Source organism: Capricornis sumatraensis, chromosome 23, assembly GCF_032405125.1.
Source record: "Capricornis sumatraensis isolate serow.1 chromosome 23, serow.2, whole genome shotgun sequence".
NCBI classification, from domain to species: domain Eukaryota; kingdom Metazoa; phylum Chordata; class Mammalia; order Artiodactyla; family Bovidae; genus Capricornis; species Capricornis sumatraensis.
Window position 1 is genome coordinate 13,819,987 of NC_091091.1, and position 144,179 is coordinate 13,964,165.

The 144,179-nt window shown below is 40.9% G+C and overlaps 1 protein-coding gene and 1 pseudogene across 1 annotated transcript; both read left to right on the forward strand.

Annotated features, from left to right (window-relative positions):
• The first annotated feature begins 34,990 nt into the window (after nucleotides 1-34,990).
• LOC138070358 (cytochrome c pseudogene) lies at nucleotides 34,991-35,819 on the forward strand (annotated as a pseudogene).
• Nucleotides 35,820-43,209: 7,390 nt separating this feature from the next.
• On the forward strand, nucleotides 43,210-114,008 carry HECTD2 (HECT domain E3 ubiquitin protein ligase 2). Its single transcript, XM_068961505.1, has 21 exons — nucleotides 43,210-43,347; nucleotides 61,775-61,904; nucleotides 83,285-83,423; nucleotides 85,665-85,767; nucleotides 86,321-86,410; nucleotides 87,070-87,134; nucleotides 89,106-89,151; nucleotides 90,861-90,970; nucleotides 92,409-92,557; nucleotides 93,098-93,221; nucleotides 95,897-95,993; nucleotides 99,034-99,141; nucleotides 99,967-100,099; nucleotides 100,967-101,055; nucleotides 105,175-105,333; nucleotides 108,537-108,611; nucleotides 109,502-109,589; nucleotides 109,677-109,783; nucleotides 111,535-111,650; nucleotides 112,224-112,367; nucleotides 113,888-114,008. Exons 1-21 carry the CDS (start codon nucleotides 43,210-43,212, stop codon nucleotides 114,006-114,008), a joined length of 2,331 nt encoding a protein of 776 aa, XP_068817606.1.
• Nucleotides 114,009-144,179: the final 30,171 nt, after the last annotated feature.

The window sequence follows — 144,179 nt, forward strand, 5'->3', positions numbered from 1 at the left end:
AAAAATTCCCGAAGTGTCAGCTTTAGGCATGGGACATGTTTTCATCTGTAGGTTTATGCATACTCATGCATGCATTAAGGAAGGAAGTCAGCTTATGGAGATGAAGAGCACAGACCAGTGGTCAGCAGAACTGGGTTCTAGGCTTCATTCTGCCATTCTCTCCCTGCCTGATTCTGGGCAAGTAAATTCACCTTGCCAAGTGTTAGTTGTCTCATCATATTTTAAAGGCTTTATTTCTACACTGATTTTTTACATTTCTCCTTGTATTACTTCAATTTTTTTTTTATTATAAATCTTCACTGAATGAAGATTTGGTTCATAAGGACCCATGACTCTCTTCACTGAGGAAACTATACCTTATCACAATAAAAGTATTTTTGTCATGTATTGCATTTTCTCTTGAATTCTACATGAATTTTATAATGACTCTCTACCCATTTTGACTGAGGTATGTTGACTCATTAGGAGTATCAACATGGAAGAACTTTATTATACAAATAACTGATATGAGCTAAACTGAACAGACTCTTTCCAATATTTCAGTATGGTCTTATAACTTAAAACTTAAAACTGATATTTAAAGCTTAAACTTTAAATGTGTAACTTGTAACTTAAAACAAGACCGGAAGCTGACTGTAGCTCAGATCTGCTGCTGCTGCTGCTAAGTCACTTCAGTCGTATTCGACTCAGTGTGACCCCATAGACAGCAGCCCACCAGGCTTCCCCGTCCCTGGGATTCTCCAGGCAAGAACACTGGAGTGGGTTGCCATTTCCTTCTCCAATGCATGAAAGTGAAAAGTGAACGTGAAGTCACTCAGTCGTGTCCGACTCTAGCGACCCCATGGACTGCAGCCGACCAGGCTCCTCCATCCATGGGATTTTCCAGGCGAAAGTACTGGAGTCGGGTGTCATTGCCTTCTCCGATAGCTCAGATCATGAACTCCTTATTGCCAAATTCAGACATAATTGAAGAAAGTGGGGAAAACCACTAGACCATTCAGGTACGACCTAAATCAAATCCCTTATGACTATACAGTGGAAGTGAAAAACAGATTTAAGGGACTAGACCTGATGGACAGAGTGCCTGATGAACTATGGACAGAGGTTTGTGACATTGTACCGGAGACAGGAATCAAGACCATCCCCAAGAAAAAGAAATACAAAATAGCAAAATGACTGTCTGAGGAGGTCTTACAAATAGCTGTGAAAAGCAAAAAGAAAAGGAGAAAAGGAAAGATATACCCATCTGAATGCAGAGTTCCAAAGAAGAGCAAGGAGAGATAAGAAAGCCTTCCTCAGTGATCAATGCAAAGAAATAGAGGAAAACAACTGAATGGGAAAGACTAGAGATCTCTTCAAGAAAATGAGAGATACCAAGGGAACATTTCATGAAAAATGGGCTCAATAAAGGACAGAAATGGTAGGGACCTAACAGAAGCAGAGGATATTAAGAAGAGGTGGCAAGAATACACAGAAGAACTCTACAAAAAAGATATTCATGACCCAGATAATCACGATGGTGTGATCACTCACCTAGAGCCAGACAGTCAGGAATGTGAAGTCAAGTGGGCCTTAGGAAGCATTACTATGAACTAAGCTAGTGGAGGTGATGGAATTTCAGAGGAGCTATTTCAAATCCTGAGAGATGATGCTGTGAAAGTGCTGCACTCAATATGCCAACAAATTTGGAAAACTCAACAGTGGCCACAGGACTGGAAAAGGTCAGTTTTCATTCCAATCCCAAAGAAAGGCAATGCCAAAGAATGCTCACACAATTGCACTCATCTCACATGCTAGTAAAGTAATACTCAAAATTCTCCAAGCCAGGCTTCAGCAATACATGAACCGTGAAATTCCAGATGTTCAAGCTGGTTTTAGAAAAGGCAGAGGAAGCAGAGATCAAATTGCCAACATCCGCTGGATCATGGAAAAAGCAAGAGAGTTCCAGAAAAACATCTATTTCTGCTTTATTGACAGTTAAAGCCTTTAACTGTGAATCGCAATCAACTGTGGAAAATTCTGAAAGAGGTGGGAATACTAGACCACCTGACCTGCCTCTTGAGAAATCTGTATGCAGGTCAGGAAGCAACAGTTAGAACTGGACATGGAACAACAGACTGGTTTCAAATAGGAAAAGGAGTATGTCAAGGCTGTATATTGTCACCCAGCGTATTTAACTTCTATGCAGAGTACATCATGAGAAATGCTAGACTGGAAGAAACACAAGCTGGAATCAAGATTGCCGGGAGAAATATCAATAACCTCAGATACGTAGATGACACCACTCTTATGGCAGAAAGTGAAGAAGAGCTAAAGAGCCTCTTGATGAAAGTGAAAGAGGAGAGTGAAAAAGCTGGCTTAAAGCTCAACATTCAGAAAACTAAGATCATGGCATCTGGTCCCATCACTTCATGGCAAATAGATGGGGAAAGGGTGGAAACAGTGTCAGACTTTATTTTTCTGGGCTCCAAAATCACTGCAGATGGTGATTGCAGCCATGAAATTAAACACACTTACTCCTTGGAAAGCAAGTTATGACCAACCTAGACAGCATATTAAAAAGCAGAGACATTACTTTGCCAACAAAGGTCCGTCTAGTCAAGGCTATGATTTTTCCAATGGTCATGTATGGATGTGAGAATTGGACTAGAAAGAAAGCTGAGTGCCAAAGAATTGATGCTTTTGAACTGTGGTGTTGGAGAAGACTCTTGAGAGTCCCTTGGACTGCAAGGAGATCCAATCAGTCCATCCTAAAGGAGATCAGTCCTGGGTGTTCACTGGAAGGACTTATGTTGAAACTGAAACTCCAATACTTTGGCCATCTGATGTGAAGAGCTGACTTATTTGAAAAGACCCTGATGCTGGGAAAGATTGAGGGCAGAAGGAGAAGGGGAGGACAGAGGATGAGATGACTGGATGGCATCACCGACTCAATGGACATGGGTTTGCATGGACTCCAGGAGTTGGTGATGGACAGGGAGGCCTGGCGTGCTGCGGTTCATGGGGTTGCAAAGAGTCAGACATGACTTAGTGACTGAACTGAACTTATAACTTTCAATCTGTATTTCTATTTAAGTTTACTCAAAGAGAAAGTTGTATTGAGTCCCAGCATCTGTCTATAAACAGAGTGTATAATTTCTCTGTGTTCCCTTTTATTATTTCTCTAGCTACCATCAAAATTCTTGTCTTCACTCACAAGCTAAAAAGCTACCTCTTAGATAGTTTTTTTGGAGAAGGCAATGGCACCCCACTCCAGTAGTCTCTCCTGGAAAATCCCATGGATAGAGGAGCCTGGTAGGCTGCAGGCTATGGATTGCTAACAGTCAGACATGACTGAGTGACATAACTTTCACTTTTCACTTTCATGCATTGGAGAAGAAAATGACAACCCACTCCAGTGTTCTTGCCTTGAGAATCCCAGGGACAAGGAGCCTGGTGGGCTGCCGTCTATGGGGTTGCACAGAGTCGGACACTGCTGAAGCGATTTAGCAGCAGCAGCAGCAGATAATTCTCTGGGTGCTGTGACTTTTTCTGGTATAAACTGCAGTCCTTAGGGTATGTCTTTTGATCTTTTCACTTGATTATCTCTCCAGGAAGAATGGAGTTTATTCCAGAATTCTCTGAAACCTTTGTATTCAGAAACAGTTTCAGACTCAGCTGTCCCTTGCTGCAACCAAATTCACATCTCCAAATTAGTGTCCCAGCCATCTTACAGTATCAGAAACAGTAGCTCTGAGGTAGGCAGAAGGGCGAGTGGCCATGAGTCTGGCAATGCTAGGAAGGAGCTCTTGGGGTCTCTCTCTCTCTCATGAGGTAGATGGAGGAGCCCAGTGCTACTGACTCCGAGCTTCATTGTGAATGTTAATCGATAAATTAATGGTGCTATTAATTTATTTTAATCACTTTTTTGTAATTTTCAAAACAGCAATGAATAATCCAGAAACTCCCATTCAGCTTTTCAAGCAGGGGAGCAACATGACCAGATTTATATTTTCTCAGAATTCAAAAGGCTACTCATACAGGAGTGTCAGAAAAGAATTTGAAATGAGTTGAGAGTGAGAAAGCAGGAAGTCAAATTAGAAGGATATAGTAAGAGTCCAAGAGCGCCTTGGCAAGCCCTGGACCAGGAAAGCAGTGAAGATGGTTGAGGAAGCTAGAGATTCATGAGAGGTTTATGAGGTAGCATTGACCTGAGTGAGTCCCTCTGTGGTAAGCAGGTTAGTTCAAGGTAAACAACTTTAATTGTGCAAAATGGAGAAAGTGGAAGCTTCTATGTGGCTTCCAAGAAGTGCACTGTAATGCTGAGCTGTTTAATTTACTGGGGGAGGAATGCTAATGTGGCAAACTTTCCTACATGTATTTACATTTTTTTCCTCTTAGTTATCAGTATCCCTGAATATCATGTTTACTTAACTCTCAGTCACAGCCAGGTAACTTTTAAGGAAGTATCTTTATTCTCTGATAACAAAGAGTGACGAGCATTAACTTGCCTTAAATGGGTAATCAAAACTGGAGAAATCATAGGACCAGGTGATGCTGCTATCTGGGTTGCCAGCCCGTGAATACAATTCTGCATCACAGACAAGCAGCCTGAGAATGCTGTAACTGAGAGTGGTCCTAGCCTTGAAATTCCTGTGTTGTTACCCTCACATTCCAGTAAAAACTGTGGATGTCCATCAGATAAAATCTAATTACTAGGAGTGCGAGTGTAGCAATTAACTTTATCTCAATAGGTCTCAGTTTCCAAATCTATAAAACATAAGCCTTGTGTTAGTTTATTTTTAAGGCACTAAAAATGCATAATACTTCAATGACTTGCTATTGTTGCTATTTTATTTGTTTAGAAACAGGCCAAAACAACTATCCAGAATGAGAAACATACTTTTTTATTTTTTTAGCCACCAAAATCACATATTGTAAAACTAGCTTAAGGTCCTATGACCTCAAATTTTGAGAGTTTACCTTCAGCAGTTTAATCTCATTCCAGGTTCCCCATGAATTCAAGTAATTGACCATATTATTAACTCTAGTGATTTTTCTAAAAGTCAAATCAGATAATAATATTATATCACTATTCAAAACACTCCAGTTCATCTTTATAAATCACAGCAGTCATCTCCAAGGTGTTATTCACTCTTATTTGAAAAAAAAAGAACATGCAACTTCTATAAATAATATATATTAGTAATATTTTTGGCTGATAAACACTACAGATGAACACTGCATTAATTTATGATAAATAAAATATAAAAACAAATGTTTAAAGAGTGAAATAAAATCATGTTATTTACGGATTTCAGGAAAAAAAAATCTCTCTCTTACTAAAACGATATCCAGGCCCTTTTAAAAGAAGTTTCAAAATAAGAAGGGAAAAAAGTCTTTATATTAGCCCATATATTTATCATTTCAGGTGCTTTCATTTTTGCACATAGATTCAGATTTCTATCTTTTTTTTTTCCTTTGTCCTTAAATATGTCCTTTGACGTTTCTTATAGTTCTGGCCTGCTGATGTTGAATTTTTAACTTTCATATGCCTTTAAAAAAATCTTTACATTGCTTTCATTTTTGGAAGATGTTTGCTGGGTATAGAAATCTAAGTTAACCAATTCTTTTTTCTTTTGGTACTACAAAGATGCAGCTCTGCTGTCTCTTTTTTACTTGCATTGTTTCCAACAATAAGTCATTCTTATCTCTGTTCTATATTTGTGTTTTTATTCTCTTTTTAAAGATTTTTTATCACTTATTTTAATCAATTTGATTAGGATATGCCTTGGTGTTTCTTCATCTTTCATCGGCTTGTCTTTGCGATTCTCGAATCTGTAGATATATGGTTTTCATCAAATGTGGAATAGTTACAGCCATTATTTCTTGAAGAAATTTTGTTTCCAGTCTTTCCGCTCCTTTTGAAACTCCACCTATATTAAGCCACTTGAAGCTGTTTCAAGGTTCTCATGCTCTTTAGTGTTGTAATGGAATAATTTCCACACTGTTTTCACTATTTTTTTCTTCTCAAATATCTAATCTACTGTTTATCCCAGTCGCTGTTTTTCATTTCAGGCATTGTCTTTTCATCTTGAAATTTCAATAAGGGTCTTTTTTCTATCACCTACATCTCTCCTAAAAGTGCTCATGTTTCTCTGTAGATACTTAACATATGGAACATACTTAACATATTTCATATATGGAATATATTCATTGTAACTATTTTAACATCCTTCTGTCTTAATCCATCATCTGTATTATTTCTGAATCTGTTATTGATTGATTTTCCTCCTTATACTGGATTATGTTTCCTGTTTCTTTGTATGTCTGAAATTTTTTGGTTGGATACTAGATATAGTGAATTTTGTATTTTGGCATGCTGGGTTGTTTATGTTCTTTTCAATACTCCTAAACTTTGCTCTGGAATGCAGTGGAGTGCCTTAGAAATGGTTTACCCCTTTTGCAGCTTGGTTTTAAGAGCCACTAACAGACTTTAGTCTCAGCAACTAATCTCTGCCAGGGATAATTTTGACCCTATGAGAAGGGAACATTTGGTTATGTATGGAAACACTTTCAGTTATCACAACTACAGGAGTGGGAGTACTCCTGGCATCTAACAAGTAGAAACTAGGAATCCTGCTAGACATTCTATAATGCATAGGACAACCCCCCACAAAGGATTATTTCACTCCACATGTCAATAGTGCCAGTGCCAAGATTGAGAAACTGTAGTCTAGGGCTACCGTGGTTCCATTACTGAAACACCCTTCTGAGCGTTCTACCTGGCACTCAGATGTCCCTGTATATTAAGAGATTTCTCTGCTCTGGCCATGGGGAAGGCGAACTATTTCAAATCCTGGGGATATCCAAGAATTCTTTTCTTTACTCCTTACTGGTGGCCTCAAGGAGTTTCTTTACACACGTGTGCCAATCAGTTTACAGCTGAAATGCAAATGGACCCTTCTGTCAGTCTCCAGAACTCTGTCTCTGTGATGCTCCTGCTTGTCAGCACTTTGCCCTGTGCATTCCAACTATTTGGCTTCTCTGGGTTCTCAACTCCATTTTCTGAACACAGGATGTCTGTCAGGCTCTGTTTGGGATCTCCTTCCCTATGCTCTGGCCTGGAAACTCTCTCTGAGCAGTAAGCTGGGGTACCTGTAGGGCTCACTTTATATCCGCTTCCCTTCTTTTAGGGATCACTGTTCTGCACTGCTTATTGTCCAATGGCTGAAAACCACTCTTTCATATATTTTGTCTTTTTTTTCAGTCAAGTGATTTTTAAACTAGGCAAAATATAGGAAACAGAGGTTTCGATCTTTGAGCAGTGGCTAATGTCTTAAGATACAATGTGCAATTAAATCAGGGTTCATCATTAAACATATTTCAAATAGTTTTGGGAACTTGAAAGATCTTCCCCAACTTTGTGTTAGCGCTAATTAGACTATCATTGTTTTTATTTCACTGGATAGCTGACCAGAGGCTCACAGGAGGAGGAATGTGTCAACTCTGCCATTTTCTTGTGGTTGGTATTTGCCTTATTAGTATTATTTTCAATTTGTCTTATTTGTAAAAAACTATTTTGTTTTTATTATAGAAAAGTGCAATCACAAACAAAGGGAGGATAGCAGAATGAACCTTGACCTGCCCTTCACTCAACTTCAGCAGTCAACTCAAAGCCATCTCATCTCTGTTCCCACACACTTCTCCAAGTACCCTTCCAGGCCCTGGGTTCTGAAATGAATCCCAAGTATCATATCATTTCATCTATAATTATTTCAGTTGTGTATCACTAAAAAGAGAGGACAAACCTAGACAGTGTGTTGGAAAGGACAGACGTCACTCTGCAGACAAAGGTCCATATAGTCAAGGCTATGGTCTTCCCAGTGATCACAGGGTTTGAGAGCTGGACAGTAAAGCCAGAGCACCAAAGAACTGATGCCCTTGAACTGTGGTGCTGGAGAAGACTCCTGAGAGTCCCTTGGACTGCAAGGAGATCCAACCACTCCATCTTAAAGGAAATCAACCCTGAATACTCATTGGAAGGACTGATGTTGAAACTGAAGCTCCAGTATTTTGGTCACCTGATGTGAATAGCTGATTCACTGGAATAAAGTTCCTGATGCTGGGAAAGATTGAGGACAGAAGGAGAAGAGGGCATCAGAGGATGAGATGGCTGGATGTCATCACTGATGCAATGGACATGAATTTGGAAAACTTTGGGAGGTGGTGAGGGACAGAGAGGCCTGGCGTGCTGCAGTCCATGGGATCACAAAGAGTCGGACACAACTGGGTGACTGAATGACAACATCTCTGAAAACAGAACTCCACAGTTCCATTACGTCACCTAAAAAAGTAACAGTAACGTCATAATATATACATCTAGCTTAAAACTTTCCTGATTATTTCAAACTTTTTTTATGTGCAATTATTTATTTGAGTCAGCATCCAGATACTGTTCATATATTGTAAATGGCTATATGTCTTTTAAGTCTCTTAATTTACAGGTTTCCTGCTCCATCTTTTTTTCCTCCTCTTACTCTCTCTGCAACTTACATGTTAAAGAAACATATGTTTGTCTTGTAGTGTTTGCCACACCTGGATTTTCCTTGTGCTTAGTCGCTCAGTCATGTCCAGCTGTTTGTGACCCCATGGACTTTAGTCTGCCAGGCTCCTCTGTCCATGGGGATTCTCCAGGCAAGAATATTGCCTGGGTTGCCATGCCCTCCTCAAAGGGATCTTCCCAATCCAGGGATCACACCCAGGTCTCCTGCATTGCAGGTGGATTCTTTACCATCTGAGACACCAGGGAAGCCCCTAGATTTTGCTTAGCAGTCAGGTATTATTTAATACATTCCTCAGTTCCCTACATTTCCCATAAATTGGGAATTATATGTAGAGATCTGAACAAATTCAAGTTCAATAGTCTTGCAGAAACTGATCATGGGTAGTGTCTAATTCTAACGGGAGGCACATTTTGCGATGCTAATAGCCCTGGATAATCATTGCATGAATGATTTCATTAATTCGTTAGGGATATGGTATTAGTCTAATTCTATCATTCTTTCATTTATTAATATTAGCTAGAATACATGTATAAGGGCAATCTTTTCTTCATGGTTATATTCTAATTCTCTCATGTCTTCTCTATGTAGTAAACTGGGTATTTCTATAAAGTTAATACTTTAACTTCAACTCTTTTTCCCCACGGGGTAGAAATTGTGTAGGAAAAAAGGAGATAAATGTTTAATATATGCTAAGTAGCTTCAGTTGTATCCAACTCTTTACAACCCTATGGACCATAGCCTGCCAGCCTCTTCTGTCCGTGGGATTCTCCAGGCGTGAATACTGGAATGGGTTGCCATGCCCTCCTCCAGGGAATTGTCCCAAATGTTTAATGCTTTCCCTTTATTTATCAGTTCTCAAAATAATGATTTCTCCCTACCATTCTCCAAAAGTAACTCCCAATTTTTTGTATCATTATTATCTCATGTATTTAAACATATTTGATGTTTCAATTAAATTGCACTTATTCTTGTTAATGCTCAATTTGTCCCCCATCTCCGAACAGTGGGAGGCAATTCAAGTTGATTCTTATAACCGTCTGGTACCTCTCCAGCAGTCCTTGATAGCTTCCATGTTATTTGGTTTGACAAGAGATTTCAGGCTTATGTGATTTTGCTAAATAGAACCAAACCCTCTTCATAGCGATGGTACCATTTTGCATCACCCTACACCACTCCCTAACAGTATATGAGTGCTGGTTTCTCCACAGTCTCACCAAGAAGAGTATTGAGTCAAACTTGAATTTTTGCAAATCTGATAGGTGGGAAGTGGTATCTTGAAAGAATGTTAGTTTTAATTTGCGTTTATCACTGTGAGTAAGACTGATCATCTTTTCATATGGTTAGAAGCCATTTGCTGTGAGCTGTCTGTATCCTGGTCTGTTTTGCGAAAAGCTCCCGGTAATCTGTGGTTTCTTTGCAAGCCACGTGTTCACTTAGTAAAGTCAGGTGGATTTCAACTTAGAGAAGCCCAGAGCAGCAGCATTTCAATGTGATTCCAGAGGGAAACTCTTCTGTCAGCAAGTCATCCCCTTGGAACGTCCACCAGGTAGAGTGGACATTGTTTCAGCACGCTTCAGCCTCTTGTCTCTGGACTCACCCAATTGTATCTGACCTCACCCCTGCTCTCCATGCAGAAAGCCCTCCTTGTCAGGGTTCTCCAGCCTCAGGCCTGGAAATGCCCCCAAATCTAAGTTCTAATAGGCAGCCGGGAGGCCTCAGACTATACGTCAATCTAAGCCTGACTAGAGAATGCTAACTAAATAAAACCAACATTTAGATGGCCATTTGACTTCTTATATTGGCATGGATTGCACTTCTTATATTTCACTGGAGCGGAACCCAGAAGGGAAGATGAGCTATTGGCTTCCTAGATGTCACAGATAGTAAGTTGAGTTGGGCAAATCAAATGTACTTAACTAGAAGAAAGACTGAAAAGAAAGTGAATGGTCAGCCTAAAACCACATGTAGACTTTGTAAATCCTGTGGAGAAATTGTTGAGGTTATAGGACTTTTAGATTTTGACTGTGGAAAATCTGGGCATTTGAATACTTGTTTCCCAGTGAATTTAGATGCAGGTATTTTGAGACCAGACTTTTGAAACTGTGACCTAGAAGATAAAAAGGGGAGATTTAAAGCACCTAAAGTTGCTGGGGTCATCGAAGCACTGCCAGGTGTACAGTCATTCTGTGTTGGCTGCATCCCTGCTGAGAATGATGTAGCAACACACCCTTGTTCTGACTGTGGGCTCATCTACAACCTTCAGCCCACATTTCTACTCCCCTTGTCACTTGCCTGCAGGGAGCCAACCTACAGATCTGACGTGAGGACTCTGCTCTATCACAGCTGTCTTTCTCATCATAAACCAATATATTGGCATTCTCTTTTATTTTTGTGTGTATGATTTTGCTCACTATGGGTCACTCCTGAAAGCAGAGCTTCTCCACTTGTGGCTCTGATGAAAACTGTTCTTGGCGTTACAGAAACAGAGGCTTACTGTCAGCTGATCACTCTCCTCGCGCACCAACAGGTCCAGAAGAATGTTCAGAACAGCAACTTCCTGCTCCAACCATCTGCTCTAATCCCAACAGCGTCTACCCTGCTCAGAGCTCCGCCCCCACCCGGCCTTTGTTCTCGTCTCCCAGGGCCACCCACGACTTCACTCTCTCCCAGGGCCCTGGGGAGTCCCTCCCTTTACAGTGTTTTGACTCCCCACCACCTCTTGTCTTTCAAATCCCTCTCCTCCTCCTCTCTGATCTCCCTTCCCCTCCTGGCTTTGGGTCTCCATTGTCAATCATTCAAATCTATCTGCTTTTCTGTTTTTTTCCCACCTGGCAGGATGGAGCTACTGAGTTTCCAGTGTCTGCTGGTGGCAGAATCTGGTTGACAAAAGACCCCTTTCTGTCATCCTGCTTAGCGCATGCCTGACCCAGAGGAGCTGGCTGCATGCCAGACCACAGGGGGAAGGGGAGGGGGGAAAACAGCTGCCCACAAGGTTAAAGCCAGACGCTCCGTTCACTCCAGGGAGTGTCACCCTGTGCTGTGTCTTGGCAGCCAGCTGGCTTTCCTGGGTGATGTAGCATTGTGAATCCTCTGAACCACATGCATTAGCATTCACACCGCATCGCCAGTCAAGGCAAAGAGCAGAAGGCAGGCTAAACTAGATTAGACCAATCTGCCTTCACTGGCAGTCCTGGGCTCTTAATAGCGCCAGTGACTGACAGGTTGCCCTTTGAGCTATTTACCTCAATAGATTGGGGCAGGCCCTGAGCAGCTTCTTTTCTTTACTAACCTGTTATTTAAGCCTCTCCTTTATTCCCTCTATCAAACTGGTCATCATGTCCTGCCAATTTCGGTTGCTACCGTGACTGTTCTAATTGTTCTCATCCTCATTATCTCATATCCTGGCCCCTGAGAGGGTCTGATTTCTGTGTTGTCTTCCCTCAGCCCCACTAGAGTGCTTCTTCCTGGCTTTCTTCACCTCACTTGCTGGCTCAGAACCTATGAGGACAATTAGATCCAGGCATCCCTCCGCAGGTCTCAACAACCTAGCTCCACCAGAGACCCTCCCTTCCCAGCATACCCTCCTCTCGGCATGCTGGCCCCAGCTTGGTCCAGTGTCCCAAGACTTCACCCTCATACCTGCCTGCCATGCCCTCACTTGTACTCTTTGCAAATTCTACCTCTTTTTAAAATGCAAACCTCAACCCTCGCTGTTTCAAGCGGGCAGCTGGGATGCAGTGAGAAAGCACTGGGCATGGTGTCACAGGTCCCAGCTTTCCAGCTTTGAGACCACTTCCTGGCCATGTGACCTTAGGCAGGGAACTGATATTTTCTGAACTGCAGTGTTAATAGATAATAATCATACTTTACAGGGTTTTTGTGCTTTCAAGCAGTTTGTTAACCTGAATTTGATGAGGAACAAACAGGAAATGGTTTTATTTTCTCCAGCTCTTACCCTCCACCATGTTATATCACCTCTCCATTCCTGGCTGTTAAACAACAGGTTCAAATTAACTTACAAGGACAAGTCTCACTTTCACATTTTAAAAAATCCCATCCAATTCAAATACACTTCCCTGGTGGTACAGTGGTAAAGAATCTGCCTGCAGTGCAGGAGACGCAGGTTCGACCCCTGGGTCAGAAAGATCCCCTGGAAAAGGAAATGGCAACCCACTCCAGTAGTCTTGCCTGGGAAATCCCACGGAGAGAGGAACCTGGCAGGCTACAGTCTAAGGAGTTGCAGAGTTGGAGACGAGTGAGTGGCTAAACAACAACAATCCAAATACGGATCTAAAAGCTTCTCCCCCACCCACCTCTTCCCACCAGCTCAGCTTGACTCATGGCTCAGGAACCTTTTCACTCCCTATTTCTCTTCCTCTCCTCTTTTGCCTGCTTCTAGGTCTTCTCAAGTCAGGACAGGAGGAAAGAGAAACAGAAGGAAAGTGGCAAAGTCTTTCACTTACCTGGCTCTCTCTTAAGATATCCGTGCCCTCTGTCATGACAGAAGACTAAAGCCTGGCTCTTGTGTGGGGTGCCAATGTGTGGATTCTTTGAAGATTCCTCAAGGGCCCCTGAAATTCACAGGCCTCTATGGCAGGGGATACATTACCTGCCACTGGCTTCAGCATCACATACCCCCTCATCTTTTTATGTGGATGTGTTTTCATTTCAAGGGTTCCATTAGGATGGAAGGAGCCCACTTTTCTTCCCCAGGATCTAGTTGGCCCTGAAAAACCTTGTGTTTCTCTGCCCTACCTGTACCAAGCACACACACTGGCACCTCCTTGTCTTCTCCTGTACCCCTGCCCTTGTGGGTGACCGCAACCTGGCCCCCACCTTCAGACTCTCCAAGCAAAATGCAGCTCAGTCAGAGCCAGCTGGGACAGGAGACCCCGTCTCCTCTTGTTGCAGCACCCCAATCATTCTTGGCTCACATCTCATGGAGCTTAGGAGGGGGTGGAGCACAGAACTTAGCTCTAGGTCAGCAAGGCAATAACTCTTCTTCTGTTATGATACTTTCAGCCCTCTCTCTCTTCCAGCCTTCTCTTTACAAAGACCATGGATGGGTAATGGCTGTGAGGGATGAAAGACCAGTTTGGCAGCCTCTCAGCTGGTCTTGCAGGGATGTGTCTAACAACTCCAGTTTAAAATGTGGGACTAATAATAAAGAATGAAACACTGCCATTTGCAGCAACGTAAATGGACCCAGAGAATATAGTACTTTTAGTGGAAGAAGTCAGAGAAAGACAAAACACTATATGATACACGTGGGGGAATCTAAAAAATGACATGAATGTATATTCAAAACAGAAACCTATTCAAAAATAAATTTGTGGTTAACAAAGGGGAGAGGGTGGGTGGGGGGACAAATTAGGGAGACAGGATTAACAGATACAGACTGCTATATATAAAATAGATAAGCATCAAGGATTTACTTTATAGCATATGGAAGTATACTCATTATCTTATACACAATATACACTGCGTTGGCCAGAAAATTCATTTGGGTTTTCTGTAACGTCTTATGAGGAAACTCAAACCAATTTTTTGACCAACCCTGTATACCTTGCATGATGGAGTATAATCTGCAAAAGTGCTGAACCGCTATGCTGTATACCTGAAACTAAGACGATAATGTAAACCAACTTACACAATTTTTTTAAATGTAAGTTATCATCCATTGTACCGAGATTTGCAGGCCTCAGGAGAAGCCCCTTTGAATATCCATCTTATGCAGAACAAAGCAAGTAATGTCAAAATCTCTATACAGACCCTGGCATGATACACACCCCAGTGGTCATCGTGACGTGCGTGTGCTCTAAGAATGGTAGAGACGGTATATACGAACGAAGTGTGCGGATGCTGGTGCTGTCAGCTCGGGGCAGGGTTTGTTACCTATGCACTGCAAAACGAGATCTATTGTATGCCATCTTTTTCAACTATATATATGCATGGGGCTTCCCAGGTGGCTCAGTGGTAAAAAAGAATTTACCAGCCAATGCAGGAGACATGGGTTCGATCTCTGGGTCGGACAGATCCCCTGGAGGGGGAAATGGCAACCCACTTCAGTATTCTTGCCTGGAGAATCCCATGGACAGAGAAGCTTGGTGGGCTACAGTCCATGGCATTCCAAAGAGCTGGACACAACTGAGTGCACACACATAGATATATATGCACTGAATTTTTAATTAGAAGGTAAACTTCTTGAGAGCAAGTAGTTTTTTTCTCTATTCCCCATAACATCAGAAATGGGGTGGGGCATATCATGATGGTTTAATATTGTTGATTCATTTATTCTCACTTTTTCTTGTTTGATCTTCTATTGATTCGATTGAGAATTATATTTTCCTTCTGTGATTTTCCTATTGTTTTGTGGGCACAGTTTGCTATAGCAAGGAAGTTATAAACTTGCTGAGTGTAAGTGTCAAAGAATTTGCTTCTTTGCCATCTCCTGCTCAGACTAATTAAAGAGCAAAGGTGAATAAAAAGGAATGGACACCGGTTGCAGGAAAAAGGTGAGTTCTCATGAGTATATTGGATTGAATATAGAGTTAGGTCATTAGTAATATTCTGAAGAATAGTTTAAGTCTTGGAGAGTCTTATCCAGGATATCAGACTAGTTGAAGATAGGAATTGTAAGCCAAGAGCAGCAAGTCTAGATCAGACTTAAAGGGAGAGAAAAGAAGAGTGCTTTCTGAAAAAATTGGGTCAAGGAAGGAGAGCGGCTTCAAGCAAGTTTCTAGATCAAAAAGAGACATGATGTGGTCTGTCTTGGAGGTGACAGGGGACCAGCATTGAGGGCCTAAGCGTTAGACTGGTATAGAACAGATTCTCATCTGGGGCTGATTCTGCCCCTCAGGGGACATTTGACACCGACTGGAGACTTTCTTGATTGTTGTGACAGGGGAACTTTTGGTATCTAGTGAGTAGTGTTCAAGCACACTGCTAAGCATCCTGCAATGCACAGGACAGCCAACCCACTTTCCCTCAAATGGGAAAGAATTCTCTCACCCTAAGTGTCCATAGCACCAAGGATGAGAGAGCAAAAGTCTCTCAGTCGTGTCCCACTCTGCGACCCCATGGACTACACAGTCCATGGAATTCTCCAGGCCAGCCTTTCCCTTCTCCAGGGGATCTTCCCAACCCAGGGATAGAACCCAGGTCTCCCTCATTGCGGGTGGATTCTTTACCAACTGAGCCACCAGGCTGGAATACTGGAGTGGATAGCCTACCCCTTCTCCAGTGGATGTTCCTGACCCAGGAATTGAACTGGGGTCTCCTGCATTGCAGGCGGATTCTTTACCAACTGAGCTATGAGGGAAGCTCCTCAAGGATGAGAAACCTGAGCCTAGAAAGAGGCCAAATGTTGGTATCAAACAGACACCCATTAAAACCAACACAGGTCAGAACTCGGGGGTTATTGATGGGATTCAAGGAAATTTCCCAGAACTTGAGTTTGGAGGTACAGCCTCATAGGAACTGGAAAGTGATTTGGAAGACTTTCCCTGCCTCTTGCTTACTTTGGGGTGTCAGCTCTCTGCTCACTGCCTGACCCCCTCCTTCCACTTTCTGCTTCCCCAGCATGCAGTTTGTGATTCAAGTCTGTATACAGATATGAGCTGAAATCTTTGTGCCTTTTAATTTTTCAAAGGGAGACCTAGAATGGCCAGTCCTGGCCAATGAAAGGTCTAGCTTTGAGTCAGACTACAATCAGCTATGGCCAGAGGGAAAGATCCTATCCACCATCCACTCAGCAGAACCATGGCAGGCAATACAAGAAGAGGAAAAATAAAAACAAAATTCAGGCAGAGGGAGGAAAAATGTAAGGAGTTCTAAGCACATGACCTGAAATCTTGATAAACAGATGGGCAGGTCACCTGCCATGAGTGGGCACTCTGAGAAGAGCTTGCAAAAATGCTTCCCTTTGCTTGGGGGCAGGTGTCAGTTATCAATTTGGTGGTGGTGATTTAGTCACTAAGTCTTGTCCAACTTCTGCAGACCCGTGTTCTGTAGCCTGCCAGGCTCCTCTGTCCATGGAATTTTCCAGGCAAGAATACTGGAGTGGGTTGTCATTTCCTTCTCCAGGAGATCTTCTCAACCCAGGGACTGACCCTGGGTCTCCTGCAGTGCAGGTGGGTTCTTTACCGAGTGAGCCAACAGGGAGCCCATTATCAATTCACTGCCTCTCAATTACAAAGACACTCTTTGTTACCTGCTTTCTGATAATGCAGATGGACCCTTTGCCCAAAGGACAGCGTTAAGCTTTGTCAGCATGGTACACTGGGGAGACTTGGAGGAAGAGGCTTTCCTTTCGAGTGCGCGCATGCGTGTATGTGTCTGTCTGTCTGTGTGTGTGTGTGTGTGTGTGTGTCTGTCTGTCTGTGTCTCTGTGTCAGTGTTTATACTATAGCCATAATACAAAGCCGTAGAGGCTCTGAGGCGCTGAACATTAGTGGTGCTCCACGTCAGCTAAGTGCCCAGAAATGTAGTCCCTTGCAAACTTGCAGCCCTGGCCTGGTGACCACCTCACTATGGCCCTCCTGATATAACTCAGCATGTAATTTACACAGACACAACCACCCACCCACCCACATACATTGTGTTAGACATAAGTAAATGACATCCATGTGATATGAGTATGTTAGCAATGTTCATCTCTACTTGGGATTATGGGTAATTCTTATTATTACATCTATGTCAGGAATCGAGGCCACAGAAGAGAGTTATGAATTCTCAAATTTTCAAAGATAATCTGCCTTGTCTTTTAGAAATAGAAAATTCCCCAGGTAAAACTTGTATATGCCAGTAGGTTAATTTCCCTCGGCACAGAAATGCCAAGTTGAGCTCTTATGTTGTTTTGGACTCCATGAAATACACAGAAGTGGAGCAGTCACTTCATGTTTGCTATTTACCTGCTACCAAGGACAATGACCACCCACCTGGGAGGATATTGTACATAGAAAAATATAACTTTTATTTCTTTCTCAAAACTTGGGAGGTAGGAGGAGAAATTAAAAGGAATGTGGAATGCAAGCAAATAGGAGTAATTATATGTGCAAACATGTAGTTACTCATTCTTTGAGGGTATTTCATTTTTACCTTTGCAAATTATGTTCTGGAATCACACAGGATGATTGGCATACATCCTAGATCTATACCTTAACTGACTCATTGATTTTGGTGTTCCTCAAAGAAAAGACCCAGGCGAGAGAGGGGAGTGGTATATTGGGAATGAGGGTTGCCTTTGTCAACAGCAATTCTCCAAAAATTCTTGTTAAGCGCAAACTCTCTGCCCTCTTTTCTGTGGGTTAGAAATGTTTGTCTTTAATGCCAAAATAAATTTATTCTTTGGCATTTAAGAGAAATACCCAAGTAACTTAATCTCAATGTGTTAAATCAATTTCAATTTCTGGGAAGTGAAGGAGTATGTATGTGTGTGTGAGTGTGTATAAACCCCTTTCCAAGTCTCTTGGATTGTATTGACACCATTGTTATTTCTTGAGAATAGATTTTTCCTAAGTCGCCCACTCACATTTTGAAACTTGCCAGGATTTGAAATAATTTGGTGCTAAAATTATCCTTGGAGAAAAAGTTCTACACACCAAACGTTCACCCCAAAAAAGGACTCTAAAATGCAAATGTTTGGTTGTTCCTGCCAGGAATCAAGGTTAGAGAAGAGACTGCATCCTTCCTTGCCCAAGTTAGGGAGGCAAAAAAATCTGCTGTTATCTCACAGCACTCCATCACCACTGTGGCTTGGACGCGTGTTCATCACGCTGCTGTGGTGCTCACTTACCTCACTTCTGGCATTCTGATTTTTGCAAGGGCAGTCATGTCTGACTCTTTTGAAACCCCATGGACTGTAGCCCACCAGGCTCGGGATGTTCCAGGCAAGAATATTGGAGTGGGTTGCCATTTCCATCTCTGGGGGATCTTCCCAACCCAGGGATTGACCCATGTCTCCTGCCTTGGCAGGCTGATTCTTTACCACTGAGCCACCTGGGAAGCCCAAGCTCCCTTTGAGAATAAGCAAAGGCAGAAGTGAATCTATGATGTCCACATCCACTGAAGGGCTGGGTTGCACGGATAGGATGGGCAAATGCAGAGTGAATAAATGAGCCCTATTGTTAGCGAAGCATCTTTTGCTACTTTTTAAGGTAGTTTTTGTCATCTAGAAAATGCACACGTTTAAGGAAAAATGTTGATACATCACAGGACTGTCTATGTATATAAAACAGTGCTGGCACCATAACTCCATGGACGATTATCATTACTCTGATTAGGGTTAGAGAAATTGGTGACTTAATTTTCTTTCATTTTTAACTGGAAGATGGCTAAGTTATTTTGGAAAGCGGTAATGGTTTGTCTAAGAAACTTCAGTTACCTGGGCTACAAAGCCTGTTCATCTCACAGCACCGCATCGACCACACACATAAATCTGAACACATTTGACAGCCTAGAAGATTTCATTGCAAATGTGGGCCTCATCATCTGACCTCAATAATTTGTGTTCCCTCTTTCTGGAAAAGCCCGGCTCCAGCACCCTTCTCTACCACTCTCGTTCTTTCTCAGCCCCTCATCCCCCATGCATATTTCCTCTCATTATTCACAAGAGAAACTCTGTATTCTTTCCAATTGGCTTTACCTGTCCCTCTTACTGGAGAAGGCAGTGGCACCCCACTCCAGTACTCTTGCCTGGAAAATCCCATGGACGGGGGAGCCTGGTGGGCTGCCATCTATGGGGTCCACACAGAGTCGGACACAACTGAGAGCCTTCACTTTCACTTTTCACTTTCATGCATTGGACAAGGAAATGGCAACCCACTCCAGTGTTCTTGCCTGGAGAATCCCAGGGACAGGGGAGCCTGGTAGGCTGCCGTCTATGGGGTTGCACAGAGTCAACAAACCTTTTAAACTGGTTTTCGTATCAGCCTCACCCTACCTGGCTGAAGCGGCTTCTGGAGGGCAGGGATTAAGTGCTTTACTTCCAGCATTTCATTTGGCACAGGGCAGATTCTCAGTCAACTGTGGGTGAGAGATGTTAAGATGAACTTCCTCACAGGGTTGGGCAAGGATTCAATGAGATGAGACTTATGAGATTGAGTGTCAAATGGCAAGGTGCTTTCTGGATGTTAGGTAGTTCCAGCAAAATGGAATAATGTAAGTTATTGCGCTGTGCTCAGGTTTAAGTAGAAGTTTGGGGCAGCATATGTTTGTTACAATGAATGAAGAGTGTTGGGAAAGGACCGAATCTTTACTGGTCACTTTCTGTTAGCCAAGTAAACTTTTCATGTATTCTTATTAATTCCTCCAGCAATCCTGTAGGTAGATGTTAATACCTCCATTTTACAGATGAGGAAACTGAAGCTCAGGAAGACCAAGATATTTGACAATTCACACAGCTAGTACGCGGTAGAGCCAAGATTTTGTCCCAGTCTGTCTGTCTTCAGAACCCAAGTTTGCCCCCTACAGGATGCTGCTTTTGCAGAGGAAAGAATCTTGGGTCATAGATTACAATCACACCTCCATCCCTCCACAGACCTGGGAATGGGTTGTGGAATGGGCATCAGGAGAATTGCCTAAGGCATGCATCTCAGCAGTGGCAGAGCTGGGGATGGTCCAGGACCCTGCACAATTGTTGACTAGAAGTCCAGAAGCCAGACAGGTGCTACATCTTCTGCACAGCAAAAGGAAAAGATATTCCCACAACATCAGTCAGTAAATGCACTGGAATTGGAGTCTGGCAGTTAATTGTATCTTTCAAACTCTTAATTTTTTTTTTCCAGCAAATTAAGGAACATAGGAATTTTTAAAGGGATGGTTAAAGAAAGTCAGTATTATATATCCAGGAAGGGGAAGATGGGAACTAGAGTGTATGTCAAAACAGTGATCTGTATTATCACTGTGTATTTAGAAAATACTTCACAAACTAGAAAATTAGAAATTTATATCTATTATAAAACTGTATTTTGTATCGTATGTAATTTATTGTTCGAATCATGCTAGAGCTAAGTCTTGACTCTAATATACATACCTATTTGATTAGTTTGTCCCAATCTTTCTAATATACAACCTGCGGTAAATCTGTGCAGTGTTTTGCGGGGATTCAGGATTATAACAGGACGAAGCAAGTTTGAATCTCACATGAAAGGCACCTGGCTGTCACCTGAACACATTATGCATTTTAATAGTTAATAAAGGACTAACTTCCTTTACTCAGGTTGCTCCATCAGTCATGAAGCAACACACACACACACACACACACACCCCTGGGAAACTCCTATGAATTTTTTAAGGTGTTGCTTAACTGTCAATTTGTTTGAAAAGCCCTTCCAGACACCCATAACGGGGAATTACTTGCTTTCTCGTCTGTGTACTCATAGATCTTGGCACGGCCTTCTCTGGTGGTTCCTTTTCACACTATGCTATGGTTAAATGCCTCTACTGACAGGCCAAGAAATAAGCAAGAGGAGAAACTGTGTCTTAAATGTCTCAGTCTTCTCAGAACCTACCTCAATGCTAAGCGGACAACAGATGCTCCGTAAACATTGACTAAGACCAAACAGAAATGTTTATTGCACGTACACCCTCATGATACCACTAGAGGGCAATGTAACCAAAACTATGCACCACGAACGCAGTGCCACGATGGATAAGAAAAGCAGCTTTTTAAAAAACGTATATTATTTCCCAGATGTTCTTCGTATTTTTTGCCATGTCTTTTAGTCAATCCTGTATTTAGGTTGGAGGAAACATTCCACAAATTTAGAAAGAACGCTGGAAACAGAGGCTAAGTGCCAGAGTGCAGAGACTGGGGATTATAGCTCCCTGACCTGGGAGAGAAGATGCTACCAACTACCAGTGTGACTGGAGATGCTCTTCCTTCCTCTCAGATATGAAGCCGTTATTTAATATTAGAGCTGGATCTCTTCGCATTTTAAAATGCTTGATCCTCCACATTAACCTCAGTGTAAAGTTCAGCATCATTGCATTCAAGAGGAAACTGGGGGACAAATGGAGGGCAAGCTTCAGTCTAATAAATACTTCCTGCCTGTTTATTTCTGAGGCACAGCAGCTCTATAGCTGGTTTTGCTTCTGTTTAGATAGCAAACCATAGATGGGGCAAGTTTCTCGTGAAACACCTCTTCTGTGGAATGCGAATAAACTTCAGAGCAAAGTCCACTCGGTGGTTGCTGCTACAAGGCCAGATGATGCTTCCTGCAGGAAGCACTGCTGCCCCTCCCGGCTTCAGGTAAGCTCTCCACCTATTTCCCTCCGTGGCTCCCTGCGCTCCCCTGATACCTCCCCTCACATCTACCTGGTGCTGTATTTAGGTGAGTACAAGCCTTTGCTCCCCTCCTACACCAGAATTCCTCCAGGATCATAGTAGGTTTGTTCATCCTCATAAGCCAAAGAGTATCTATTAATATTGTACATATAGTTGCATTAAAAAAAATAAAATAAAAAATAAAAAATATTGTACATATAGTTGGTGTTCGGTAAAGTTTAATTAAACTGAATGGAATTGAATTCGTGTTCCAATAACTGTGAATCTGAAGCCTGTTTTTTCAGGCTGTTCCCACTTTCTCTTCACACAGCTGATTTAGCAGTAGCACTTATCAGTTTTAAATTTGGAAAGATTTTTGGTTGATTAAAAAACTTCTTAGCATAAACATTTAGAGCCAATACCACAGTTTAGCTAACAGATACAGACTTATTTAATCCAACTAATTACCCTCATCTATATGTTTAGAGGTGGGGTGTGAACAAACATGTTTTCTTGAAAACAGATTAATAACTAATGTCCTTTTTATTGCTTTTCCCTGTCCGTGAAGCCTAGGATTTGAATGATCTCACTATCTAACTTCATCTACATACAAGTTTCTCATTATTATCTCTCTAATGAGTTCAAAACACAAGTAATTGGCAACAGTTGAATAATTGATGTTATAATACCGACTTGATAGAATCCTGGCCCAAGTCATTTGTTTGTTTTTATGAAAAACACTTATTAAGTGCCCATTGGGTATCAGCTTCTCTTCTTGGGGATAATTGTGAAAAAGAGAGAAAACACCCCTGCCCACGTGGTGCTTATATTCTAGCGGGGCTAGAAACAGAAAGTTGATGATTATCAAGTAAATCTGGGCAGCAGTATTTGATAATAAATGTATGATGATGTCGACTTTTAAAAATTTAAAATAGCTTGTGGTTTCACTGTTTCCTGTGTCTAGAGACCTTCTTTGCCCAGGGAACTGGTGCACCAAATACACTGAATTTCCTTCTACCTTAAGCAGTCTGGTCACATTTTCCTGACTCTATCAGTTTTCTATCGCAATGTAAAAAAATATCACAAACTTAGAGGTGTAAGACAACACCCACCTACAAACTCACAGTTCTGGAGGGCAGAGGTCCAGGCTGGCTTGGCTGCATTTCCTGGTTGGCTGGGCTGTCTTCTTAGGGTCTGGCAAGGCTGAGGTCAGGTGTCAGCCTTGTGTGGAGGCTCTGGGGAGATCCCACTTTTAAACTAATGCAAGCTATTGGCAGAATTCAGTTCTTCGCAGTTGTAGGTCTGAGGTCACTGTTTCCTGGCTGGCAGTCACTGTGACCTCTCTCATAGCTCCTTAAGGACGCTTACATTCCTCCTCACGGTCTCCTTAGTCACAGCCAGCAAAGGCGCGCCGCATCCTGCTCACGCTTTGAATCTCTCCAACTTCTGCTGCTGCTCAGAGAAAGCCCTCGGCTTTTTGGGGCCAGTGTGATTAGATGGGGTCCACCTGGAGAACCACTGTCTTAAGATCAGCTGTGCTACATTAACACAGTCTTAGGAGAGAGACAGCCTCATATTCACAGGGGCTGGGATTAGGGTGGGACATTTAGGGGGAGCATTTCAGAAAGCCTACCTATTCTACTGACCAGCGGGAATTTCTGCTTCAAGTAATCAGTCTTTCAGAGACCTTTGTTGCCAGACAGGAAGATTTCAGACCTGTGCCACAGATAAGGTTTTTAGAATCATATAGGATTATTTTATTTAATCAAAGGAAAGTCTTTTAGAAGTGCATGTTGAAATTTTATAGAAACCCTTTAAAGATTTTTTTGGTCCCTTTTTCTTCATGTCCTTTCCTTAGAAAATATCTATTTAGGAAACTGACAGGTTAATCACAGATTCAATGAGTACCTTCAAGTCAAACATATATTAATGAGTTGTCATTTATAGAAATCTTTTTATGCCTAGTCCTCCAAAGTATATTAATAAATAATACAATTTTCTTTTGTCCATTTTGGATCTACCATTCATTACATTTTAGTATGTTAGTATTTCATCAACAGAATAGAAATATGGTGAGCTGGTGTTGTAATAGGGAAAAAAACTTTGTATTCTAATAGAAATTAGTCACTAAAGGGATGTTGCCTTTGAGCTTATATTATACATAATGGCCTGTCTCTGGGAACCCTGCTTCCCAGGTAATGAACATTAAGTTAAAATACTCCTGTTTAGCTCACAAGAAATCTCCTGACCAGGCTCACCTGTGAATGACTGCAGGGCGGAAGAAATGAACACTTCTCCGCCTGAAGCTGATGGGACCCAGGAAATGTTTGAGTTTATGCTCTCCTCTTTTAGTAATAAAGGAGCCTGAGTTCTAACTCAGGCAAGATGGTTCTTTGGGACACGAGTCCACTATCTTCCCAGTCTGCTGGCTTTCCAAATAAAGTCACTGTTCCTTGACCCAACATCTCATCTTTTAATTTACTGGCCTGTCATTTGATGAGCAGTATGAACTTGGACTCAGTAACAATATCTGAAAGGGCAAGATGATGATAATAGTTCATATAAATTTTATGCAGCATTTCTTACTTCAATGGAGTTGAAGTGTAAAGGAACTTTTAGCTTTGTTTAAATGTTCTGATCTGTTGACTATTTATGGTGACAGTTCAATTTTCACTAAGTAATGATCACTTAAAACTCTTTTTCTCCACTTCACCACATAAGAGGAATAACAATGGTTGTTGTGGTTGCAGTGAAATCATTTCTTATGCTAGCAGAGCAGGAAAATGTATGATTTTAGGTTTCAGAAACATTTATCCTTGACAGATGCATTATGGACAAATGAGTCAAACCTTCAAAATACAACTCATTAGATGTAATTTAGTTAAACATTTTTGTATTAACCTACATATTGTGGCTCAGCTGGTAAAGAATCCGCCTGCAATGCAGGAGACCTGGGTTTGATCCCTGGTTTAGGAAGATCCCCTGGAGAAGGGAAAGGCTACCCACTCCAGTACTTTGGCCTGGAGAATTCCATGGACTGTATAGTCCATGGAGTTGCAAAGAGACACAGCTGAGCAACTTTCATTACATTACATTACTTATTTTCCTTAGGGGTTTTCAAAACTAAGCTAATAATGCAAACACCTCTACTCTGAAAATGATACCTATCCAAATGTATTATACTAGGTCTATCACCACCTACTTTAAAATCACTTGGAGTAACTTGTTTAAAATGAGGATTCCTGCGGCCATCTCACAGTTACAATAGCTAGGACTTATATCACTGCAAGTAACGACAGCAACTTAACAGACAAACAAAAGCACCACACACACACAGCTGTTTCTTAAGAGAAACAAAAGTTAATGAGCCAAAGGAATTAAGTGGCTCATCAATGTCATTAAACATTTGGTTCCACTTTCTCCTTCCTCTCCGCCCTCCATGGTGTCAGCTTCATTCTGCAGAGTGGTATCCCTAACTTCCTGGGAACTTGCTTCCTATACCACATCTCGGAAGAGAGGAGGTTGTTCCTGCAAGTTGTCTATGTAAGGACATGTCCTCCCCTAAAAGTTCTCAGAACACACTTCTTCACCTCTCGTTAAGTCATGGGCCCATTCCCAAGCCAAATACCGTGATGGAGAAGCGGAGCTGTGATGATGAGCTCTGAGCAATGCGTCCACCCGCACGACCAGACATTGAGACACGGTCTCCTCAAGCACGCTGGGTGGGGATGGGAAGTGTGCATTTACCAAAAGATGGGAAAATAGATATTGGGGAGACTCCACAACACCTACCCTACTTCCAAGATTGAACAGGCACACAGGTGGTACACTTACAAAAATTCTAGAGATTTTAGAGTACAGTTACAAAAATTCAGAATTTTTTACAGAAATTGACTACCTGTTGACTACAGCATGAAGGCCTACATTTCCCTTGTTCCCACCTGAGGATTTTGCAATTTGACAGTCTTAATCTTTGGGTGAAGTCTGAAAGCCTGCATTTTAAAAACCTACCAAGAGAGTTGGCTGCACACAAAAGTTTGAGGACCATGGCACTACATGGTAAACTTCCGGGAATAGTTTCATACTTTTGTATCCTAAGCACCCAAGTCCGATATGTTACCTGCTGAATAGTAAGTGATCAGTAACACTGGCTAATTGGTGACTGAATTATCAATTTTATCAACCAGATAAAGATAGTTGAGTAACTAAGCAGGACCTGATGAGGCCTTCCCAGAATAAGCCCCCGCCAAGTCCTTGGGCTACCTTTGTCTGCAGAAAAATCTTAGTCAAAGAATACATTGAGTCAGAGAAGTGAGAAGATGCAGAAAGAAAGGAAAACAATCAAGCAAGAAAAAATAATAATTCTTTAGCCATTAAACAAAGCCAAGGACCTTTAGTTCTTTGTGAAGGACCACAGATAATACTCTGAGCCATATCCTTTGAGCTGTTTTGCAGATACTAAAACCCCCACCAGGTGGAAGAAGTTCACTGTACGCTACCATAAGCACGTAGACCCCAGACCAGTTGAAACCAGAAGGTTGATAATGCTGACTCCCAATTACATCACCATCCACCAATCAGACAAATGTCCATGAACTGATCACACACCCAAAACCCCTCTCCCTCACCCTGTCTTTATGACCTTTTCCTGAAAGCTTTCAGGGAGTATGGGCCTTTTAAGCACTAGCTGCCTGGATTCCTTGCTTGGTGCACAGCAAGAAAGCTATTCTTCTCTACTTCACCCAAAATTCTCTGAGATTTAATCCAGCACTGGTATACAGAGGCTGAGTTCCAGCAACAGTCAGGAAGGCCGTCTAAAATTAAACCTTTCCATGGCACAGTTTCTACAGTGGGAGATAGCTGAGGGCATTGACATTCATCCTGCCTTTTCTGGGCTTATAGCCTGGTGTCCCATCTGCAGTGACAGACAAGAGAATACAACCTTCTAATAGAACCACCGCAAAACATCCAAAATCATCCTTAAAAATGGGTTTCCAAAAGAGGTTTGTAATCAGCATAAACATAAAAGCATATGAGTATTAATGTAGTCAAGGAACCTCTTTCATCTTGAATTTTTTACCAACATGTTGCTTCTTTTTTCCCCAAGTAGAGGCTTTAGTGCCATTTATTTAGCATTCTGTCACAAAGCAAAGCTCTTGCATGGTGAAAAGAAGGGTCAGATCTAAGAAACAATGGTTCATGATCATCAGAATAGATTAGCACAGACCCTCAAGCCAGGAGCTCCTTGACATTCTGGAAGGTGTCCTCATGCTAGCAATCCCATCATGGGCCCCACTATCCCGTTGCCACTAAAGTGACTCGACTTCAGCTTTCTGTGAAGAAAACATGACAGAAATAGGGTCATTCCCAGGAAGGTTTAATGCCTCGCCTTTGATTTTGGAGGAAATTTACCATGTGAATGCATCCCCCGAAAGCTAACACCTTCACCAAACTGACAGTGGCTTAGCATTCATGTCAGCAGTAGTGGCTCAGTTGTGTCTGACTCTTTGTGACCCCATGGACTGTAGCCTACTAGGTTCCTCTGTCTATGGAATTTCCTAGGCAAGAATACTGGAATGAGTTGCTATTTCCTTCTCCAGGGGATCTTCCCAAACCAGGGATCAAACCCAGGTCTCTTGCATTGCAGGTAGATTCTTTACCACCTGAGCCACTGGAATCCCAATTACATATTCACTTGCCCTTCAGAAATAAACTGTAATACCTGATGTATTTAAATAATGTAAGATTTGCTCAAATCTTTCGAGAATATCCTCTGTTTCTCTCCTGATCAAAACATAACTGTAACATAATAACATTTGCAGAGCCTCAAAAAGCAGGGTCTCAGTGAAACATTAAACATTCATCCATTAAAAATTGTTTGTTGAACCTGTGGGCCAGCAGTTTTCAAAAGGCTGGGATCCTCTGTAACTGTCCTCAAAAACAACTAGAGGCAAGAGAAATTGTTAGCCAACGATGCTGAACCTGGATTGCCATCTTAATAAAGGATGATTAACTCAGTATCTGCAGTAGGAAATGGCCTGTTAGGATGTCAAGCAAGAGGGAGGTGGTAGGTAAGCCCTCGGTAGCCATCCTTTATCATGGCTAAACCTATGCATTTACAAAATCCTAGTGTGTGTGTGCAGAGAAGGCAATGGCACCCCACTCCAGTACTCTTGCCTAGAAAATCCCATGGACGGAGGAGCCTGGAAGGCTGCAGTCCACGGGGTCGCTGAGGGTTGGACACAACTGAGCGACTTCACTTTCACTTTTCACTTTCATGCATTGGAGAAGGAAATGGCAACCCACTCCAGTGTTCTTGCCTGGAAAATCCCAGGGACGGGGGAGCCTGGTGGGCTGCTGTCTATGGGTCGCACAGAGTCGGACAGGACTGAAGCGACTTAGCAGCTGCAGCAGTGTGTGTGTGTGTGTGTGTGTGTGTGTGTGTGTGTGTGTGTGTGTTAGTTGCTGAATCGTGTCTGACTTCTTTGCAACCCCATGGACTGTAGCCTGCCAGGCTCCTCTGTCCGTAAGTGGTACATAGTAACAGGACATCAAAGGGAATAAAATGCACCTCTGTCCCTGCCAGAAATATTTTCTGAGCAACTATTCTTTGTGCTTTGTGGGGAATAAACAGATGAATCTGCACAGTTTACTGGGTGACTCCTTCATTTCCCCAGGTATAAAATGGGGACAAGCTGCTATTCTGTGGCAATATTAAAAGTGGGTTCCTAAGAAGAATATATGAACCAGTCCTTGGAAAGTGTTTAGCAGATTCTTTGGTATCCAGTGAGAGCTCATTAATTGGATTTGTTAAAATGCTTCATAATTCAAAAGGCACTTTTGTACGTTTTCTCATTTTGCTTCACAACACCAAGGCAAGGACCAGGAAACAAATTAAAGGACAGAGAGATTTTGCCATGACCACAGAATAGGTAAAAATAGGAAAAACCAGAACTAAGAGCCAACTTTCACAAGTCCTAACTCTTTCCAGTATTTTGAGTTGAAATATAGAGGCATCTTTTTTAATTCCAAACAATAAAGTCCGTGCATTTGTAAAGGTTACTACAATTTCCAAAAATCTTAGAATTAAGACAAGATATTTTACTTGATTAGGATTGTGTCTTCATAACTGAAACAGCATGTTTAACCAGTAGGGATTCAACCAATTAACTAGTTTGAGGATCAACTAAGAAAAAAATTGTGGGTTCCTATGTGTGCAAGCTGAATATACAAGAAATGTGTTTAGCTAAAATGAGAGAAAAACCACATACAGATAATTCAAGCTGGTGTATCAGCTCCTCAGTTTCAGAAACATTCCAAATTCCTTCTGTCTGTCCATTACACTCCCCAGAGGCCTTTAACATTCATCCTCATGATTGCAGACTCATGGTCCTAAGATTATAGCACCACATCCACACATCGTACCCTCATTTCAAGCGGGACAAAGGTAGCAAAAACTTCCCCTAAACCATCCAGCTGACACCTCATTGGTCAGAATTATGTCAGTTGCCCACCTTTAGCTGCAAGGAAGTCCAAAAAAGAAACCCCTCTTAACTGTGCAGATTCCCAACCACGTTAAAACCAGGTTCTGCTAGCAAGATAAAAGGGAAGAATGAACAGCAGTGTCTGCCATTCTGACTTGTTTTCATGCCTTCAACAACCAAAGGACATACAGAGTTTCTGTTAACTTAGATCCATGAAAATTTCAAATAGGTGAATCACCCATGGAATGCTTTTACTGTGCCATTTATTGTTTATTGGGATTTGTGTTTTGTCTGCTGTGGGTGGAAAACAAATATAAAATTGGGATTAAGATTTAAAAGGGGTATAAATACAGGTACCTAGGTGTCGTTATGTCTTTGGAAACATCTAAGGAGGGCATCCAAAACCAATTTGAAAACATACACGGATTTCAACTTTTACTCCATTAACGTTTTTTCCTCCACAGCAACAGACTAAGGCCATTTCCACACAGCACTGGGCTAAAACGAGATGCAGTCAAATGTAGTTTGTCTCATCTACTTCTGTGAAAATGCAAATTTCTGTGAAAATAGTAAAGAAAAGAACCCAACAACCACCTCCAAAAGAAACTATTTAGTCTTTGAGGTTTAGCCTTTCAGAGCTCATTTAAATCTGCCCATTAGTTTGGAGATGTTTGCTTGCATATATTCTGAAGAAGGAAATGAATGGTGGTGGGGGTTTAGTCGTTAATTCATGTCTGACACGTGCAACCCCATGGACTGTAGCCCGCCAGGCTCCTCTGTCCATGGGATTTCCCAGGCAAAAATACTGGAGTGGGTTGCCATTTCCTCCTTCAGGGGATCTTCCTAACCCAGGGATGGAACCCAGGTCTTATGCATTGCAGATTCTTCACCCCTGAGCCACCAGGGAAACCCTAAGATATAATAAAGTTAATTAATAAAGGTGCCACGAATTTGGGAGCTGGCTATTCTTTTAAAGTTCATATGTGACCCTAGAGCTGTGCTGTCCAATATGGTGGCCACTAGTCCCATTTGGTTACTCAAATATAAGTTAACTAAATGACCACAATTTAAAATTCAGTTCCTCGGTCACAATAATCCCATTTCAAGTACTCAGTAGCCACATGTGGCCAATGGCTACATACAGAACAGTACAGATAGAGAACATTTCCACCACAGCAGGAAGTTCTTTGGACTGTGCTAGAAAATCTAGACGTTTAAGAAGCAATACCAGACAAAACAATCTAAATGAGTTCAGCTCAATAAAGAAGATGTGAATGTTCTTTTCAGTTCAGTTCCGTTCAGTCGCTCAGTCGTGTCTGATTCTTTGTGACCCCATGAACTGCAGCACGCCAGGCCTCCCTGTCCATCACCAACTCCTGGAGTCCACCCAAACCCATGTCCATCGAGTCGAAGACGCCATCCAGCCATCTCATCCTCTGTCATCCCCTTCTCCTCCTGCCCTCAATCTTTCCCAGCATCAGGGTCTTTTCCAAGAATGGAATTTTACTCAACCATAAAAAAAGAATGAAATAAACCTGGAGAAGGAAACGGCAACCCACTCCAGTATTCTTGCCTGGAAAAGTCCATGGACAGAGTAGCGTGGCAGACAGTAGTCCATGGGGTTACATGACTGATCACATGTGCATGAGGGCAGAGGGAGATGGGCTGGTAGCAATAAACTGGTAGAACTGAAAAAAAAAAGAAAAAAAGAAATAAGGCCATCTGCAGCAACAGTGATCAACCTAGAGATTATCATATTAAGTGAAGTAAGTCAGAAAGACAAATATATGATACCACTTATATGTGGAATATTAAAAAGTTATTCAAATGAACTTATTTACAAAACAAAAATAGACCCATAGACATAGGAAACAAACTTTGTTGTTCATTCCCTCAGTTATGTCCAACTCTTTGCGACACCATGGACTGCAGCACACCAGGCCTCCGGGTCCATCACCAACTCCCGGAGCTTGCTCAAACTCGTGTCCATGAAGTAGGTGATGCCATCCAACCATCTCATCCTCTGCTGTCCCCTTCTCCTCCCGCCTTCAATCTTTCCCAGCATCAGGGTCTTTTCTAATGAGTCATCTCTTCGCATCAGGTGGCCAAAGTATTGCAGCTTCAGCTTCAGCATCATCAGTCTTTCTAAAGAATATTCAGGACTGATTTCCTTTGGGATTGGCTGGTTTGATCTCTCTGGAGATCAAGGGACTCTCAAGAGACTTCTCCATTACAGCTCAAAAGCATCAATTGTTCAGTGCTAGCCTTCTTTATGGTCCAACTCTTACATCCATACATGATTACTGGAAAAAACATAGCTTTGACTGGACAGACCTTTGTTGGCAAAGTAATGATTCTGCTTTTTAATATGCTCTCTAGGATTGTCATAGCTTTTCTTCCAAGGAGCAAGTGTCTTTTAATTTCATGGCTGCAGTCACCATCTGCAGTGATTTGGGAGTCCAAGAAAATAAAGTCTGCCACTGTTTGCATTATTTCCCCATCTATTTGCCATGAAGTGATGGGACTGGATGCCATGGTTTTCGTTTTTTGAATGTTGAGCTTTAAACCAGCCTTTTCACTCTCCTCTTTCACTATCATCAAGAGGCTCTTTAGTTTCTTTTTTTTTTTTTTTCTGCCATAAGGGTGGTGTCATCTGCATTATCTGAGGTTGTTGATATTTCTCCTTGCAATCTTGATTCCAGCTTGTGTTTCATCCAGCCCAGCATTTCTCATGATGTACTCGGAATATAAGTTAAATAAGCAGATGGACAATATACAGCCTTGATGTACTCCTTTCTCAATTTGGAACCATCTGTTATTCCATGTCTGGTTCTAACTGCTGCTTCTTGACCTGCATACAGATTCTTCAGGAGGAAGGTAAGGTGGTCTGGTATTCCCATCTCTTAAAAAAATTCTCCACAGTTTGTTGTGATCCACACAGTCAAAGTCTTTGATGTAGTCAATAAAGCAGATGTTTTTCTGAAATTCTCTTCCTTTTTCTATGATCCAAGGGATGTTGGCAATTCAATCTTTGGTTCCTCTGCCTTTTCTAAATCCACCTTGAACATCTAGGAAGTTCTCAATTCACATACTGTTGAAGCCTCACTTGGAGAATTTTGAGCATTACTTTGCTAGCATGTGAAATAAGTGCAACTGTGAAGTAGTTTGAGCATTCTTTGGCATTGCCTTCCTTTGGGATTGGAATGAAAACTGACCTTTTCCAGTCCTGTGGCCACTGCTGAGTTTTCCATATTTGCTGGCATAGTGAGTGCAGCACTTTCACAGCATCATCTTTTAGGATTTGAAATAGCTCAGCTGGAATTCCATCAGCTCTGCTAGCTTTGTTCGCAGTGATGCTTCCTAAGGTCCACTTGATTTTGCACTCCAAGATGTCTGGCTATAGGTGAGGGATCACACCATCGTGGTTATCTGGGTCATCACGTTCTTTTTTTGTGTAGTTCTTCTGTGGATTCTTGCCACCTCTTCTTAATATTTTCTGTTTCTGTTAGGTCCATACTGTTTCTGTCCTTTATTGTGCCCATCTTTGCATGAAATATTCCCTTCGTATCTCTAATTTTCTTGAAGAGGTCTCTGGTCTTTCCCATTCTATTGTTTTCTCTATTTCTTTGCACTGTTCACTTAGGAAGGCTTTCTTGTCTCTCCCTATTTATCTTTGGAACTCTGCGTTCCAATAGGTACATCTTTCCTTTTCTCATTTGCTTTTCACTTCTCTTCTTTTCTCAGCTATTTGTAAGGCCTCCTCAGACAACCATTTTACCTTTTTGCATTTCTTTTTTTTTCCGGAATGGTTTTGATCATAGCCTCCTGTACAGTGTCATGAACCTCTGTTGATAATTCTTCAGGAACTCTATTAGATCTAATTCCTTGAATCTATTTGTCACTTCCACTGTATAATTGTAGGGGATTTGATTTAGATCATACTTCAGTGGACTAGTGGTTTCCCCTACTTTCTTCAATTTAAGTCTGAATTTGGCAATAAGAAGTTCATGATCTGAGCTACAGTCAGCTCCTGGTCTTGTTTTTGCTGACTCTATAGAGATTCTCCATCTTCGACTGCAAAGAATATAATCAATCTGATTTCAGTATTGAGCATCTGATGACGTTCATGTGTAGTCTCTTGTGTTGTTGGAAGACGGTGTTTGCTATGAACAGTGCGTTCTCTTAGCAAAACTCTATTAGCCTTTGCCCTGCTTCATTTTGTACTTCAAGGCCAAACCTCCCTGTTACTCCAGGTATCTCTTGACCTCCTACTTTTGCATTCCAGTCCCCATGATGAAAATGACATCTTTTTTTGGTGTTAGTTCCAAAAGGTCTTGTAGGTCTTCCTAGAACCATTCAACTTCAGCTTCTTCGGCATTAGTAGTTTGGGCATAGACTTGGATTACCTTGATACTGAATGGTTTGCCTTCAAAATGAACAGAGATCATTCTCTCCTTTTTGAGACTGCACCCAAGCACTGCATTTCAGGCCCTTTTGTTGACTACGAGGGCTACTCTATTTCTTTTAAGGGATTCTTGCCCACAGAACTAGATGTAATGGTCATCTGAATTAAATTCACCAAAAGGGAAAGGGGATGGGAAGGATAAATTAGGGATTCGTGTATAGGGATATGTATAAAATATATAGTCAAGTGCTACTGTATAGTACAAAGAACTATATTCACTATTTTGTAATAAAATAGAAAATAATCTGAAAACTTATCATTTTGCTGTACACCTGAAATATTGTAAATCAACTATCAGCTCAGTACAGTCACTCAGTCATGTCCAACTCTTTGTGACACCATGAACTGCAGCACGCCAGGCCACTCTGTCCATCACGAACTCCCGGAGTTCACCCAAACTCATGTGCATCAAGTTGGTGATGCCATCCAGCCATCTCATCCTCTCTCATCCCCGTCACCTCCTGCCCCCAATCCCTCCCAGCATCAGAGTCTTTTCCAATGAGTCAACTCTTCGCATGAGATGGCCAAAGTATTGGAGTTTCAGCTTTAGCATCAGTCCTTCCAATGAACACCGAGGACTGGTCTCCTTTAGGATGGACTGGTTGGATCTCCTTGCAGTCCAAGGGACTCTCAAGAGTCTTCTCCAACACCACAGTTCAAAAGCATCAATTCTTCAGTGCTCAGCTTTCTTCATAGTCCAACGCTCACATCCATACATGACCACTGGAAAAACCACAGCCTTGACTATATGGATCTTTGTTGGCAAAGTAACGTCTCTGCTTTTCAATATGCTATCTAGCTTGGTCATAACTTTCCTCCCAAGGAGTAAGCGTCTTTTAATATCATGGCTGCAATCACCATCTGCAGTGATTTTGGAGCCCCGAAAAATAAAGTCTGACGCTGTTTCTCCATCTATTTGCCATGAAGTAATGGGACCGGATGCCATGATCTTAGTTTTCCGAATGTTGAGCTTTAAGCCAACTTTTTCACTCTACACTTTCACTTTCATCAAGAGGCTTTTGAGTTCCTCTTCACTTTCTGCCATAAGGGTGGTGTCATCTGCATATCTGAGGTTATTGATATTTCTCCCGGCAATCTTGATTCCAGCTTGTGCTTCCTCCAGCCCAGCGTTTCTCGTGATGTACTCTGCATAGAAGTTAAATAAGCGGGACATTTGGCTTGTGAGCAGGAACTTCTCGGTCGCGCACAGAAAAAGAACGATTTTAAAATGGGTGATGTTGAAAAGGGCAAGAAGATTTTTGTTCAAAAGTGTCCCCAGTGCCATACTGTGGAAAAGGGAGGGAAGCACAAGACTGGGCCAAACCTCCATGGTCTGTTTGGACGAAAGACAGGTCAGGCTGCTGGATTCTCTTACACAGATGCCAACAAAAACAAAGGTATCACCTGGGGAGAGGAGACGCTGATGGAGTACTTGGAGAATCCCAAGAAGTACATCCCTGGAACCAAGATGATCTTTGCTGGCATTAAGAAGAAGGGAGAGAGGGAGGACTTGATAGCTTATCTCAAAAAAGCTACCAATGAGTAATAGTTGGCCACTGCCTTATTTATTATGAAACAGAAGTGTCTCATGACTTTTTATGTGTACCATATTTAAATTGATCTCATACACTAGAATTCAGATCATGAATGGCTGATGGAATAATTCTGTTGGACAGTCCTGATTTAAATAAGATTGGTCTGTGGCTAAACAAATATGGTCAGCTTTTTTAATTTTGATAGTAATTCTGGTTCAACAAGTACTGTCACTTTTCCCATTCTAAAGAGATGATTGGACTTGAATAAGGAATATGAAACTTTTTAAGGAGATGGTGCATTCCTTCTCAAAACCTATAAGAGATTGGTTTTATATTTAGATTTCTATAACTGGTTATATTAATATATTTAAATACTGAAAAGGTCCCTTCACTGTCTCATAAAACAGAGGAGGATTCACACGTGTTTCAAGTTGTGTTCATTAGCCTGTTAAGGCAAGGATTGAAAATACACTGACAAAGTCCACTTTATCTGTTTGGTTTTATAAACTATGCCAATTTAATTAAAATTCTCTATCTAAAATTTAGCCTTTTACTTAAAAAAAAAAAAGAAGTTAAATAAGCAGGGTGACAATATACAGCCTTGACATACTCCTTTTCCTATTTGGAACCAGTCTGTTGTTCCATGTCCAGTTCTAACTGTTGCTTCATGACCCACATATAGGTTTCTCAAGAGGCAGGTCAGGTGGTCTGGTATGCCCATCTCTTTCAGAATTTTCCACAGTTTATTGTGATCCACACAGTCAAAGGCTTTGACATAGTCAATAAAGCAGAAATAGATGTTTTTCTGGAACTCTCTTGCTTTTTCAATGATCCAGTGGATGTTGGCAATTTGATCTCTGGTTTTTCTGCCTTTTCTAAAACCAGCTTGAACATCTGGAAGTTCACAGTTCACGTACTTCTGAAGCCTGGCTTGGAGAATTTTGAGCATTACTTTACTAGTGTGTGAGATGAGCGCAACTGTGCAGTAGTTTGAGCATTCTTTTGCATTGCCTTTCTTTGGAATTGGAATGAAAACTGACCTTTTCCAGTCCTGTGGCCACTGCGGAGTTTTCCAAATTTGCTGGCATATTGAGTGCAGCACTTTCACCATCATCTCTCAGGATTTGAAATAGCTCAACTGGAATGCCATCACCTCCACTAGCTTTGTTTGTAGTGATGCTTTCTAAGGCCCACTTGACTTCACATTCCAGGATGCCTGGCTCTAGGTGAGTACCATTGTGATTATCTGGGTCGTGTAGCTCTTTTTTGTGTAGTTTTGTGTATTCTTGCCACCTCTTCTTAATATCGTCTGCTTCTGTTAGGTCCATACCATTTCTGTCCTTTATCGAGCCCATCTTTGCATGAAATTTTCCCTTGGATTCTCTAATTTTCTTGAAGAGATCTCTAGTCTTTCCCAGCTGTTGTTTTCCTCTATTTCTTTGCATTGATCACTGAAGAAGGCTTTCTTATGTCTCCTTGCTATCCTTTGGAACTCTGCATTCAGATGGGAATATCTGTCCTTTTCTGCTTTGCTTTTCGCCTCTCTTCTTTTCACAGCTATCTGTAAGGCCTCCCCAGACAGCCATTTTGCTTTGTTGCATTTCTTTTCCATGGGGATGGTCTTGATCCCTGTCTCCTGTACAATGTCATGAACCTCTGTTCATCAGGCACTCTGTCTATCAGATCTAGTCCCTTAAATCTATTTCTCACTTCCACTGTATAATCATAAGGGATTTGATTTAGGTCATACCTGAATGGTCTAGTGGTTTTCCCTACTTTCTTCAATTTAAGTCTGAATTTGGCAATAAGGAGTTCATGATCTGAGCCACAGTCAGCTCCAGGTCTTGTTTTTGCCGACTGTATGGAGCTTCTCTGTCTTTGGCTCCAAAAAATATAATCAATCTGATTTTGTTGTTGACCATCTGGTGATGTCCATATGTAGAGTCTTCTCTTGTGTTGTTGGTAGAGGGTGTTTGCTATGACCAGTACATTCTCTTGGCAAAACTCTATTAGCCTTTGCCCTGCTTCATTCCATTCTCCAAGGCCAAATTTGCCTGTAACTTCAGGTATTTCTTGATTTCCTACTTTTGCATTCCAGTCCCCTATAATGAGAAGGACATCTTTTTTGAGTGTTAGTTCTAAAAGGTCTTGTAGGTCTTCATAGAACTATTCAGTTTTGGCTTCTTCAGTGTTACTGGTTGGGGCATATGCTTGGATCACTGTGATATTGAATGGTTTGCCTTGGAAATGAAGAGAGACCATTCTGTCGTTTTTGAGATTGCATCCAAGTACTGCATTTCGAACTCTTTCATTGACCATGATGGCTACTCCATTTCTTCTGAGGGATTCCTGCCCACAGTAGTAGATATAATGGTCATCTGAGTTAAATTCACCCATTCCAGTCCATTTTAGTTCGCTGATTCCTAGAATGTAGACATTCACTCTTGCCATCTCTTGTTTGACCACTTCCAACTTGCCTTGATTCATGGACCTAACCTTCCAGGTTCCTATGCAATATTGCTCTTTACAGCATCGGACCTTGCTTCTATCACCAGTCACATCCACAGCTGGGTATTGTTTTTGCTTTGGCTCCATCCCTTCATTCTTTCTGGAGTTATTTCTCCACTGATCTCCAGTAGCATATTGGGCCCCTACTGACCTGGGGAGTTCCTCTTTCAGTATCCTGTCATTTTTCCTTTTCATACTGTTCATGGGGTTCTCAAGGCAAGAATACTGAAGTGGTTTGCCATTCCCTTCTCCAGTGGCCCACATTCTGTCAGACCTCTCCACTATGACCCGCCCTTGGGTGGCCCCACGGGCATGGCTTAGTTTCATTGAGTTAGACAAGGCAGTGGTCTGTCTGATCAGACTGGCTAGTTTTCTGTGATTATGGTTTCAGTGTGTCTGCGCTCTGATGCCCTCTCGCAACACATACCATCTTACTTGGGTTTCTTTTACCTTGGACGTGGGGTCCAAGTCAACTCTACCTCAATTTAAAAAAGAAAGAGAAAAAATGAGTGTGTCTCTTCACTTGAAGCATTTTTATTATTCCCCTTTGGAAACTGTTTTTATAACACCTTACAAGCCACATTAAGAAAAGCATCTTATTTCCCTCTATTCTGAGTTTATTGAGTGCCTTAACAGCACATGCCACATAGTGTGCTACATGTGGAGACTCAAGTTGCAATTAAACATGACCCTTCTCCTCTCTGGACTGGAACAACAGACTGGTTCCAAATAGGAAAAGGAGTACATCAAGGCTGTATATTATCACTGTGTTTATTTAACTTATTTGCAGAGTACATCATGAGAAACACTGGGCTGGATGAAGCACAAGCTGGAATCAAGATTGCTGGGAGAAATATCAATAACCACAGATATGCAGATGACACCACCCTTATGGCAGAAAGTGAAGAAGAACTAAAGAGCCTCTTGATGATAGTTAAAGAGGACAGTGAAAAAGCTGGCTTAAAGCTCAACATTCAGAAAACTAAGATCATGGCATCCACTCCCTTCACTTCATGGCAAATAGATGGAGAAACAGTGGGAACAGTGGCAGACTTTATTTTGGGGGGCTCCAAAATTACTGCAGATGGTGATTGCAGCCATGAAATTAAAAGATGCTTACTCCTTGGATGGAAAGTTATGACTGACCTAGACAGCATATTAAAAAGCAGAGACATTACTTTGTCAACAAAGGTCCATCTAGTCAAGGTTGTGGTTTTTCCAGTGGTCATGTATGGATGTGAGAGTTGGACTATAAAGAAAGCTGAGTGCCGAAGAATTGATGCTTTTGAACTGTGGTGTTGGAGAAGACTCTTGAGAGTCCCTTGGGCTGCAAAGAGATCAAACCAGTCAATCCTAAAGGTAATCAACCCTGAATATTCATTGAAAGGACTGATGTTGAAGCTGAAACTCCAATATTTTGGCCACCTGATGCAAATAACTGACTCATTGGAAAAAACCCTGATTCTAGGAAAGACTGAATGCAGGAGGAGTGGGCGATAGACAATGAGATGGTTGGATTGCATCACTAAATCAGTGGACATGAGTTTGAGCAAGCTCCGGGAGTGAGTGATGAACAGGGAACCCTGGCGTGCTGCAGTCCATGGGGTCGCAAAGAGTCGGACACGACTGTGTGACTGAACTGGACCAAACTTTCAGAACTTACTTTGCTACTGTTCACTAGATTAGTACCACTGTATACAATTACAGTAGAATGTTACCTATAATTTAGATCTTTTAATTACCTTGTAGTTTTGTCTTTGCTTTCACGGAAATAACCCGTTCTTTAAGTTCCCCACCCCACCACCAAACTCTTATACCCCACAGGTATGATGAATCAGCTCACGTTTCCCATCTGGACTTAGGAAGGTGAAATGTTTCTCCTGCTTCACTCCCAAGTTTTCCCGGGCTAACGAGTTTGAACTTGGATGGCATCACTGTTGCACTTTTTGTTAACACTTGGCAGAGCTGAAAAGCATGTTTTCCACACTTCTGTACAGAGCAACCGGAACGTTGTGTCCTGCACCACAACCTCTCAGCCCTACCCGGGCCTTCAGAAGTGTCTTGGTGGCGGTTAGGACTCTGTTTCCTCAGCCCACTGGAGTCATCACTCTGCAGCATTCCAGAAGCCCCTCTCCCAGTCTCCATTCTCGAGCACATGCAGATGATGAAAGGATGGGGTGGTGTATTGAGAGCAATGTATTTAACAGGAAGTAAAAAAAAAAATCAATGAATTATCTCTTTTTTTTGCAGGGGCTGGGGGGCCGGGGAGAATGTAACTTCCAGGTGAATTAATCAGCATACTTGTTTAGAAGTGGATAATCTATTCTGGCACAGTAGCAGAAATTAAAATTTCTGATTTGCCTTGTTTTGCCAATATTGAAGCATTTGTTCTATTGAATGTGAGTACATGTACAGACAAACTTCTATTTAGTCTCACACATGAAAAGAGAAAGCATAAGGCCTGTAATTCAACTGGTTTCTCTTCCAAGCATTTTAATCACAAATTACTAAATCTAGTTTTAAAGGATAGCAAAAGATACAGTTGTTCATTCTATCCAAGAGGGATTGTTTCCAGGTCCCCATGGATACCAAAGTCCAAGGATCCTCAAGTCCCTTGTAAAATGGCATAGTATTTGCATTTAACCTACACATATGGTCCCATGTACTTTAAATTGTCTCTAGATTACTTATAATACCTAATACAATGTAAATGCTATATAAACATTTGGTGGCAAATTCAAGTTTTGCTTTATGGAACTTCCTAAAAAAATTTCTTTTGAGTATTTTCGATACACAGAGGCTGAGCTTGTGGATATGGAGGGAAGATTTTGTTATTTTCCCCTAGTATTTTTTCTATTAGCAGCTATGAAATTAAAAGACGCTTGCTCCTTGGAAGGAAAGCTATGACAAACCTACAGTGTACTTAAAAGCAGAAACATCACTTTGCCAACTAAGGCCCATATAGTTAAAGCTATGGTTTTTCCAGTAGTCGTGTATGGATGTGAGAGTTGGATCATAAAGAAAGCTGAGTGCCCAAGAAGAACTGATGCTTTTGAATTGTGCTGGAGAAGACTCTTGAGAGTCCCTTGGACTGCAAGGAGATCAAACCAGTCGTGTCCTAAAGGAAATCAATCCCGAATATTCACTGGAAGGACTGACGCTGAAGCTGAAACTCCAATACTTTGGCCACCAGATGCGAAGAGCGGACTCACTGGCTAACCATCAAAAGATCCTGATGCTGGGAAAGATTGAGGGCAGAAGGGGACAACAGAGGATGAGATGGTTAGGTAGCATCACTGACTCAATGTACATGAATTAGAGCAAACTCTGGGAGATAGTGAAGGACAAGAGTCTGGCCTGCCTCAGTCCATGAGGTTGCAGAGTCAGACTTAGCAACTGAACAGCAATAATTTGTTCTATCGATATAGCTTGGCAGCATAGACTATCTTGAACTGCAGTTAAAGCCTTCCATTTATAATATTTCAGTTGCTGCTGTATCAAAAGATCAGAACAATGACCTGCTAAAAGTAGGAAATAATTATATATTCCTCCTATAGGGTGAATATTTCATAGGTTTGAGAAGAAATGAAAATCCTAAAAAAAGAATTCAAGAAAAATAGGAGAATGTGGCAAAGTAACGTGTGTCCCAGTCGTTTTCCCTCCGAGACTAATTAGCACTGAAATACTTTTTGCCAACTATAGGGCACTCCAAACCTTTTTGCTAATTAACATTTACATAGGTGATGACAGCAACTATATTAAAACTAGAAAGCCCTTCTATAAATGAAAGTCGGAATTTATAATATAGAAGGCAATCCTGAATACTAATTATTATAGTCATTACATGATTTACTTCAGATCTGTTTGTTACAAATTCTGGGTTTGAAGAAAAAAACATGCAACCTCGTTTCATGGTGCACTATAACTAGTACTCAGTTATGCTAATAATTCTGAATTATGTAAAATAACAGATAACCCAAACATCCTCCCAAACAAGTTTCAGAGATATTTTTAGTTATTTGGATCTGGGTACCCATGATTTGAAAATTCACTCATCCTCAAGTAAAATAACAAAGCCGCTACCGAGAGCTGTGTATATGACCGTCAATAATTCCCTGTTTTTAATAGACGATGCAGCACATTCTTACTCTCTCCTTTCCCTTAGATCAGCAGGTGTCTCCGCAGCTCCAGTAGACTGAGAGAAGGAAAAGGAGGGGGCGGAAAGGAAAGGAAATGTCTGTGTGGCTTGGTCGTGGGGGTGGGGATGGGGGATGTTTTAATATCATGATTAAAAGCTTTCCTCCTCACTTTTAAAGTTCGCACCCATATTAACGATCTGACATTAAGGATTATGCGGCGGAGTTTGGGTCTGTCCATCTGCAACTTATAAAAGGAAACGAACAAGGAAGGGATAGGAGGCAGCAAAGAGATGCGGGGAGAGAGCGAGATGTAGGCGCGTGGGGACGGGAAGGGAGAGGCGGATTTGGCAGTCCAAGTAGGGACGGGAAGAACAGGAATGGAAAGTGTGGCCTGGCCGTCCCGCCCTGCGGTGGGGAAGGTGGAGCCCACGGCGTCTCATTTCCCCTCTCCCCACCTCGGCCTTTTCTTTTGTAGATGGGGGCTCTTGGGGCATCTACAAAGGGTCGGTCGACTGTAAAAGCAAGGTTGCCTGCTGAGGACGCCCAGGCTCGAGACCTCGCTCTTGGGGCAAGCGGGCGGGCGGGCAGGGGTGGCAGGGACGAGCAGCGGCCCGAAGGCGACGGTTTTGCAGGCGCTGGAGAGGAAAAATCCCCCGCGGGTCTAGGCGCCCCAAGTCCGGGCCGTCCGTGCAGAGGAGGCTGCCGCGCGCGCCCCGCCCCACGGAAGCCATTCGGGAACGCTCTATCCCCGCGCGACCTCTGCTGGCTTCGCCGTGTCCCCCAGAGTACTGACTCGCTAGTCCCGACCCCCTCCTCGCCGGTTCGGGCGACGGTCGGCAAACAACATGGCGGCCCGGCTGCGGCGCCTCCTCTCCAGGCCCCCGGGGCAGCGAGGGTGGCAGCGGCCAGCGTCCGGGACCCGCTCCCCGCGAGCCCAGCCGGGGGCGAGGAGGGGGCGACAGAGGCGAGGAGCGGGCGGGAGCCGCGGGCTGGCTGGCCCCGCGAGCGGGGGCGGGGGCGGGGGCGGGGCGGGCATCCGGGCGCGCGCGCGGCGCGAGCGCGGGGCCGCGGCGCGGGCGCGGGCGCGGGCGCGGGCGCGGGCGCGGGCGCGGGCGCGGGCGGGGGCGGAGCGGCGGCGGAGGCTGGACGCGGTGGCCCAGAGCCCTCTCGCGGCCGCGGCGGCAGCAGCGCCAACCCCAGCCGCAGCCTGGCCGCCGCCGCCGCCGCCGCTGCCGCCGCCTCGCGCTCCAGCCGCCCGGCCCGACATGAGTGAAGCGGATCGGGTGCCCTCGCCCGCCGCGCCGCCGGCGGTGGCTGCGACTGCGCCCGAGGAGAAGAAAGGGAAGGAACCCGAGCGTGAGAAGCTGCCGCCCATCGTGTCGGCGGGCGCCAGTGCCCCTGCGGTAGGTGCCGGGCGGGGGCCGCGGGGCGCCCCGACGGCCGGTCGCGAGGGGGGCGAGGGGCGCCCGGGGCCCCGCTTCTCCTCCAGGGAGCCCCGGACCCCCCCCGGGGAGAAGCGCTCAGGCTGCCCTTCCTCGGGCTGAAATCGAGGAGTTGTGTCTCGGGGACAGCCGTGATCATTTCTCGAGCTGCACCTTCCACCCTCGGGGAATGCCGGGGTGGCCGAGTCAGCTGGCTGTTTTCGGTCATTTTCTGGTTTGGGGGCTTCCCTCTTTCTCTAAGGAAATGACCAGCTTTTTGGAGTCCATCGGCTCTTGGATGAGGATAAGGTGACAGGCAGGCGGGAGTGGGTTTTCCGCTGAGCCGCCTGCCGTGGGAGAGCGAAGATTTCTCCCCTTTTCTTCGCTTTTTCTTTCCGTTCCTCCTTCAGATTGAACAGGCTCTGAGGCGAGTTTCCACTTAATTGTGACCTTTCGTTTGCTGTCAGGATAGTGGGAGGTAGATGTCTCGGTGATGGGTTTTCTTTTTCATATGGTACAGACATGTGACGTAAGGTGGGGAAGCTTTTTTAACCTTATATTTAAACTCAAGGGATGTAAGCTTCTCGGGGATGATTTCCCAGCTGGATTTTCTTAAGGATTATTTGGAGAGCGCTTTCAGGCTTCAAACTACAGATTGCCAGATGATGTAATGGGACAGCCCCTCTTCCCTACTTTTACTGGTGGTTATGACTGTTTACTTTGGAGCGCACACACACACACAATTAACCTCTAATTTTTTAGATTTTTTCATTTGATCCCATATTTATATACTTCTTGAAACTTCAGTACATTTAAAGAGCATGACTTATTCAGCCTGTGTAACAAAATAGTAAAAGTTTAGAAAACATGATACATTTTCCTTATTCCTGGTTGCAATTCATTTCCTAAAACCTCCCTCTTAAATGACTAAGAACTTACTAAAATAGCTAACTCTAATTTAAAATGTTATAGAAATAACGTTTGATTCAGTAGGTTTTTTGGAAAATGTCTAAGGATTGTGATAACTGAAAATTGTTAGAACGCGGACCATACCTTAAATCACAGCAAAGTGTAGACAGACACTTAAAAAAAATTATTACAGTTGATTGGTAAATTGGAGTTGCAGGTAGAAATTACTTTGGGAAATGCTTTGAAGAAATTTGTCACTCAGCTGCTTATAGACCCAGTTCTTGCTGTTGATTTCCTGGGCTTTTGGAGCTTATCTGGGATGTTCTTAACTGGCAAATAGTATTTCAGCAGTTTATTTCTAAGTCAGTTTAAAACAATGAATGCATGCACGCTTATACGAACAGTTGTGTTAATCAGTTTAGGTCCTCAAGTAAGGACGCTCCCCAAAACTTACTTATTTCTGTGTAATTGAAAAATCGAAGGCTTGGAATAAAAACTTGGAGAAATTGATACAGTGTGGACATAGGTCTACAGACTGTTATCTTCAGGGGCTTTGAAATTGAGAGTTCTTTGGATTTTAGAAAGTTAATTTATATACATCATGTATACTATCCACAGTGGGGTCCTGGCCAGTTCCTCATAATTAAGCATACTAATAACTCTGCAGTGAAAAGTGTGGGTTGTTCACACTAAGTGAGATAAGGTCTATTAGTAGCTTCCTATCAGTTCAGTTCAGGTTGGATTGTCAAAAAGTTCAGTTCAGGTACATGTTTAGTTACCAAATAAGCTCTTTCAGTATTAAGAGCTTAGAGGATTTCATAAGTGTGAACAAAAGAATATGGGCTTGTACTGCTGGACAGACAGAAGAACAGAGTTCAGAAAGTTTTTTAAGGTCTTGAATAAAACCTTGAAAAAACAGGTTAAATTAGAAGAGGATAAGAATGAAGACTTGAGATTTTTGAAGGCAATTTCTGGCGCCTTACAAGCAGAGTGGGTAACATTGTTTTTTGTGTGTGTTTTAATGACAGGTTTTTGTTTTTTTAATGACATTCAGAATTTCAGACTCTTTGAAATGATAGAGTTTATCATTAGCACTGAGGTTTTGAGTCACGTCAGGCAAGAAAAGGAGTTCTCAGGTTTTGCAGCGAGTTAGGAGAGCAAGGGGGAGGATGAGAAACTTAGCCAGTAACGAAGTGTGTATTTGTTAAAGAGAGATTTCTAGAGCTGGCATTCTGAGTGATAGCAGTGAAAAGCCTTAGTCAAGAAAATGTGCACTTGAGCCTCCTGAGGGCGAGAAAGCCAGGCAGCCTGGATGACGTCCAAGCTCACCAGTATAGATGGGAAAGCCTTGGTGTGGGGGACAGGGAAAGACAGCTTGTGGCCTGCTTGGTTCTTTTTCAGCCTCCATGTGGATCAAATAGAGCTTCTGGAGGTTTGCTTAGGAAGCTGAGTACTATCAATAGCTTATCTTTTTGAGCTATTTTAGTGATGCTTACTTTTTGCCCCAGGTTAACAGCTCTGTCTCTGTTACTTGAGTTTATGACTCAATTACTGTAACCTTACAGTACTGACATTTTCCAGAAATCACCGTATTACATTTTTATGAGAGTTTGGAAATAATTTGGAGTGACAGCTCCCTAAAATAAGTAGAAGGCCAGGTTATGATGACCCTGATTACACTTGAAGAGTTGGGACTGTATCCCAGAAATTTTTTTTAAAAGGTGCAGGAGTGGGATTGAGGGTGCTGGAAAAACAACCCTAACGTGATTGATCCTACAACTTCCTAAGCACGCAGGAAGTCCATTCCAGCCAGGAGGTGCCTAACACACAAACCCGACTGACCACCAGGATCCCTTGGTAGCTTGGTGAAGTCCAGGTTCCTAGATCTCACTTTTGCTCACCAGTTCTCAACTTCTGCTGCATGGGGGAATGGGAACTTTTGAAGCCATCATTGCTCAGGCTCAGATGCAGGCCAATTAGATCAATTCTGGGAGTGGGGCTCAGGCACCTATTTTTTTTTTTTTTTTAATTCTCAGGGGTAGCTAAGATTGAAAATTGATGTTCTGTGTACTGAATAAAAAGTTCGTTGGAGTCTGTGTTTTAACTACACTGCCCCAAGTCTGCTTAGTTTATGGAGCAGCATTTGAAATGGCGTAGTCAAAGGTACAGGTTAAGTGAATGAGGCCCAACAGAAATCAGGTGTAGTGGGGAACTGAGAGAAATGGCAGTTAAGGTGGTTCCTCGTTAGAGTGGCTCAAGGGCCCAAGATAGAGCCCTCAGAAGCCTGTCAGTGTCTGGGGTTTGGCCTTGCTGCTGTGGAGAAGTGATGCAGGCCCAGAGAGCTAGCGGGAGCAGAAAATATGAAGGACTGATGCTGTGAGTATTTACTGAAGTTGACAGATTGGACTGGAGAAGAGTATTATAAATTAGTTGCTGATGTAATATGGAAGTTAGAAAAAATTGGTGAATAGGGAAGGAGAAAAGGGTCAAAAGAGGAGCAGATAATAGTGATAAGTGAAGATGAGTCTGTCTACTTCATCATTTAAATCACGTGAGAAGAGAAGGGGAGATTCTTCATGGCATAGGTTTATGGAAAATGAAGTGGGTTCAAGAAAGAGCTGCTGCTGCTGCTGCTGCTGCTGCTGCTGCTAAGTCACTTCGGTCATATCTGACTCTGTGCAACCCCATAGACAGCGGCCCACCAGGCTCCCCCGTCCCTGGGATTCTCCAGGCAAGAACACTGGAGTGGGGTGCCATTTCCTTCTCCAATGCGTGAAAGTGAAAGGGAAGTCGCTCAGTCATGTCTGACTCTTAGCGACCCCATGGACTGCAGCCTACCAGGCTCCTCCGCCCATGGGATTTTCCAGGCAAGAGTACTGGAGTGGGGTGCCATTGCCTTCTCTGAAAGAAAGAACTAGACTTTACTTAGGTCAGAGCAGTGAAGGGAAATGGATGAAATCAGTTTAGGATGGAAACGGAAAGTTTGCCCACAGTGAAGGTCAGATTTGTCAAGTAGGGGGAAGGTGAGAGCAAGTCTTGAGGTATGTGGAGAGGATTTGGTAGGAAGTCCAGTAATAAAAATGAGAAGTTTGTACAGGTTCTGTCAGGGGTGTGTCACCCGGCTTGGTGGATCCGCTGGGCCACAATGTAACTACCAGTTATTGAACCTCTATTATGTTTAGCTTTGGGCTAGATGCTGCAGAAAACGCAAAGTTTAAAAAAGAAAAATAGATTCCTGCCCCAGGGTAGGCAGAGCTAACACAGGAAAACCCAACAAAGCAAAGCAATGTGTAAAAGCCACCATGTGCCATAAAAACAATTTGCGCTCTAGGAGGTCAGAGAAAGGAAATCAGTGCGTGCAGAACTGTGAAGAAAGGCCTTCAAGCAGCGGTAATTATTTAAGCTGGCTGGCCATTGAAGGGTGATAGGATTTGGATGGGCAAAAGCAAGTGGGAAAAGAACGTGAACAAGGCTTAAAGGGAAGAATTAGGGAGTAATAAAGTCAGCCCAGTGGAAGCATGCTGGCAACTTGTGGGAGGTAAATGAGATTGCATGGGGGCTGGGCCAGATCAGCAGGCAGGGACGTTGGGACTTTTTTTTTTTTTTTTTCTGTGCTTCACAGGAAACCATTGGAGTTTCTTAAATAAAGGAACAACAGAATGAAATTAGTGGAAGTGATTAGAGGTAGTTAGACTGGAGGAGGGAGGAGAAAGAGGGCAAAGAAGGAGCTTTGCAGTTCATACAAGAGATGATGGAGCATCCACTAGGGTCATGGCCATGTGATAAGGTGTAAGGGATGGAAGAATCCCTACAAAGTGGAATCTAGTGGAATGAAAGAGAAGACTAATAAAGGAAAAGAATTCTAAAGTTTGCAGATGAATTCTCTCAGAGGAAAAGGCATAAAAAGGCAGCCCAGCCAACAGCATTCCAAATAAACATATGTATGTGTGAACTTTGATAAAACTTGCCCATCTAGGTGTTTGGAAGAGTCTTATTTTTGGAAAATCTTGTACCTTTCGCAAGAGTTGAGATAGGGAAGAGTAGAGGTTGTTGTAGTGAAGATGTCTTAAGCCATTTAATAAACCACAGGTATATCATGTATCCATATGTGAAATACATATAAATAATACAAACGATTGCTGCTGCTGCTGCTGCGTCGCTTCAGTCGTGTCCTGCTCTGTGCGACCCCATAGACAGCAGCCCACCAGGCTCCCCCGTCCCTGGGATTCTCCAGGCAAGAACACTGGAGTGAGTTGCCATTTCCTTCTCCAATGCATGAAAGTGAAAAGTGAAAGGGAAGACGCTCAGTCATGTCCGCCTCTTAGCGACCCGATGGACTGCATGCAGCCTACCAGGCTCCTCCGTCCATGGGATTTTCCAGGCAAGAGTACTGGGGAGGGTCGCCATTGCCTTCTCCAATTGCTACTATTTATTTAGTACCTTCTCTGTGCTAAGCATTGTCCACACGTCTCTCATCTAGTCAGTTAGTTCAACCAAAATTCATCACCAACCACCTGATCATTCTAATCATGAGGAAGATTCTGTTCCCAGTTCACACGGACAGGAATCTCAGAGTCAGGCTACATATAGTGTACCTTGCCAGAGGGTGAAATGGCTGGTAAGGGGGCAGAACTCGGTCTCAGCTGAGACTTTTCTGACTCAAAACAAACAAACAAAAACACCCATGCTCTTTCCCTTACTCCGTGTACTGTCTGTGGTCAGGGTCCGTGTGGTTCATAGAACCCCCACCTATAGCAGTATTTTTTAGATTAGAAAAGAGGATGTGGTCCAGTGACAAATTTGTTCAAAGCTTTGTTGCTAGAGATAGAACTATTTGGGAGAGAAATATGTATCTGATAGTATCAGTTTTCATTATGGTATTAATGTATCATTAAATGCCTTGTAAAATAAAGCAGTCTCATTAAAGAAGTGATCAGAGAGTCTTAAGACACAGAAAGGGAGGGCTGTAGCTATATAAATACTTAGCCGGAGTGTGTTTAATTTTAAGTGACTTTTAAAAAAAGTGGTTTGTCCACTTTTTTTTTTTTTTTAAACTTTGAAGCCATATTATAGTTGCCTGCTTATCCCTTGCATAATTAGTTCAGGGTGTTAGGACACAAATAATTTGACTGTATTTAACAACTGAAGAAAAATGGTCATTGTAAGTTATGAACCAGAGAACTTCCCAAAGTGTCCAGTATGTTGTTATTTAGTTAGGGTGTGTCCAGCACTTCTGCAAGGCTATGGACTGTAGCCCTCCAGGCTCCCCTGTCCATGGGATTTCCCAGGTGAGAATACTGGAGTGGGTTGCCATTGCCTTCTCCAGGGGATCTTCCTGACCCAGGGATTGAACCTGAGTCTTTTGCATGGGCAGGCAGATTCTTTACCACTGAGCCCCAAGGGAAGCCGGTCCAATATGATACTGCCTTGCTATTTGTAGCTCCCTTTCTAATCTATCCGGTGGCTATGGTACTTCCGTTTACAGCCTCTTCTGTAGATATCACCTGTATTATTACTCTGTAGATATTACTGATGCACCTCCCTCCTCTTCCTGCACGCCACACACATGCTCACAGACATGCCCTCTGAATGAAAAGGTATCCTGCACTCTCTGAAGTCTTCAGGGCTGGGGAATTCCTGGGTTCAGAAGAATTTTTTTGAAAGGGAAAAGTAATGGCTTTAAGGGTACTGCGATGTCCCAGGGTAGCAGCTTATTTTGGCATATTGTTTGGAAATTAATTTGCTTATATTTACTTGAATTGAGGAAGAGAGGGTAGAAAAAGATCAACAGAATATGAATAAGGAAGTGGGTGGAGCTGAGAAACCTCGGGAAATTTTGTGTTTTTCTACATTTATTATGAGGATACCTTCTTGCACTTTAAAAATGTTAGACTGCTGAACCTTATATGAATAACTAGTTGTTGCTAAGTTGATATTTATAACTTGCTAACAGTTTAGTAAGCAGTCAAGAAACGTTTTGAGGGGAATAATTATAATAGATGAATGTGCCTTTTAAAAATAGAAATTATTGAAATTTTACTAATTCAGCTTAATTGAAAAATCAGTCTGAAGTTTGAACCTAGTCATTAAAGAAAACTTTGTTTCAAATTAACTTGGTTTCCATCTTTTCTTTTTTTAAAAGAACAGTAAATTGAGAATTGTGAGTTCATCAAATCACACAGTTTAAAAGTAGCATTTTGCTGTATAAGGGTAATCTGTTGGTATTGCTTTTTTCCCCTGTGTTGTAAAATAATAAAATCTCCCAAGACACATTGCCATCCTGATAAGCAAACACTGAAATTTCTGAGCTTCAGGACTAACATTTCTTTATATCAAGTAGGGTTAATTTTCAGTTATCTATAAGATCAAATGCATTGTAATTTTTTTGGTGTTAAACTTTTGTTTCAGAAACCCCGTCCTTCTTAGTCTCCCTTGAAAGTTGTGGTTTATATCACTTAAAGAAAACAGTTCAACTTGGGTTGGTGCCTTTTAGTTGGGGGGAGGAAGGTTCACACCTTGAAAGGAGCCAACTTTTCACTTCTTAATAGAAGGAGGTAGAGCACTGATTTTCTAACCCAGCATCCTAATAGGGAACTGTGAAAAAACGCACAAAAAAGAAAAGCAACATCTTTTTACCTGGGAACAGGGCCTGAAATAGTCTCCTTTGTTAGACCCTAAATACAGCTGAGGCCTCTCATCTGGTGTGGCCCGAACAGGTAGTTTAGGTCAGTTTATTTAAAAGTTAGTAAAGCAAAGCATAGTCAATCTAAGGGCTTCCCTGCTGACGCTGTTTTAACTTAAAACATATAAATGTACTTTGTTCACCAGTCTTCTGATGCAGAAACCTTTGCTCAGTATCTCAGGAAGCCGTTCAGTCTTTTGTAGGTTTTTTCTGTGTATCATAGGTATTCCGTGTACTCACAAGACTGAAGGATCCCTGCTTTATATTAGGAGCACTGAATGTATTGCCAGGCTTCCCAGGTGGCGCTAATGGTAAAGAAGCCCCCTGCCAATGCAGGAGACATAAGAGATGAGGGTTCAACCCCTGGGTCAGAAAGATCCCCTGGAGGAGGGCATGGCAACCCACTCGAGTATTCTTGGCTAGAGAATCCCATGGAAAGAGGAGCTGGGCAGGCTATGGGCCATAGGGTCTCAAAGAGTCACACACTACTGAACCGACTTGGCACACACAATATGTTGCCAAACTATTTACTTTGGGGTTTGAAAAATAAATTTCATTGAGGTGTGGCCGAAAGTGTAGAAATTGCCATTGTCTCTGTATACATATCTGAAATGACCAAAGCAAGAAACTCAGATTTTATTCCTTCAGATATCTTTGATTCTTCTTCTACATATTATACCATGTTTACATTTGCTGCATCAGCTCTTTTTCTCCAGAATGATGCAGAGAAATGACGGATCAAAATAATAATTCTGTCCTGTTTCCTGAGATTGCATGTTGGATTGGATCTAGTTTAGGAAAATATGTTCTCATTTATATCAGCTCTGTCCAGTAGAAATAAAATGTGAACCACATATGTGATTTTAATTTTTCTAATAGCTAATTAAAGATAATAAAAAGAGGTAAAATAAAATTTAATAGCATATTTTTTAATCCAGTATATCCAGAAACTTAACCATTTCAACATTTAATCAGTATGGACACTTAATGAGATATTTTACCTCTCTTTCATACTAAGTCTTTGAAAACTGTGTATTTTACACTTACTGGCACATTTCAAGTTCTCAACAGCCACATGGGGCAAATGCTTGTATTAGAGCAGATGTAAATGTTGCCTTCTTGTTCTCCCAAGATTTCTTAGATTCATTCTGCGTGCTGATTACTGTTCACTTCTACCATAGCAGTCCTCAACATGTGGTCCTCAGTGTCCTTTAAGATGTCCATGAGGTCAGCACTGCCTTTGTAATGATGGTAGAATGTTATTTGTGTTGTCTTGTTCTCACTCCTTCTCTCTAGTGTACAGTGTAGTTTTCTGTGTGACAGATGATACTGCAACAAATTGAATGCAGAAACAAATAGAAAAATCGTTTTGCAAAAGGTAAACCATGTCACTCTTCTCACTGATTTTTGTTTGTTGGGAAAATAGTTGTTGTCCGTAAGTGGATTTATTGGTGTTTAAACAGGAATGAGTACATACATATAATAATTTTTAAGAATGGAAAGAGGTCCTGAAACCAGAAAGTTTGAAAACCACTATGCTAATGTATCTAGAATTTCCTTTGTGTTACTACCATTCATGCTTTTTGTTCTGTATTACCGATGACAGGTATTCCACATAAGTGAATTTCCCAGCTAGCCAGGTGTTCTTGGACATTTTAGAATACCCGTTTATTTACTGCATGAAGCATTTTCTGAAATATGTACATCCCTTCTCAAATAAAAGCTCCTGAACATGATTTACCATATGCTGGTGACTGGATCCTGCATGACAGCTTTGTATCACCAGCCAAACGAGACGGCTCTATGTAGAATCCATCTACCTGTGCATTTGTGTGTTATCTCTATAGTAAATAAAACTTCTGCCAATCTGACCTATATAATAGCTAGAATGCAGCATTAATGTTCACTTGATATGGTATAAAATGCTAACATTTCCAGCTGTTTGCGAAGCTGGTAGTTTAAAATATGTTTGCCTTTCAGTCGCTAAGTCATGTCCAACTCTTTGTGACCACATAGACTGCGGCATGCCAGGCTCCTCTGTGCTCCACCGTCTCCAAGAGTTTGCTCAAGTTCGTGTCCATTGAGTTGGTGATACTGTCTAACCATCTCATCTCCTGTCCCCCTCTTCTCCTCCTGCCGTCAATCTTTCCCAGCTTTGGGGTCTTTTCCAGTGAGTCAGCTCTTCACCTCAGGTGGCTGAAGAATTGGAGCTTTAGCATCAGCCCTTCCAATGAATATTCAGGGTTGATTTCCTTTAGGATTGACTGGTTTGATCTCCTTTCTGTCCAAGTGACTCTCAAGAGTTTCCTCCAGCAGCACAATTCAAAAGGATCACTTCTTTAGCCCTCAGCCTTCTTTATGGTCCAGCTCTCACATCCTTATATGACTACTGGAAAAACCTTAGCTTTGACTATATGGACCTTTGTCAGTAAAGGGATGTCCCTTTGAATATGCTGTCTAGGTTTGTCATAGCTTTTCTTCCAAGGAGCAAGCATCTTTTAATTTCATAGCTGCAATCACTGTCTGCAGTGATTTTGGAACCTGAGAAAATAAAATCTGTCGCTACTTCCGCTTTTTCTCCATCTATTTGCTGTGAAGTGATGGCACTGGATGCCATGATCTTAGCTTTTTAATGTTGAGTTTCAAGCCAGGTTTTTCACTGTCCTCTTTCACCCTCATCAAGAGGCTCTTTAGTTCCTCTTCACTTTCTGCCATTAGAGTGGTATCATCTGCATATGTGATGTTGCTGATATTTCTCCCGGCAGTCTTGATTCCAGTTTGTGATTCATCCAACCCCACATTTCACATGATGTACTCTGCATTGAAGTTAAATAAGCAGGGAGACAATATGCAGCCTTGGCGTACTCCTTTCCCAGTTTTCAGCCAGTTAGTTGTTCCATATCTGGTTCTAACTGTTGCATCTTGACCTGTATATATGTTTCTCAGGAGAAAGGTACGGTGGTCTCGTATTCCCATCTCTAAGAATTTTCCACCGTTGTGATCCACACAGTCAAAGGCTTTAGCATAAATGGTCAATGGATGTTAGGAATAATGAATTTTGTAAACAGTACAAAATAATGAATTGTGTATACAATTTAAAATATTTCACCTCAAAGATATATAGTGAGAGATATATATAGTGAGAAATATAGTGAGATATTTTGGTTTTAAAAAGTGTTTCATGATGGAACAGCTGCTGCTGCTGCTAAGTCGCTTCAGTCGTGTCCGACTCCGTGCGACCCCATAGACGGCAGCCCACCAGGCTCCGCCGTTCCTGGGATTCTCCAGGCAAGAACACTGGAGTGGGGCAGTGTTATTCTTTTAACTGCTGTTATTCCAGCAGTTATTCTTTTAGCAAAGATTGGTTTAGGAAATGCCCCGTGGTTAGGGCTCAGCCACTTCCACTACGGGAGGCACAGGTCCAATCCATCGTCAGGAAACTGTGACCCCACACGCTGTGCAGTGTGACCAAAGAAAAAAGATTGGTTTAGAACGTGAATGAAAATGTTTTATATTCTAAGGCAGCTTTTGGTGGAATAGTAGATGACCAAAGTAAATTTTATCAGAATTTTGAATATAAAAAGAACTTGATATTCAATGTAAAATATAAAAGCTATGGTGGAAAACCATGAGTATCCTTCTTATTGACCTCTAATAGAAAAATATGATAAATCAGAAATTTAACTCAAATTAAATTAGTCTGCTGCTGCTAAGTCGCGTCAGTCGTGTCCGACTCTGTGCGACCCCATAGACGGCAGCCCACCAGGCTCCCTCATCCCTGGGATTCTCCAGGCAAGAACACTGGAGTGGGTTGCCATTTCCTTCTCCAATGCACGAAAGTGAAAAGTGAAAGTGAAGTCGCTCAGTTGTGTCCGACTCTTCGCGACCCCATGGACTGCAGCCTACCAGGCTCCTCCGTCCACGGGATTCTCCAGGCAAGAAGAGTACTGGAGCGGGGTGCCATTGCCTTCTCCGAGCAGATGTAGTCTGTTCCTCAGTAAGTGTTGAAAGTAGGAGCTCATGTATTAAAATTTAAAATAAGGTCAACAGGATTTAATTATAGATTAACAGGGAGAAACAGGTATTCCATTTAATTTAATTCTATTTAATTTTTTGAAATTATATTTAATTTCTTGAAACTATTATAATCTTACATATAATCTGTGTGATTATATAGTCAAAAAGACCATTGAGGTCTATGTTAGCTGCTTGAAAGAAGTATGTTCTTTGATTAGTTTTGCAATTACCACATAAAATTTTTCAGCTGTTTGTTAAACTCATGGTCAGCCTCTACCTAGAGAGTCAAGTCTTATCTATTACACTAGGTGTATTTTGAGTGTTTCTCCTCAATGGATTCTCAGCGTCGCTTTCCCCCTGTGTTCCCTGTTTGTACTTCTTCTTCCTCTGTAACAGCTGGTTGGGTATCCTGCTGCTATCTATCCTTCAACACATGCAGCCCACTGTTTGTAGGCTGGCCACATTCCAGGATGTCATCTCTAGTGTGGGACTTACTTAGGACTCATAGACAACAGTTGCTCATAGACAAAACTCCTCGGGGAACCAGATGTAATAACGGTGGTAGATCCAGTTCTTAGAAGACTTGTAATGTTCCCTAACCTTAAATTTACTCATGTCCTATTAGCACTCAGTAGCATCCTGATTCTCTAGTTTTTAATCAGTTTACCATCAAACAACATGCGACCCTGCGTTCTCATGGAAGTATTAGGCTATGGGAAGGTTTCTCTTGTGCAAGCTAGTGTGGGAGCAACTGCTATTTTGATAATTTGTTCTTATTTATCTGTAGTACACTGTCAACCTGTGAAATTGTCCATGATTTATTTCTTGTCATCTCAAGTGTGAAGTATCAAGGGCACAGTCATCTTATAAGCAAAAGACTTACTAGACCAGGGATTTTTTTTTTCTCATGTTAAGCTTTTTTGATCACAAGGAACAGAAAATCAGGCCATATATGCCTCCTTTTGGAAAGGGGGGATTTATGGAAATAACATACATAGATAGAACCAGAAAGCAGGCAGGAACAGAGACCAGCTGCTCTCTGTGTGCCTGCTATTCTCTCATTCTTGGCTGCTTGCTCTTTTCCGTATTCCTCCATCTGAAATCTGGAAAGACCTTCTCTGATTGACATATTAGGAAGCATCAGTGTCCTGTATGCCAGGCCACCTAATGTGTGGCCACCCGATCGACAGATGGCTGCCTTTTGGTTGAGTGCCTGTCTCTGCTCCAATCTGAGGCCTTTGCTGCACAAAGAATAGCAGTAATGCCCTGGGGTCGATAGACACGACCCCTGGATTTGGCAGCCATGATAACATGCTCAGTGTATCTTCCCTCACATCTTTGTACCCTTCCATAAAGCTTCTGGACAGAGCAAATCCTACTCAGTGCTTTCACCTCCTGACTTCCCATGCGTTTGCCAAACTATTTCACACAGTTTCTGCCACGAGCAGTGGCAGTTTCTCCCCAGAATCTGTTGTCTCCATTGTCCCCAAGATTTCACAGCTGCACATGCTCGTAGGCACACTTTAGACCTAGCCACTGTTCGTTATTCAGCATTGCTGACCACTTTTTTTCTTGATGATCCTTCCTTCATTTTTAACACACGATCTTCGCTTAGATTTCTTATCTTTTTTGGTCATTCATTCTTCATGTTCTTTGCAAGCTCATGTCATATTTGCCGGTGTTTCCATGGTTTTGCCCTTATTCTAGTTTTGCAGAGCAGTTGCTACATGACAGTAGCATGATGATAACCCTGACAGCTAGAAAAATTACATTATTTTGGCACGAGACACATATTTTTGCCTAGCGACCGTTGGTTCCCTTTCTAGTCATTCCACAAATACATTTATATAACCCAGTCTAGAATTTCCTTCAGTTCTTCAGTTCAGTTCAGTTGCTCAGTCGTGTCTGACTCTGCAACCCCATGGACTGCAGCACGCCAGGCCTCCCTGTCCATCAGCAACTCCCAGAGTTTACTCAAACTCATGTCCATTGAGTTGGTGATGCCATCCAACCATCTCATCCTCTGTCATCCTCTTCTCCTCCTGCTTTCAATCTTTCCCAGCATCAGGGTCTTTGCCAGTGAGTCAGTTCTTCCCATCAGGTGGCCTAAGTACTGAAGTTTCAGCTTTAGCATCAGTCCTTCCAATGAATATTCAGGACTGATCTCCTTTAGGATGGACTTGTTGGATCTTCTTGCAGTCCAAGGGACTCTCAAGAGTCTTCTCCAACACCACAGTTCAAAAGCATCAATTCTTTGGTGCTCAGCTTTCTCTCTGGTCCAACTCTCACATGCATACATGACTACTGGAAAAACCATAGCTTTTACTAGATGGACCTTTGTTGGTGAAGTAATGTCTCTGCTTTTTAATATGCTGTCTAGGTTGGTCATAACGTTTCTTCCAAGGAGTAAGTATCTTTTAATTTCCTGGCTGCAGTCACCATCTGCAGTGATTTTGGAGCCCCCAAAATAAAGTCTGCCACTGTTTCCATTGTTTCCACATCTACTTGCCGTGAAGTGATGGGACCAGATGCCATGATCTTAGTTTTCTGAATGTTGAGTTTTAAGCCAAATTTTTCACTCTCCTCTTTAACTATAATCAAGTGGCTCTTTAGTTCTTCACTTTCTGCCATAGGTGTGGTGTCGTCTGCATAACTGTAGTTATTGATATTTCTCCCAGCAATCTTGATTCCAGCGTATGCTTCATCCAGCCTAGCATTTCTCATGATGTACTCTGCATATAAGTTAAATAAGCAGGGTGACAATATATGGCCTTGACATACTCCGTTCCTGATTTGGAGCCAGTCTGTTGTTCCATGTCCAGTTCTAACAGTTGCTTCTTGACCTGCATACAGATTTCTCAGGAGGCAGGTAAGGTGGTCTGATATTCCCATCTCTTCAAGAATTTTCCACAGTTGTTGTGATCCACACAGTCAAAGGCTTTGGCATAGTCAATAGTCTTTAATCATATGCCCTTGTCTTTATGGTGAGGTGGCGAAGTATTTTTCCTGAAATTTGAAATAAAGCAGTTTACATTGTTCATTTCATTTATTTTATGATTTATTGAAGGGTTCTCTGATTCTCATTATGACCTGAAATAACTCTTGCTATTTTGCCATACCTTTGGCTGTCATTCTTCATTTCCCTTAACTCCTTTCTCAGTTTAGACTTATTTCTCCCAGTAAGTAGACGTGATGTATCTTTCTGGTATTGCTCCCCTACAGTCTATTCCCTACACCTACTGACAGTGATTTTCCTAAGATACAGATATAATTATGTCACGCCCTTTTTACAAGTCCTCCACGACTGTTCCCTATCCCCTTCCAGGATTGGAAGGATTCATAGTATTGTCCCTGCCTGTCTTTCCAATCTCACCTCACTGGACCATTCTCCCTTTCTGATTCTGTACTGCAACTACACTGCTCTTTAAATCCTCTAAGTTGCTCAATCTTAGATAACATCAGTGACAGTTATCAATGAAAAAACCTTTGGTATATTAATTTATTGTAAACATTTACAGCTAAGTTAACAAAGTTCTGGGCTTCCCTCGTAGGTCAGTGGTAAAGAACCCACCCGCCAATTCAGGAGATATAAGTTCGATCCCTGAGTCGGGAAGATCCTCTGGAGAAGAAAATGGCAACACGCTCAGTATTCTTGCCTGAAAAATCCCATGGACAGAGGAGCCTGGTGGGCTGCAGTCCATGGGGTTGTGAAGAGTTGGACATGACTTAGTGACTAAACAACAACAACATGGCAAAGTTCCAAGGGGCCATCATTGACCTCATTTTATAGGCTGGCTACTTTTATCAACTCTCATGCATAAATGAAATATATGTATATCAAATTTGACATTCATTCCCATTATTATTTAAGATGTTTGATAGGACAAAATATACAAATAAACAAACTTGGCCCCAGAAGTTAATACAGGTCTTACATAAGTATCATAATATTTATAGCAAGGAATGATAATACTTTTTCAAATGTATGGGTTATTTTATTTTTCTAATCAGTTCTGTGAACTTGAGCATAATGTTTTAATTTATCAAAGTTATGCAAAGTATGTAATTTACTAAGACTTTTATAGAAAATGATTGCATATGACTCTTTTCTTAATCTTTTTCTCCAATTTTGTCTCTCCTCCTTGGGAATCTATATTATAAATCTGTTAGAGATTAGAACTGATAGTTGTTAAATGCTTTTGTTGATTCAGTCAGTTACTTGTGGGTTTTTAAATTATTATTTGAAGATTCCACAAGTGAGTCAAGCAGTGTTCTCTGGAATCTCTTATTATTAAGAAGGGGTAGAGGAAAGAGGAGGAAAATGAAATAAAATATTGAGCCTTTCCCAGATTGCTAGGATATCAGAGGGTTCCTTAAAGTACAGTTAGCTTTTCCACTTACGTTGATTTCCTCTGGTTAGGTGAGTTGCTCCCAAAGCTGTTAAATTTCATTCGGCATATATCTATAAAAGTAGAGAAGAGAATATCAGCTGCAAGGGTTGTGAAAACAGGCTGATATATGGAACACACTTACTGTCTCATGCTCAGCTCTTAATAAGTGATAGCTACTGTAGTAAGCAAGGTCATTCGGACTAGTTTGAATTCCCACTTTCCAGCTCTGTGAACTTTGGTGTGGTACTTCAGTTTCCTCATTTGTAAAATGGGGTGTCAATATATAACTCCTAGAAATGTTGTATTAAAGCACCTATTATAATTAGTAGTATGCATCTGCTGCTGCTGCTAAGTCGCATCTGACTCTGCGCGACCCCACAGACGGCAGCCCACCAGGCTCCTCTGTCCCGGGGATTCTCCAGGCAAGAATACTGGAGTGGGTTGCCATTTCCTTCTACCAAGCACTCAATACATGACTTGTTTTAAGTGTTGTTGTCAGAAGAGTAATCATTTATGGGAAATCCAGTGTGGCATAGGCTCTGTACAAGACCCTTGTTGATACTGTGTGTGATTCTGAAACTTCAGGCATCTGTTAGAAGAAGACTTTATTTCAGTTGTTTAACTTTTGTAGGCTGGATCATGTAGGCTAATCCTAACAGAAATACTGATTCAGACTTCATTGAGCCTAAATCTAGCCAAAAAGCAAACAAGCTAACAAACAACAACCAAAAAAATAACTATATTCTCTGAGCAGCCAAAGATGGTACATACACAGAGTTGCATACATGTACTTTCCTTAGGGAAGCATTCTTCAAGTTCTCAGTTAGTGCCCATCACATTTCTGTTGCTTGTTAGCTGAATGACTTTAGGTGAATCTCAATACTGTTTTCCTCATCTGTGAAATAAAGGGGTTAGATAGCTAATTTTTTAAAAGTCTCAAGTCTAGAAACTTTTAAATTTTGTGTATCTGACTTTTTTCTGGGTTATTTTCTATACTAATCTCTTTAAAAGAAAAATAAATTTACTCTGAAGTATAAGCTCTGTGCACAGGATTCACTGGATGTCAAGCTCTGTGATGAACAAGAAATTTCAAGTCCAACATGAAGGACCAGTATATATTTTAAAAAAAATTTATAATTTCAGTGGAATAAGTAAATCTCAAGCATAAATAAGAGTGATGGGTTTTTGTGGAATTGGTGGCCACCAGAAAATGCTTTGCAGAGAAGTTATGACAGAATGGGTTAGACTGCACTTACAAAGTTGTCCCAAATTTCAGTGTTTGGCAATTCTAAAGGTGCATTTACTGTTAGTTGTATAAGCCGCTGTTGGCTATCAGTGCCTCTGCTCCACATAGCGATTGGGGGACCTGAGCCCATGGATGCTCTCACATCTTGGCTCGGAGCCTCTGTGATTGTCACAGTGAAAGGAGAAAAAGGAGCTGGTGATTTACCACCAGCCTTAAATGCCTTAGTACTTTCTGGTCCACCGATGGCCAACATCACCTCCACGTGCAGCCTGTTAGAATTAGATAGTTTCATTTAGCTGTAAGAGGGTGGGTGATGTGGGAGAGTAAATATTTGGTGAGTGTATATTTTTGCTACATGGTACCTGAGCTAATTCTGAAAAGGTAAGTGAAAATCAGTCTGGTAAATGTAGAAGAAAATGAAAAAGAAACTCTCCTCTGAAGGCAAATAAATGAACATGTCTTCAGTGTAAAAAGGTGAATGTTAGGGAAGAATTTAACTACTGTGTTTGATTAAGCATCTGGAAACTGGAATATAGTGTATGTTGTAAAGAGCTGAGAACTGAGAATAAGCCCTGAGCTAGATTTATAACTGAGTCTTGACCTGGTAATGTGATTTTATTTATAATTAAAGTGCACATTGATTATATATTAGAAATTTTATAGGTATTATTTTGTGGAAAGTATGTTAATGGATAGATTTTATGCTATAGGCAGATTGCTCTGTTATTTGCACTTAAGTTGCTTAGCCCTGTTTTTTTTAATCCCCTTATACTGAAAGTCTAATCACATATTTAGAGAGAAATGAACTCTAAAGGGTTTATCTTTTTACTTGAGCTTTTAAAGTTGCATCAGAAGACAAGAAAACGCATTGCTTTACACACATTATCTCAGGTAAACCTCACAATAACCCTGTGAGAAAGGTGCTGTTATTATCCCTACTTCCAAACTCTGTCAACTTACAAGCCATTAGATGGTATGACTATTTTCATTTTATACTTAAAACAATTGGTCCTAGAAAAGGTAAGTCAATATTATATACATGTTTTATCTATCATGCATCTGTTATCAAACTAAAATCTCTATTATAAATGTTTATGATTTTTACAGTAAAATTAAATACACCTAGTAGGAATTATGCTGCAGTGTTAACTTTTCTGTTTTTAGGGTTTGGACAGAGGATTCAAAGGCCAGATTTCTGCTTTCAGCAGTGTTATTTCAACTGTTAACCAAAAGAAAGAAGCGACTGAAAACAGAAGTTCACCTACACATCTTGTTTTCCCTAACATCAAGAATGGTAAAGATTTTAAAATTTTAAAATAAATGTAATCACAATTACTAAAAGTGTACACAGTCTATATATCTTGGCTGAAAGCATATTAATGAAATATTAAATAAGTAGATTTTAACTTACGGTTGCCGGGGGGAAGAATGGAGGAGAGAGATAGGTGGTTTGGAATGAACATGTACACACTGCTCCTTGGTAACGAATATGGACCTACTTACAGCACAGAGAACTCTGCTCAGTGTTATGTGGCAGCCTGGATGGGAGGGGATTTGGGGGGAGAATGGATACATGTGTCTGTATGGCTGAGTCCCTTTCATGTACACCTGAAACTATCACAATATTGTTAACTGGCTATGCTCCAACATAAAATTTAAAAAAAATTTTTTTAAGTAGATTTTGATTATTCAGCATTGTTCTGCTAGGTCTGGTTAGTCAATACAATTTTAGAAAAAGCTCTATAAATATTTACAGAAAGGGAGCAAAATCATTATATTTACAGAGAAGGCGATGGCAACCCACTCCAGTACTCTTGCCTGGAAAATCCCATGGATGGAGGAGCCGGGTAGGCTGCAGCCCATGGGGTCGCTAAGACACGACGCTAAGGCATGACTGAGCGACTTCACTTTCACTTTCACTTACCTAGAGTAAGAGAATGACATACAAAATTCATGAATAGGAGAGGGTGTGGAGAAAAGGGAACCCTCCTACACTGTTGGTGGGAATGCAAACTAGTACAGCCACTATGGAGAACAGTGTGGAGATTCCTTAAAAAATTGCAAATAGAACTACCTTATGACCCAGCAATCCCACTGCTGGGCATACACACCGAGGAAACCAGAATTGAAAGAGACACATGTACCCCAATGTTCATCGCAGCACTGTTTATAATAGCCAGGACATGGAAACAACCTAGATGTCCATCAGCAGATGAATGGATAAGAAAGCTGTGGTACATGTACACAATGGAGTATTACTCAGCCGTTAAAAAGAATTCATTTGAATCAGTTCTGATGAGATGGATGAAACTGGAGCCGATTATACAGAGTGAAGTAAGCCAGAAAGAAAAACACCAATACAGTATACTAACACATATATATGGAATTTAGAAAGATGGCAATGACGACCCTGTATGCAAGACAGGAAAAAAGACACAGCGGTGTATAACGGACTTTTGGACTCAGAGAGAGAGGGAGAGGGTGGGATGATTTGGGAGAATGGCATTCTATCATGTATACTATCATGTAAGAATTGAATCGCCAGTCTATGTCTGACGCAGGATACAGCATGCTTGGGGCTGGTGCATGGGGATGACCCACAGAGATGTTATGGGGAGGGAGGTGGGAGGGGGTTTCATGTTTGGGAACACATGTAAGAATTAAAGATTTTAAAATTAAAAAAAAAAATAAATAAAAATAAAAATTAAAAAAAAAAGAAAGTTTGGTTAGGGAGCCTGACACAATAAAAATATATAAAAATTAAGTAGATTTCCTTTATTTGAGCACTAACCAATTAGAAGACTTGATGGAAAATATATGAAATATTTAGAAATAAGCCAAAGGGAAAGTGCGCAAAACCTATACGAAGTAGACCTGTAAAGTTTGATCAAAAGACTAAAAGAGGATTTTGATGGGAAATCGGAAATATCGTAGAGATATCAGCTACACCGATTTGTTCTCTAACATTTGATGAATTTTTCAACAGTTTTTTTGGGGGAAAACTTAAGAAAATGATGCATGCTCTATTTGATCTATATGAATAAAGAGAAGGATATAAGAAAAAGTAACCAAGGAGCCCATTCCTTTGTCGTAACATATATTATAAAGCTGCACCAGTGATACTACCGAGATAGTCAAATAGGTGGAAATGGATCAGTAAAACATATTGTATATACAGGATGCTAAATTACTTAAAAAAAAATAGATTTATGGAAACTTTCCAACTTTTGGAAAATAGTAACTTTAGATTTTTTAAAACTACAAACGTACCAGAAGAAAGCACAGGAAGTTGTTTTTATAGTAAATTTTTGGCACGATGACAACGCCAACAGCCATAAAACAAACAAACAAAATCAATGTTTGCAGGATAAGAAAATTTAAAACTTCTGTAGAAATTTTGTAAGATCATGAACTAAGATGTCATAGTCAGTGAAAAATAAATTCTTGTGTCATTGAGATCATTAATAGATCAGAAAAATGAACATTCCAGGAGGGGGGAAAAAAAAAAAAGGTAAAGGGTATGAACAGACCAATCCAAAAAGGAAATATGAACAATTAATACACATGTGAAAGGAGGCTCAGTCTCACTAGTATTAAAGAAGTACAGATTAAAACAAGGAGTTAACATCTCCCTACCTAGTGGCAGAGAAAAAAGGCATATGTATCTGTGGTCTTGTCTGTGGAGTGTGAAAATTGGCACTTTTATTGAGTAGAAGGCTTAGAAATTGATACAGCTTTTCTGGAGAGCAAATTATTTGACATATATTCAAATTTTAAAATATTCATATACTTACTGACCCAGTATTCCATTTCTAGGAATTTATTCTAAGGAAATAATATGTGTTGAAAGATACATGGAAAGAATGTTTACAATAGATATATTTGAAAGCTATCTGAATAAACTGGTTGACTAAATTGTGATAATCCATATTATAAATACCATGCATCTATTAAGAGAAATATGACATGTGTATAAATTTTCTAGGAGAAATACAATACATTGTCAAATGAAAAATGCAAGTTACACATTAGTTGGTAGAATATGACTCCAGTTTTTTTAAGTGTGGGTAATCCTTCTAGGCTTCTTTGAGCAGATACAGAGGTATGGAAGGATGACCACCAACCTGTCTGTGGTTTCCTCAGAAAAGTAGGATTGGCTGGATATTACTAATATGTTCTGTTTCTTTATATAACTCTCTCTATTTTTTTATCACAGGAATCATACATTACTTGCACAATTTTAAGCGCCCCTTACCCTGTAACGAAACAAATCGGCAAAGGTTTAAATGTCCCTCACACCTGAACAAAACAAAACAAACCTCAAAATGTTTAAGGACCTTGTTCCTGGTAAATTGCCTGTGCCCATAAGCTGCAGTCCATGGGGTCACAAAGAGTCAGACACAACTGAGCGACTGAACTAAACTGAACTGATAAGCTGCACATGGCAGAAATTATTCTTGGACATATTTTCTGTTGACACTCCAAGGGATTGCTAGACCTATTCTGCACTCTTACCAGTTAGTATTTATATTATCTCATTTATCAACCTTTGTCCCTGATAACTGTGCTCTTCTTTTATTTATATATATATATACACACAAACATTTCACCACCTCAGTCTTACTCTAAGGAGGCACCAGTGCTCATATGTCACAGTCCTACAACAAAACAAATTTATAATTGTGATTCCATTATAGATAAAATTATAGAAATAAAGAAAATGAGCCTATTCGATGGGGGAGAGACATTGAGAGAGATGATTTCTATTTTAGACCTTAGCTAGATAGTAACTGTAACTTATTTAAGTAATATTTACGATTTAGGGAAAACTTTCATGTGATTTTTTTTTTTTTGAGCATCATAGCAATCGCATAAAATATATACTAGAATTGCTACGATGTAGTTTTCTGTTGATGCTTAACAAATTATCACAAACCTAAAGACTCAAAAGGGTACTTCCTTCACGACTCAATGGTAAAGAGTCTGCCTGCCAATGCAGGAGACCCAGATTCAATCCCTGGGTCAGAAAGATGCCCTGGAGAAGAAAGTGGCAACCCACTCCAGGATTCTTGCCTGGGAAATCCCATGGACAGAAGAGCCTGGTGGGCTACAGTCCAGTCCATGGGGTTGCAAAAGAGTTGGACATGACTTAGCGACTAAACAACAATAACAATGACTTAAAAACACCACCACGTATTAGCTCACAGCTCTTTTAAGTCAGATCTTGGTGAGTGTGTCTGAGTTTTCTACTCACGGTCTCAGCGTGGAGGCTCGGCTGGATTCTGGGCAAGAATCCTCAGGTTGCTGGCAGAACTTATTTGCAGTTATGAGACTGAGGTCCCATCTCCTCACTGACCGTCACCCAGGGCTGCTCTCAGCTCCCAGAGGCTGCTCACGGGCTCCCTGGCTGTCTCCCAGCCTTCTTTTTCAGGGCTGGCAGGAGGATCCCTTGTGTCAAATCCCGTTCATGCTTTCAGTGTCTCTGACTTTGTCTTCTGCAACCAGTGGGAGAAAACCCTCTGCTTGTAAAGGTCCCATGTTATAAGGTTTTGCCTTCCTGGATGAATCTCCCTGGATTAGGAAAAGACAGAGGAACCAGAGATCAAATTGCCAGCATCTGTTGGATCATAGAAAAAAGCAAGGGAATTCAAAAAAATCATCTAGTCCTGCTTCATTGATTACACTAAAGCCTTTGACTGTGTGGATCACAACAAACTGGAAAAGTCTCAAAGAGACAGGAATACCAAACCGCCTTACTTGTTTCCTGAGAAGCCTGTATGCAGGACAAGATGCACCAGTTAGAACCAGACATGAAGCAATGCACTGGTTCTAAATGGGGCAAGGAGTCCATCAAGGCCGTATATTGTCACCCTGATAATTTAACTTATATGCAGAGTGCATCATGTGAAATGCTGGGCTGGATTAATCACAAGCTGGAATCAAGATTGTCGGGAGAAATATCAACAACATCACGTATGTAGATGATACCATTTTAATGGTAGAGAGTGAAGAAAAACTAAAGAGCCTCTTGATGAAAGTGAATGAGGAGAGTGAAAAATCTGGCTTAAAACTCAACATTCAAAACGCTAAGATCACGGCATCTGGTCCCATCACCTCATGGCAGATAGAAGGGGAAAAAGTGGAAACAGTGACAGATTTTATTTTCTTGGGCTCCCAAAATCACTGCAGTTGGTGGTTGCAGCCGTGATATGAAAAGACACTTGCTCTGTGGAAGAAATGCTATGACAAACCTAGACAGTGTATTAAAAAGCAGAGACATCACTTTGCCAACAAAGGTCAGTATTGTCCAAGCTGTGGTTTTTCCATTAGTCATCTATGGATGTGAGAGTTGGACCCTAAAGAAGGCTGAGCACTGAAGAATTGATGCTTTTGAACTGTGGTGCTGGAAAAGACTCTTGAGCATCTCTTGGACAGCAGGGAGATCAAACCAGTCCATCCTACAGGAAATCAACTCTGAATATTCACTGAAGGACTTCTGCTGAACCTGAAGCTCCAAGTCTTTGGCCACCTGAGGGGCAACAGAGCATCAGACGGTTGGATGACATCACTGACTCGATGGACGTAAGTTTGAGCAAACTCCAGGAGATAGTGAAGGACAGGAAAGCCTGGTGTGCTGTACTTCTTGGGGTCACAGAGTCAAACATGACTTAGTGACTGAACAACAACACAGTTAGTAATCTTAATTAGGTCTGCACACTCCCTTTGGTCATGAAATGTGATCCACCAGGTGGCTGAGAATCCTGAGGCCCTCTTAAATCTCTGCTTATAACATACATTTAATAAGTAAAAAGAGGAGCTCGGACAGGGTAAGTGACTTGGCCGTGGTCAGGCTGCTAAGTGACAGAACTGCAGTTCGATCCCACATTTTCTGACAACAAAACTCTTGTTCTGACAGATAGAGGAAACTCCTGATTGACTTGTTTCTCTTGTCTGATTAATCATATGACATTAATCACACAACTCTAATTACATCATCTCTAATACTCCCTAAAGCTTCCAAAATTAAATACAAGTTTTTTACCTTGACACGCAAGGATGTTCATAATATGACAGCTTTTCAACGTGATCTCCCTCCTTTCTCCTCCATACAACTTACATTTCATCTGTTCTCCTGGATGCCTCATACCTGCTCACTGCAGAGTTTTTGCAGTTTGTTCCCACTGCCTTGGAACGCACTCTTCCCTCCTCTCCAGCTGGCAGATCCTGTCTGTTCTTCAGTGCTACCTTTTTACTGAACCCTTGCTGATTCTCCCTAACCGTTGTCATTCTTCCCTTCTTACAATATAGGTGTTTCTTTTTTCGTACCTATTTTAGTCTCAATCTTGTGTAGTATGATTTGTGTACTTTAATCTCCTAGACTGTATGTTTCATGAGGGAATAAATACCTTTGTAACCCCTGCAGAGCCTAAGGGCAGTTCCCTTGTCCATCAGGGGGTCTTAGCAAGTATTTATGGCATGGAGTGAAACAAGAGACAGCTTGGGATGGGAAAGTGGGTGCACTCAAGCAGTAACAACAGGAGCCACGCCAGCAGCTTTACTGAGTGCCCCTTGCATGTTGGACGCAGTTCTCAGCACCAAACATACACAGACACATGTAGTTCCTGCAGCAGCCTCTTATGTATCAGTCAGTCAGTCACGTCTGACTGTTTGCGACCCCATGGACTGTAGCCCACCAGGCTCTTCTGTTCTTGGAATTCTCTAGGCAAGAATACTGGAGTGGGTAGACATTCCCTTCTCCAGGTTATCTTCCCTACCCAGGGATCGAACCCAGGTCTCCTGCACTGTCAGCAGGTTTTTTACCATCCGAGCCTCCAGCCTAAGATTGGAATTATTTTCCCAGGCCAAGGGTAGGGAAACTTAAGCCACAGGGAGCTGTAAGTGCCTTGCCCTGTGTGAATTTTTATAACTAATGAAAGAGACAGAAAAGGAAAAGTGAGTTTAAAAGGAGAGTTGGTAAAAGGAAATCAGCCCTGAAGGAAGTCAAAGAACCAGGTTGTGCCCTGACTTGAAAATTCAAGGGAAGAGAGAATTTAAAGGAGAGGATTTAGTCAGTGGTGCCACTGTTGAGAGAGCACAAGATGAGTGAGTGCTGAGGCAGAGCTAAGGATTTGTTGGTCAGTGTGCTTTTCGGTGACTCTGAGAACCATTTCAGTAGGATAGTTAGCCGGAGAATTCAGGTTGTAAAAAATTAAGGTATAGATTAACAGTAAGGTATAGGTTAACACTAAGGAGGCTTCCCTGGTGGCTCAGACGGTAAAGCGTCTGCCTGCAGTGTGGGAGACCTGGGTTCGATCCCTGGGTTGGGAAGATCCTCTGGAGAAGGAAATGGCAACCCACTCCAGTACTCTTGCCTGGAAAATCCCATGGACGGAGGAGCCTGGTAGGCTACAATCTGTGGGGTCGCAAAGAGTCGGACGCGACTGAGCAACTTCACTTCACCTCTAACAGTAAGGATCTAGGGGCAGTGTAGACAGCCTTTAGAGTAGCTTGAACCGAAACGAAGAAAGAACAGTGGAATCTTGCAGGATAGTGTGATCAAACAAAAAGATGTGATGCAGGGAGAGGGTGAAGTTTCAGTAGAAACACAAGCTAATAAAATGCACAGAGAACAGAGCAGTGGTAAAAGGACAGGCTCGAGGAAGAGGCAGGCAGAAGGTTTCAGGGGTTGGCTCCAGCAAGGAGAGAAGGGCACTTCCTGCCCAGACTGTGGACTTGAAGGAAGGGAGAAGGTAGGAGAAGCAAGCAGGAAACTCGCTCGCTCTTGCCCCGAATTCAGTCATCTTCTTGGAAAACGTGTTAGTCTTCTAAGGCTGCTGTGACAAAGCACCACATACATGGCGGCTTACAGCAACCGAAATTCATTCTCTCCCGGTTCTGGGGGCTAGGGGTCTAAACCCCAAGTGTTGGCTGCACTGGTTCATTATGAAGGTTCTGAGGAAGAAGCTGTCCCGCGCCTCTCTCGTACCTTCTGCCGCTTGTCAGCAATTCTCGATGCGCCTTGACTTGCACGTGTCTTCGCGCTGACCTCTGCCTCTGTCTTCACGTGGCCTTCTCCCCTGTGTATCTGTCTGTGCCCGGGTTTCTCTCTTCTTGCAAAGGCGTCAGTCACTGGATTAGGGCCCACCCCAATCCAATACGACCTCATCTTAATTGGATTATATCTGCAAAGACCTTATTTCCAAACAAAGTCACATTAACAGCTCCCGGGGGGTTAGGACCTCACCATATCTATTTGGCAGACACAGTTCAGCCCACAACAGAGGGTTAGGAACCTTATAAACACTGAATTACCTGCTAAGGAGAACGACAGGGAGTCAAAAAGAAGCAACGCATAGCCATGACTTTCTTTGGACTGTTTGTTCAAATTCCTTTGCTTTTGAGTCCCACTGATTCTTCTATTCCATTCTTTCTATACCACTACTATCTTGACCTCTGAACCCCGCTTGCCAACGTGGTACCCACACCTGCCTGCCTCCTCCCTGGGTGCATGTATTGATTCGGAACGTGGTCCACATATCTGGGCTCCCACCACTTGGCCCTCTCGTCTGTTCCATTCTGGTGGAATCTGCACTCAGCCCCACCCTGATCTTGGAGTGTATATATATCTTTATGTATATATCACCCTGCGGGAATAGACCTCTTAGCGGACTTCCTCTTCTGTGTTGGAACTGCTAGCGCTGACTTCTCGTAACCGTTCTGTCTGGGTGCCGCTTGAATTCAGGCATGACGTGAAGTTCATATGTCAGGGCTGCTGCAAAAGAACTCTTTTATTGAGTGGGAAGTTAGACCAAGTCTTCCAAATGTAAGCATGTTTATAATTCCTTGATCTTTTGCAAAGCCTCTCTTGCCAATAAGATTGTTTCCTCAAAGATGCCTCATTCTTGGCAGTTATTCCAGGTTTCCTCTCTCGCGCGGGACCCATGCTGGGTATTCTCTTAACAGCTTGTCTCCCCGTCTGATCTTCAAGTGGTATTAGAGAAGCTGCAAAAGCCCAGCGTGGGTTTACCTAACAGCCCAGGGATGCCTCGCTTCCCTGCGGGTCACGTGACTAGGTATGCCTTTCGAGTTGGCTGTCCTTTTAAAGATCAGAGCAGTGTGGGAGTTTTACCTACTATAACAGCTGCCGGGGATGATACATCTTCAGAGAAACAATATGAATGGCAAGTAACGGGGGACAGGGTGAGCACTACGTCCTCTCTTACTCTTTCATACCTTCTTTTCTACCGTGATTATGCTCCTGTCAGATTATTTTAACACATCTTTAAACAGCACAGGCCATCTCTGAAAGAAGGGAAGTAATTCCTCTCCATGCCTTTTCAAATGCCTTTGCACTCGGTTATTTCAGGAAAAGTTGATATGAACCCTGACGGCGCCCAGGGGCGCTGGGCCTCTCCCTGCTCGGTCCACTTTCTGACTTGGCTCTAGATGAGCCATGAGGTGCCACAGTGAACTGTGTGGTCTTTACCTGGAGAAGTGTGTCCCATGGTCCGTGCTGCTCCAGGAGCCCAGGGAAGGACAGAGTGGTCTCAGCTCAGAGGGTGCTGGGTCTGTGAGTGGTGGGGTGCTGTGAGCTGTGTGCAGGTGGGTGCCACAGAGTTTTCACAGCCTCTCCCGGAGCAGCTTTAGAGGCAGGCAGGGAAACGCACTGTGAGAAGAAACCCAGCACAGGACTTGGCATCTGGGGAGAGAAAAGGGCTCACAATAGCTGCTGTAAGATTTCTGCCTTAAAAAAAGTATCTCCAAGTACTTCCCTGGTGGCTCAGACAGCAAAGCATCTGCCTCCAATGCAGGATACCCAGGTTCAATTCCTGGGTCAGGAGGATCCCCTGGAGAAGGAAATGGCAACCCACTCCAGTACTCTTGCCTGGAAAATCCCTTGGATGGAGGATCCCGGTGGACGGAGGATCCTGGTAGGGTACAGTCCATGGGGTCGCAAAGAGTCAGACACGACTGAGCAACTTCACTGTCACTTTCAAGGGCTCAGGTGACCGCATCCCCAGGATTCCTGGGAGAATGAATTGATTTGGGGCTAAATCTCCAAGATCCTTTTCTAGGTCAGAGTGACTCACCTTGGACCTACTTTTTCTTAACCACGCCTGTGGGAGCGATTTATCTGTCCAGAACTTAGAGTACCTTGCTGCATTGAATTATTGATTCATCTGTCTCTTGACCAGTCTATAAACTCTTTAAGCTTTTTTTGTGGGGAGAGGGAAAGGGCTCATCTAATTTTAAAAATTATAGTTAATTTTTTGAATGGTCAGCACACTTATGTGTTTCAAAAATCAAAATTATAAAAATAGGTGTGTTTTAGATGTCTCACTTTCACTTTTGTATTCTTGCCTGTGTTTTTATGCAAATGAAAGCAAATATAAATATACATGCCGATTTTCCACTTTATCTTAAAAAGTAACTGCCTACATATTACCTAGCACTTGTTATTTTTGTTGTTGTTAATGTATCCTGGATATCTTTCTGTATCAGTGCATAAAGAGCTTCCTTACTCTTTTTTTATATTCCTTTATATTGAACTTACCGAGATGCTATTAAAATCAGTAAATTATTTATTTTGTCTCTTGCGTGAATGGCTCTGAACATGTGCCGCTTGTTCCCATGTGGCTTATCTGTAGGATATTCTCAGAAGTGAAATTGTTGGGTTCAGGAGTAAACTCATTTACAGTTTCTGTATATCCCCAGGATCCAGTGTCCATGGTACTCAGAGTCTTTCCTCAACAAATAATTTGAGGAAATATGTAGGAAGAACTTTTTCTGGGTTTCTGGCCAGTTCATCCTGTAATCTGTCTCAGCTACAGTTCTCTAATGTATGTCCAGGGTAAGACATCTATTCTATTAGAGGTAACCTTGTATAAAAAGAGCTTTTGAATATTTTACAAGCAGCCTGGGTGGCTCAATGCCCACAATGCAGGAGACCCGGGTTCGATCCCTGGGTTGGGAAGATTCTCTAGAGAAGGCAATGGCACCCCACTCCAGTACTCTGGCCTGGAAAATCCCATGGACGGAGGAGCGTGGTAGGCTACAGACGATGGGGTCGCAAAGAGTCAGACACAACTGAGCAACTTCACTTTTGAATATTTTTATGACTAGACCCAAAAAAGAACGTTTTATGTATGCTTCTGCTGAAGCTTTACAAACACACACACTATTGAACTTAGTAAGAAAGTACATCTCCGAACACCAATGAATATGTCACTTTTATTTGGCTCTGATGACTCTCTGAGTCAGAGTGGGTTCTTTTCCCCGTCTTTCTTCTTTTCTCTCTCCTGCCTTCAATTTTATTTTCTGCCAAATGTTCAGAAAAGTCATCCTATAGACAAAGATGTAAACACCACCTGTTATGACTAATTCACTCTGGTCTCTCCCTGTTTCCACGGCTTGCCACTAGTGAAGTAGTCAGAAGCAGTGCAGAGTACTGAACCAGTAGAGGGAGCCTTCAAGTTGTAACTCACTTGTTACCTGCCCAGCACTCGCACGTGGTCAATTAGGATATTAAGTATGAACTGAGTCTTTGAGTTTGCTATTGCTGTGCTTCGCCGTTCAGTTGTGTCCAACTCTTTGCGACACCATGGACCGTAGCCTGCCAGACTCCTCTGTGCATGAGGATTCTCCAAGCAAGAATACTGGAGTGGATTGCCATGTTCTTCTCCAGGGGATCTTCCCGACCCAGGAATCGAGCCAGGGTTTTGTGCATTGCAGGCGGATGCTTTACCAGATGAGCTACCAGGGAATGACTTGTCATTTGGGACCTTAGACATTAAACCTAGACCTGATGGCCCTTCATTAGCTCATCTATAGACTGAGGAAATGGGGCATTATGAGTGGCAGAATATCTGCTACACCTGAGGTTTTTTATTTAAAGGGTTAGTTTTCCAAGATACTGATCTTGTTTGATCCTTGTTGAGTTTTGTTTTTGACATTTCATGGTTTACTAGCTCCTGCTGCTGCTGCTAAGTCGCTTCAGTCGTGTCTGACTCTGTGCGACCCCATAGACGGCAGCCCACCAGGCTCCCCCGTCCCTGGGATTCTCCAGGCAAGAACACTGGAGTGGGTTGCAATTTCCTTCTCCAGTGCATGAAAGTGAAAAGTGAAAGTGAAGTCGCTCAGTCGTGTCCGACCCTCAGCAAACCCATGGACTGCAGCTTTCCAGGCTCCTCCGTCCATGGGATTTTCCAAGCAAGAGTACTGGAGTGGGGTGCCGTTGCCTTCTCCATACTTCCGTGTAAATTTAGGCTTCATTTCTGCCACTTGTCTTTATATATGATAGAAAGATTGGCTTTATTCTGTAATGTCATACAGCGTCACTTCTGCCACATTTTTCATCAGCAGGGAGCCCCTAAGTCTGGGCTATATTCAAAGGGAGAATTAGACTCCATCCTTTGATGGGAGGAATATCAAAGAATTTATGGACCTATTTTAGAACTACCACATCATGTGAACATAAGGTGTGTATCTGGGGGGCAGGGACAGGTCTTTCGAGGCTTATTTCAGAACTTTCTCCTTTACCCTGTTGTAAGACAGAAACTTATAACTAAAATCAGGTGTTTAGATGACCTATGAATGTTAAATTTCCAGGCTCCTTCAATTTTTCTTTTATAGGTCATTACATTATGTTCTCTAATAGAGAATTTTTACCTTTTCAGTTGGTTTATAAGTCCTGTCCATTTTGTTCTTAAAAGTTTTAGAGATGGGAATTAGAAATTATTGAACCAGTGCTTTTCAAGCCTTTTTTTTTTTAATTTTCAGAGTAAACACCTTTTGAAAAACAATCTTTCTTAGAGCATCAGTGTATTAAGCTGAGAAAAGCTTAGTTTCCCTGAGTGGACACAGCACCATTCCCCTGAGGTGGCCCTTTAAGTTCTTCTTAGGAGCCTTGGGAATGATCAGCTTAGGCCATCTCTTTCATTTTATAAGGTCACGCCCAAGGCCCAAGGAGTTTGAATGATTTGTCTAAGGTTATGAAAGTTAGTAACCCAGCCAGCAACAGGACCTCGGCTCTTGTTTCCAAGACTGGTGCTTTTTCCATTACTTATTACTTACTTAATTGCAAATTATTTCGGATAATTTAGGGTATAGCGTTTTGCATCAGTGTGTCACCAGCAGCACACCGGTACATCATCGTTTGCTTTCCTGCAACGGGGGATAAGGATCGAGACCCGGTTCTCTTGTTGAATGCCTAACCTGCATAGAGACTCCTGTTGCTTTCGATGCTGTTCTTGTTACCTGTGCTGACTGACTAGAAGCTACCTTCAGTCTCCTAACCATGTGGCCAGTTTACAGTGTCAGTCACCACCTCGGTGATGGGGCCGCGGAAAGCTACATATTACTGGTCTCCAGCCAGAGTCAGCCCATGATAGCTTCTTCAAAACAGTGAGCTGGTAAATTTTGGCTAATAATCTCATGCCCTTATGTGTGGTTATATTATGATCCTCGCATTTTTAAAAATACACTGCCAACCCCCACCATAACCCTTACTCTTCTCACATGGCATCAAGTATTTTACTTAATGTTTCTAAGCAACCAACTAAAATTGGCAACGGTATATTAAAAGAAAGGGAAAATGATTACTGCCTATCAGTTTAGCACAGAGTGTTCCCATGTATTGGCTGAATGAAACCTAAAGGACAGGTTCACTGATAAGTGTATATTGTGACTTTTTTCTGTGTATTATGATATCCTATATTGCAGAGAAAGCTGTAGATGATAGAACAAGATTTGCTGTTCTATTTATAATATCAGTTTGAGATTTAATTAATCCTTCTTCACCACCGTTATTGATTTTTTCTTTTGAGTTAGGTTTTAATAACCATCTGTGAGAGCAGGCTGGAAGCCTGTCTCTGGAAACAATGCCTTGATATTCAGGGACATGAGAGCAGCTGTGAGCTGTTATCCTTCCTTTCCTAATAGCTGAATGTCACATCCTGTAGTTTGGCTTTCATTCACTAATGTGAGCAAAGGACTCTGCCTTTCTTTGTGACTCAAGTCCCATTAACATAGTACGTTAGCATTCTGCACTACTCTTCAGCCCAAGTTACCTTCCAAACTAAAAATAAATTCCATCTGGGCCTCTGGTTCTAACCTCATCCTCTAATCCTCTCGGCTTTGGCATTACGATTTCTCTTATGTAAGAATCTCCCCACTCTCAATCTTTGCCAAAATCGAGTTCTCTTACTAACTAAAATTTCTCTCTTCCACCTCAGCGTGATATTAATAAAAATGAGTGGGTATAAAAATGTGTATATATGCTCTGTGAGTGAATAAGTTGATTTATATGTGAATGAGCCTGTTTGTATCTAATAGTGGGTGTTTATAGCCAGGTTGAGAAAGGTATGTGGGAAGGGATAGGAAAGGGTAAGCCTGGTGAAGAGGAAGAGAAACTGGAGAGGAGCCTCAAAAAGTAATAATAAAACAAGACTGGTGTTGGAGGGAGGTTCTTTTCTGCAGCTTTCTTTCCCCTTAATAATGATTGCCAAACATAACACCTAACAAATCATTTACAGAGCTATCTAATTTTACTAACTGATGAACTTCTGTCTGATTTGTGCTTAAAGTACAAATTGTTAGAAATTAGATATTTCCATATTTAATAAAGGGTATAAAACTAAATTGTAGAGTTGAATTAAAGAAGGTTAATCATCTGTTTTATTCACTATATTATCACTGTCTTTGTTCTCTCTAAATCACTGAACTGTGTTCCTCAGTGTGATCCTCAGACTTGTGTGTTAGAAATGCAGATTCTTGGGCCCTAACCCAGACCTACTGAATCACAAACTGTGAGGGGGCCCAGTAATTTTTGTTTTAGTTCAGCGGGGTCTTCAGGTGATTCTGATGTACAGTAAAGTTCAAAAATTATTCCTCTTGAGTATAAGAAATAAGCAGTTCTGTGCTGTCTTCTAATGTGAAAAGTTTATTTTGAAAGATATTCTAAATTTGAAGTCAGTGAGATGTCCAAAGATAATGCTTGATTGGGAGAGTGAATAAGGAAGGAAGGAAGGAAGAAAGAACCTTATAGCTATGTTACTGCTGTGATGATTGTGTTCTCTTAGTTGAAATATATTCTGATTACAGTAATGGAATTACATTTCATTATTGTAGAATTTAGAATCTACAGAATATTAATCTATTGGTTTGTAAGTATTAATGCTTGACAAAATATAGTAACCAAAATAAAATGCTTAGTAGGTGGATTCAGCAGCAGAATGGAAGGGACAGGAATTAATGAGCTGGAATATAATGAAGTCGCTCAGTTGTGTCCGACTCTTTGTGACCCCATGGACTGTAGCCTGTCAGGCTTCTCCATCCATGCGATTTTCCAGGCAAGAGTGCTGGAGTGGATTGCCGTTTCCTTCTCCAGGGGATCTTCCCAACCCAGGAATCGAACCCGGGTCTCTGGCATTGCAGGCAGACACTTTACCATCTGAGCCACCAGGGAAGCCCAATATAGAACAGCAGAAATCACCCAGTCTGAACAATAAAGAGAAAATAGATTGGATAGAAAAAAATGAATCGTCTCAGAGACCTGTGGGACTGTAACAAAAGATAGTACATTCTTGTCATTGGAGTCTTAGGAGAGAAAGAAGAGGGTAGGCTGAAAAAGTACTCAAAAAATAGTTGAGAACTTCCCACACTTGGCAAGAGACATGAACCTCTAGGTTCAGGAAGCTGAGCAAATCTCATACAGGGTAAGCCCAAAGAGCTCCTCATCAAGTCATAGCATAATTAGACTTCTAAAAACTAAAGACAACAGCAACAAAATATTAGAAAGTGGCCATAGAAACATGATACCTATACTGATAGGGGGAAATCTTTCAAATAACAACTTCTTATCAGTAACCATAGAGGCCAGAAGGAAGTGACTGAGAGAACTGCCAACCCAGAATCATACATCCTATATCCAGAATCCTATGGTCAGGAATGGAGAGGATATTAGGACATTCCCAGATGAAGGAAAAAAAAAACAGAATTTGTTGCCAGTAGATGGTCTAAAAGAATGTATTACAAGGTTCCCTGAACAGAAGGAACACAATGAAAGAAGCAATGTTGAACTCAAGAAGGAACATGATAAGCAAAAAACACAATAGGCTTTCTGTTTGGATTATTTTTCTTTTTCTCAATGATTTTTGGGAAATATCTCTAGGTGCTCATCTTTTGTTGTATGTATTTCAGATTTTCCCTCCAACTTGTAACTTACATTTTTAAAATTCACGGTATCTTTGGTGATCAGAAGTTTTTAATTTTAACATAGTCAAAAGTATCAATTTGCTTACAGTTGTACTCTTTGGTTACATCTATAAAAAAAAAAGAAACTTCTTTGTCCCCAAAGCAGGATTCTCCTATTCCTAATTTATACAGCATGTGATAGGAATTCAACTTCCTATTTTCCCCATGTGGTTAATCATATTTTCAAATTCTTTGTTTCTTCCAGTGATCTACCATGTATTTCATATATTGAACTTTTATGTATGGATGGATATGATTCTGGGTTCTCTATTCCATTGGTTAACTTATCTAATCCTATGTTAGTAAAACACTGTTTTGGTTACTATAAATGTAGTACAAAAATGTTTGAGGGTGGAGCAAGGTCCCCTCTTCTTACTCCTGTTTCTTTGGAAATGCTGTAGCTATTCTTGTGCATTTGGTCTCCCATATGACTTTTAGAATAAATAAAGTCCAAAATATTGCTGGGATTTAAAAAATAATAATTTCATTTATTTATTTATGGCTGTGCCGGGTCTTCGTTGCTGTGCAGGCTTTCCCTAGTTACAGCGAGCGGGGGCTGCTCTCTAGCTCTGGCTCATGAGCTGCTTTTCATCGTGGTGGCCTCCCTTGCTTCGGAGCACGGGCTCTAGAGCTCGAGGCCTTCAGTAGTTGTGGTTCCCTGGCTCTAAAGCACAGGCTCAGTAGTTGTGGTGCCCAGTCTGTTGCTCCCCGGCAAATGGGATCTTCCCGGACCCGGGACTGAACCTGCGTCTTCCTCCCTGGCAGGTGGATTCTTTGTGTCTGAATCCCCAGGGAAGCCTGGGATGTTATTGAACTGTTTTGAATCTGATGACCAGTTAGGGAAAATTGTCTTGTTTAGGATCATCAACCACAAATATGGTATTGCTTTCTATTCAATTAGATCTTTTTTTCAATCTGTAAACGAACGTTTAGTACTTTCTCTACGGAGATTTTACAATTTATTATTATTTTTTAATAGTTTTACAAATTTTAAAAACTGTATTTTGTAGTTTATTGCTGGTCTTTATAAATGCAGTTGACTGTTATATATTGGTTTTTTAAAAATCCATGCACCTTACTAAACTCTTAGTTTTTCTATTTTGGATTATTGGCAATATTTGGATTTGTCCATGTTTATAATTAAATCATTTGAAAATGAAAGTACTGCATCATAAATTATAAGAGAAGACTAGAGCTACATTCAAAATAAAAGTCAGTCCTTCAGTATTTTCACTGTGAAATAAAAGAGAGAGAATTAATTGGCTTCCAGTGTTGGACTGCTCCAGGACACAGTCCCCAGAGCTCAATTCTCAGGCTTCTTCTCTGTTTACCCTCTCCTTAGGGATCTCGTTAATCGAGCATTTTTACTATGAGCTATAAACCTTCACAGCTCCCCTGCACTCAAGAGTCATATCTATTCAACATCTGCATTTGGATGTCTCATAAACATCTTACCTTTAATATGGCCAAAAGAAAACTTTCTGACTCCCACCCACCCCAACCCCTGAAAAAAAAACAAAACTTCCTCTAGTGGTCTGGCATCCGGTCCCATCACTTCATGGCAAATAGATGGGGAAACAGTGGAAATAGTGGCTGACTTTATTTTTCTGGGCTCCAAAATCATTGCAGATGGTGATTGCAGCCATGAAATTAAAAGATGCTTACTCTTTGGAAGGGAAGTTATGACCAACCTAGACAGCATATTAAAAAGCAGAGACATTACTTTGCCAACAAAGGTCCCTCTAGTCAAGGCTATGGTTTTTCCTGTGGTCATGTATGGATGTGAGAGTTGGACTAGAAAGAAAGCTGAGTGCTGAAGAATTGATGCTTTTGAACTGTGGTGTTGGAGAAGACTCTTGAGAGTCCCTTGGACTGCAAGGAGATCCAACCAGTCCATCCTAAAGGAGATCAGTCCTGGGTGTTTATTGGAAGGACTGATGTTGAAGCTGAAACTCCAATCCTTTGGCCACCTGATACGGAGAGGTGACTCATTGGAAAAGACCCTGATGCTGGGAAAGACTGAGGGCAGGAGGAGAAGGGGACAACAGAGGATGAGATGGTTGGATGGCATCACTGACTCAATGGGCATGGGTTTGGGTGAACTCCAGGCATTGGTGATGGACAGGGAGGCCTGGCTTGCTGCGGTTCATGGGGTCGCAAAGAGTCGGACACAACTGAGTGACTGAACTGAACTGAGTGGTCTAGTGTTCTCCATTTCAGTAAATGGTCCCAGTTAATGGTCAAGCTAAATTATCAAAGTCATCTTTGGCTCATCTTTCTTTTAACAAATCCTGGCATTTCTACCTGTCTGCCGACACATCTTCCTATCATTCTATATTCAGAATATGTCACAAATCCTACCATCTCTCATCAGTTTACTACTACCACTCAGGCCCAAGCCACCAGCTATCTCTCACCAAGCCTATTGCCTTACCAGGTATTGATAGATATTAAGCTATAGTAACTGAAATTATTTCATACAAAAATTAACAGGTCAGTAGAGTCATATGCATTAGCCCAATAATAGGCTCTAGAATATACAAGAACTTAATATATGATAAAAGTATCAAAAAACTGTGCAGTGACATACTTTTATACATGGTATTCTGAAATGGGCCATTTAGGAAAAAAAATACATTTTATATTGCATTGCCTCATAAGTTCTAGAAATGATAAAATTTATTGAGCATTTACTATTTGCTAGGCAATGTGGTAAGTATATCCTTCACAGGTACTGCAGTGGAAAAGAAGCACAGATTAGAAGAGATACATGGTCATCTGCTCTCTAGGTCTCTTGGGAGGGAAGGCTTGGATTACTAATCATTAAAAATTACTAAAGGAATATGTTGATAAAGTAAGTAATAGAAATATTATTTAAATACTTTCCTGTTTCCAAGACTTGTGGACACAGTTGGGGAAGGAGAAGGTGTGATGAATTGAGAGAGTAGCTTTGAAAAACAGACTCTGCCATATGTAAAACAGATAGCCAGTGGGAATTTGCTATATGACGCAGGGAGCTCAAACCTGGTGCTCTGTGACAACCTAGAGGGGTGGGATGAGGTGGGAGGCGGGAGGGAGGTTTAAGAGTGAGGGGACATATGTATACCTGCGACTGTTTCATGTTGATAAATGGCAGAAACCAGCACAATATTGTAAAGCAATTATCCTCCAATTAGAAATGAATAAAATAAGAAAAATTACTCTTCTGTTTTCAGAAATAAAATTAAAAGGCAAACAGATTTTAAAGAAGGTAACAGCAGAAGCAGCATTGTTTTTTAATCTGAGCCCCTAGTAAAACACACACACCACCTCTATAGCAAAATTAAACACCTTGGACATCATTTACTACAGAATTAGCTCATAAAATGTCCCTGTAAACCCCAAAAGATAGCAGGACAAACCACCAGAATCAGATGTAAGCAGAAGGAAGCATCTGGGCTGTTTGACGGACTCGAGACCAAGAGAGCTTCCAAATAGACAGCAGGTACTCACTGGATAAGGGCTTTCCTGGTGGCTGAGATGGTAGAGGACCTGTCTGCAATGCGGGAGACAGCGGTTTGATCCCTGGGTCAGGAGGATCCTCTGGAGAAGGGAATGGCTATTCATTGGAAAGCTCAGGAGGCCAATTGGAGAACAGAAACTGAAATTGGGAGGGGTTTTGCCAAGAGCAGGTGCATGCAGGTGGCCCACGTGAGGTCTGAAGGGAGCAGGTAACCCTTGTGAATTCTCCCAGCTAGTGCTTCCTTCCAGGCTGGGGGTAGGTGTGGAGGGCATCCTGAGATTAGAATCAAATTTGAGCAGCTCTGGGACAATAGCGATTAAGGACAGAGAAAACCAGAATAAAAGTGGAGCAGGGAAGCAGGGCCTGGAATCCCATAAAGCAAGTTACCACATATTTGAGTTCTACATAAAAACAAAAAAAAGGAGAGCTACACCTCCTTCTGAAAATTTGGGGAAAATAATTTCAAATCAAATTGGCTACAAAATTTATAATTTTTTATTACAAAATTTTATTGTAATAAAATAATAGCCACTTGATCAATGAGAGCACATCAGAAACACATGCCCACAAAAAAAGATAAAATTCTATTTCAAAATGAGCTAAAATTCATTAAGAAAATGACATGACACCTGAAAGAATGCCATAAATTAGAATCGCAAAAAATGAAAGCTGAAGTGACAGTGAAGGAAATAATTAGAATTTAATCTTAGAAATAAACTGGAAGGAGCATAAAAGCAAACAAATGTAAAAGCACCTTATGAGACCTAAAAAAATGCGAAAATACTTAACATTTAAAAAGAAATGAGGAAAGAGTTATAAAGAAATTGAGAGAAATTAACATTGGAATAGACAGAGCAGTGAGGGGCTGGTAACACTCTATTTCTTGACTGGTTAGCGTTTCACAGGTGTTTGCCTTGCAGTAATTCTTTAAGCCATACATTTGTTTTATGAGCTATTTCTGTACTTGGTTTATTTGACCATTATAAGGTTATGAAATGCAACAAAAAGGCCAGTCATTGAACCAGTAGGTATTTGGGGGAAAAGAAAAGTACATAAACTGTTCATGCAAATTGATAACAAAGTGCTGAAACTCCAACAGAAATTGCAGAGAATATAAATAAGTGACCTACCTATACGATTGACCCTTGAACAACATGGTTTTGAACTGTGTGAGTCCACTTACAGGCTGATTTTTTTTTTTCAATAAATTTCAGTATAGAAGTACTATACTACTACAGAATCTGTGTTTGGTTGAATCTGCAGATGCTGAACCGAGGGTGCAGAAGGCCAACTGTAAAATTATGTGAGGGGTTGGTGCCCAAGTTCTGCACCATTCAAGGAGCAACTATATTCAGAAAGCTAATAATCACTAAAAATATCCACTGAAATAATCTCTAAAAGACAATTTATAGGAAGGGAGGCGGTGAAAGAAAAATTCTACATTATATCTGTTTTTGTTGTTCATTCCCTGCGTTGTGTCTGACTCTTTGTGACCCCATGGACTGTAGCCCACCAGGCTCCTCTGTCCATGGGATTTTCCAGACAAGAATACTGGAGTGGGTTGTCATTTCCTTCTCCAAGGGATCTTCCCAGCCCTCTGGAGGTGCAGGGATTGAACCTGCATCTCCTGCTTAGCAGGCAGATTCTTTACCACTGAACCACCTGGGAAGCCCCATATTATATCTGTAGATAACTTTTAATGTCATATAATTTTTCTGTCATGGGTGAAATTGGGTAGGGTGACAACAGACTCTCCCAGTAAGTGCCCTTCAATGTGGTAGGTTTTTCTATTATATTGTCCCAAAGTGAATGCAATAGAAAATAATCCATTCGTTTTCTGTTCATGTTGACTTAGCATGGCATTTTTATAATTTGGAAAAGTTTATGATTAATTGCATTGACTACTTTATCCTTCACAGTGAGAGACCTACCACCAATTTCCCTTGATGTTAGACAAAAACAGCGCATCTCCACAGATCCATTATCATCTGAAATAAAAGCCCCAGTTCTTCCAGAACCCATCCTTCCAGTTCAGCCCAAAACTATGAAAGACTTTCTGTAAGTTTTGGCTCATTGTTACATGTAGACATATAATCAACTGCATGTCAGCACTTCACATAATTTAATATTTTTGTGTTGGAAATTAATTGAACTTATGGCTCATAAGGTATTATAAGAGTGAAGGCACCAAAGACTGGATGTCTTAAGTTGAAGGTGAGAACAAATATATAATGTTGCAACAAAAGAAACACTAAATAAGAGAAAATGAGTCCAAACAAGCAAGCAGAGATGAAGCAATGTGTCCTTTTTAAAAAATAAGATTTCACTTAGTAAGTGACACACAGACCATGGAAGCTACCTTGCTGCTATTAAGTTGGTACAAAAGTAATATTGGTTTTTGGCCATGAATTTTAAATCATAACTAGGCTCAAACACATTGTTATTAATCAAAATAGGAACTATTACAGTTGATACATTTTTCCCAATAAAAAATAACTTCTTTCATTCCTGTAGCATAAAAGTCCATGCTTCAGAACTCAGTGAACTCTTGGAAAGCATTTTCTCCCTCCTGGTGGTTGTGGAGGTGTTTTCCCTCCAAAAAGTTGCCAAGATGCTTGAACAAGTGGCAGTCAGTTGGTAAGAGGTCAGGTGAATATGGCAGACGAGGCAAAACTTCATGGCCTAATTGGTTCAAGTTCTGAAACATTTGCTTGTGCTGTGTGGTCGGGGGTTGTCATGGAGAATTGGATCTCTTCTGTTAACCAGTACCAGCTGCAGATGTGGCAGTTTTCAGTGCATCTCATCGATTTGCTCAGCAGACTTCTCCGATGTCATGGTTTCGCTGGGATTCCGAAAGCTGTAGTGGATCAGACAGGCAGGAGGCCACCAAACAGTGACTATGATCCTTTTTTGGTGCAAGTTTGGCTTTGGGAAGTGCTTTGGAGCATCTTCTCTGTCCAGCCATTGAGCTGGTCACTGCCAGTTGTCGTATAACATCCACCTTTCGTCACAGGTCACAATCCAATCAAGAGATGGTTGGTTGCGTAGAATAAGAGATGACATTTCAAAACGATAGCTTTTTTGATTTGCAGTCAACTCATGAGGCATCCATTTATCGAGCTTTTTACCTTTCCAGTTTGCTTCAAATGCCGAATGACCTTAGAATGGTCAACAGAGAGCTTTTTGGCAACTTCTCATGTAGTTATAAAAACAGCTTCAATAATGGCTCTCAGTTGGTCATAGTTAACTTCCAATGGCCAGCCACTATGCTCCTCATCTTCAAGGCTCTCATTTCCTTTGCAAAACTTCTTGAATCACCACTGCACTGTACATTGGTTAGCAGTTCCTGGGCCAAATGTGTTGTTGATATTGTTAATTGTCTCCACTGCTTTATGACCCATTTTGAACTCGAATACAAAAATTGCCCAAATTAGCTTTTTGTCTAACATCATTTCTGTAGTCTAAAATATAAAATAAACAGCTAGTAATAAGTCATTAGCAAAAAAACATAAAGCAAGAAATGTGCATTAAAATGATGTATCATAACATAACCACATTTATTGAAGAGTGTATTCCCATGTCAAAGGGCAAAGTTCAACAATGCAAAACCACATTTACTTTTTGCACCAACCTAATAATAAAAACCAAATGGATACTCAAAGGACTAAGTGAGAAAGAGAAAGTAGGGATAGAATGTAAACAAAATCTGTCAAGAAATTTGGCTGGAAAGGAAAGAAAGAGAGATAATGATAAGGAGCATGTCAAAATGAACTTTTAAAAACGATTTGTGTCTTTATTTTGCCTGCGCTGGGTCTTTGCTGTTGTGCATGGACTTTCTCTAGTGTGGCAAGTGGGGGCTGCTTCCTGGTTGTGGTGCATGGGCTCCTAATTGCAGTGGCACCCCTTGTTGCAGAGCCCAGGCTCTAGGCACACGGGCTCAGTGGTTGTGGTGCTTGGGCTTAGTTGTTCCGTGGCACGTGGGATCCTCCCAGGCCAAGAGTCTAACTGGCGTCCCCTACATTGCAAGGTGGATTCACAACCCGTGGACCACCAGGGAAGCCCAAAAGTGAACTTTTTAAAAAGCAAATAAATGGGAAAGTTGAAGCTGGATTAATACCTTAATCCAATTAAGAATTATAAATTCAGAAACCACGTGTTTACAGTAACTGGAGCACATTCCTATATTCAGCTTCATTATTCCAAGTTGCATGTTGGGTGACATTCATCTGTAAAGAATCAGTGCTGTATTATCTGAATAATGTTTTTATCTGTTGTGGCTAATAAATGCTTTTATTTTAGGGAAGATGTAGAAAAAGCTAAGTCATCAGGAGATTGGAAAACAGTATATGATTTTTATCTTGCAACATTTGATTCTTTTCCAGAACTAAGTGCTGCATTTAAGGTAAGAACACATAAAGCACATTTTTCACTTTTTAAATTTTCCCCCCAAAAAAGACACTGAATTTACCTGTTTTTCTACCCAGTATTGGCTTAAGCAGCTACTTAAGCAAATATAAATATGTATTAATTCTGAAATTATAGGTATCACAATAATTACTTAAGTGATATCTTAAAAATTGTTTTTATTTGTACTAATGTAATACTTGAGATGGTTAGATAACCTCACTGACGCTATGGACATGAATTTAAGCAAACCCCAGGAGATAGCAGAGAACAGGGAAGCCTGGTGTGCTGCAGTCCATGGGATCACAGAGTCAAACATGACTTAGCAAATAACAACAACGTTTGACTCCATTCTTTAAGTTTTTGAAAAAGAAATTGTTAAAATAATCCTTGTGTATTTATTTTCCTTTTTAGCAATTTAGCCGTAACATTTCTTTTATATCATCATACTAAGAATATTACAAATTATGAAGGAATAGTTATGATTCAGATATTACTTAGAATAGTTCTTAAAATGTTATATACACTTAGTTCTTTAATTGAATTTTCAGAAAGATGCCTCTGCCTCGTTTAATACTATTGAAGACTCTGGGATTAATGCTAAATTTGTGAATGCTGTATATGATGCCTTACTTAATACTGTAAGTATCATTTATGAACACATGCAAATCATACAATTGTTTGAGTCTATACTGTACTTTGAAATCAGCCACACAAATGTTGTAAAACTCACCTTGTAACATAATTACATAAGAAACTTTTTTGGTAAATTTGGTTGAAATTCTCAGAAAGTTAGGTTATTTTTTAATTCTTATATTTTTTAATTAAAAAGTTTTTTGAATTCTGTAAGAAAAATTTTTTATCTTTTTTTTAGCATAATTTGGTTGTACTTTATAATGAACTGTGGACTTAACTGCTAATTATAACATATAAATATGTATAAAATGTATGCCATCATTTTATATTGTTAAACATGCTGTTCTTCAGTTTGTGTTAATGATTTAATCTTGTTGATCCAGAGACGGTGAAATTATTTTTCTTTTTCTGTTTTTCACTGTTACATAAAACTGATGGTAATCATCAAACAGCCACCACGTATGTTTGTGCAGGTTGTACAGTGCACATCCCAGGGAACATTTTCATTGTAATCTTTCAGAAGTGAAATTGAGACCACCATAAATGGCAGTAATCGGTCATCAAGTCCAGTTTTAACCACTGAGACATCTGTAAATATAAGTAACATATAAAAGTCACCTAAATATCTAACTGTAATTATTTCATGATTTTCTTTTGCCTACAGCCTCAAGACATTCAGAAGACAGTATTAAAGGGAATCATTAACAGCCTGTTACAAGAATGGAAAGGGTAATTGTTACCAATATTGTAATTGTAGCTCATCAGTATAGATGGTTAATCTGTTCACCTCATCCAACTTTAATATATATGTGTGTGTTTTACTCAGAAAAGATTTTAGTTGATACAGTAAAAACATAGAATGAAATTGTAAACCATTTATAACAAAGCTTTTTAACTCGAGACTTATGACTTATTAGGAGGATCCGCATGTAAGCCTCAGAGGATCTGTGAATTCTTTAAAACTATATAAAATTTTTTGTGTAGAGATATATGTGCTTTATAAAAATAGGATGAGTGGTTAAATCAGTAACCTAGAATGAAATAATATGAACATTAAATATATGCTTGGGCTTCCAGGTAGCAGAGTAGACATTTCCTTATTTCTAATATAAGCAAACATAAATTTAGCCACTAAAATATTTTTTTCTGGAACTAAATATTGAATTGTTATATAAAGAATGGACAGTATAATTGATAGTGTTTGGAATATGCAGAACACAAAAATACAGTTTTAAAAGTACATATTTAAATTGATATTACTTAAATAACAATTTAAATAATAGCTGCTATTAAAGCCGAGCAATGCCATTAGCTTATAATTTAAATGTTTATATTAAGCCTGGTTTGAAAATACCAACCACAGTTCTTAAGTATGTTAAATATACCGTATATATTTTAACATTGTTCCAATTTTCAAAGAAATTTATGGTTTTTATAGAACATTGAGAAAAGACAGAATAGTATTAAAAAAGTAAAAATGTAACTGTGCAGTTTTTTTCTAGTTGTCTTTTTAAAACAATTGAAATCACATATTTTGCATGTGATTTTTATCAATATTTTCCTAGTTTATCATTCTAGTAATACTTTTGCGTTTTCCTTGAATTTTATGTTTCTGGTTGAATATATAATGCCTCATTGGAGACGAAGAGGAAAAATTAGAATGTCCAAAGAATGCTTAGGAGAGTGAGGAAGTCCAGTGGTTTGAAACTGCAGGACCTTAGTCCCCTCTGAGCACACTCCCACAGCTTTCTAACCCCTGCTCCTCAAATGTGTACCTGAGACAGATTAAAATAATTTGATGCAACTTACTTATGAAAGGATCATGTGGTCTCTACCCCCAAAATTGTGTTTTATTTTGGACTTATAGTAACAACAGCAAGATCTATAGCTTATTGACTGTTTACTATGGGCTAATCACCTTTCAAATGATTTTGCATGTATTTCTCATATTGAATCTTCACTGCAATCCTGTGAAATAGGTAATAGGATTATTTTCACTTCACACTTGAGGAAATTAATTTACAGAGAAGTAAACTGCCTAGGTTAACACAATAAGTACCTTAGTCATAATTAGAACCCAGGCTGTCTGGCAAAAGAGCCTATGATCTTAACCACCATTTCTGTGCCCAAAGCTGTACACTGTACTAAAATACTGGTGCATAGGACAGGAAGATGGACATTTTAATGGTACAGCTATAAAATGGAAAAAAAAAAAACAGGACTCTTATCACCAGGAATTTTAATGTTTATGAATTGCTTTGATCTTATTAAAATATTTTCAAATATAATTTCTAAAATAAAACAATAGTCCCATTGAGAAAATAATCTGAAAATTATATAGACTACTATAGAAAGAAATAGTTTAGATTTTATTTAAACCCAAATAATTTAAATCATTATTCAGTCAGATAATTCTTCCATAGAGGAATATTACTACTAATTTTAAAATTATATATATAATATACATACATACATATAAATTTCAAAATTTAATACACGTTTATTTATATGTCAGATGATGTGGCTTTACATTTATAAAGGGCATCTAGTACACTTTAGGCAATGATTTACTTTTATGTTTTCAGATTTAAGTCTAGGTTTTAGCTTTTATCAAGTTAATTCCCACAGAAACATTGATAATTTTTATTAGATGGTGTAAGATTAAGCATCTCTCATCAGTTACACTTCTTTCTTTTTCAGTCCACGAACAAAAGATGATCTCAGAGCATATTTTATACTTTTACAGGTAAGAAAGCAAGAACTCAGTTGAAATTGTATAATTCATATTTCAATCTGAACACGTGTAAGTAAAAAGACATCCACTACTAAGTATTATTTTGAGCAGCGTTTCTGATACTTTTTAGATTATAATTACTTTTAATCAGAGAATTGAAGCTATAACAAACAGTGGGAAGCTAAATGATCTCCAGAATTAATATTTTAATTTTGCTCTTGCCTTCCTGCTGTTGAATTCTGGAACAAAGAGAATAGAAGCACTTCTTCCCCCTCGAGTCAACTTCCTTTCTTGTAACTAGTTTTTTAAGGGGGCTTCAAAACTCTTTTTTGTTTCCCAATTAGTAGGTTTCTAACTTTTCAATAAATATTTAAGCTAGAATTCTAATGGAAAAATCAAAGTGGTTGTTTATGTTTGCTAAAGCAAAGATGATGAACTTTTTCCTCTCAAGAGATACAGATTCATTAATATAAATAAATAAATAAGGTCCAAACAAATGAAAAGTAATTTTAACTTTTATAATTTTTTGAGAAGTATGGTATTCCCATAGCTAGCATACTATATTTGTATTATTCTTCACAGTTTACCAAAGATGGTTGTATAGATTATTATCTCATTTAAAGATAAGAAAAATTATGTTAAATAAGATATAATGTTTAATTTAATATTATGTCCAATAAAAAATATGGAAGATATGGGTAGAAGGAGGAGGAGAGAGGAAAAAAGAAAAAGAAGAAAAAGTAGGGGGAAATAGGGGGAAACAGATAAAAGGCAGTTGAGAGAGGTAAGGAGAGGAAGGAGAGGTAAAAAGGTAAGAAGAGAAAGACAAAACTGGAAAAAAAAACAATAAAGGAAATATATGTGAAGATAGTAAAAGCTAGAAAGTGACAACATGAAGCTCAGATTTTTAGGAGAGTGTATTTGATCCTCAGTAAACTACGCATAAGAGCTATCACTTAAATGAGATTATCGGCTGGGGTCACTCCCTCATTTTGAACCATCCTGGTCAGGATGGTTTTGAAAAACGTGGTGCTCTTTTCTTTTTTACAATTTCAGTTTATTGTTCAGTAATACTTATTTTTACCATCAAGTTCTGAAATGTACGTTGTGAGTTTTAGATTTTGGAAATGTAACTAGAGTTTGTGCTTGGTTTACAGGCTCTCCTTTAACATTTAAAAGTTCTCAGGAGCTGTTAGGTGATTCCTTTCACATTGCATAAGTTTCATTACCAGCTTTTATTTTTCTAGCATTCTCTGTCCCTCCCCTTTTTTTTAAATCAAGAGAGAACCAGGTTTTTGCTTAATTGGAAAGGAGTGATTCCCTCCATTTATACTAGGCAGTGAGCTAGGTGCTTTGTGTTATAGTTTTTTTTAATACTCAAAACAGTTTCCAAGATAGATATTATCATTCCCATTTTCTAGATGAAGAAGTTGAGCATCAAAGTTTAAGGAACATTCTTAAGGGCATATAGTAGTAAGTGGTAGAATTAGCCCTCAGACCTAAATCTTTCTTAATTCAAAGCCCCTGGACCATTGTGGAAATCCAAGTCTCTGCTAATTAAATAATGAAACAAATAGATTCTTATTTTAAAGGATTTCACCTAGTATTTCATAATCTCAAATTTAGTTTTCTGAATTTGCCACTTAGCTCATTAAGCTTAGTGTCTTTCCTTTTACATGTTAACACAATTTTAACACAATTATCTTCAATATCTTTTTCAGAATCCTCAATTTAATAACACATCTACGTATGTCATCTATGCCCACTTGCTACGACAGACAGCCAGCTTAGTGGAAGCTGACCATCATTTCCTAGCTCACTGGTTTAAAAAGTAAATTACTCTATGATATTAAGAACTTTTAATTTTATAATGACGTTAAATGTTTTCAGGTCTTTAGAAATGACACAGTGCTTCAGAAGCCAATTACAAGTGTTTTATTTAGTACTACATAAAGGATACATTAAAGATCTGTTTTGTGTGTAAGTAACCATTTTGCTTGTACCAGATGTTGTTGAGATTTCTGTCCACTGCTTTTGTATTTTATACAGCACATTCCTATCGTTGAACATATTAGCCATCAATTTATAAAAGTACAGTATTTTTTTCACAGTACTGTACTTACATTAACAATTACTTTTCCCCATGACTAATACAAGCTAAAGAAGCTAAATCGTCCCAAAATTAATTTTAAATACAATCATTTCTCATTATTAGCAATAGTTACGTTCTGTAAAGCTACTGTGAGTACTGAATTGGTGAATAGTGAACCATTATTCCCACTCAGAAGGGTTAGATTCCTACAAGCCTTTGCTCACAACATTTCCATCAGCATATCAGTACATAGCCTTACTTTATCTGTGTTTCATTTTAAAGACACCTTATTTGATAAAATCATTATTTTATTAACATTCAACTCACAGCCAACAAAAGGTGAAGAATCTGCCTGCAATGCAGGAGACCCAGATTCAATCCCTGGGTTGGGAAGATCCCCTCTAGAAGAGAATGGCAACCCACTCCAGTGTTCTTGCCTGGAAAATTCCATGGACCAAGGAGCCTGGCAGGCTACAGTCCATGGGGTCACAAAAAGAGTCAGACACAACTGAGCAGCTAACACACCGCCAACAGCATCATAACTCATGTCTAAGCAAAGTTTATTGGACACAAGTACCTTCTCCGTAAGGCACATCACATCCTTCTTAGGAACACTAGTCAGAACTTTAGAACTAGCACTAGAGTTAGGGGCAAAATCACAAATGAAAAGCATAAGAATTTGAAAACCGTGACCTGAGTAGATTGCATAAAGAATACTTATTTGCAGTATGAGAGCTAAAACAAGGAGGCAGAGCATCACCTTATTCATCCTCAGCATAAGCAACTTCCGTTTTTGGTCACTCTTTGCACTGCTATGAAATGACCACAAAAGCGCCACAATCATTTACTTGGGGTTTAGAATTAAATAGTAGGAAATGGGTGAATTTGCAAATACAGAGTCTATGAATGAGGAGTGACTGAATACTAAAAGCCTTAAAAGTGAAATGCTTAATGCTAACTTTATAGTAATCTTGGTGTTTATTTCTTATTTAATTAAGAAATGATATTTGAGGTAAAATTTTGCATCTTTTCAAATTTGGGGCAATTAAAGAAATAGAATTTGGGGGAATAGTCTATAAAGTTTTATGCATAAAGGATGAACTTTGATCTCTAACAAATATATTGCCAAAATAGAAAATGTGAATTTTGATTGGAATTATTTCAAAATCTTTACCAGATTATCCCAGAAGAGGTTCAAACCATTGGTAGAGAGATTGCTGCAGTTTATTTCTTTACGCCTGTTTCCTGCAAAACCTGAAGAATTTCCACCTATATCAAAGTGTTCGTGGTGGATCCCATCAGCATCTAAAGTATTGGCTTTACTTAGTAGGTTTTATTATTCAATCATCTTTACTTTTCTTTTATTAAATATAAGGATATTTCCATAAGGATCTCAAAATACTATAGAGGCATGACATACATCTTCAATCATTCCTTTGAGGAGGAGAGTTGTAGTAAAGTATTTTCTGTTTTGCTAATGGATTTCACAATTAATGTGTAAGCGTGAGAAAGCTTTATGCATTTTATGGAGCAGAATTCTGTTTTATGGCTGCCAACCGCACATGGCCTCCTAAGTAGCGGTTCCTAAGAATACACGAACTTATATCCACTCCTGAGTGTGCCATTCGCTAACTCCCTTTACTATGCCATTATAATCCTCACCATTCAGGTTCTCTTTTAAAGCAAGTAATTATCGGCTGCATTTTGACCTTAGTTTTAAAGCTACCTTCTTCATTCAGCACTACAATTGCTGAAAAGAGGAATTTCTAGATAGAGGCTTTCCGGTGGGCATTAAAATATTCTTCCTACTAGAGTGAATCATGTATGTATTGGGAAAGATCATTATGTTAGAATTTATCTTTACAGATACTGCGAACAATTTGGTTCACCCTCCCCTTATTCCTTATACTGATTTCTATAATTCTACATTGGATCACATTGACCTCATGGAAGAATACCACACCTGGCAGAGCTTTGGAAACTCTCACAGGTATGATCAAAAGTTCATTTGAGTATTCACCTGAATAAAATACTATTCAAAATAATGACTGGCTTTTAAGTTTGTGTAAGTAAATTTACGTGTACACATACCTTAACATATAAACTTTTAAGTGTATTTTAGATATCCAGCCTTGAAATCATTATATCATTATATTTCCTAAAGCATCATCTTTTTCTATTTCATCTGAATTTATGTTTTATGTTAATATATTGATTTTTGTTTGGTTAGTAACATCTTTTTAAGAAGGGGAAAGTTCTTAGTATGCAGTTTCTTATAAATTTTCTTATTCTGTGTGCCGTCACCCAACACGGAGGTCAACAAACGTTTTCTGGAAAGTACAGGATTATAAATGTGTCTGGCTCTTTGGGCTATGCAGTCTCTGGTCTACCATTATAGCACAGAACAGCCTTAGAAAATATGTAACTGAAAGGGTGTGTCTGTGTTCCAGAGCTTTACTCACAAGCCTAGGTTGTAGGCCATGTTGGTCCCATGGACCATGGTATGCTGGTGTCTGATCTCACACAGTGATCACACATGTGTGCACATACACACGTGAATTCACTCCTTTTCTCCCTTTTCCTGTAGATGAAGTGTTTGTTCTTTATACCTAGCATTAAAAGAATGGATGGGACAGAGAGAGGGCATCACCAGAAACGGTTTGTACATTAGTGTAATAGATTTTCAAAACACTTGGCCAAATTCTTCATGACCCTGCACCTTATAGTCACAGTTTGGATTAAACCAGCAAGACTATCCCAGACATAATTTATTCCTAGACTCTGAGATGTCCTACAAAATGCATTATTCTAAGAGAGACTGAGAGAGATGATATGGATATAAGTAACCCCAAACCCCAGAATGGGTTCAAGCTTCCAGGGACCCTTTCCACCAGAATTGACCTAAAACATAGACTAGAATTGGAGAAGGCAATGGCACCCCACTCCAGTACTCTTGCCTGGAAAATCCCATGGATGGAGGAGCTTAGAAGGCTGCAGTCCGTGGGGTCACTGAGGGTCGGATACGACTGAGCGACTTCACTTTCACTTTCCACTTTCATGCATTGGAGAAGGAAATGGCAACCCACTCCAGTGTTCTTGCCTGGAGAATCCCAGGGACGGGGGAGCCTAGCGGGCTGCCGTCTCTGGGGTCACACAGAGTTGGACACGACTGAAGTGACTTAGTAGTAGTAGTAGTATAGAATAGAATCCTGGATATATTTCATTCCACACCTGAACTGAGTAAGAATTCCATTTCTGGGGGGCTGTGGCCAGTCTGATGGATTTTTTTCTTGACAGAGCTTATTCTACAAAGATATTTTTTGTCCCACTGTAATGTATTTGTAATGTTTTAGACAAATCTACAATACAATGCCAAGAGTTACTGTGCATATTTCAGTGACATCTTTTAATGCAAAGCTCCTCTAAACACTGTACGGTAACATTGGTATACCAAGAATGAGTTATAGAGGTTTGATCCTATGATCCCTTCAGCCCTTGGGACCTAGAAGGGAATCAGAGCCCCAGGGCAAGTCACTGCCTGGCCAAGGGTAGCCTCTTGTGTTTATCTCAGTATGTCATACACATAGTATCATTTGTCTATGTGCTGTGACTAGAGAAGGGCTAAGAACACTATTTTAAAGTATGCAGTTAGACCAGCATTATCCTACTAAGTTCATTGCACTTCTTTTTGTTTCCAAATTTTTAGTTAGCACTTTGTGATTCAAAATTATTACACATTAATATTGAACAATTTTCTTACTGCTTTCTAACAGTTTCATTCCAAGAGGAAAACCATTTCATTTTCAGGTCATTCCAGGGCTGTCTCCTTTTTCCTCCTAATGCCTGCATCACAGTGTGACCAGTGGTCGCACACGTGCTGATCAACTGTCCTTGGATGTGTTCCAACTACGGCTGATGGATTCATTACAGCCACTTCTGTGGGCGTCTAGCTCCCGAAGGGTCATTGCTGCCTTACTAGTTCTCTCTGAATGCATTTTATCTGTGTGCTTTATGGCTCCTTTATATAACAGAGTGAGCTCTGACCCAGGAAAGAAGTTGTTTTCATAACTTTTGATCATGTGTGTTTACAAATACATACCATTTCATATTACTGCATCATTAAATAACAGTGCTAAAGCAACACTTTTTCTTTTCTTTTATTACTCTTAAATGTGTTACTTTTCCTACCATAGTTCTTGCTAGATTTCCTCATTTCTGATGTATAAGCATTTCTGATGCATATGCATACTCACAGAGTAATGCATTCTTATATTAATTTCTGCACATGATTTTCTGTCCTAATCCTTCATCAGCACTCCTGCCTCCTGTTTCTGATGTTGGCCATGTTTTGCCCAGGTAATGATGTACAAGTGGCTGCATAAACTGAGATTATTTGTATAAACAGTGTAAGCTGTCAGCACATATTTCAGAACATTGGATGTAGCTTCCTCTAGGGAATAAAGCCACTGCACATCAGATAATGATGTATAGGTCACAAGGCTGTGGGATTCAAAGAAATTATGCACATAAAATCATTTTGTGAATGGTAAAACACAGTACGAAAGTAATGATTTAATATTGTTGGAAGCGGTACCTTAGATTCCCTTAGTATAATTTTGCTAAAAATACACCATTTTGCTTTTTCTGTTTTCACTTGTTGAGCAGGTTTTCCTTCTGTCAGTACCCATTCGTTATTTCTATAGCCGCAAAAAAAATCATTATTCAAAGAGACTCAGAACAACAGATGATAAGCATCGCAAGGGTAAGCCAGCTATGAAAACATTTATGCTGACTATAATCAATATATAGTAAATAATTTAACAAATAAGTCAAATGTCATGTGAATTGTTCTAGCATAATCAGGAAATGTCAAAAGTAAAATTCATATCATACTCCCTCAAAAAATACTTAAACCTATTCATGATACAGGGAAAAAAATGCTCCTCATCAACTTCTCATTGTTTTATAAATATAGTAGGAAGGTTAAATGCCTCTCCCAGATCCAAAGTAGTGGGAACTTGGACATCATTTTGTAGACACCATCCTCCAGGGTCACTGGCAAGGCATTGGTGAGAAAGAACTACAGGGAGGACAAGAGAAGGGGTGTCCTTAAGAGCAAACCACTCAAACCACCAACACGTTTTCTAGATTTTATGGAAGTCAAATAGAAACAGCTGAAAAATTAGAAAATGTAACCAAAAGTGTAGTCTTAGAAAACTGGGAAATATGTCCATAGATGGTGAGAGGTGTTTTATTGATTCTTAGGGGACCAAAATGCCTGCAGGCCCATTGAAATGGGTAGCAGTCAGGCCAGCTTTAGGTAGGATGAAGTTCATCTCTGGGCCTGTCCTGTCCACTGCCTACTATGATTTCTGCATAGCACAGTAAAGTTATAGATGAAGTACATAATTACTTTGATTGTGCTTTTTAAAGAAACAATTAGAGCTCTAGACTATACATTTTTATACTCAAAAGTTTTTGAGTTGCTGCTTTTGCGACACGATTACTTCCAACTTTAAAACTTAGAGAGGTTGGCTATAGTCTTCTTAAAATAGACCCCAAGAGAGACCTGTAGAGTAAAAGGAATGATTTCTGTATCTTGTTCAAGGATATAAAAAGAATTCTAAGGCATAAATTATAATACTTCAAATACTGTAGAAGTAAGAATTGTTGATTCTTCAGTAATTTACCAGAAGGTGAGTATTGCTTGCTATCACAGAGCAGGACAAAAGATTTGAGTGACTAGTGACATCCCAGAGTCAGTTTACCCTGACTATTGGAGTATTAGAAGAAATGATATCGCTTCTGGGAACCAAAGGAGTGACATAGCCATATTACCCTGCTGAAAAGTAGGTTTCAACAGGCATATTTAGCACCAGAATTATTAATCCTGGTTAGATATTGGCTCAAAGATTAGTCTATATAGTCATTTTGATGATTAGCATTTATGCCACTTCATGTGCCTTTTTAGTTGTTTTTTTTTTAAGCCTTGGGCTATGATTTTTTTCTATTTATAAGAAAAAAATCTAAAGAGCTAGAAGCTTAAGTTCCTCTGAGCAGTTTTCTGCTGTGCCACTCACACTTAAGATTTTAAATATCTTCTTTTAAATTTCCTTCCAATTAAAAGGAGAGTGGCAGCTGTAGAGTGTATCCTGGGCTGTCTTCCTCAGAGCATGGGCACAAATGAGTAGCAATTGAAGAGTCCAGTGGTGTTCTCAGTTATGGGTATTTCCCAGCATTTTAGCTTGTAAACTGCCATACCATTTGGAATTAATGACCGGTGACTATTTTGACACAGGATAACATTATAGATGGTTAATATAAGCAAGAACTTATATAGTATAATTTAAAGTTGTCAAAGTGATTTCCCAGATTAAAAATAACTTCCTCATCAGTCTGTGTCTAAAATTCTACCACTGTTGGGTTATTTCTTTCATCTGAAGCACTTTGGATGCAGTATGAATTTCTGATGGGAGGAGCAGCCACTAAGCTTTGCCTTCCGTTAGCATCCTAGTTTAAATTGGTGTGTTGGATACTTCTAGTGTGACGGCTTCCCAGGAGCTCGACTGGGAACAGAAGATAAGAAAGGGTTGGAAAAACAGGTCCGTGACACTGCATACTATGCTAGGAATATAGATCTGTTTGAGCACAGAAGACAGGACCCAGAGAAGAGGAAAGAAAAAAAAAAAAAAAAACTACTGCAAGCCTTTAGAATCGAATACTTGGAGAGATGAATAAGGGCTCTGAATTAGTGTATTATTATAGTAGTCTACAAAATCATGAGAGTAGCCTTACTATATAGATTTGGGATATTAAAATTTTACCTACTAAAGCAAATTGCTGCATGTATTTAAAACGTTGGAATGTTTATCTTTAAGCTGTGCAATAATTCATTTTCTTTACTACCAAAGAGGATGAGGTAGTCTGAAAAAGAGTTTAGATAAATATATTATACATATAAAAGCATGTAGACTTTATATGATAAATGACATTCATCTGTTTCTTATATTTTTGTAAAACATCCCCTTATTTCCAACGCTCAGGCATAAATATTGTTAACATTGTAGGGAATTTGCTTTTGATAGTCTTTACCTATATTATCTTTAAAAGGCATCAGAGTTGAAACAATATTGTGTATACAATTTTGTTTCCTCGCTTTTTTTAGTTGTACATTCCTTAAACATTTTCCATGTTATTTACATAATTTTATGACCATCATTTTTGATAACTGTGTTATAATTCCACTAGAGATTCATACTTTGTATATTTCTAAAGTTTTGCTCTCATAGATGGTGCTGTGATGAATGTCACCGTATAAAATATTTCCTCTGTTTAGTATTGGGACAAAGGATGTGAACATTGTTGATGGTTTCTGAAATATGTTGAAAATTACTTTCTAAAAGTAGATTTGAGAGTAAATCCAGTATCTTAAAAAGCATAAGCCAAGCTAATCATCAGAAGTATGTACCTTGTTCCCAATGTTCCCACCTTGTTTGTGTCTATTAAACAGAAAACTTTGCTGTGTAAGAGGTGAGGCATATAGAAGCAGTAAGCGACATTCTTTTACTGTAGAAGTTGAATTATTTGGGGGTCCTCCATTTTATATCCCCTTCTGTTATCAATGTCCCAAAGTGAAATAATAAGGCATTTTCATAAAACATTTGCATAATTGAGTTTATGAAATTGTTTATGTGAGAGATGGTAAAGAGAACAATATAAGTTGTTTTTACCTGTGTTTAAATGTGTTAAATGAGATTATAGTTCAAGTAAAAATGAAAATGTTTGCTTTCTTTCTCAATCAGCAAAGTCTGGTGGATAAAGTATCTCGAAGACAGAGACCTGATATGAATATGTTATTTCTAAATATGAAAGTAAGGCGGACACATCTGGTGAGCGACTCTCTTGATGAGGTATAGATTATTTATTCCAGAATAGTATTGATTGATTAAAGCTTTAAATAATTCGATAATGTGGCTTATTACTAAAGTCTTAGTAAGCCTTCTTTATTTCTGTATGCCAGTGGTGTGCTTCCTTTTATTTTGATTCAATGGTTAAAAACAGTTCTGTATTCACAGTTAAGCCTTATGTTCATTTTTTTTAATGTTTTTTAGTGGTTTGTTGTTAAATATTCAGGAAAGGATTTTCATATAGAACACTTATATGAGTAATTCATATTTCTGAATATATAATGTAGATTCTAGACCACCTTTGTTGACTGGTTGGGTGCCTAACAAGTCATTTTAATTCCTCCAGGCCTCAGATTACTCATCTGTAAAATTAGAAGTCTTATCTACAAGGATATTTTGGGTATATTTAGGGTCAAACATATTGATACTTTGATTGTATATACATGTATTATTAAGCTTCAAGCATGTACAGTTCTTCAGCCAGATTTTCATGTGACTATTACAATATTTGATTTAGTTATGTGATTTTTTTAAACTTTAGCGTTAAAGGCAAGTTTAAATGAATTAGTTTGTATTGTATAAATTAAAATCTTGGAGTCAGTATGATGCCAGTAGGCAGTAACCTTGAGCAAGGTACCTGACTTTCCTAATTCTGTTGCTTGATCCATACAACAAACAGTACAATAGGGTTGGGCAGATTTATTGGATGGATGGATGGATGAAGTTTCGTGACATTGTAAATATGATGATACATTTCCCAGAATTTAAAAGGCTAATTTCCTTTTTACTGCCTTCTGTTCTCCTCTATCTTACAATTTCCTCAAACAGTTAACTCGGAAAAGAGCAGATCTGAAAAAGAAGTTGAAAGTTACATTTGTAGGGGAAGCTGGTTTGGATATGGGTGGCTTGACTAAAGAATGGTTCCTTCTCCTCATTCGCCAGATTTTTCATCCAGATTATGGTGAGTAGTTAATTTCAATGAAAGTGTTTTCTTCCTGATCGTTAGATGTAAGTAGTCACTCAATTTTAATCTATGATTTTACAGATTTTTTGTCAATCATAAATGTTGAATAATTTTTTAAAGACTGTTAGTTGCATTTTTTAAATTGACCAAATTGATGATTATAATACTTATTATCTTACTGGGAATCCTACACGAAATGTATTAGCATAGAAGCATTCACATGTTTTCTGACTAAGCCAAATATGTAAACATTTGTCATTGAAATAAAAAGAACATTAAAATTTTTAAGATCAGAGCTATAGTTTGCTCTTCACTAATATTCAAAGTCTCTTTCATAAAATAATGAGCCATTTTAATAAATAGGAAGCATTAAATAAACCTTTGAACTTTAATTTGGTTTCATTTGATTTAGAGAAAACACCTATATAATCCTGAGTATTGTTAAGCGTTTTCTTCAAAAGAGTTTTAAGTGTTTTTTTTATTCTTTATTTTTATTAACTTTGTATATATGTTTATATAATATTTCTCTGGTAATGGGAAATAGAGATGACAGTGATGAAGTCTCCAGATAATCCTCAGAATTAATTTTGATAACTTATAAAGTATAAAACTATAGTTTCTATAAATCAACTGATTAGTTTCTGTCTTTTTACCATTTCAACCCTTGGTTCAGTATACCAGTGAAGAATAAAAGGCTCTTGCACACTCTGGACCCATATTTGATATATTTTAACATGAAAATTGTTCTGTAACATAACTATTGCTGAACTGTTTTGCTTCTAATAGATAAGATATCATGTGCATGTTTACCATTCTGATTTTTTATATCAATCATATTGATGAAATTATGCTTCTATTTTCCAGGCATGTTTACGTATCATAAGGATTCATACTGCCATTGGTTTAGCAGCTTTAAATGTGATAACTATTCTGAATTCCGATTGGTTGGAATTGTATCCTTTGAACTTTCCACTAGGAGGTGCTAGTAGATTAGAGATTTTTAAGAATTTTATCTGCATTTTGGAAAACTGTTCTCATTATTTTATTCAGATTAAAGATTCTTATTAAATTTACTAGTAGATTTTTCAGTAGTCTTTATTATTTTGTAATATCACAGCTATATAGTTATCAGCAGATTTAGTTAACTGGAAGGAGTGACTGAACTGTTAACATATTTCTCTGGAAACCTTATCTCAAGTAGCATTTGCTATTTCATTTACAACCTAAATTATCAGAAATTTAAGACATTTTTTAAAGTCACAGTACCTTTCCTTTTCATAATGAACTATTCTGGTAGTTCTTTCACTTTGTGCTTACTTCACTCAGTTTTCTAAATTGAAATTATGAAGATTAAATCTAATGTGGCCTCAAATCCTGAGACGGTCATAAGAATTAAAAATTGAATGGAATGGGAACATTTGAAGCATACGGCATTATTTTATAGTGTTTTTTAAAATGATATAAATTCCTACACCATCCTCTGATTCTTTCAGGTTTGTTGGAGAGCGTGTTCCTGCTTTGGGTGGGAGATTGGACAGGATACCTTCTGCATTCATTTTTAAATTCTGAAAAATATAAGTATCTGTGGAAGAAAGAGAAGAATAAATAAATGAGCAAACCCTAGGGATACATAGGTTAAAAAAAGAAAAAATATCTACTTTAAGAAGCTTATCATCTAGATGGACAGATGACCACCCGTGCAGGTAGTTTGTTCTCAGAGTCAAATGACCATTTGGCATTAAGTGCTGAAGAATTCTGAGAAGGAAACAATTCATTGTAGTCCTCCCAGAGAAGGTAGAGTTTTTAAATGGAACCAATATATTTTATTAAACCAGGACTGGAGAGAGTGGGACCCGGCCTAGGAGAATGGCTGGGAAAGAGTCCACACTGCTGGCTGTCACAGAGCTGTGTGTAGGTCCACTTAATGGGAGCAGGGGGCTCTCTGAGAGCTATAGATGGTGCTGGCAAAAAAGATTCAGTTCAGTTCAGTCGCTCACTCATGTCCGACCCTTTGCGACCCCATGGACTGTAGCACGCCAGGCCTCCCTGTCCATCACCAACTCCCGGAGTTTACTCAAACTCATGTCCGTTGAGTCAGTGGTGCCATCCAGCCACCTCATCCTCTGTCGTCCCCTTCTCCTCCTGCCTTCAGTCTTTCCCAGTATCAGGGTCTTTTCCAACGAGTCAGTTCTTTGCATCAGCTAGCCAAAGTATTGGAGTTTCAGCTTCAGTATTAATCCTTCCAGTGAATATTCAGGCAAAAAAGATTGAGAGCCATCTGATGGAGGGCTTTGAGTATCATCTGACTTTGTGGTATTTGTTGGAATACATCCCGAAGAACGTACATGGAAATCAAGAGACTGCATGGAAGACAAAGGAGTAGGGAAAACCACAGGCTGTGATAGTAAACTTAATCTGAAATTTGATTGTGTGTTGTATCTAAAGGTCCAAAGTGCCAAGCCCACAGCAAGGAACGTGTAACAACTCCTACGGTCATATTTTCATTCTGTTATTTACAGTAGTCATTTGTTGCATGTTTTAACTTCATTGAAGGCCTGCGTTATTAACGCTTCTCCCTACACTAGGAGTCATTTGAATTTCCTGATAAGTATCTTTGTCATACTTTACATTCTTATCATGGCTTAGGTTTGGCTTATTTTGACTTCCTAGTGTTTGTAATAACGTATTAGCTCTTACACTACATTTTTAGAGTAGTATATGTGATATTGTGAACTTGCTTACTGGATTTTTTTTTTTTTTTTTGGCAATAGGCATTAGTTTCTATTCAGTCATTGCCCAAAAGAGCATATTAAATGTATTTAGATGTTGTATATTACAAGTTGAATAGTTATATCTAAAATTAACTTAAAACCACCACTAGCTCATTATTATGTGTATTGATCTCACACACAAACTATAGAAAGGTTGCTGCCCTGAAAAGCAGGATATTGTATATGAAAAATGTGTGATGACGGTGGACTGTGGTCACATAAGTGGGTGAAAAATCTGCCAAAGGTGAAGAGAACAAAACATTTAGAAGTAATAGGTGTGGTGATTGCTGCTGCTGCTAAGTCGCTTCAGTCATGTCCGACTCTATGCGACCCCATAGACAGCAGCCCACCAGGCTCCCCCATCCCTGGGATTCTCCAGGCAAGAACACTGGAGTGGGTTGCCATTTCCTTCTCCAATGCATGAAATTGAAGTCGCTCAGTCGTGTCCGACTCTTCGCGACCCCATGGACTGCAGCCCACCAGGCTCTTCAGTCCATGGGACTTTCCAGGCAAGAGTACTGGAGTGGGGTGCCATGTGTGGTGATTAAGAAAATATAATTGGCTCCATACATAATTCTAGTTTTAAAATTTCAGAGGGGCTGCTAAGGTGGCTCAGTGGTAAAAGAATCTGCCTGCCAATGCAGGAGACATGGGTTTGATCCCTGGGTTGGTTCTATCCCCTGGAGAAGGAAATGGCAACCCACTCCAATATTCTTGCCTGGGAAATCCCATAGACAGAGGAAGCCTGGTGGGCTACAGTGCATGAGGTTGTAAAGAGGTGGACATAACTGAGCACACACACACAAAAGCATTCACTAAAATTTCAGAACCAAAGATTTATTGGGCTATCAGTTCTCACAGTATTGTATTTCTAATACAGTTATTTTTAAATATTAAGGCCTTGGCGTTTACAAGAAATATTATAATGAAACCTATAGTAATAATTATAAAATGTTTTGAAGATCACCCAAAGAGCCATAATCTAATAGTTTTTTAGAAGCAGAATTACCAGAAAGGCATTGGAACTAAGGATGGGGCAATATAATGTAGTGTGGGGGTTTCAAACTCCACCCCATTTGCACCACATGGCGTCTCCAGCAGAATTCCCACACTCCTACCCCTGCTTCAAGCAGAGCAGCTTTAGTGTGAGAGGCAGTGTGCTCCTCCTGCATGAAGGTGCCCTAGAGCAGAGCCTGCGAACCTACTTTCTTATCTGTTAAAAACCTTCCTTCAGGATTATAATTTTTTTTAATTGTAAAGAAAAATGCTTAGGACTGACCACTACAGTAAATGGTCATAAATGGTAACTACAGTAGTATGGTGCTTGCTTCTGTTATTGCTATTATCATAGTTATAGGAGTATATTAGAGCTTATTTTCAATATCTTTCCTCTAGAACACACTGCTCGATCTCTGTTGGTATGGTTACCTGTAAAATAACAGAACTGTTCCTTAGATGATTATTAGCCTTTTTCTGCCCTAGCAAATTAAAATATTGGCTATTTTCTAATCTTTTAAATTGTTTTTAATGATTTGTCCAGACCATATGTTTAGATTTCAAGTCAGTAAAAGTAATGACTTCCTTAAGAACTTGTTGTTATAATCTTTGACAGTTGAAATGTCATAAAATTTGCTCTAAAACCCCTCGTTTATCAAATGGATGAAGTTACATTCTACTGTATAACTGATAAAAAAAATATATAGTTGGGCAAAGTTTATAAATATAACATCTGTAGCTTTTTAACTTAACACTTTGAGTAAACTCCAAGTAATAAGTCTTTCAGGTATTACTGTGGGAGATTGTGTCTTATCAGTAGTGTGTGTGTGTGTGTGTGTACAGACGTCTGTGTGTGTGTTTCCATATGCCTGTTCAATACAGCTCTCTCTGCGTAGACTGTATTTAGCCAGAATGGTCACCAAAATCAATGGCATGTTCTGCAGCGAGTTCTGAATAAGTTGCTGCTAATAAAATCACCACCATCTTTGTTCAAATTTAGAAGTTTTCTTATATGTTAAATACTTTATAGAAATGTGTGAACTTGCTATTGTGATCTTAGATATGCAATTTTCTAGGGAAATCATTAAATACTATTACCTGAACCTCTCCTTTTTACATGATTTTTGGTAATCAGGGAATTATATTATGTAAAATAAAGGGAAAATAAAGGAAAGAGTTAGTATGTGGGATTAATTACAAAATCAGTGTTAGATCTGAAAGAAGTATGCAAGAAATAGATACATAATTCAAAACTCATTTGTTGTCATGGATTTTATGTTAATGCTTAACATTTAGTATGCATAGCTTATGGGACTAGCTGTTTATAACAGCATTACTCTGGATATTCGTTTCCCCCCCTGCTGCTATAAGAAATTATTGAGCCCTCCCATCGTTCCTAGTGATCAAAATACGCCTGTAGGCATCTGCAGTGTTACCACTGATGACTTGTGTCAAATTATGCCTGTAAGTATACACTTGTTTAGTATCTTAGCCCTTACTGCTGAATCATCTTTCTTCTACTACAGTCTCTCTCCTGATAACTGTTTTTATGTTTAGATATGGTTTCCCTCTACATTTGTAACCCATCTCCTCTTTTGTCTAATTTTCTCCTTCCCTGTAGAGATACATAACCCACTTTGCAGCACTTAGTTCTCCCAGCATAGTGGAACAAGCTTTGAGTGAGAGGCAGAGATTTGAATCTGGCCTCTACAACTTACTAGCTCTGTGAATTTGAATAAGCTGTTTATGTTTCTGAACTCTAGTTTCCTTATGTGAACAATGGAATAATAAAACTTACTTATTGGGAAGATTACATGAGATGATAAAGTACTCAGTATTCAATACTTGATTGCTTCTGTGGATTCTTATCAGTGTGTCACTATGCAATATCGTTAACAATGTCTGCAACAACACCCTTAATAAAATTAATGAATTTCACAGACCTGTCTCTGATATTCTGCTATTCAGAGACTAGATTTCCAATCATCAAATTTAATCCAGTGTTAAAATTTAGTAGAAGAATGGATAGTATGCTCATCATCCTGACAATCCCCTACAATAATAATACTTTTCCCAGGTGAATTTCGATAGCCATTGGTCAGCAGAGAATTCCCCTTATTATTAGTAAGTAGCCAAATGTGGACATCCTCTTTGTTCATTAAGGGCCTATTTAAATATTGTTGTGTTTTAGTTAATGGTCAGATCACTTTGGTGTAGGATTGGAACCTTCCTACCAAAGTTGAAAAACCTCTCCAGAACATGTGACCAATTAGAAAACCATTCTTCATGTGATATCAAACACATTTTTGAAAGTAAGTTTGGATTCTTTTGAAGAGCCTAAATCCATATTTTTACAAGACTCAGTAGTTGGAAAAGGTAATAGAGTAAATTCTACTTAAGAAAGATTTGCCCTTTATAGTCTTGTATTTTGGCCACATACTACCTATGACCCTGGACAATTTACTGAATTTGCCTATTTGTATAACAATGGGAGTTATTGTCACAACTATACACTCATATATACTGGTGTATAAAACATATTAATACTATATATACTAATGGCTGAACTAACTTCTCAATTTAGATTTCTATGATTTTCTTTTTGTCTTATATATGCAGTTTTTGTCAAATTTTTACCAACAAATTTCCTAATGTTATTACTGCTTTTTACCAATAAATTGTCTGATTTTAGAATTAAAGCTATTTGAACTTGAGTCATTCGGATCCAAGTTTTTAGTTAATAATAATGGATATTTTATGAATGACTATACCAATATGTTTTTTCATATTATGAGCTGAAGATGATACTGAGTTAATTTCATATTCCTATATTGCCTCTTTAATGATGAATCAAGATTGTGTATAAACTATGAGATCAGCTGAAAAAAACTGAGTGTCTGTGCAGGCATGAATGAAGATAGAAAGGAAGCCAGAAAACTACTGTGTTAGGATAGTAGAATGCAGGGAATTTTTTTTAATTTTTAAAATGGAATATCAATTTTTAATGGCATCTATTAAAATTAGCACCTAATTCCCATTTCATATATGGCAAAATATATCTAGAAAAACGTTTTAAGTGCTTTTTTTATTCAGTGCTTTGTTTACCATTTGTATCTGTACAATATGTATTTCAAGAAGAGTAAGCAGGCAAGCAAAGAGAAACCTATAGTGATACATTTCTTTTTTTTTTGATACATTTCTTAATTTAAACACAGTATTTATGAATAAGAATTTAAAAAAGAAAAACTCAGCAAATAAGCAAAATATTCAATGATGGAGCCTTCAGTATAGCGTTAATAGGCCAGTGCGTCTCCGTGACCATGTTAACGGAAATTCCATTGCTTTTGTAGAGAAGGGATCCATGACTCAAAGCATCAGAACTGTCCCATGGCAACAACAAATCTTCCCCACGCAGCCTTGTGAAAATTACCCTTAAGGGTTTCAGTTGAGAATGGAGAGGCTAAGTATAACCTTGAATCAGCAACTGTAGTAGCTTTTTTCTTTTCTGTTTGAGTCACTCTCCAATATGGTCTGTTAAATAATACCAGGGTATTCAAATAGTGTATAAAACCTATATCTTCATGCACTTTTAATTTTCTATTTATAAAAATCAGAAAAATGCTGAACTATGGGCTAACTAATAATATTTTTACATTTAAGGATCTTAACTATAGATAAAAAAATTAAAAATTGAGTTTTGAAAATACAAAGGCTGGGAATAAAAGTCCCTACAGTCGAATAACGCAGATCTGAGTATATACTTTATTACCTAATTGACTTTGTATTTTATCACTAAAAATTTGATCTTTAAAAGAATACTGTAAATTCTTTCAATTGGATTCATCTACTAGTTCCTTGAATTCTTTTAAAAAATTCAGATCTCCTAATTATAATTTTTAGCAGCCATAACTTTATTAGTAATTGAAACAAATGATAAGAATCATACTAAAACCTATGTCACCCTAGATTTGTTTTTAAATTTATTTTAGTGAAATGGAAAACTTAATATGTAAAGTGTGTAACATCATTCTAAACATGCTGTTCTTTATCTTTCTGCTAATATTTAAAATAAAACATTTTTATTTAATAACCAGAAATTTTAAAAAATACTGGCTTACTTTTTCTATTTATAAATCTCTGTTGAGGGGAAACATGAGTTACAATGTAGGGATACATTTCTTCCAGTGTTCTCAACTTTTTATGGGGAGGAGAGAGCCCTTAACTGAAATGTAAAAACCACTTAACACATATAAACTGTGTATTTTTATGTTTAAAAGGGGAATTATAAAATATTAACAGATTTTTTAAGACTATAAACTGAGAATGAGAAATACTACAAATTCATAAACAGAGATATTGCAGATAGCAGTGAATTATGATAGAAACTATACTCTTAGCTTATTGCATAAGAATAGATGCCAGAGTTATGCCTTTATGGGTGTAACTGGATATTTTCCTTCATGTGACCTTTCCAATAAATTTTTCCAAATCTTTTACATGGTAGAAATCATTAACCAGTATTTTTTACCCTGGAAAATATGTCCCAATATTATCTTTATTTCAAAATCTGAGTTTATCTCACATGTAAGTGAGCTATAGTAGATCTGGTTTACTGTTTGGGGTAGTACTGTTTGATTTAAAAACACATAACAGGTTTCTCTTTACAGGAGTTGGCCCATGGATTAAGTGAACTCCTGTCATATGAAGGCAATGTTGAAGAAGATTTCTATTCCACATTTCAGGTACCATTAAGGGCAAATAGCTTTCTGTTAACCAGGTATTTTACATATGAAAAATACCTTTTGTTACCATATACCCATCGTTAGAAAAGAGGAACAAGGATTGATCTGTACATACCACTCCCTATCTTAAAGGATCTTAACCCGATAAAAACAGTGAAAAAGTAAGTGTTAGTTGCTCAGTTGCATCCAACTCTTTTCGACCCCCATGGACTATAGCCTGCCAGTCTCCTCTGTCCATGGAATTCTCCAGGCAAGAATACTGGAGTGGGTTGCCATTCCTACTCTAGGGGATCTTCCTGACACAGGGATCAGACCCAAGTCACCTGTACTGCAGGCAGATTCCTCACCGTCTGAGCCACCAGGGAAGCCCAAAGACATTGAAGCAGACATGTATAAGTAAGCAATCAAAGAAAGCCAGCAAGGGTGAGGGTACTCTGCAAGGCACCTGGCCTATATCCTGGACGCAGTTACTTTCTCAGAGCTTTTCACCTTCTAAAAACAAGCCTCTTCTGTTGGTTCAGTACAAGGAGCAGAAGTTAATCGATCAGACAAAAATTCTCTCATTTCCACTCGCCTAAAAATAATCGGAAGGTGGAAATGATAGTAATCCACATAGTTCCAGAGGCCTGAGTGCTACCCAAAAGGTCACACAAATTTTTTTAAACGTGAGTAAAGTGTTTAGCTGTATTCAAGAGGGTTAAGACCTCACTTTTTTATTCCAAAATGCTTTCTGACACCATTCTTAATACAAATATCACAAGAGCCTAACCTTTCTGTATTTTGTAATTTAGAAAAGGGGGGAAAACTTTTCTTTTTAAATGTTACAAACCTGTTCAGTGAAGTCTGTTAACATATACCAATAAATGTGGTGTGTCGGTATCTCCCATCAGGTGTTTCAAGAAGAATTTGGAATAATTAAGTCCTATAATTTAAAGCCAGGTGGTGATAAAATTCCAGTTACCAATCAAAATAGGAAAGGTAAGTTAAAACACCATTTCTTAATTAAAGTGCATTAGTGTTTGCCATTTACTTTTATTATTTAACAGATGTAAAATTGCTTTTCAGAATATGTACAGCTTTATATTGACTTTCTTCTCAACAAATCCATCTATAAGCAGTTTGCTGCATTTTATTACGGATTTCATAGTGTGTGTGCTTCAAATGCCCTAATGGTGAGTTTAAAGCTTGATGCTTTCAGTTAGGGTTTGTAATACTATGATATTGACAAGTAATTCTTTAAAACATTTTAAATAAAAAAAAATTTTTTTTTAACTTTTAAATTAAAAAAATTTTTTTAGCTTTTAAATTTAAAAAAAAATTTGTTTTCTAGTTTTTAAAACAGAGCTAGAAATAAAAATAGTTCTCTCATTTCAGCCTTAATTCTCTAAAGGGAAAAAAGACCAGTCAACTCCATCCCCCCCCCCACCCCACCCATCATGCTATGTCTTAAACTATGTCTTCTAAGCTTTAAAAAATTTCCCCAAGCAGAGTGGATGAAGAGATCCCCAAGGGCTCCAGATCTTTAAAACTGAGGCGTAAAGCATGGGAAGTGGTTAACACATAAGCTCCAGGCAAAAGCTACAACTTCTCACTGTTTAAGGAACAGGTTTTTATAGCTGCTTCATTCCTCTTCAGGGGTCCCCCAGCAACGCTGAGTGGCCTTTTACCCACAGGAAGTAGTTTGTCTCCAGAGTCATGGTGGGCTCTGGTCGGTCTGACTTTTTCTTAGCCATGTGAGTATGGGTCAACTGCTGTTGAGAACACCGTATCAGAAATGTCATAAAAGTGTCTCTTCATCCCTGCTCCTCTGGGCACACTCCATCAAACCATCACCACTCAGTTTTATAAGGAGGGTTTGGAGTGAGGTGTCCATGTGAATTATTTTGCGTAGGAGAGAACTTGCTTTAGAGTGACGGTCTTTCAGTTTAGTTCAGTTCAGTCACTCAGTCGTGTCCAACTCATTGTGACCCCATGGACTGCAGCACACCAGGCCTCCCTGTCCATCACCAACTCCCAGAGTTTCCTCAAACTCATGTCCATTGAGTCAGTGATGCCATCCAAACATCTCATCCTCTGTTGTCCCCTTCTCCTCCCGGCTTCAGTCTTTTCCCAGCATGAGGGTATTTTCAAATGAGTCAGTTCTTTGCATCACATAGCCAAAGTTTTGGAGTTTCAGCTTCCATATCAGTCCTTCCAATGCATATTCAGGACTGATCTCCTTTAGAATGGACTGGTTGGATCTCCTTGCAGTCCAAGAGACTCTCAAGAGTCTTCTTCAACACCACAGTTCAAAAGCATCAGTTCTTCGGCACTCAGCTTTGTTTATAGTCCAACTCTCAGTATGTGATGGTCTTTATCACATGTTTATTGAAAGTACCTTTGAATATGGAGCACTTGTTGATTTCTAATTAAGTTTTGTCTCCGATGCACTGTATTTATAGGGGTGGAAGGAGGGGAAATAAGTAGTGTAGCAAGTCTTCATTTTTAAATTCTAATCTCTTTGGGTGGGAGACAAGCTATGTAGGAGACTAAGCTGCTTCTCAGACGCCACATTGTGCACAGGAGGCTTCATGGATGTTGGATCCAGGCATGTCAGTAGATACTAGAGTAGCTGAAAGAGTTTCAAGCTGGGTTTTGGGGAAGAGCTGTAATTTGGATTTATGCTAAGTCATCTGCTTGTTTTTCTAGCTAGTTGCTGTTATTTGCAAAAGGGGGATCTAAGAGACGGACAAAATGTATAAACTTTCAGAAGCAAACATATCTCAGTAGGAAAAATATAAATGGAGAATATTTTTCCTTATGAAATGGTTTGATTTACTCTAAGAAGGTCATGATTTTTGTTGCTTGATTCAGTGAAAACAGTTCCAGTTTCACTTTTTTTGATCATCACTTCTCATCATTTTTGATAAATAATTATTGGCAGCTGCTTCGCCCAGAAGAGGTTGAAATTCTGGTCTGTGGAAGTCCTGAACTGGATATGCACGCCCTCCAGAGAAGTACACAGTACGATGGTTACGCAAAAACTGACTTGACTATCCGGTGAGCTCTTTATGCTTCTGAGAGCGAGGCTGCGGAAGAGGGAATGAAAGAGAATGTGGTTGGTTTATTTGTGTAGCTTACAGTCTTTGAATCAAGTTAAGTCACCAGAAATCTTGTACAGCCCACACTGCCTTCTTTTATCCTTTGAAAGTAATGTGAGAATATTCAATATGAAGTCACTTAGCAGTCCCCTTGGGAGAAAGTGATAAAGGTAAGTTTCTACAGAAGTCCAGAGAGTTGACTTCTTTTAAAAAATAACTTTGGTCCTAGAATTGCAGGGATGCCATGCTTATAAAAAGCCTTTTAATAGCACTGTGTTGAAAAATACAGAAAATTATATAGAAGAAAAATGGCTTATGTACTCTCCGTTGTTGGACTATTTTTATAATGATGTTAGTCAAAAGTCTAATTTATATATAGAAGCCTGTCGTCCCTCCATTTCAGTTTGAGAGTAGTATGTACCTTTAAGGGAAGTTGTTTCCCTAGAGCTTACTTGATATTATTTTTTTCTCATCTGCAGGACTTCTGTCACTTTATATGCATTTTATATAAATTTCCTTTGGTGTTCTCTAGATACTTTTGGGATGTTGTGCTTGGATTTCCTCTTGATCTTCAAAAGAAGTTGTTACATTTTACTACAGGAAGTGACAGAGTTCCTGTAGGAGGAATGGCTGATTTAAACTTTAAAATCTCAAAGAATGAAACTTCTACTAACTGGTAAGTTGCCAGATTGTCATTCTTTTTTTTTTTAATCTATAGGTTTTGCTAATAATAGTATGCTTGGAATTAGAAGATTCTTTCAATATGAAGTTGTTTTCTTAGAAAAATCCTCGAAGTAAACGTGGCTTTGAAGTAAGATAGGCTATGGCTTAAGGTTCTTTATTAATTTTGAGACATACCAATACTAATTGATAATAATTCCTTTCCATCAGCTTTTTACTTTGCTAAGTCAATTACTTTATCATCACTTCCAGAATCTAGCTTGCTTTGCATGGTATTTAGATTGCCTGACCTTCATTTTTGCTTGAAAGTCTTTATTTAAGATGCCAGGTGAGTTTTTTTGGCTATTATTATAATTAGTTACAGAAGTCCTGTTGTACTGGAACACCTCTGCTGCTGCTGCTAAGTCGCTTCAGTCGTGTCCAACTCTGTGCGACCCCATAGATGGCAGCCCACCAGGCTCCCCTCGTCCCTGGGATTCTCCAGGCAAGAACACTGGAGTGGGTTGCCATTTCCTTCTCCAATGCATGAAAGTGAAAAGCGAAAGTGAAGTCACTGAGTCGTGTCCGACCCTCAGCGACCCCATACCTCTAGTGCTGGTCTTTGTTTTTTTTCCTTAATCTAGTGCTCTTTGCATATGAAAGTGATGCTGATGATGGCTTTAAATTATTTTCTAGAGTGTTGGTGGGGTAATGTTGATCTACTTATTTCTTTTCCCAATCTCATTGTAATTTCTAAAGCTAATTTGAGTAGACACTACTTTGATTATAAATATTTTTTTCTCCTGCCTTAAATATTCCCTGAGTTCTGTCAGTTCTTCCTTTCATCAATTAGAACTGAAATCTGTCCTTTCCTTTATCACTGCTGCCACCAACAGCTGTTCTGATTCTGTGCAGTTCCTATAAACTGAGGGAAAGGGTCTAAGAATTCTGCTGGAATCTTGGATCTAGATAAAAGTGTCATCGGGTAGAGGGTTGGGAGATCTAATCAGAAAGATTCAGAGGATGAAGGTTGCATGTACCTTGAGGGCAGCAACAGGAGAAGTGTGGGTATCAAGTGTCTCAGAAATGTTCTTATGATTTTTTGACAGTCAAGGCTAAAATAATAAGTTATTTTCCCTACTATTCTACTGGGCCTTTTCCACCCATTCGGATAGTTTGCCTTATGTGATGAGGCAATTGAGATTTGGAGACATGAAGCCACTTGAACAAGATCTCACAGCCAGAAAGTAAGGGAGATGGTATTCAGGTTGATTTGTCTGATTCTAAAAATAATGCTTCTAGAATGTAAGGGTTGTGAGAGCAGGGCCATTGTCTTGGTAAACCCAGCCACAGGGTGTGGAATGGTGCCTCATACACAGCGGGTGCTCAAGAAGTATTTGTTCAGTAAAGGAATGGATGAGTCGTCTCAGTCTAGTAAAATAGATTTGAGTATGTGTGTGCAGGTACTTTGAAAATTGCTTAGCAGTCATTCTGTGTTTTAAGATTTGGTATCTTTGAAGAAAATGTTTCCCCTAGGTTGCCTGTGGCCCACACCTGCTTCAATCAACTTTGCCTTCCCCCCTACAAGAGCAAAAAGGACCTGAAACAGAAATTGATCATTGGAATTTCAAATTCAGAAGGTTTTGGACTGGAGTAACCAAGAAGACTTGAAACACATTTATATGTAGCATTCACTTCCCTCTTATTGTGCCTTTAACCTTTTCATGTTTTCTGTCTCAAAATACCTTGAAAAAGCTCACTAACTTTAAAAGACTGACATTTTTTTAAAAAAATCAAATACGAAGTGTGTTCAGTAGAGGCATGGTTTTCTAAAAACACAGCACAGTTTGAGTGTGAAAAAGACCAGATGGCAGAGACAGGTGGGTCCAGTCCCTCTTTTTATAGCACTGTATCACCCTCCATAAGCAGTGTGTCACAGGTGTTCCACTGGGGAAGCATCATGCAGTAAAGAACGCGGCGATGACCGAGTGAGTGGAGCCCAGTGGCAAAGTGTGTGCTGCTCACACACAGTAGCAACATAGCTACATTATCATTAATGTGGGGCATGTAGCCATATTTTCATATAGCGGTTAAACAACAGTATAATTGCAAATGCAATTTACAGGGGTTTTTTTGATATACTGGCTTTGGTCCTCTAAAGATTCTTTTCAACCGTTCCTGAAAATCAGCATGTAAATAACTACATAATAGCCTGAGAATAATGGGATTTTGATAGTGCCATTTATTGCTAAAGATTTATTTTTACAAAGTAAATTCAGGGTTTTAGATGTGTGTACAGCTTTTACAAATCAATAAAGATGATTGTACAAGAGTGTAACTATTTTCAGACTAATTGGACTCAAGGTTATATTCTTTTAAGTATCGTCAGTCTGCATGCACGTGCACAGTAAACTAGTTACTTTGAACACTCTGTAATGTTTGTATAATCCTTTCTTCTTAAGGGTCAGAATATTAGAAAGGAAATAGATCTGACTAGTCACTGATAAATTAAGTCAGTTACAAGCACAAAAAGAGAGAGCTGATTTATATATACTTTGATTGACTTACAAGACTTATTTATAGTATTTTTTGATCACCTGTTGTACTGAAACACTAATTTTTGAAAACAAGTAGGGTAAGATATTTGACAAAAGTGAATACGATAACATTTGTGTCAAAATGACATGAAGCAAAGCAAAAGACACTCAGTGACATAGCTTGATGTAAAGATAAGGTTTAACATTTTGGCCCAAATGTTTGTTTTTCACTGGATTCTGAATATAGCAAATTCAAAAGTACCCTTTTTGGCGTTTCTTAATAAAGTAGCATGTAAAAAGAAACTGCATTTTAAGTCAGACAGTAAATGGTTTTAATTTACAGCAAATGAAGCAGTTTTATTAGCACATTACAGTATTTCCAAATCGACTTCTGTATTATACTTTGATAGCTTTCCTTCAGAAAACTCTGAAGGTGTATTTGCAATAATAATGAAGCCAGCATTTAGTACCAGCACATGGTTCACATGCAAATAACATTTTCCCGATTTCCAAGTTACACTACTATCTTATTGCTATGATTCCTACACCCCCACCAGCAGAAGTCTTCTAGGGTGGAGGAACTAATCAGCCTGTTCTGCATTTCCAGAGCCAACTTGTGAATCTTGGAGGAAAGGAGTTAGTTCATTTACTATTCTGCTTGAGACAGAAGTGGTTCCACTTTTCCACTTCGACATACTATTTAAAGGATTTTTCTTCTTAAAATTCTTGGAACACCTAAGAGATTTAAGGGCATGTTGGTTTTGTTTTGTTTGCTCTGTTTGTAATCCATGTGCAAATAAAACTGCTTCTCTCTCACACTGCTTGAACTAGAAAGTAAGGTGTTTAATGTAGGTCACTGCTAACTAATAAGCACAAAAGAATCATGTATAAGAAACCAGATTTAAGTGTTCTAAATAAAATGTAAACAAAACTTCTGTTTGGTAGAGATGGAAAACTGTGTTGGCTTGGTCTGCATGTCTATGATGTGCTTGTATATCAATAGCTATGTCATTTTTAAATAAGAAGTATACAAGCAAGCCAAATTTTTAAATGGCAGAGTCCATAAATAACTGGAAAATCTTTGTTGTCTGTTGTTGAAATTTATAATCATTTATCACTAAATTGCACATTGCCTTTATTTATTTATGCTCTGGTTTTGGTTTACAGTGTAATTAATACCTCATTTTTTAAAAGAACCACTACTGTTATATTTCGTTAATTTAAACAGCTAGAAAATTCATGTAGTTGCTTTCTTTTTATATAATCTGTTCATGAATTCTTGATTTTTGTATCTGCCACAGTAAACTAAAGCATTGCACAGTATTTATCAGTATTTACAAAATGTTCTGTCCTTTTTTAATCTTTGTTTAATTAATCATATTTTTGTCTGTATGATCAGAAGTTTTTAACCGCCCCTCTTTTTTGTACAAATGTGTATTGTATTATATTGTTAATTTCTGGATAAATTTTTTCAAATATTAAAGTTATATAATCAATTACACTTCAATTCATTTTTTTGAACATTAGGCAGTGAATTAAAAGTTTAAAATACAAATGCAAACTACTCTGTTTGTTACACTGTCTTTTAAACTGGTGCTTTGGAAAATTAATACATACTCCTTCAAGAGATGTGTGTTGTTGACACCAAATGCAGCTAACCTCTAGCAGCATTTTTCGGTATGAAACAACGTATAGGCAATAACTGGATGATCACACAAATATCCCACCAAATGAACATTATATCACCATGGAGGTCACCTGGAAATGAACTAAGTATGACATTTCATTGGCCATCAATCAACAACTTCAGATCTGTTATCCCCTACCAAAACCATTAGTTTGGCCGTGTTTTCCCTTACCACATTTTCCTTGATTAATGAACAAAGAGTGGAGATTCTAAGAATGTAGGAGAGAATGTCATGGGTGATAGATGGGAGAAAATAGGTAGCTGAGTGGAAGACTGAGGTGAGTTTTCACAGGGGAGGGTACAAGATCGGTTCACCCAGAGGGCCTGGTGAGTGGTTAAGAACTGAGCTTTGAAACTGCCTGGGTTTGAGTTTACTGTTCAATACTTGTGTTTCCTTGGGCAGGTTAATCTGTTCATGCCTTAATTATCAAATGATAATAATTTGTGACATGAAAATAACCCTATCTCAATGACAGAGTTCCGGGGCAAAATAAATGAATTAGTATATGTAAAGCACTTATACAGTCCCTGGCATATAGTAAGCAATATAATGTGATACCAGAGGAACCGTGGTTCCAGTTGGATTACCTCTTATAACCACTGCTTCTGATAATACATAATTCATAGAGTTGTTAAATAAACCTATACACACACCTATATACTTCTATACGTGTGTGTATATCTTATTGTAAATATATGTATTAGATGTATATTGTTGTTTAGTCACTAAGGCGCGTCTGACTCTTTGTGACCCCATGGACTGCAGCCTGCTGGGCTTCTCTGTCCAGTGGGATTTCCCAGGCAGAAATACTGGAGTGGGTTGCAATTTCCTTCTTCAGGGCACCTTCCTCATCCAGGGATCGAACCCATGTCTCCTGCATTGGCAGGCAGATTCTTTACTGCTGAGCCACTAGGGTTACTCATATAGATATATGCTTACACACTATATATATATATATATATACACACACTCATATAAAATGTAGTTAGTATATATAAATACATAAGTACTTATGTCATGCCTAACCTTTAATAAGCCTTATATGTTTGATATTATTACCATTACCTTATTGTTATAGCTCATGTATTGCAGAGATCTATTTGTAGCCTGACTTCTTTTATAATATGAATTTAAAAATTTTAAATATAGCCCATAACATATTATTTTATATAGTTTGTTTAGATTTAACCACATAGTTACAGTTTCTTTTAATGTTCTTCACACTCAGTTCTGGGTTTAAGATTAGTGAAGTTCTTTTTCCATTTGTCTGAAAATGACTTTCTTTCACCTCCATTGGTGAAAGATAAATTCATCAAGCATGCATCTCTATTGTGATACTTGACTGTTCCCTTAGGACTTTTAATGTATAATCCACTATCTTTGCATTTCATTGTTTTTTTTAAGAGGGTGGTTGTTTGTTTTTAACTTTTTATACTGTGTGCATGTGTGCTAAGTCACTTCAATCGTGTCCAACTCTTTGTGACCCTATGACCTGTAGCCTGCCAGGCTCCTCTGTCTATGGGATTCTCCAGGCAAGAATACTGGAGTGGGTTGTCATGCCCTCCTCGAGGGGATCTTCCTGACCCAGGGATTGAACTCATATCTTTTATGTTTTCTGCATTGGCAGGCCAGTTCTTTACCAATAGCCCCACCTTTAATTAACAATGTTGTATTAGTTTTTGTCGTACAACAAAGTGATTTAGTTATACACGTGTCTATTGTTCTTCAAATTCTTTCCTCAATTAGGTTGATACATAATATTGGTCAGAGTTCTCTTTGCTATTCAGTAGGACATTCTTGGTTGTCCATTTTAAGTATTGGTAGTGTTGATGGGAAGTTAGTTGTCAGTATAATTGTCATTCCTTGGTAGATAATCTCTTTTACTCTGGCCACTTTTAAGATATTGTTTTTTTCCTTGTGAAACTGCCAAACATCACAGACAATATGTATATTGTATATTTTTTTAATCTCTTTTAGGATTTGTTATCATTCTTGAAACGAGGAATTTCTTTCAGTTTTAGAAAATTCTTCAGCCATTTCCTCTTTGAACACTGCTCTTCCCTCTTCTCTCTAATCTCTCTTCAGTTCAGTTCAGTTCAGTCACTCAGTCATGTCCGACTCTTTGCAGCCCCATGAATCGCAGCATGCCAGGCCTCTCTGTCCATCACCAACTCCAGGAGTTCACCCAAACTCGTGTCCATTGAGTTGGTGATGCCATCCAACCATCGCATCCTCTGTCGTCCCCTTCTCCTCCTGCCCGCAATCCCTCCCAGCATCAGAGTCTTTTCCAATGAGTCAACTCTTTGCAGCAGGTGGCCAAAGTATTGGAGTTTCAGCTTTAGCATCAGTCCTTCCAGTGAACACCCAGGACTGATCTCCTTTAGAATGGACTGGTTGGATCTCCTTGCAGTCCAAGGGACTCTCAAGAGTCTTCTCCAGCACCACAGTTCAAAAGCATCAATTCTTCGGCGCTCAGCTTTCTTCACAGTTCAACTTTCACATCCATACATGACCACTGGAAAAACCATAGCCTTGACTAGAGGGACCTTTGTTGGCAAAGTAATGTCTCTACTTTTGAATATGCTGTCTAGGTTGGTCATAACTTTCCTTCCGAGGAGTAAGCATCTTTTAATTTCATGGCTGCAATCACCATCTGCAGTGATTTTGGAGCCCCCAAAAATAAAGTCTGACACTGTTTCCACTGTTTCTCCATCTATTTCCCATGAAGTGATGGGACCAGATGCCATGATCTTCATTTTCTGAATGTTGAGCTTTAAGCCAACTTTTTCACTCTCCTCTTTCACTTTCATCAAGAGGCTTTTTAGTTCCTCTTCACTTTCTGCCATAAAGGTGGTATCATCTGCATATCTGAGATTATTGATATTTCTCCTGGCAATCTTGATTCCAGCTATGCTTCTTCCAGCCCAGCATTTCTCATGATGTACTCTGCTGCTGCTGCTAAGTCACTTCAGTCGTGTCCGACTGTGCGACCCCCTAGACGGCAGCCCACCAGGCTCCCCCCGTCACTGGGATTCTCCAGGAAAGAACACTTGAGTGGGTTGCCATTTCCTTCTCCAGTGCACAAAAGTGAAAAGTCAAAGTGAAGTCGCTCAGTCGTGTCCGACCCTCAGCAACCGCATGGACTGCAGCCTACCAGGCTTCTCCATCCATGGGATTTTCCAGGCAAGAGTACTGGAGTGGGGTGCCATTGCTTTCTCCACATGATGTACTCTGCATATAAGTTAAATTGGGTGACAATATACAGCCTTGATGTACTCCTTTTCCTATTTGCAACCAGTCTGTTGTTCCATGTCCAGTTCTAACTGTTGCTTCCTGACCTGCATATAGGTTTCTCAAGAGCCAAGTCAGGTGGTCTGGTATTCCCATCTCTTTCAAAGAGTTTTCCACAGTTTATTGTGATCCACATAGTCAAAGGCTTTGGCATAGTCAATAAAGCAGAAATAGATGTTTTTCTGGAACTCTCTTGCCTTTCGATGATCCAGCAGATGTTGGCAATTTGATCTCTGATTCCTCTGCCTTTTCTAAAACCAGCTTGAACATCTGGAAGTTCATGGTTCACATATTGCTGAAGCCTGGCTAGGAGAATTTGGAGCATTACTTTACTAGCGTGTGAGATGAGTGCAATTGTGCGGTAGTTTGAGCATTCTTTGGCATTGCCTTTCTTTGGGATTGGAATGAAAACTGACCTTTTCTAGTCCTGTGGCCACTGCTGAGTTTTCCAAGTTTGCTGGCATATTGAGTGCAGCACTTTCACAGCCTCATCTTCCAGGGTTTGAAATAGCTCAACTGGAATGCCATCACCTCCACTAGCTTTGTTTCTAGTGATGCTTTCTAAGGCCCACTTGACTTCACATTCCAGGATGTCTGGCTCTTATTAAACATATGTAGGACCATCTCAATCATTAAATCCCTCTCAATGCCTAATATGCTGTTTAACCAAGGTGTATTTCAATAGCTGTATTTTTCATTTCTACAAATTCTTTCAGTTCCTTTTCAAATCCACGCGCTCTTATTTCATACTGTTGTTTCTTTCCTGTGGTTTTTTAAAAAATAATTTTCAGTGTACTTGTTTGATATTCTATTTTATATTATGGTTTTACTCTCCCCAGTTCTTGAAATACTGATTCTTGTATTTGTTCATCTCCTGGCTCTCATAGTAATTTATTTCCTTGTGTCACTTATAATTTTGCTTTTAATTTTGGGCCCTAAGAAATGCAAGTGTCCTAGTAGAGTAATTTCATATTGTTGTCAACAAAGACCCTACAGGTTTCTATACCAATTTGTATGTGACCTCCTCAGATTAGGGCTCCTTTCCCACTTGTGTATGTTTGGGCCCCTCCCCTATAGTGGCACAGGTTGGGGTTTATGAGCAAAGTTTTTCGATCCCATTTTCATAGATATAGCAGCCTTTTTAAATTCTGGGCTTTATGAGGTGGAATCAGTTTTGGCTCCTCACCTTGAATAGGGTTTAAGGAATGTCTGTTGAATTCATATGGGGATTAATATCCATTAGAGAGTTCATGACCCACATGAGTCACCTAATCTTGCTTTTTATTTATGCATTTCTTCCTCATTTCCCATTACTGATGATTTCCCTTCTCCCCTTTTAATCTTGGACATTTATATTTTAAGACATTTGTAGCTATATTTTGCCCCAAAATTATAAGTTTATGGTCATAACTGGCCTCTTCCATTTCAGCTCAGCCTATACATGCCCTGCCCCTTGGTTTTTTTTACCCCATTCAGTGCATAAAACTTTTAAATGCATTGTTTCCTATAGATGGTATACACAAATTTATTTATGTGTTAATTTACCATTTGTGTATTTCATGCCTATTGTATTTCAGTTAGAGGCTGATCTTCAGTTCCATACATCATTTGCTTATTCTTTACAAACATAAGCAAATGTGGTTCTGAGTACTTACCTTCCAAAGCATTAATGTGTATCATAGCAAGAAAACTTCTCTAGGGCTTTCATTATAATTGTACAACTCAAAGTTTTCACACCATATAAATTTTACAATTCAGATATATGCACCATAGAAGCATTAGTCACCACTGAGTTAAATTGGTAGATTTTTTTCAGCATCACAACTTGACTTTTTCTGTGTGTGCAAACACACACACACAAATTTCAATAGAAAAAGCATAGAATTATTTCAGCAGGGTTTCTCAAGGAGCATAATCTTGTGCTGTTTCCACCTGCATGTAGGTCACCTCTGCTTACAAGACCTTCAGTATGCCTTCCTTACTGCTGTCGCTGGCAATCTTTATTCTCCTGATTAGCTTGGCTCATAAAAATTGGTCTCATTTTGACTTTTCATTCTCTTTAACCCCATGTCTGCAAGCCTCATCTTTATGCTGTTTCTCAGATTTGACCCTTCTTTCTACTCCATTCCCACAGACCCCTCCTTGGTTTAGACCCTCAACAGCTGACTGGCTTCTCTGACTATAGACTTACTCTTCCCCCATTTATCATAAGGTCCCCACTATTAATCTTTATCAAATTCTGTTCTTACCATGCTTATCTGGGCACCTCCTAACTCCAAAGCCTAGCCTGTGTTCCACTTTTATTTTGCATATTCCCCAGGACCATCTTCCAAAAAGATCGCTCCTTTCCTGTGTCCTGTGGACACCCTGCGCAGTGGCATCACTGCTCAGCCCAGTGCTTCTGAGGTCCTCTTCCTGCTTTCTAATCAGCTCCTCCCTCAGCCCCAGTCCAGCTCAGAACTCCTGCCCTCTAAACCTCCCCCGACTAGGATTTTCTCTCCTCCCCTGCCAAACCTTGTGCTGAACTACCACCATCACCACCCCTCCCCCCCACAAAGAATAAAGCTGGCTGGAAGGCATCTCTCCCTCTTTTGCACACCCATCCCACTGTCTTCATTGCTCAGGTGGCTCTTAATATTTTCAGACTTGCTGTGATTCCTTGTGTGCACATTAGCCACTTGAGAACAGAGGCGTCTCCTGTGTCCTCATCCAGCCCAGAGCAGGGTCAGTCAACTCAGATAAAATCCTACCTGACTTGTTGACTTGACTGGGCAGGTGAAACACTCATCAAATTAGTGGAATGAACCAAAAACCCTCATGGGTAAATAGTCTCGTCTATAATTTGTTACCTCTTGCCCTGACTCACAGACCCGCCATTAGCCTGGCTGTCACGACTTGGGAGAGGCAGCCTCAGGGAAACCCGGCCCCCCAAACGTACTGCCACGTTCCCGTCAGTCTAGGCAGCCTTTCACTCCTACACAGAGCCTTTAGCCTGCCCACCGCCAGTGACCAAGTGGCACAAAACCAGTGAGCAGTGGTGCCTTCGCTGGTTAACTATGAAAGGGGGGAAAAGATGGTTGTAGAGCAGCTCTGTGATATCAGCCAGATTCTGAGGGTGTGTATGTGAGTGACTGTGAGTGTATATGAATGTGTGTGTATATGTGCGTTTATGTTCTGAAAAATTTTATCACAGTTAATGTAATCACCAGTGGGATTATGCATGATTTTACCTTTTTTTGCTTTGTCATGCTTCTTAAAAAGTTTCCTTGCAATGCACACTTTGTAATAAGAGAAAAAACCCTTCGTTTAACTTTTTAAGCCAGTTATCCAGTACCCCAGGTCTTCCCTGGTGGCTCAGTGGTAAAGATTCCACCTGCCAGTGCAGAAGACGTGGGTCCAATCCCTGGGTCACGAAGATCCCCTGGATTCTTGCCTGAAATCCCATGGATAGAGGAGCCTGGCAGACTACAGTCCACAGGTTCACAAGAGAGTTGGACACGAATCGCTGACTAAACAAAACATCCAGTATCCTAAGTATCTATAGAATATAAATTGAAGGAGCAGAAATGGATGTTTATTGATCATCTAAGATGCATGAGGTGCACCATTTCATGTTTCATTTAATCTTTACAACAGCATAAAATTGATGTTATTGTCCCCATGCTAAAGATAAGAAATGGGAACTCAGGCCTGGAAGCTTGCCCAAGGTCACACAGGCAAATAAGAATTTGAATTCATGTCTCTCTGGCTCTAAATATCACTATATCCCATTTCATATGTTTCCTCAACTAGTTAGGCTTCCCAGAAACTCCCAAGCTTGAACTGTTCTGATAGATATGGATGAAACTTGCTCTCCCTATTTGGACAAGGAGTCAGAGTCAATCTGAGTTCTAGCCCTAAGTCTGACACTCAATTGCTATATAACCTTAAATGATTTTTTTGCTTCTCTTTTTTTCTTCCAAAAAAGTGACAGATATCCTTAGAATTTTAAAATATAGTACAGATTACAGTTTGCTCTGGGTCAAGGAAGAAATCAAGTCTATAATAAGGACTACTTGGAAATCCATGACAGTAACAACAGACTATATATTTGATCTCATGGGATATAGACAAAGAGTATTTGTGAGGAAATCTATAGCCCTAAATATTTTACTTACTAAAAGATAAAATTGTGTGTGCTTAGTTGCTCAATTGTATCTGACCCTTTGTGACCCTATGGACTGTAGCCCATCAAGCTCCTTGGTCTGTGGGATTCTCGAGGCAAGAAAACTGGAGTGGATTGCCATTCCTCCTCTGGGGAATCTTCCTGACCCAGGGATTGAACCCACGTCTCCTGAGTCTCCCGCATTGGCAGGCAAATGTTTTACCTGCTGAGCGATCAGGGAACCCTACAAGATAAAAGGAATGAATCAATAAATAAAATTTCAGGGAAGGAGACAACAGGGAATAAAGAAAACTATCAATAAATAGTTCAATTAGAAAATATAAAAGCAGCATAATTGAGGCATAAACTCAAAAGGAGATTTGAACTTTATAAAATCAATAAATTTCTGGCAAGTTACAATCAGATAAAAAGGAAAACCACACTAGATTAGAAACAAGAAACAGTGGCAGAGAAGCAGGGGTGAGCCCCAGGGCCGCTTGATCCTGCTCAGTAGGCATTCATCACACTCAGGGCCCCCTTCCAGGGCTGCTCCATCCCTCACCCCAACCTCTCCTCTGACCTCCGCTCTGCCCACAGCGCCCTGGAGAGCAGGCACACACAGTCGCAGGCTGGGCTCACGGGATGCAGATGCTGACGTGAAATTGTGGGGTTCGCAAAGGCTATTGGGAATCAATGCCTGTGAAAGGAAAAGAAGAGAAAGCCCCATCGGGCAAAGAGAGAGGTCCACTGAGGTAAAACCCAGTTCTGGCAGAGTCATGGAGCCAATGCTGCCACTCAAGTCGTCCTCAGTCGGCCAAAATGGCCGTCTGTCAGGCGTCGGGCAGTCAGGCGGCCCCGGGAAGGGTGTGATGGCAGGCAGCAGCTCTCTGCAGCTGAGGCTACCCGTGAAGCCGCTGACAGCCGGCAACTGTCCGCCTCTGGGCAGCAAGCCATTCCCTGGGGGCTGCGGAGGCCTGGAGTCCCACTCGCAGCCACACCTAACCGCCAGGGAGTCAGAGAGATGGGGACCAGCTGCCTGAGAGGAGGGAGAGCCCAGTGTGGTGGCAGCTGACAGTCAGACAAGGCCTCAGCACGCTCTCCAACTTTACAGAGCATCCTGCACTCGGGAGGGAACTGACTCGGCAGCCAGTCTGAACTGCGTTTGGCCTCGGGTTTACCACACCTGCCAGAACCCTGAGGGGAGCAGACACAGGGACCTAACCCTAGCAATAGCGTCTGTAAAGTGCCTGGACAGGAGGTGCCCAATCCGTGTGGCTTCTGTCTCAGCCCTCATGACTGGATCTGACCTCTTTGACAGCATGCCCAGCCCCGCTGGAGTCCCTCTCATCCGACTCAGAGTGAAGTATTAAGTAAAAGGGAGAGATGAAAATGGGTTACACAACTGCCCTTGTTTATGTACTGGCCTGTCAGCTCTGACCTCCACAGTGCTGAGGGCCTTCAGTCACCTTCAGGTCCAAGAGAGAAATCAAGACCTAGAGTAAGTCCCCCACTTTGTACCAAGTGACCCACTTTTTCCTTTTGACTGTCAGGTCTGAGGTTCCCATGGTCAGAGGAAGAGTTGGGCAGGTCTCTGTGTTGGTCACAACTGCCCAGCCCTCCTCTTTGGCCTCTTGCATGAAAGCATTGGGAAATTCCAGCCAAACCAAGTTCTGACCAGCCAGGTAGGCTGCCCGGGTGAGTTCCTAATCACCTGGAACTAGAATTGGGTGATTCCCTTTGGGCTGCCAGCTGGGGTAAGTGAGGGGTGGGCCTGGCTGCACGGGCAAATGTAGGCCCACCCCTCCCCCTGCCATGCCTCAGTGGTGCCCAAAGCTGGGGTTCCCTTTAGGGAGCTGGGGAACCATCACAGAACCCGGGGGAGGAGATCATCTCAGACCTGCTCAAGCCCTAGCCCACTCTGTGACCTTTGGAAGTAACCTCACAGAGCCTCATGATCCAGCCACTAAATGGAGCCAGAATAAGAAGTCCCCCTGTCTCTCTGATGGCCTTTAAACCAGGAGATCCTGGGCATCCTCTTGGAGACCAGTGGGCTCTCCTCTGTCATACTTCTTTTCATTTTAATAACCTAAAATGCTTCCCACAGGCCAATTCTGGTTGATTTCTGGTCATCTGGGATCACAGATGGGTCATGATTTTGGTGGTGGTGTTCAGTTGCTAAGTCGTGTCCAATTCTTTGTGACCACATGGACTGCAGCACACCAGGCTTCCCTGTCCTTCACTATTTCCTGGAGTTTGCTGAAATTCATGTCCATTGACTTGGTGATGCTATCTAACCATCTCATCCTCTGCCACCTCCTTCTCCTCTTGCCCTCGATCTTTCCCAGCATCAGGGTCTTTTCCAATGAGTTGGCTCCTCACATCAGGTGGCCAAAGTATTGGAGCTTCAGTGTCATCATTTAGGACACAGGCTGTGTGGTTGGATCCAAGAGAGGACCAAATGTCATCTCAGCATGCAGACAAACTGATGAATGGAGGTGTACTCAGTTCCTATTGCTGCTCTAACAAACTACCACAGGCCCAGAGGCTTAAAACAACATGGACTTATCGTCTTAACAGTTCTGGGGCTCCAATGTGTGAAGCCAAACCGTTGAGCTTCACAGTTGGGAGGTTGTGGCTGGACGGCTCTGGCTTACCTGTAGTGTTTGTGTTGGGTTTAGGGGACTGTGAAGAGCCTAGGGGCAGGTGAGGTGTGTTTGGAGCCCATAGGCTCTAAAGAAGATTTGTAAGAAGGGCAAGTGGCCCTTAGGCTCCTCCATCAGCCAGCCGAGAGACAGAGGTCATCACAGAACCGACTTCCAGCCCTGGTACCACATCCGAGACAGGGGGCTCGGAAGAATACACAAAGCTGCCAGCGTAGGCAGTGTAGCCAAAGTCAACCACGTTCTGTTGCTTGGAGAGAATGAGCTGAACGACAGGGACAAAATGAACAACTTTTGCCAACTGATTTCTCAATATAGAGGAGAGATCTAAAACTTCTCCTGAAAATAGCAACACAGCTTGAACATCAGGAAGTTCACGGTCCACGTATTGCTGAAACCTGGCTTGGAGAATTTTGAGCATTACTTTACAGGAGCTACCCCACGTCCGAGGTCTGGGGCAGCGGCCTAGAGCGCCAGGCTGCGACGGCGCAGTAATGGCCCAAGAGGAGCTGCCGCGCGTCCGAGGTCTGGGGTGGCCGGGAGGAGCTACCCCACGTCTGAGGCCAGTGGCGGCCAGGAGGAGACACCTCACGCCCGAGGCCAGGGGCGGTGACCCTGAGGAGCCACCCCGCGTCCGAGGCCAGGGGCGGCAGCTGGGAGGAGCCACCCACGCCCGAGGCCAGGGCCAACTGGGGAGCGGTGGCTGCGCAGGCGCAGGAAGGCCTAGAGGAGCTATCCCACGTTGAAGGTCAGGAACCGGGCAGGTAAGGAGACACCCCTCGTCCAAGGTAAGGAGCAGCGGCTGTGCTTTGCTGGAGCAGCTGTGAAGAGATACCCCACGCCCAAGGTAAAAGAAACCCAAGTAAGATGGTAGGTGTTGCAAGAGGGCATCAGAAGGCAGACGCACTGAAATCATACTCACAGAAAACTAGTCAATCTAATCACACTAGTGCGGGGGACTGCCCGTGAAGGGTTAAGTCTTGGGAGCTGCTCGGCAGGTATGCAGAGCCTTAGGCATGGTCCTAAGCTCCCTGTCCCGCCCCCCTTGAAGAATTTTTATAGCCCTTAAGGTCAGGGTGTCCTGCAACATGTCATAGAAGATAGATTACTTATTATACTCTGTACACAATGGTAAGGGTCTAGTGATTGTATCCTGAGGTTAAAAAATAATCCTGTACATGTCTTAAGTCACGTACATTATCCTATAAATATTGTAGCCTAATAAAGAAAGGCATCAGCCATTTTTGGTCTGATCCTCTCAACCCCATCTTTTGTCTCTCTCTTATTTTTCTTAGCGGGGACGCTCCGTTCTCTCCCTGTGCAGGTGCAACTCTTGCTTGTGCTGGCCGCGGCACACTAGGACCACAGCCTTGTCTAACTCAATGAAACCAAGCCATGCCTGCGGGGCAACCCAAGACGGGCGGGTCGTGGTGGAGAGGTCTGACAGAATGTGGTCCACTGGAGAAGGGAATGGCAAGCCACTTCAGTATTCTTGCCTTGAGAACTCCATGAACAGTATGAAAAGGCAAAATGATAGGATACTGTAAGAGGAACTCCCCAGGTCAGTAGGTGCCCAATATGCTACTGGAGATCAGTGGAGAAGTAACTCCAGAAAGAATGAAAGGATGGAGCCAAAACAAAAACAATACCCTGCTGTGCATGTGACTGGTGATAGAAGCAAGATCCGATGCTGTAAAGAGCAATATTGCATAGGAACCTGGAATGTCAGGTCCATGAATCAAGGCAAATTGGAAGTGGTCAAACAAGAGATGGCAAGGGTGAACATCGACATTCTAGGAATCAGAAAACTAAAATGGACTGGAATGGGTGAATTTAACTCAGATGACCATTATATCTACTACTGCGGGCAGGAATCCCTCAGAAGAAATTGAGTAGCCATCATGGTCAACGAAAGAGTCCGAAATGCAGTACTTGGATGCAATCTCAAAAATAACAGAATGATCTCTGTTCATCTCCAAGGCAAACCATTCAATATCACAGTTCTCCAAGTCTATGCCCCAACCAGTAATGGTGAAGAAGCTGCAGTTGAACGGTTCTATGAAGACCTACAAGACCTTTTAGAACTAACACCCAAAAAAGATGTCCTTTTCATTACAGGGGACTGGAATGCAAAAGTAGGAAGTCAGGAAACACCTGGAGTAACAGGCAAATTTGGCCTTGGAATGCGGAATGAAGCAGGGCAAAGACTAATAGAGTTTTGCCAAGAGAACGCATTGGTCATAGCAAACACCCTCTTCCAGCAACACAAGAGAAGACTCTACACATGGGCATCACCAGATGGTCAACACCGAAATCAGATTGATTATATTCTTTGCAGCCAAAGATGGAAAAGTTATATACAGTCAACAAAAACAAGACCAGGAGCTGACTGTGGCTCAGATCATGAACTCCTTATTACCAAATTCAGACTCAAATTGAAGAAAGTAGGGAAAACCGCTAGACCATTCAGGTATGACCTAAATCAAATCCCTTATGATTATACAGTGGAAGTGAGAAATAGATTTAAGGGCCTAGATCTGATAGATAGAGTGCCTGATGAGCTATGAAATGAGGTTTGTGACATTGTACAGGAGACAGGGATCAAGACCATCCCCATGGAAAAGAAATGCAAAAAAGCAAAATGGCTGTGTGGGGAGGCCTTACAAATAGCTGTGAAAAGGAGAGAGGCAAAAAGCAAAGGAGAAAAGGAAAGATACAAGCATCTGAATGCAGAGTTCCAAAGAACAGCAAGAGATAAGAAAGCCTTCCTCAGTGATCAATGCAAAGAAATAGAGGAAAACAACAGAATGGGAAAGACTAGAGATCTCTTCAAGAAAATTAGAGATACCAAGGGAACATTTCATGCAAAGATGGGCTCCATAAAGGACAGAAATGGTATGGACCTAACAGAAGCAGAAGATATTAAGAAGAGGTGGCAAGAATACACAGAAGAACTGTACAAAAAAGATCTTCACGACCCAGATAATCATGATGATGTGATCACTAATCTAGAGCCAGACCTCTTGGAATGTGAAGTCAAGTGGGCCTTAGAAAGCATCACTACGAACAAAGCTAGTGGAGGTGATGGAATTCCAGTTGAGCTGTTTAAAATCCTGAAAGATGATGCTGTGAAAGTGCTGCACTCAATATGCCAGCAAATTTGGAAAACTCAGCAGTGGCCACAGGACTAGAAAAGGTCAGTTTTCATTCCAATCCCAAAGAAAGGCAATGCCAGAGTGCTCAAACTACCGCACAATTGCACTCATCTCACATACTAGTAAAGTCATGCTCAAAATTCTCCAAGCCAGGCTTCAGCAATATGTGAACCGTGAACTCCCTGATGTTCAAGCTGGTTTTAGAAAAGGCAGAGGAACCAGAGATCAAATTGCCAACATCCGCTGGATCATGGAAAAAGCAAGAGAGTTCCAGAAAAACACCTATTTCTGCTTTATTGACTATGCCAAAGCCTTTGACTGTGTGGATCACAAGAAACTGTGGAAAATTCTGAAAGAGATGGGAATACCAGACCACCTGACCTGCCTCTTGAGAAATCTGTATGCAGGTCAGGAAGCAACAGTTAGAACTGGACATGGAACAACAGACTGGTTCCAAATAGGAAAAGGAGTCCGTCAAGGCTGCATATTGTCACCCTGCTTATTTAACTTCTATGCAGAGTACATCATGAGAAATGCTGGACTGGAAGAAGCACAAGCTGGAATCAAGATTGCCAGGAGAAATCTCAATAACCTCAGATTTGCAGATGACACCACCCTTATGGCAGAAAGTGAAGAGGAGCTAAAAAGCCTCTTGATGAAAGTGAAAGAGGAGAGCGAAAAAGTTGGCTTAAAGCTCAACATTCAGAAAACGAAGATCATGGCATCTGGTCCCATCACTTCATGGGAAATAGACAGGGAAACAGTGGAAACAGTGTCAGACTTTATTTTTGGGGGCTCCAAAATCACTGCAGATGGTGGCTGCAGCCATGAAATTAAAAGACGCTTACTCCTTGGAAGAAAAGTTATGACCAACCTAGATAGCGTATTCAAAAGCAGAGACATTACTTTGCCAACTAAGGTCCGTCTAGTCAAGACTATGGTTTTTCCTGTGGTCATGTATGGATGTGCGAGTTGGACTGTGAAGAAGGCTGAGTGCCAAAGAATTGATGTTTTTGAACTGTGGTATTGGAGAAGACTCTTGAGAGTCCCTTGGACTGCAAGGAGATCCAACCAGTCCATTCTGAAGATCAACCCTGGGATTTCTTTGGAAGGAATGATGCTAAAGCTGAAACTCCAGTACTTTGGCCACCTCATGAGAAGAGTTGACTCATTGGAAAAGACTCTGATGCTGGGAGGGATTGGGGGCAGGAAGAGAAAGGGACGACCGAGGATGAGATGGCTGGATGGCATCACGGACTCGATGGACATGAGTCTGAGTGAACTCCGGGAGATGGTGATGAACAGGAAGCCCTGGAGTGCTGTGATTCATGGGATCCCAAAGAGTCGGACACAACTGAGCGACTGAACTGAACTGAACTGAACTGAATGTGTGAAGTGGGTCTTACTCAGCTGAAACTGAGGTGTCAACAGGGCTGCCTTCCTTCCAGAGGCTCTGGAGGAGAATCCATTTGTTTGGCTTGTTAAGCACCTGCAGGTTGCCCATGTTCCTTTGGCTCAAGGTTCCTTCCTTCTCCATCGTCAGAGCCACCAGAGTAGCACTCTGACCCTCCTGCTTCCTCTTTCACTATGAGAGCGTCTGTGGTTACCTCAGGCCCACCTAGATAACCCAGGGTAATCTACCTCATCTCAACATCCCTATTTAATATGCAAAGTCCCACTGGCCAGGTGAGGTAACACAGGCACAGGTCCGTGGGTTCAGAGGTGGACATCTTTGGAAGCCACTATTCTGCATACCACAGACAGGTTTCCATTGTCCAACAGTCCAGTTGAAGGCAAAAATGGACACAAACAAAATGATAAGGAATGGTCAGAATAGGGAAGCCCCTGGAAAGTGCATCTTCCAATTATTCACTGATTTCCTACACCAATCCAACTATCATTCCTGTGATGGTTTTTTCAACTATATCTAAAGCATTTAAAAACTAATTTCGGATAGTCTCCATTTCCTAAATACAGCAGAAACAATATTGAAACTGGAAAAAAAACTTTATATAATTCAAAACCCCCCCTTTTTTTTAATTCCCCAGTGCTTTAGGAAGACCTCTTCCTGTTAAATGAAACAAATCAACACATGCTAACGTGGACAGACATCCAAATGGGTTAAGTATGAAAAACAACCTTCAGAGCAGCATGTTCAGCGTCATCCAATTTCCATAAAAGTCATAGAATTATTTTTGGTTTTATGTTGAAAATACACATGCGAATATAAACCAAACTGTTAACTTGGTTGGGAACAGCTAGGAAATAGCCATAGAATTCCAGGAGATTTTATCTTTCTAAATCATCGTGTCTATAGTGTTTGATTTTAGTTATGTGTATTATTCTGCCTGCAATGCAGGCAACCTGGGTTCATTCCCTGGGTTGGGAAGATCCCCTGGAGAAGGGAATGACTACCCAGTCCAGTATTCTTGCCTGGAGAATCCCAGGGACAGAGGAGACTGGCAGTGGGTCACAAAGAGTTGGACACCACTGAGCAACTAACATACACACATGTGTATTATATGAATTATACATAATAATTATTTTGTATACATTATATAACTTACTATGTATGTATATTAATATCATATACCAACATATATATAGAATATATGTAATATTGACAGAATAGTAACATAATATATCATAAATAACATAATTATATAATGTGATAAATATAATAAACTCATCTTAATTTTTGTAACTATAAAACATAGGACAGTTCTTATTTGTGTTTGAAGACTAAGGGGCTCTTCTAAAACAGAGCTTTTAAAAAATAATAATAATTTAAAAATAAAATAAAACAGAGTTTTTTCTGGAGAATGACATCAACCAGAATTTCAGGATTCTGTCCAATTGTTGTGAGCCTTCAGCCTCACCTCTGAGTACTATCTGTTCCCTTCTTTCCAACTTTCCCTTAGAAATCTTAGCTCTGCCCCCCACCATTGCAATCACAGGAAATGTAGGTCAGGTAATTAGTAACTAGGGCTTATTTTGTTTGGAAAACAGTACATTCGGGCAAAATAGGCCAGTTCCCATTCCTGAGGGCGGAATCCGAGAGCTTTCTCAAGGGGAGGGGTGCTGAGGTCACAGAACTCCAGGGCCCCTTTGTACCCTGGGGCCCAGAGCTGGGTCGCCAGCTAGTAAGCAGCAGTGCTGCACCCCTGAAGCCATGTTCTTGCCCCTTGACTGCCCCTGGTCAACCACAGAACATGGTCCTCCCTGGGGCTCCCCCCTGGGGCTCCATAGACGGGCAGAGCCCAGTTGTGCAGTCATGGTCCCCTCATGCCCCACTCACCCTAGGCCTAGACACTGGTGACCGTAGGGAGTGACACTGGGAGCATGTGTCACCCAAACAGACAGAGAGGCACACATCACAAATGGCTGGGCTGCTCCTCCCGCAAACCAGCGCCATCTGAGTTAACACTGCCATCTCGATGGTCTCTTTGGGAGCTCTTGGCTCCTTAAGTGTGGAGTTTTACACCCAGTTTACAACCACATTTGACTGCACTAAACGTGACATGACTCGCGGATCCCAGGCTGGTTCTGGCTAGTGACGCTATCGATGCAGACAAGAGGAAGCAGCTTCTAAGAGTCACTGGGGGCTGTTTATATCACCTACCAAGCATCAAAAGAGCTGGAAGACTTCCCTGATGTGGAAAGGCCTGAGATCCGCCCAGAGGGTCAGGACTGGAGGTCTCAGGACACAGCAGCACTTGTCCCAGGGCTTTCAAGTCGGCAGCAATCTAGACAGAAAGGCCCAGCTGGTAACCAGCTTAGAAAAGCTACCTAGCGTTTTCTTCCCAGACTCTTTTCTAGTATTGATGTGGCCACCATACCCTCATGCAACGAGGACGGGCCATGCCATGGCAGATGCTGGGGACACATACCATTGGTGAGGAGGGTAGAGCAGCTTCTGTGTGACACCCCCATAGTGTCACCACCTATGAGCAAAGCCTGATCCCAGGAAGTCACCAAGCTTTGTCTCTAAGGAACTTGGATCCCACACCATCTGAGTCCAACCACTGCCCAGCTCCATCCTTTGAAAGCTGGAAACATGATTTAATCTGTGGGAGTGAGATAGATAAGAGCTGAAGGGTCCACCCTGACTCAGCATCCTTTTACCACTGAGAATCTCCTCCAGAACCACCTATGGTTTTGTTCTCATTAATCCCAGTTTTTAAGGACTCACCAGTGGGGAAAGACAACAAGCTGTGCTCCATGCCTGTGAGGTGGTCCTTCTATCCCACCCAAGAGCCAGAGAGGACCCTGGAAAAGGAGCCATTATCCCTCCCACCCTTACCCCCAGCACACGTACATACACTGCTTGTAAGCCTGTGTTGATAAGCAGAAAGCACCCCACCCCTAAGTCTTGCACCTGGGATCCTACTCAGTGCAGCAGGTATGGGCGTGTAGAGTGGATGTTAGACAAGTTCTCGGACAGCAGGGAGCTCTGACTCCCAGGGGAGGGTTTTGTTGCTTCTGAGTTCTTCTGTTCAAATGCCTGGGGCCCATGCTAAAGTCCTTTCTGCATCACTATGGGTTGATTTGTTGAAGGCCTGCTTCTTTCTTGCCTCCTTACTGTGGCCAGTATAGCAACCTGGTTTGTAAGGGACGTCAGCACCCACAGAACCAGAAACTTCACACACTGGGTCGGAACTCAGAGACCACCTAGGAGGGAGCATAGTCACAGCATCCCAGGCTTTGTACCCAAGACCACAAAGGAGATGAATGGTGTAAACAGCAAGGCCCCAGAGCTCCGGGAATCGTCTCACAAGTAAACTACCTTTTCACATCAGATTTTCACCTTCACTCTCCAGGGTGTGTCAGAAAGCAAGAAAAGGCACGCGGGTCCCCTTATACCTTTACACCCTACCCCAGCCCCCAACCACCTCGGCAATCTTCCCTCCCTCTTCCACTCCCAGGCAGAATGACTCATCACAGGGGCCCCTTCCATATTCAAGGCTTGGAGACTTCCCCATCTAGGGGAGTGGACTGCGGAAGGAGCCAGGGTTCAGGGTAGGAGCAGAGAAGGGTGGTAAGAAGTGATGAGGGAGCCGTGCTCTGCAGTTCCTTTGGGACACCTCCGAGGGCTGGAGAAAGGCCCTGCACAGATGGAGCAGCTAAGTTCAGGCCACCTCCTCACCCATTCCTGTAGTCTGAATTATGGCAGCATCATTGTGAACGTGTGATACGGAACTAAGTGGACTTTCATCGTAGCTTGTGGGCATGTATGTGCACATTGGCTCTTCAGCAGAGGCCAGGGAGCGGGGCAGAGCACTGGCCAACACAGGCAGGAGGAGAGACGCTTGTTGAGAGACGCTCAACAGAAATCAGAGGAGCAGCCTTGTTTAACAGGGGGTGAGGGACTCAGGGTTCAGGCCACCTGGCTTCCATCTGGTAGTTTCCCCCAGGCTTCTTTGCAGAACCCCAGGGCTCCCAAAACCCTAAATAGAAAACATCACCCATCCAATCCAGCTCCTCGGGGTGTAGCTACGGGAGGAGCCGGAGGTAGGGGGCAGGGAGGGGGAACCTTCCCATCGTTTCACAGTGCTGGCAGAGCCCTGCCTGGGCTCTCCTGGTGACTCAGCCTTTATGGAGCCGCTCTTCCTCTTTTCAAGATTTCCTGGAGGTCTGATGGCCATATCAGCTTGCAGCAGGGCCTGTGGTTGCATCAGTACTGGCCCCAGATGGTTTGCAAGAGTGTTTGGTACCCCTGGCTCCTCGATATGGCTGGCCCAGTGCTGAGGCACGTGACAGGGAGCCCTCACCAGCTCCCTGGCCCCTTCTGCCTCTGCTTGCTGTGCCTGATGCCTCTAAACAAGGGACTGCGGGGCGCTGATGAAGCACTGTGTGGACCAAGGGCTGACAGTGGGGGCGATGTGATGCTCCCTGTGGCATTTTTAAAGGGCATTCCCAACAAGGACCTTGGGGGAATGTGTGCACATAAAGCCCTGGAGACTGGCCTGTTGGTTGGCATCAGCTCTCAGAGCCTCTTATCTCTCTTACCACCTCGATGACCTCCCCACTCCACCCTAAATCCTTGTCCAGGCCTTTAATCCCCAAAGCACTGCTCTACCCCTCTGCCCTCCATTAATGGGAACTTTGTCCCAACTCACCATCCCCTGCCTTAAGATTTCAGGGTGCTTCCTGCTAGTCTGAGCTCCCAAAGCTCTGCCCAAAGACTCTACCACCAAGCTTCTCTGCAGTCACACTCAGGACCTTGTTTTCCTTTGGCCTCAGGGCACAGATAGCAGAGATGAGAGCTCTCCACCTGGTAGAGATGGGATCTCTATACACTGGTGTCATACACTGGTGTGGCAGGGTGTACTGTGAGAGAGAATCATCACAGAATCCCTGAAAGGGAGCAATCATTTTTGTGAGTGGATCTGGGACAGCTCAGGGAGGGTCAGGAGCAGAGAAGGATGAAGAGCCGGGCAGGGCAGGTGTAAATCTTCCACTTCCTGATGTGTCACTTTGTCCATGATAAATCTCCATGCTCAGTCTTACCTGTAAAGTGGAAATAATAACACCCTCCTTGCAGGGCTACTGAAGACTTATTGAAGACTATGTACTTGGTGCTACCCTCTTTGTGGATGCTCAAAAGGCATTTTCACCTCTTCAAGGAGCAAACAGTGGAAACTCTGATGCCAAGGGTCAAAGCAGTGTTTAGGACATGCCTGTGGAATTAGAAAACCTGGGTTTGAATCCTGCTAAAGGATGTGGCCTTCTAGAACTTCAGTTTCCCCATCCACAAAATGGGAATAGTAACAGGACCCAGCTCCGAAGGTTGTTGGGAAAACTAAATGCAATGAGTTTGTAAGAACATTAGCTCGGGGCCTGGCATTTATTTAGCACTTGATAAATGTTGGCTACTGTTACAGCTGTTACAGCTCATGGATCATGCAGTCTAGGCTGACTGGTACATATCACTCCCCAACACAAATCCCTCAATGGCCTATAGTGGGGACATAGGGTAAGGGTCTCTCAGGGGTCACGGAGAGAGAAGCCACAACCGCAAGCTTCTGATTGGTTCTTCCACCTAGAGACCACTCCGTCCAATCTCGCAAAGGCTTTATGGAAACTTCTGTTTGCTCAACTGATTTCACCACCCCGTCTGTTAGCCCTTCTACTAAACCGTGAATCCTAACCTAATCTAATCTAAAATTTTCCTCCTAACAAATGGTTTATAAATTCAAGTAGTCAGTGGTATGTATCATCTATGCATGTGTGCTAAGTTGCTTCAGTTGTGTCCAACTCTGTGCAACCCTATGGACTGTAGCCCACTAGGCTCCTCTGTCCATGGGATTTCCCAGGCAAGAATGCTGGAGTGGGTTGCCTGCCCTTCTCCAGGGGATCTTCCTGACCCAGGGATTGAGCCTGTATCTCTTATGCCTCCTGCACTGGCAGGCGGGTTGTTTACCAGTAGGGCCCCCTGGGAAGCCCTATGTATCATCTACCAGTCCTCACTTTGATCACTCTAAAGACCCAGTCAGGTTGGACTTTGATCTCACCTCTGAGCGGTTATGATGTTATTTACAATGATGAATTTCAATAATACTTATAATGATAAATGATAAATGTTATTTACAAAGATGAATTACATAGCATATGCAGCATCTTTGCTACACATTACCCCTCAAAGCTCACCACAACCCCATGAGGCTGAAGGGCCAGGCTGGCCCAGCAGGTTAAGAGCACAGTGGACCTTTGGCATCTGCCCTAGGTTTTCTCAGGGCTTCCCCAGGTGGCAATAGTGGTAAAGAACCCTCCTGCCAATGCAGGAGATGGAAGAGATGCGGGTTCTGTCCATTGGTTGGGAAGATCCCCTGGAGGAGGGCGTGGCAACCCACTCCAGTATTCTTGCCTGGAGAATCCCGTGCACAAAGGAGCCTGGTGGGCTGCAGCCCATAGGGTTGCAAAGAGTTGGATGTGACTGAAGCAGCTTAGAACGCACACACGTGTGCTAGGTGTTCTGAATTGTCATTTCTTTGGGTCAGCGACCTGGACAGGGGATTATCTTGAAATTTGGTGTGCATGGAAACACACTGTTGTGAGTTGACTTGTAGGTGGTTTGGGGAACTGATATCTGCCCCTCGAGACCACCACACCTTCCATATCGTCTAATTTAACTTCTTCATTTTATAAACGGAGTAAGTTGAGACTCAAAGAAGGGAATAAACTTCATGAGATAGTCAGTGAAGCACTGAGGACCAGACTCTGGTCCCCCCAAATTAACCATTTTGTTGACCACTGAAATGTAAAAGGTTTCCTTATGGCAGGGCTTCTCAGTATTTATATCATGTGCATTAATTTCTAAGAGCAAAATCATTTTTAACCTTTTTTCAAACTGTAAGTCCTTTCTTACACAACAAAGACTTATTAATGCCTTGATACATAACAGAGGTTGGTCTCATCTTGCCTATCTATTTGTATCTAAAAATAATCATTTCCTAAGCCAAAAATCAATCCTGATTAAGAAGATAAAGACAGATCCCTTCAAACAGACTCCTGTTTGCCAAGGAGGAAAAGGATAGGGAGGGAAGGACTGGGAGTTTGGGATTAGCAGGTGTAAGTTATGATGTAAAGGACAGATAAACAACAAGGTCCTACTGTAAAGAACAAGAAACTATATTCAATATCCCGCGATAAATCATAGTGGAAAAGAATATTTTAAAATAGAATGTCTATATGTGTATAACTGAGTCACTTTGCTGTACAGCAGAGATTGGCACAACATTGTAAATCAACTATCATTGAAAAAAATTGTTTTAAAAAGATATGGATAAAAAAAGACATTTCTCTCTCCTTGAAAAGAAAAAAACAATCCTAAGAGAGATTCAGTATGAATATGAGATGACATTGTCTCCAGGTCTTTCCTTCCAATACCCTGGAACTTGGTTACCCATCCATCAGCAGGGAAAGCCTGGAGGAATGTGCCAGACTGAATCTTTCAAAGGTGACTGCAAAAATCTCTCCTGTCTCACATTCCTTTCTACAATGCAGACTTAATATAAATAAGTTAATTAATTAAAAGTGATGCAGATTGAACCTCACTCACTGGAAATTCACAGCCATGTAAGAAGTCCAACTATCCTGAGGCTGCCACTCTGTGAAGCAGCTCAGGCCCCATGGAGAGGCCACAGGTAGGTGCTCTGGTCGTCAGTGCTGACCTTGAAGTCATACCAGCCCAGGCACCAGTTGTGAGTGAGGGATCTGCAGGTGATGACAGCAAGTGGATGAAGAATGTCTTTTCCAGTAAACAAACGATGCTGTGGTCATCAAGTCATCAGTCACTACACCCACCCCTGACTGTGTACCCTGGGGGGGAGTCAGGATGGAGATCAGCAGGGTACTGGCCCTGGATAGCTAAGGAATGATTTCAGTGAGCCTAGAAACCATTGCATCTCCCCATACATAGGAAAGCACTAAATTTTTTCAAAATTTACCTATTTTTAATTGGAGGATAATTGCTTTACGATGTTGTATTGGTTTCTGCCATATATCAACACGAATCAGTCAGAAGTATACATCTGTTCCCTCCCTCTGGAACCTCCCTCCTGTATCCCACCCTCTAGGCTGTCACAGGATACCAGGTTGAGCTCCCCATGTTATACAGCAACTTCCCATTAGCTGTCTAATTTACATATGGTAATGTATATATTTCAATGTTACTCTTTCAATTCCCCTGCCCCCACTATGTCCATAAGTCTGTTTTCTATGTCTGAGTCTCTATTCCTGCCCTGCAAATAGATTCATCAGTACCATTTTTCTAGATTCCAAATATATGCATTAATATACAATATTTGTTTTTCTCTTTCTAACTTACTTCACTCTGTATAGCAGGCTCTAGGTTCATCCACCTAACCAGAACTGACTCAAATTCACTCTTTTTATGACTATGTATACCAGAATTTCTTTATCCATTCATCTGTTAACAGACATCTAGGTTGCTTCCATGTCCTGAATATTGTAAATAGTGGAAAAACACTAAATTTATTAACTTTGAGTGAGTGTCGCTCAGTCGTGTCTGACTCTTTGCGACCCCATGAACTGTAGCCCACCAGGCTCCTCCGTCCATGGGATTTTCCAGGCAAGAATACTGGAGTGGGTTACCATTTCCTTCTCCAGGAGATCTCCCGACCCAGGAATTGAACTGAGGTCTCCCGCATTGTAGGCAGACCCTTTACCGTCTGAGCCACCATTATTAACTTTGGATGTGTTTTTCTTTAATTAACAGTAATCTTACAATGTTTCAACTACACGGTTTTTTTTGCAAAAACTCCTATATATCCTGGTTCCTCCCTTACCTCTTCAGAACAGTCCCTCAGAGCTATCTGAGAGGCTGTATCCTGGGCTTACATCCTCAGTATGCCCACTAAGTAAAACATAATTCTCAACTTTTAGGTTGTGCTTTTTTTTTTCAATCAACTGTTCCCATCTGTTGAAGTGAAGTGAAGTGAAGTCGCTCAGTCGTGTCTGACCCTATGCGACCCCATTGGGTGTAGCCTATCAGGGTCCTCCGTCCATGGGATTTTCCAGGTAAGAGTGCTGGAGTGAATTTCCTTCTCCAGGGGACGACCTTCCCGACCCAGGAATCGAACCCAGGTCTCCCGCATTGCAGGCAGATGCTTTACCGTCTGAGCCACCAGGGACGCCCCTGGTGAGTCACCCCCAACTTTTGAGTCTTTCCAGCTGAGGTCCCAGAAATCACAGAGTAGTAACCAGCCATTCCCTTTGGCCCTGTCCAAATTCTTGACCCAAAGAGTCTGTGAGCAAAATAAAAATGGTAGTTGTTTTGAGCCAGTATGTTTTGGAGTAGTTTGTTAGGTAGCAATAGGAACTGAAGTGTGCATAAGGCATGAGTGAGTGCATTTAAGTTGAGGGTTTAGCTTGGTATCAATATTCTCTTTTATATCCATAAAGGATTCTCTTCAGGATGCTTTTTTGACTGGAAGGACTGATGCTGAAGCTGAAGCTCCAATACTTTGGCCACCAGGTGCAAAGAGCTGACTCATTAGAAAAGACCCTGATCTGGGAAAGATTGAAGGCAGGAGGAGAAGGGGACGACTAAGAATGAGATGGTTGGATGGTATCACCAGTTCAATGCGCACAAGTTTGAGCAAGCTCTGGGAGAAAGTGAAGGACAGGGAAGCTGGGCATGCTGCAGTCCACGGGCTTGCAAAGAGTTAGACACGACTGAACTGAGCAACAATGACATGTTAAGATACAGCCATATGCAGGATCAGAAGGACAAGGCACAAAAGTGGTACAGCCTCCGTGGAGTTTCTGTTCCATGTGAACACTTAGTCAAATGCTAATGTCAGACAACTGGACATACTCAACAGGAAAGAGGGACCAGGGGAGGAAAAAGGCAGAGAAACCCCCTGGGCAAGCAGGAGATAAATAAAAGCTCTGGGTGCTTCCAGCCACAGAGACAGTAAGTCAGTGACTTGAAGCCGGAAATGGTTTTCCAACCAGCTGTGAATTTGAAAATCCCATATGTGACACAACATTAAGCTGCTATTTTAGAAATTCTTTCATCTTTTTCAGAGACATCTCCGGGGCCCTTCCTTCCTCTTGGAAGGCAGTCAGTTTTCTGCAGAAATCACTTCATCAGCAGGAGCTGAGGCATTTCTCATGCAACTGTATAATTCTGGAAATGTGGTTGAAAAAGTACTCTCTCCTGGGTGAAGAAAGCAACATTGCAGAGCAGTGTTTCTGTAAGCACCAGCTGGGCAGCTTTGGATGCACTTTTTTTTGTCATTTTCCCTTTTGAAATGGCAGAATCTTGGCACCTGTGTACGAGCCTAATGCAGTGTTGTTGATTTCCTTAAAAGAGTGATGAGTCTGCTTCGGAGTTACTGGAGCTTTTTCATTATCACCAGAGGCCACCACCGCTGGTATCCTTTTAGATGCTCAATTGAATGTACAATTATTCATTGAATATCTGTGCCTGATATTGTGTCAGGAGTTGGCAATGGGGTATGAATTAGACAGTCATGGCCCCTGCCTTTCATATCTCACACTGTAGGAGGGACAGCAGACTTTAGACAAACAATCCTGTGACATTTGTCCTCTACAACAAAAGCAGGGAAAGTGCAACCGAAGGCCAGGAAATCTCTCTATAAGCAAACACTCAAAGAAGGAGCGGGAGGTACCAGGTGGAAGGAGGAAGGAGAGCAGAACTGATGAAGAGAAAAGCATGACCACAGTCTGGCCACCAGAGATAAGCACAGATATTTGAAGGGCAGAACTGAAGGAAAGCCAGTGGACGGAGAAAATGAGAGGTGAGGGTGGGGAGGGCATTGGACTCAAGCAGGGACTGAGCATGCGGGAGATTTGGAGTGTTGTCTGAAGCAAATGGAACACCAATGATTTATGTTTTAATCTTTTTATTTTATATTGGAGTAAAGTCAATTAACAATGTTGTGATAGCTTCAGGTAGACAGCAAAGGCACTCAGTCATACATATACGTGTATCCATTCTCCTCCAAACTCCTCCCCCATCCAGCTGCCACATAACATTGAACAGAGTTCCCTGTGCTATACAGTAGGCCCGTGTTGATTATCCATCTTAAATATGGCAACCACTGATGTACATTAAACAGGACAACCATGTGAGCACATCAGTGTTTTTGGAAGATCACTCTAGCTTTAGTATAAAGCATGCATTGGAGAGAACCAAGGATGACATCACAGAGGCCAGATAAAAAGCTACTGTGATGGTCCTGGTGAACAACTGTGCTAGTCTGGATGAACACAGTACCAGAGGCTGTAGAGGATTTAGGGATGGGAGTTGGGAAGCTGAAAACTCCAGCTTTTGTTTAACAAAGCACTCCGACGCTTCTCATTGTAGTAAGAGGTTTCAGGGTTTGCTCAGAGGCAATGCAAGAGACCTCAGTTCGATTCCTGGGTCGGGAAGATCCCCTGGAGAAAGAAATGGTAGCCCACTCCAGTATTCTTGCCTAGAGAATCCCACAGACAGAGGAGCCTGGCGGGCTACAGTCCATGGGGTCGCAAGAGTCAGACATGACTTAGCGACTATAAAGAGAGAAAGAGGGGAGTTAGACCAAGGGGACTCTGTGCCTGGCCCAATAATGTGAGAAGAAACTGAGGTCACTATTGGCAATCTCAGAGGAAGGGATGAGGAAGCTCAGAGATGGAGAGAGAGTGCATTGACGGGAACTGAGTGAGGGCCCAGCAAGACGGCCAGAGGCCAGGATTCCGGAGAGAAGCAAAGACGAGAGAGAATTCTCAGGTGACGGAGAGAGCAGGGGCTCATTTAAGAAGCAGGACCTGAGTTTTGTGCTGTGTGTTGCTACCATTTTGCCAGTTCTCCTCTCATACCACTGCTGCTTCCAGTCGCCTCTGAGGCCCCTGACAGCTGCAATCCATGCAAGCAGGGTTTTGAGAAAAGGAAGGGAAATGGGCCACCATCCATGTCAGCATGGGTGCGGGAAGGAGAAGAGCAAGAAGCCTGGGACTGTGGATATAGACCCTTCACAATGCGGGAGACGGAACAAGGGTGCCCATCCAGGGAAAGGCACAGGACATTGAGCGTGGGAAGGAGTTTGAGGCATTTCTACACACAAGTCACACCAGTCAGGTAAAATATCAGATGAATACCATTTGTGAACTGTGTCTGGATTCTGATTTGAAAACCATCTGTAAAAAGTATGAGCTTTCCTGCAGGAACAAGCTTCCTACATGACCATGTCTCTCAAAGGATCTCTGTCTCTTCATCACTCTCAAAGACAGGAGAGGAAACACAAGAATTGCTGGTTCAGAGCCTCAAACCCTACTTCGTGGATTCAAAATGCCCAGATGCTGTTGCACGGCCACGGCACGTGAGCAAGCACAAATGGCAGTTAAGTGTGTTGGCTGCTGCAGGAGGCAGGGCAAGGCTGACTGAAGGGTGCTCCTTCAGATGGAAGCAGTGCTAAATGCCCCAGGATGAAGGGGAAACCAGCCTGCTAAACACATTTTGGATAATATAAAAATTTAAAAAAAATTGAGACAGAGAAATTTTAATATGAACGGGATATTAGGAGTTAGTATTAATAACTATGTTTATGCAATAATGGCCTTGTAAATAAGTGAGTTGTCATTGTTATTTGCTTTTTGCTTTCATCGTCTTCTGTTACGGGCACATACGATCTTTATCGTGAAATAATATGTTGTCTGGGATTTGCTTTTTAAATGTCTGGTAAAACACATATAGACACACCGAAAACTCCAGACCCAGACAGCTTCCCAAGAGAATTCTACCAATCCTTTAGGAGCAGATCATTATAAGGCTGTCTAAACTATTCAGAGTACTGAAGATATATTTGCTTAATCCTCACAACAC

What these genes read in the sequence shown, in the direction of transcription:
- HECTD2 (XM_068961505.1), top strand. Translation starts at nt 43,210, where the DNA reads ATGAGTGAAGCGGATCGGGTGCCCTCGCCCGCCGCGCCGCCGGCGGTG. An exon ending in CTAGCTCACTGGTTTAAAAA is followed by an intron (nt 90,971 to 92,408) that starts GTAAATTACTCT and finishes AATCTTTACCAG; the next exon opens with ATTATCCCAGAAGAGGTTCA. An exon ending in ATTTCTATTCCACATTTCAG is followed by an intron (nt 108,612 to 109,501) that starts GTACCATTAAGG and finishes ATCTCCCATCAG; the next exon opens with GTGTTTCAAGAAGAATTTGG.